This window comes from Sardina pilchardus, chromosome 17 (genome assembly GCF_963854185.1).
Source record: "Sardina pilchardus chromosome 17, fSarPil1.1, whole genome shotgun sequence".
NCBI classification, from domain to species: Eukaryota; Metazoa; Chordata; class Actinopteri; order Clupeiformes; family Clupeidae; genus Sardina; species Sardina pilchardus.
Window position 1 is genome coordinate 30,538,482 of NC_085010.1, and position 144,179 is coordinate 30,682,660.

General features: G+C 43.8%; 8 protein-coding genes and 1 long non-coding RNA gene across 9 annotated transcripts; 1 reads left to right on the forward strand and 8 right to left on the reverse strand.

The window, feature by feature from the left end:
- Nucleotides 1-37,428: 37,428 nt before the first annotated feature.
- Nucleotides 37,429-38,933, reverse strand: LOC134062522 (uncharacterized). Its single transcript, XR_009935466.1, has 2 exons — nt 38,145-38,933; nt 37,429-38,001 (listed from the first exon to the last, which is right to left on the reverse strand). It is a non-coding gene; the product is annotated as an uncharacterized LOC134062522 (long non-coding RNA).
- Nucleotides 38,934-56,668: 17,735 nt separating this feature from the next.
- rergla (RERG/RAS-like a) lies at nt 56,669-60,949 on the forward strand. The gene is made up of 5 exons (XM_062518612.1): nt 56,669-56,927; nt 57,052-57,108; nt 57,667-57,740; nt 58,254-58,402; nt 59,318-60,949. The coding sequence occupies exons 1-5, from the start codon at nt 56,876-56,878 to the stop codon at nt 59,601-59,603; spliced, it is 618 nt and encodes a 205-aa protein (XP_062374596.1). The 5' UTR covers nt 56,669-56,875; the 3' UTR covers nt 59,604-60,949.
- Nucleotides 60,950-72,100: 11,151 nt separating this feature from the next.
- LOC134061980 (toll-like receptor 13) lies at nt 72,101-75,349 on the reverse strand. Its single transcript, XM_062517845.1, has one exon. It carries the CDS (start codon nt 75,224-75,226, stop codon nt 72,173-72,175), a length of 3,054 nt encoding a protein of 1,017 aa, XP_062373829.1. The 5' UTR covers nt 75,227-75,349; the 3' UTR covers nt 72,101-72,172.
- Nucleotides 75,350-77,843: 2,494 nt separating this feature from the next.
- Nucleotides 77,844-79,777, reverse strand: LOC134062055 (toll-like receptor 13). The gene has a single exon (XM_062517927.1). It carries the CDS (start codon nt 79,775-79,777, stop codon nt 78,212-78,214), a length of 1,566 nt encoding a protein of 521 aa, XP_062373911.1. The 3' UTR covers nt 77,844-78,211.
- A 4,024-nt stretch (nt 79,778-83,801) lies between these two features.
- LOC134062056 (toll-like receptor 13) lies at nt 83,802-95,479 on the reverse strand. The gene is made up of 5 exons (XM_062517928.1): nt 95,337-95,479; nt 95,031-95,150; nt 94,099-94,137; nt 85,897-86,959; nt 83,802-84,614 (listed from the first exon to the last, which is right to left on the reverse strand). The coding sequence occupies exons 1-5, from the start codon at nt 95,477-95,479 to the stop codon at nt 83,802-83,804; spliced, it is 2,178 nt and encodes a 725-aa protein (XP_062373912.1).
- A 3,326-nt stretch (nt 95,480-98,805) lies between these two features.
- Nucleotides 98,806-100,948, reverse strand: LOC134061981 (toll-like receptor 13). Its single transcript, XM_062517846.1, has one exon. The coding sequence runs from the start codon at nt 100,927-100,929 to the stop codon at nt 98,857-98,859; it is 2,073 nt and encodes a 690-aa protein (XP_062373830.1). The 5' UTR covers nt 100,930-100,948; the 3' UTR covers nt 98,806-98,856.
- A 3,617-nt stretch (nt 100,949-104,565) lies between these two features.
- On the reverse strand, nt 104,566-110,057 carry LOC134062057 (toll-like receptor 13). Its single transcript, XM_062517929.1, has 3 exons — nt 109,941-110,057; nt 108,763-108,842; nt 104,566-105,360 (listed from the first exon to the last, which is right to left on the reverse strand). Exons 1-3 carry the CDS (start codon nt 110,055-110,057, stop codon nt 104,937-104,939), a joined length of 621 nt encoding a protein of 206 aa, XP_062373913.1. The 3' UTR covers nt 104,566-104,936.
- Nucleotides 110,058-113,993: 3,936 nt separating this feature from the next.
- Nucleotides 113,994-119,668, reverse strand: LOC134062059 (toll-like receptor 13). The gene is made up of 3 exons (XM_062517930.1): nt 119,555-119,668; nt 118,022-118,101; nt 113,994-114,615 (listed from the first exon to the last, which is right to left on the reverse strand). The coding sequence occupies exons 1-3, from the start codon at nt 119,666-119,668 to the stop codon at nt 114,192-114,194; spliced, it is 618 nt and encodes a 205-aa protein (XP_062373914.1). The 3' UTR covers nt 113,994-114,191.
- Nucleotides 119,669-134,527: 14,859 nt separating this feature from the next.
- Nucleotides 134,528-140,928, reverse strand: LOC134062320 (protein FAM180A). The gene is made up of 3 exons (XM_062518296.1): nt 140,502-140,928; nt 136,780-136,877; nt 134,528-135,303 (listed from the first exon to the last, which is right to left on the reverse strand). The coding sequence occupies exons 1-3, from the start codon at nt 140,602-140,604 to the stop codon at nt 134,974-134,976; spliced, it is 531 nt and encodes a 176-aa protein (XP_062374280.1). The 5' UTR covers nt 140,605-140,928; the 3' UTR covers nt 134,528-134,973.
- Nucleotides 140,929-144,179: the final 3,251 nt, after the last annotated feature.

Here is a 144,179-nt window from a genome sequence, read left to right on the forward strand (position 1 = left end):
CAGTTGACACAACACAGAGCTCTGGACAACAGTGACTACTGCCTTTTGGGATTATAACACAGACACACACACCACTCTCTCTCTCTCTCCCTCTCTCTCTCTCTCTCACACACACACACAATGTCATTTTTAATATCAAGGGAAGGGAAAAAAGAGCGGAAAACCGAAAGCAGAACAGATGTAGAGCTAGATAGAGAGACAGACAGACTGTGGGAAGAGAGTGACAGACAGTGGGATGTAAAGTTGGTTGGAGGGGGGGGGGGGGGGGGGTGGTTGGGATTGGCCCTGTAGGGAGTTCTCTTTTCCACAGATGGCATATTAACACTCCCCCTCTTTATTATCACCTCATCCAGCTCCACATGACACTGTAGCCTGTGACTTGACATGGGGCTCCGAGAGAGAAAGGGCTTGATGAAGCAAGAGAGGGGGAAGAGATAGAGAGAGAGAGAGAGATGGAGAGATAAAGGGGGAGGGAGATAGAGAAAGAGAAAGATAGGCGACGCAGACATCAACAGAGATAGAATAAAAAGATAGCGAGTGAGAGAGATAGGGGAGAGGATGTAAGAGGTAGGCAGACAGATGGAGAGACTGGGGGAACAGAGAGAGAGAGAGAGATAAAAAGATAGAGTGAGAGAGAGATGCGGGGAGAGAGGACAGGTAGAGCACAGAGATAAGAGAGGGGCAGAGGGAGAAAGAATAAGCCCAAGACAGACAGAGAGACAGACAGAGAGAGAGAGAGAGAGGAAAAAAGAGGAAGAGAGAAAGTGGGCTTGCTTCTCCACAGCTATAATTAGCTCCTGCAGATAGCGGCGTCTCCACACATGATGACAGGAGGAGTCAGAGTGCCTCGCCGACACCGACGGGGGAATCAAGGAATCAGCAGCCTGCCCGCTCCTGTGCCATACGCTCCTGTGCATCACCCCATTTTTACCCAACTCCCCTCTTTCTCTCTCTCTCTCTCTCTATATATATATAATATATATCTGTCACTCAGACACACTAAGACACAAACGCACACACACACACATAGAGACACAGTTTCTCCTTAAACAACCCTGTCATCCAATCTTTTTTCTTTGTCGTGTATTTTTTTTATCATCATTTTACCAAGCAGGGAATTGTCTCAAGACATATTCTGATTCTCTCTGTCATTTCTAGGGGGGCTTATCACACCGGACACACATTCTGTGACTGGCTCTGTCAAAGGCAAAACACACCTCGTGTGCCTGTCCCTGTCGGAGCCAAACTATCACAGAAACGCCACGGTGTTCGGATATTCAGAACACTGGAACTTGATGGCTTCATCGTTGGCTGCACACTTAATACGGCATATTAATTGAGAAACTCTACAAAGTCTGTGGAACTATGAAGTATTACCATGTAGTCCGTTGAGTTAACATGTCAGGGACGGCTTTCACTTGATTGATGGTGTTTGTGTGCTAAGGATGCTAGAACGAAAAGGCTTTATCAGTGGCTGTGCACATTGTATGGCCCATTGAACATGAAGTATGTCTAACATTGAAGTAGTGCCATGTTGGCAACACCTGCAGGCTTTGCCCCACTGCTCTCTACTGTCTACCTGACCCAGAAGAGCCAATACTGATGTCTGTTTTAGCTAAACATATTACGTTGGGGGTTGGGGTTGGGAGGGGGGGCTTAATTGCATGTTCAAGGTGGATTTGCGGCGAGCGCTAGCAGACTGGTGTTAGCGCCTCGCCGCTGCACGATCACTGATGGCTGCTTTATCTTCAAAGACACAGAGTTGGAAGCGGCATGGGGGAGGGGGAGGGGGGGAGGGAGGGGTCGGGGAATGGCTGGTGTGATGAGGCTTCATGTTTAAGCCTCTGACTCATGCACTTTGTAGCACTTTCCAGCATGCCCTCCATGCTTGGACCAGTAGAATCGTTTTAACAAAGAGTGTTTTACTGTGGCAGCAGGGTGAAGACGAGCTACGGAAATAGAACACAAACACGCACACACGCACAACACACGCACAACACACGCACGCACTATGCCATTACTCTAGAGGCATTATAGACATCTTACTGAAATAATAGGCATCTTCTGGTAAAGTTGGCCAATCAATAATATGCATCACACATTGAATTAACAATTACATGGGATATCTTTTAGATAAAAATGCTACAGTTGAGTGAAAATAGGCCTATCATTGTTTAAATAGAGTGGGATCACCTATTGGTTTGGACTACATCTTACTGCTTATACTATCACAGCCTGCTACTTCTAGGCAGTGATAACTGTATAACTCATTATACCAGGTAGAAAGCTACCAGGATGGGGTATAAACAGAGTTATCTGTTAAAGGGATACTTCACCGATTAGCATTATGCTTTGTATCTTTAGAAAACCAGTCATGTTTTTGAATGGTCGTGTATCATTCCCTCCGTTTGCCTTGAGATGGGAGAAATACGGATTTCAATGTTGGACTTCCTGCTTTCAATGATGTAAAAATCATAATTTTACATCATTGAAAGCAGGAAGTCCTATTCATGGGTTTCATTGAAATCCGTATTTGGACAGTAAGAACATAAACAAATTCAACCCAAATATTGTGTCAGTTTCAAAGTTTTGCTCTGGTGATACTTTTGTATGCCTGACTATGTCCTAAACATTTTTCAGGTGTAGAATGTATTAATAATAATTTGGCAATGCAGAGTTAACAAACGCAAGACATTAATTTAGACTTGCAATAGCAACCTCCATCACCATCCACCCACCCACCAACATGATAGCATACAGTGAAGCACATAATTCACTGTGAAGGTCTGTTGCTTACAGTGGGATTGGGAAGTGCTGCCCAGAGTTGAATTGAATGGGAAGCCGAGCTCTGCTTCGCACCCTTGGAAATGGACACTTTGATATGGACAGTAAGAACAATCAGGGTGTATTTTTATCTGCGCATCCATGCAGCCCCTGGCATGACTCGAGTTGGACTTTAATGTCATTTCATTGTGAGGGAGAATCACTGCTACATCGACATCAATTTATCTGCCTCGCACACAGAAACAGCCTCCTGCTTTGTCTGATCTTGTCTTTCACATGTCCGTCATGGCCTGGGCGGGTCATTTTAATACATATAAGGACTCTAATTCTTCTTTTCATTCTTTTTTTAGAAGCATATTATGAGCATGACAGAGCCTCCACTGACCTGACGCTGGGCCACAAGGGTATTTGTCACAATTTAGATCCTCTCTACGCCCAGAGTACAACCTGAATGCTCTAGAGTCGATACTCATCAATACCGTTTAAGCTCTTCACACAATAGCAATCCATCTCCAGCTGCGGGCCAAACCGGACCAGTCTGGAAACTTCTGTCTGCCCGCACGTGACTCGGTCGCTGTATTTGTCGGGTAGTTTATAGAAGCAGCCCCGAGGTGTGTGTGTGTGTGTGTGTGTGGTTTTTTTAATTACACCTGCCGGGAAAACATGGCGAACTCAACACCTCGCAAACCAGGTGCGTTGGGGAGGGAGGGCGCGGGGGTCCAATCGGCAGCTCCCAACAATGAGGCATCTGCGGAGGGCACAGCGCGGCACAGCGCGGCACGCGTGGAGCGCCCCGGGCGCTGGCCAGGCCTCTGCTTACCCACCTGCCGGGCGTCTGTCTGTGCGCGGATCCACGCCAACGCCACACACAAACACGCACGCAGACAGATGGACTGATGACAGACCCACAAAGAGAGCGAGAGAATAATAATTAGCTCTGGCCTTGGGCCATAATTTTGAGATAGGCTGGACAGAGAACGACGGCAGTTTTTGTCGGGTCCTCGCTCATCGCGGCGAGCTGCCCCTGGCTGTGTGCTCCGTGATGACAGACTAACAGTGGGCCTAACCTTGTGGCGCATGGCGCAACAACAGGTAATCTAGTCCCATGCCTAGATGTGGACATTGGAGGATCACTTCTCTTTCTGGATCAGTCTGGAGCTAGAAATGAATGGCACGTTCACTCCAGCAAAATGAAACATATACTATGACACAATGTATTTCAAAAAAGAGAGAAAGAAAGGCAAAAAAGAGTGAAGATATGACATTAGGTATTACGAAGACATAATATGTACTGAAGATTTCACCTATGAGAGTCTGATATGAGCCCCTTGGTGCGACAGGTACCCGTGTCCGTTCTGTCAGCAGGCTGTGAAAGTTCCATGTGCACACACTGCCGTGTCACTTCTTACAGAAGCAGGTAGGCTTGGTTCCCATGGGAACACCGCTTTTCAAAGGGAGCGAGTATGGACTAATGGTGCACTATCTACAGCCTTGGTCACTTTCTGACTTGCATCCAGAAAGGTCTTTTGGCTTTTTTTTTGCTTGTGTACTGTAGCTTTGAAGAGAGCATGAGCATGCTACAGAGTTACAAAGCTAATCTGAATTATCATTGCGTGATTGGGTCAAACATTGACTCGTAAAAAGGAAATTGGAAAATTTGGAATTTTGGCAAGCAGGTTGGGAGAAAAAACTTGTTCAATTTGCATTATTTGTCTTTCTTCAGATTCCCATTTCCTCGATTTGCATATGAAGGAGGAAACAACCATGTTTCTGGTTCACTGTAGTCATACACTGAAATCTCCCTATTCAACAAAGCCAAGATAAAAGCGGATACACTGAACTCTCCCTATTCAACAAAGCCCAGATAAAAGCGGTTTTCCATTCAATATGTTAGCACCCTTTAATAACATCGACGCTAATGGAAAACTGAATCATATGATTCACATACATCTGTAATCTCATTAATCAATACCTTTGAGGGGGAGTAAGCTATGGAGGAGGAGAACAATGGCTGTTGATCAGACAAACGACCCATCTTCAATAGGCTAAGTGTGGCCATCACTGTGGCAGACCTTCAATTGCATTAGCGTTAAATGAGTTACTATGCAATTAAAGCCCACTGATGGGGGCCCCTTGCTCAGCTAAACCCCATTTTGTAATCATCGCAGGAGGGGCTAAATTTAGCTGTCTGTACATGCGGGAGAAACCAAATTACGTGAGAATTTTATGCAATCAACACACGTCCCTGTCACAACCCCCGCTGCTTTTTCAATTACATACAGTCATTCCTCCGCCTGTCTTTGTAGAACGTTCTCATCAGCAGATAGGCTCTCCAGTGCCAGACCACGGAGCATACAATAAACAAAAGGCAGACGAGCAGGTTTGGCCAATTAAAACAACGCGACAAAGGATGAATCGTGGCCCCGTCGCTTTATAACGAGCTTGCGATAAGTGATGTTTTAATTTTCAAACGTTTTCAGCATTATCGGAGCACAAGATGAGCTCGGCCATTGTGTTTGCCTGAGGTTAGCAAATGCCAAAGAAGCGCCAGTTAGCGTAGCTCTGACACCTCAGTAATTAGTTTTATGCTCCACTGGCGGATTGGGGGCATTTCTCCAACATGCCAGGGCCATCTGTCGCGAAGCCAGGCATTAAGGCATATGCCGCCTGCTCTTCCGCTCAAAACTATTTATCAAGACCAACACTCAAGAAAGCAACACAGGGCTATCAGGACAGGAGCGAACTGTAGCAGGTAACTACTATATGTCACAGCATGTCATCTGGAGACAATCAGTGAAAGTGATTTTTTTAAAGTTGCCTCCCCAAAAATCGATGAATGTCGAGGGGATAATGTCAAGAAAAAAATGTGTGGAGTGGAATCAAGAAAGTTCTTTCGGTTTTGTCCAGAGGACAAGTGATTGTACTTGACCTGAGGTGAAACAAGCTGGGTTATGTTGGGTGAAGCGTTTCTGTTCGTCAACAACAACATCAATCCCGCTGTAATTGCGTTGGCCGATCGAGGACAGTCCACAGTGTAAATACCAGATGATAATAATGATCAATGGTGGAACACCATCTCACATCTTCAGCCCAAACAGACGATAGAAATGCAAAAGAGGATTCGTCTTCCCTACCCCTTGATCAAGTGAGCCCAGATGATGAAGCACTGTTTGTGATAACTCTCTCTTAGCCAAAGGTTGCGCAACCAGTGTGCTGAGTCTCCTTTGAACTGCATGACAATGTCAGTGTTAGCTCGTTCAGAACAGTCATTTCAAGAACCATCATTTTCTCCTTTGTGTGGAATTAAGTGCCGCTCAACTGAAATAGCAGCGATGTGTAATCTTACGTAACAAACTCAGAAATGACAGCCATGTGCGTCTCTCTCTTTCTTTATCTCTCTCTCTCGCGCGCTCTCTCTCTCTCTCTATCACAACATGCCAAGCAAAGCGTTAAATATTAAAGAGGTCAACCTTTCCATGTGGACATAATCCATCCACACCACATGTGAGCCGGCAAGCATTCATGTGCTCCCTAGAGGGAAATCATAGGATAACCACACACGTGCACATGCACATACATACATACATACATACGCACGCGCACACACACTCACACACACACACACACACACACTCACAGACACACACACACACACACACACACACACACACACACACACACACACACGCACACACACACGCACCCACACATACACACACACACAACAAGCCAAAAAATGATTCATGCCCGACCGTACTGTAGTCTATGGGGCAGTGGAGGAGCCCGTGCAACCTAGTTACCGGGGGCCCAGCGGAGAGGTGCAGGAGAGGGACACGTCGTTTGAGGGGTGACGCTTCGGCAACAGAGCTGGAGAAGTGGCACGGGCTCAACACTCCATTGCTGTGCCACAGACATCAAGGGGAGCCAGAAGGAGCGAGACACCCACGGAGAGAGACAGAGTGAAGGAGAGACAGAGAGAGGGAAAAGGAGGGAGAGAGAGAGAGAGAGAGAAAGAGAGAGGGAGTGAGTGAAGGCTAATAATAAAAATGTGGGCCAGCTCCCAAATGCACTGGCCGCCTGAAAAGTAGAGCATGAGGGTGCTGGATGCCCAGACCTGGATGCTCCAATCAGAACACCATTGACAGCCAACATCAAACGGACAACTTGCAAACACACACACACACACACACACACACACACACACACACACACACACACACAGACAGACAGACACACACACACACACACACACACACACACACACACACACACACAGACACACACACACACACACACAGACACACACACACACACACACACACACACAGGTCCATCTCCCCCAGCTCCTTCAGTGCACACACACACACACACACACACACACACACAGCCCTCGAAGCCACTGCGGACCTGTGACAGATACACAGCTGATGATCTGATTTCATGTGAAGGCTCCTGGATGAACTCTTGGGGAGAAAAGATGCACTGTGCTTGTGTGTGTGTGTGTGTGTGTGTGTGTGTGTGTGCGTGTGTGACTAGTGTTTCCATGTGTCAGTATTTGAGCGTATGTGTGTGTGTGTGTGTGTGTGTGTGTGTGTGTATAAGTAAGTCAGTGACGGTTCGTTTGTGGGTGTTCAATTTAGGAGGTACAACATGGCCATGCACTGCTTCCCTCTGTCATCCAGTTATGTCTACATGTGTCCTCATTAGTCCGATGACATCACCAGCTATAAGGCAGAAAGAAAAGATCAGAGGACCAATCGCTCGTCGTCGGACTCATTATCCCCTTGTAAGGAGAATTAAAGCAGAGAGCCGAGGAGATGTGACCAATTCAATCAGCGGCGCTTTTCTGCAAACATACCCCAGTGGTAATAATAGGCAGATGATGTTAATGTAGGCAGCTCATATGCATATGGTAATGAAGGGGGGCATTTACAAGGGAAATGAAGGCTAAGCGCTCCCCTTTGCAGATGATCTTGGCCACAAAGAGGAATGGGTACAAGGAGATTGTGTACCCGAGCACCCAGGAGCAGGTGTGTGTGTGTGTGTGTGTGTGTGTGTGTGTGTGTGTGTGTGTGTGTGTGTGTGTGTGTGTGTGTGTCTTATACATGTGAGAATATGTGGGAGAATATTTGTGTATTTTTGTTTCCATGGAAAGGGCATGCCTTTGTTCTTCAGTTCAATAGTTCATGTCTTCACAAAAATAGAGGCAGAGAATTTGTTTTGTAAATGGCATAATTCCAACGAAGAGTGAATTGATTTTTTACCTTGACTTACATGGAAGCCTATTTTAGTTCAGCCATTTCCCCTCCATTTTGAATGTCATTAAGCTTCTTCTCAAACACAAGGCATACGACAAGGTTTACTTGCGCCGCGGTGCCGTCCCCTACTTGTGGCAGGCGTGCTGATAGAAAGTAGCCATGTGGCACGAGCCTGCTCAACCACAGCTGTTGCTCAGACAAAACTTTCCTCTTGGGACAGTTGTTAGCCACCATTAACACACACAAACACTCACGCACGCACGCACGCACACACACACGCACACACACACACACAAACACACGTGTTGCCCTATATAGAGTTGAAGCATTATTGGTTATTAATTGATCTGTTGAATATGTTGATGTCAATGTCGAGAATGAGAAAAAGCATGTAAAGTACTTCCTGGAGAATCACAGAAAGACCCTGTGTGTACTTGCACAGTTTTTCTTTGAAGCACACTTTGTGATTTTCCTTAAACTCATCTATCCGCCTGATCTCGGAGGTTCAGGTTTTTTGTACAAAAGTCGCCAACCCCCCCAAAATAGACTTCTTAGCACCCTAAAGACAACTGCACAGAAATGATCAAGCTCCTTTTAACACAGAAATACAAATTATTCCACTTCAAAAGAGCCCAAAAGAGAGAGACACAGTGATCTAGTCCAAAGAGAAATGATGTGATGTAAGAAGCACAAAAAGAATGAATCTAACTCTATAACGAGCCACTCAATTCTCCTGCCGTCCTTGACGTCTCAAATAGACGAAGACAGAGGTCTTTTCGGAGACAGACCCAAATAGAACATTCTATGGGCATGTTCCTTTTCACTGTGATGGCAAAGACTTCCGTCCTGCCAATAAAAGAATGTACCTTTTTTCAACCCTAAAGCTGTTTTTTTTTAATAACGCTTGCGCAAAAGACTGAGGGAGAGAAAGGAGGGCTTTGAAAAGCTCTGCACGGCGTGACGTGAGCACGAGCTTGACCTGGCAAGCCGACACATTTTACACCGTCGCCTCGGCTCTGCTGTCGCATGAGACACGACTGAAAGTTCCTGTGTGCGGACAAAGAGGGCGAGAGAGAGACAGACGTCTGTTGAAATCACTGCAATGGGTAAAGTAAATCTGTCGGAAGCACTCGAGAAATAAACGTAGGTGGAAGTGACTTTGGCGTGTTTATCTCTCGGAAACTGTGCACTCACACACGCACACAAGCACTTAACTGCGCACAAACAGACACACACACACACACACACACACACACACAGACATACAATCAATCATTTACTACAGATAACTTAATACCGCATCCATTTCAGTGACATCCTTTTTGTCTGCAGAGTTCATATTCAGTAATTTCAGTGGTCAGATTTCTTTCATTTTTCCCCAGCAGTGATGTGAAATAAGCCCCCGACTACATCACTCCAGGAGCACACCGCTCTCTCCATCTCTAGGAGAAGTCCAACAGGCTCGGAGGCAGGAGATGGAGGTGGAGGTGGGGGGGGGTGGGGTGGGACTAAAACCATGTTTCCATGCCAACAGTGCGTTCACAAGGACCTTGGTGAGGATGACAGTGATTGATGGTTCGCCACATGCATATGTAGCGTGTGATGGAGCAGTGTTTAGGGGCATCAAGGAGTGCAGGGCTCCGGCCTCCTGTTCACCAACACCCACCCACCCCCCACCTCTCCCCTGGATGCACTCCAGTGACTATGGTGGCACCTGTCTTGAATCTTCAGCTCTCCACTTAGTTGCTCCCAAGAGGTATACAGAGGGTGTGTGCGTGTGTGTGTGTGTGCGTTTGTGTGTGTGTGTGTGTGTGTGTGTGTGTGTGTGTGTGTGTGTGTGTGTGTGTGCGTTTGTGTGTGTGTGTGCGTTTGTGTGTGTGTGTGCGTTTGTGTGTGTGTGTGTGTGTGTCTATGTTTGTGTGTGTGAGAGAGAGTGACATAGAGAGAGAGAGAGAGAGAGATAATACGTGTCTTTTCTGATTTGCAACTGCTATCTGTTGCTGTTGCTGTCAGTGGCCAAATCAAAGAGAGCCTGCTCAGGGTCCTGAAACGGCACTTAGGGGAGACGCAGATGTCCTCATCACTTTCTCGCTTCCGCAAAGGGTGGGGCTCAGAAAGCGTCTGTCTGTGTGTATGTGTGTGTATGTGTGTGTGTGTGTGTGTGTGTGTGTCTGTGTGTCTGTGTGTCTGTATGTGTGTGATTGTGCATTTGTTTGCATATGTGGAGATAACTACTGCAGCATGTTCAATTTTTTTGTAACCTGCCACAGCTGCATAATTATAATCATGAATAGCAATAGGTGCGACATAAAGGCCTGTATTACTTGAGCTACGGAGTGACCCTTTCTGCTCTTCACAAGGATTTAACTGACCACAGTAGTTTGGACATTAGTCACTAGCCGTTTACTGACTGCACAGATAGCCGGCGATGCACGGGCTTTTAGCCGGCTAGTCCCGATTGTACTCACTGATAGCCGGCTAATCGCCGAGGTGATTTACGCTGCCAATTGTCCTCCCCTGAGGGTACACATATTCCCGGGGCGACTGCAGTGAGCACGCGAGCCAGGTATGCGGCGGCTAGCTGAGACATGGGCGGAGCTGTCAACAACGAGAGTTGTGCACACACTGCTGAAAGACTTAAAATCAGCAAACAGCTGACTGACTGTATGCTGAGCACAGCTGTCAGATCATCATCATACTGTTCACATATTAACACTGGTCCTTGTGGTCCATCTAGCACACTGTTCTTTCAAATGTCAATTAAATCGCCAAACATCTCAGCATTTCTTTATTAATTGCTAACATATTGGGAAAACATAGCCTATCCTGCTTTATCTACAGCCAGGATAAATTAGCTAGACCTTGGCTAGCTTGCTCAAATAACCATTGACAACGTATTTCGTTAAAGCATGTAGCTAGGCTAGGCCTATATCATACCCACCCTAAGGTTTAAGAAACATAACAACGTTGTCCAATTTTAGTTTAATGCATTTTTCTGAATTGGAGAGGTCTCCTTATGAGGGTAGGCTCTGCATTTTAAATGGCTAATCGCTAGTCGCGATTAGCATCGTCGGTTTAAACTTTGCAGAGCTGTTTTGTTGTTATCACAAAAATACTGATTGTAACTGCTGTTAGGAAGACAGTTTGGAACCTGGCAGACGTGAGGCAGTGAAAGGTATAATGCACAGTCCAAGCGGAATGGAGAGTTGATATTGTGATGAGGCAAGAATTACTCTGTTAGGAAATGTTTATTACCAGATGAATATGAGGAATGACATTACATGGAAGTGGCCTGTTTAAGATCCCCGTGGCTATATCCCACAACATGGGTGGCATCCCACAACACATCAGCTGACTAGTCTAGCCTACACCTATATAATGCGTAACCGTCAACTATCTTATGACAACAGGCTGCTTAACCATCTTAGCCGTAGGCTACATTTCCCCCTTGCATGAATGTAACACAAGCATAGGCTATCCGAGCCGCGCTACAATATTGTGTCACATCGAGCTAGCAAGTCTAGCTAGCCACAAACAACAGTGCATACCAGACTGTATAGAACAGGTGCATACTGCATAGGCTACTAATGACACTTTTTTACGGTCAGTGAATAGCACCGAGTGAAAATCAATGTTTGCTTTATATCTAGTGACAGTGGTGATGTTGTCAGTTTGGATAAGTAGCCTAGAGTAAACTTAGTCAGAAGATCTAGAAATATCAAACGGAGGAGCAGAGAACTTGACAGAGAGCTGCACCCATAGACAGTAAAGGCTGCACCGCTGTTTTGAGAATGACAGTAGTGTCACGAGACTTCGACGCCTATGTTGTTGTACGTCACTGTTCAACTTCACACCCAGTTCTTACATGTTTACGCCTACACCGAGGCGGCTTTGGAATATCGCGCCTCTTGTCCTCACTGACCTAGCCGGGGAATGGCCGGTTAAACCTAGCCGCGGATGAGGCGGCGTTCAGTCAGTTAACGGCTACTGTTTGGACAAGTATTGGAGGACTTGAAAAAGAGCCCGAAAACAGACCAGAGCAAACTTACAGCCTGTGTTTTGGATGCCTGTGTGTGTGAGAGAGAAGTTCCTATGGGAAAATGTCACTGCTGAGACAGCAGTTCAGAAGTGGAGGAAATGAGTGTGTGTGTGTGTGTGTGTGTGTGTGTGTGTGTGTGTGTGTGTGTGTGTGTGTGTGTGTGTGTGTGTGTGTGTGTGTGTGTGTGTGTGTATGTGTGTGTGTGTGTGTGTGTGTGTGTCTGCTGGAAAGCTTGGCCGGCCTCTACAGTGACTCAGGTCAGTGTGCTTGCGACTGACAGTGCGACGGCAGAAAATAAAACAGAAGTAGGAATGTTTGCGCTCGTCCGGCCAGAGGACCAAGGACACTGCTGGAGGTCAGCAGAGGCCACAACGACTCGACCACAACTGACTCGGCAGGTGGAGCAGGAACTGAGAAACATGGCCGACCGCATGCACAGAACAGACAATGGCTGCGTTTCCCAGATTCGTGAAGGAGCTCTTAAGTGCTAAGAACTTCTTAGGAGCGTTCTTAGAACATTCTTACAACGCTCCTAAGAAGTTCTTAGCACGTAAGAGCTTCTTAACAATTCTGGGAAACCCGGCCAATAGCGATCAGAGCCGAGCGTGGGTCAGCTGTCCTGTCAGGATGGTGATGACCGCCTGGTGGACGAGTCATGGAGAAGAAACAGAAGTGGGTGTGAGCCAAAGTGAGTGTCTGTGCTTGCTGTGCAGAAAGTTGTTGTTCTGGGGGAAGAGTTGGGTGCTGAGACAGCAATGCATGAAAACGAAATTAAAGTATTGAAACAAATGCATATGTTTGTGCTGGAGAGTTTGCGCCAGTTACCAGGCTTGTCTGGTGGCATGACAGAGAAACCTTTTGGGGGGAAAAAAAACCCTCGGATGGAGCTGATGTGTTTATTCCTCTTGGTTTTTTGGCCGGGAGGTCGCCAGAAGTGTTTACAAAAAAGAAAAAAATCCCTTTTTCCTCTCTCTCTCCTCTTTCCCAGAACCCTGCGTTGGCAGAGGCATTATCAGAGTGTAGCTTCTGCCAAGACCAGAGTCCTGTTTGATTTCTTAAAACAGCCAGGGCCTCCCGATGGCTCCATATATCTTTTATGTGTAACATTATCCATTTAAAGCATCTCTACTTGGTATTCACTGCACAGGGTCCAGCCTGATGTCTTTGATACAGTAGCTACACGCCTCTCCTGCTACTCATAGTGTTTCGTATGACCTCATTTAAATGAAAGACGTCCCTCGGTGGCTTCCAGAAATTGCTCTGCTCCTACGGTGACCTTTGACCTCCATGACAGACAGTGGGTGCCATGGGGGGGTGCATGACATCATGACGTCGGAAGGGAACAGACTCGTCCTGCTATTTCAGACAGGTGTGTGTGTATGTGTGTGTGTGTGTGTGTGTGCGTGTCTGCTGTCGGCTGTCCTGTCCACCGGTTCCCTGGATAGGAAGCGGCGAGACCTCAAATAGATCCGCGATCCTGCGTGTGTCCCCCAGCTTGTCCTCGACGAGCCTCACGTAGCCATCCTTGGAGTCGTCCGTCTCTCTCTCTCTCTCTCTCTCTCTCACAGGCCACACACACACACACACACACACACACACACACACACGGCAACCCACACTCTCCACTCGATACAGACCGTGTGATGTGACCCTTTAACGTGCGGAGAAGCGCGGCAGTAACCCGACACTGAAAGTTTCCCCCCCACCCCCCCGTCTCACCGATCGCCGATCGCCTCTCTTCAAATGTCATATGTGAGAGGCGCTGTGTTCTCGGGGACAATGAAAGGCATAGAGTTTCCAGGCGCGACTTAGAGCCTCCAAACTTAGCTCTGACTCACACGCCGGCCGAGAGGTGTGTGGGGGCGGTCAGCTTTCTTTTCTTTTTTTTTTTTTGTCGTTCGTGAGGGGGTGTTCTGCTGTCTAACCGCTCGACTCGACAGGGGGGAGATTCCCTCCCTTCTCCCGTTAGAACGGTAAAAATAGGAGACTGACAACTGCCCGGGGAAATTCTGCTCTTTTCGCCCCGGCGTCCCCTTTGGAGGTTAGAACACTTCAGGGTGACTTGGTGGGAGCTGATTGGGCAGCAGCTGGCGCGACCTGGGGGACACTGATTGGCCGGAAGTGTGGTAGAACCTGGAGGCTCCCGATTGGTCGGAAGTTGCTGTAAAGGTAAAGTTGGGGTGGCAGTGCTGCGAGGCCACCAGCTGGGCATGAGTGGGCACTGTGAGTGGATGGCTGAATTCTCCAGAGTTTACGGGCACAGACAAATTGGCACGACCACTGACATGCTGCTATTAAAAACACATACAGTACGTAACGTACTGCAATTACTCATGTCAATCTAATGCTAGCACATGGAGACCTCTCAACTGTGTCCAGATGCGTCCAGTGGTCCGCTGGCAGCAGATCCAGTGGGCATACAGGGTGGCCCGTGGGCAGCCCTGAGCCTGGTGGGGCCTGATCTGCCCTGGCACAGGGAGGTCGCATAAGCCCATGCAGTGCAAACAGGCATATGTACATCAGTGATATAATTCACATGTGCTCATCACGCTCATCAAAGTCAGCGAAAATGAAAAACGTCAGCGGAGATTTGACACGGAAATGGACTGCCAAAAGGGTCTGCGCCACATGACATGTTATCAGACTCACTCATTTCCATGCAAAAAAGATTATGGTAATGTGCCAACATTCCTTTTGCTCTCTCTCTCTCCGTCTCTCTCTCTCTCTCTCTCTCTCTCTCTCTCTCTCTTTCCCCCTCTCTCTCTCCCTCTCTGTGAAGTGGCACACTCTTAACCCTGTCAAGACCTCCAGCGCCTTTGATTGATGTCTGTTTTGGCCACAACATTGGTGTGGCGATGCTATCGGACCAGTTCTTGCGCTGGCCATTCTTAATGACGGGTGGCAGGAAACGAGAGGAACTCGTTTTCTCCTCCTCACTATCTCGCCGGATTTCCCCTCTTAATCAAGACAAACATTCGGGGAGCCGGCCTCGTCCAACAACACCCACCCAACACGGCGGCGTATTACAGTAAGAAGAGGAGATTTATCAGTCGTGGAAAAAAGAGTCACCTAAATGGATACTCAAGTCCTTGAACAGATAAATTAAGATCCCATTAACAGGCGCGGGCGGATGGTGGAAGGTCCACTTGGCCTCAAAAGTGTATTCAAAGGATGCAAACTCTTAGATGTTCCAGATGAATAAATAAATATTTATGTGTGTGTGTGTGTGTGTGTGTGGTGGGCGGGGGGCACTTTCAGTGTATGCGGGATTCTATTTTAAGACTTTTCATTTAACAGAGCTGGTGGTTACAGTGGAAATGATGGTGGCAGAGTGCCAGGAGGATTTATGCCATATAGATGTGAGTGTGTGTGAGTGTGTGTGTGTGTGTGTGTGTGTTTGGGAGAGTGTTTGTTTGTGTGTGTGTGTGTGTGTGTGTGTGTGTGTGTGTTTGCGCATGTGTGTTATTCTGCATGAATGAACTGCCACAGCACTCTCCCAGGCAAATGCTGCTGGCAGCCTGAACCATAACGCCTCCAAAGAATCAAGGGAGGAAGTTGTCAAGGAATGGGCTCACCCCAGGCATGCATGCATACACACACATACACACACACACACACACACACTCACACACACACACACACACACACACACACACACACACACACACACACACACACACACACACACACACACACACACACACACACACACACACACACCACACACACAGACACACAACCATACAACCTATGTCTACATCACGTGCACACAAACACACACACAGTCATGCACACACACATACACACACACACACACACACAAACACATACACATACACACACACACACATACAGTATATGCAAAAAAAAAAAATGGCCTGAGTTCAAAATGTATGTACAACTGTCCCTCCCTCTCTGCCTCGCAGCGCTCTTTCCATGCCCCCGTGCCAGGCGAGTCGGCCCCTATAGAACTCTCCCATGGCATGAAGCGCAAACAGCAATAGTGTGGTACACTGCCCACTCTACGTCACTGCATGCACCAAGGCATGCAAAGATGCACCACAACCTCATTATACACCCCAAGAGAGAAAGAGCGAGAGATAGAGAGAGATAGAGAGAGAAAGAGATAGAGTGAGAGAGGCACATGCTTTGCATACTGCACCCTACGCCATCTGCTTCCATGCGTCATGTGACAGAACACGGAGTGTCACCAGAGGGGTTTTGGAAGGGGAGAAAAGGGTATGTGTGCGGGGGGTGGGGGGGGGGGGGTGTCTGGGGGGGGGCTAGTGGTGGGTGTGGAGGTTGTTCAGACACTCAGAGTGTGTGCCTGTGACCCTGGCTGGTAATGTCACATATGTTTCATAATATCACTGTGCGCGCTGAAAGGCGCGCAGCATTGAGATAGGGGGTATGGGGGACTCAACAGTAGGGACTAGTAACACATGCATACACACACACACACACAATCACGCACACACACACACACACACACACACAATCACGCACACACGTACACAAATATTCACATAGACTCAATGTTTACATACGGTGCACAGACAAACACAGACAGGCCGTGAAATAGGAAGATTCTTCAGTTGCTAGACTTGCTACACAAGGGGGGGGGGGTTCGATGCAGCATTGACATCTGGGTACAACGGCAGACCAACTCAACAGATGAAACAAATACACTCCTCAAGGGGGGATCAGATCACCCGAGAATCAGAAAATAGCCCTGACCACAGTTAAGGGAGCGAGCCTGCCAGCCAAAAAAAGAAAAAAGAAAAAAAAGGAAAAAAAAAACGAGGGAAAAGAACGGGTCAATATCTTACTCCGCTAGAGTGCAAATATGGCCTCACCGATACGCAGCATGGATCCCGGAGCCGCTGGGCACTGATCAATACCAGTGTGTGCCCATAAAGCGCCACCCTTTGAACAGCGCTGATACCAGACTCTGGGTCATGTGACCCGCCTGACTGACTAGGTGGTCATTTCTGCCACCCCTATTGACATGTCGCTCTAATGTGCCAAATCTGAGCTGTTCACACACACACACACACTCCCCATTAGAGTGGAAGACAATACCACAGGTAGGGATTGGGATTGCTTTGGTTGGGATGATTAGAGGACATGAATAGAGAGGAGGAAGTGGAGGAAACTGGGAGGAACCACGAGAGAATGAGACAGAAGTGATAGACTGAGGGTGCGAAAGAATGAATGAATGAGAGAGAGAGAGAGAGAGAACATGACTTACTGATATTTTTAAGCCGGTGATACCACAGGGTTGCCTTTGTGCCATTGACATGTGCAGGTGCAAAGTGCAAATTCTCACTCTGTCTAACACACACACACACACACACACACACACACACACACACACACGGGCGCACACACACATAAATGGAGGCGGTTGAAAGACAGGGGAGGAAAGGCTCCGTGTCTAAATGCGTCCTAGTCGGCGCTGTGCTGTGAAGGCTGCGGCGGGGCCAAGGAGAGCTAAAAATATCCCAGCATGCACTGCAGGAAGCCCAGACGCCTGCGGAACATCCAAACAAGATATTGGTGTCAACCAGTAACACCAGCCACAACCCCCCCCCCCCCCCCCCCTACTCCCTCTTAACTAGCACCACTGCAGATGGGCCAGGCTGGCGACTCTGAGACATGGTGCAAACAACAGTGACATGACATATCAAAGACGTGGGACTTTAATGAGCTTTTTGGGGGCCTCGCGGAGAGGCTGGCCTTCATTACGCAGACTTTGACAAACACGCTGCTCTCTGCCTCTCCGACAACAGGCGCCCCCGACCGAAAAAAAGAAAGAAAGAAATATAAAAATGAAACATCGGCGTTGTATCTCTCTCACACAGACACATTTGACCCCCCTGCTGTCCAATTTATCTCTGTATACGCAGGTGCTTTGTGAGGGGAGATTTAAATCACGTCCTCTGCTGAAGGCGAGCCCGCCGAGCTCGAGGTGCGTACCTTGTCTTCGCCGAAGCGATTTTCATAAGTGAAGACAAATGGATGTGAACAAACTCTGGGTATCTTCAGGGACAACTGCGTACAGGTGTAAGTAATAACTCTGCCTTTCACACTCCTCTATCATTTTCAGTGGTGTTGGAGTCTGTCCATGACTAGACCTGCAAATATGCATCTGTTCCTCTTCATGTATATTGGCTACGAGTAAATAATTGCTTGTTTTAAGTGTGTCTATCTAAGCATGTGTACATAGAGGAAGCAACGGAGAGAGATACAGAGCTTGTGAGTAGGAGAGAGATAAGGTAAGGTAAGAGGCATTTTTCCAATTGTGTGTATGTGTGCATGCATGTGTGCATATATGACATATAGAGGGAACAAACGTGAGGGACAGCAAGAGAGAGAGAAAGATAGAGAGCATATGACTTAATAAATAAATGTTACTTTGTATATGTTATGTGGAGACAGAGAGAGAGAGAGAGAGAGAGAGAGAGAGCGAGAGCATGTGAGCAAATAAGTATGAGTTTGTATATATGTGGGAAGAGAGAGAGAGAGAGAGAGAGAGAGAGAGAGAGAGAGAGAGAGAGAGCTTGAGCTTGTGTTTATGTCCTTGTCCGGCATGGCTGGAAACCAGAGCCAGCGCGCTGAACAAAGGGCCCAGCAGGGCAGCACTGGTGCCAGGCCACACTCACCCACCACGGCTGGGCCGGCGCTCATGAAATATTAACCCTGACAGACTCACAAACGATAACAAGCCAAGGCAGATGGCGTGACATACGAATGGGACAATCAAGCAGCCTGACAATAAGGGACACAGAGAGAGAGAGAGAGAGAGAGATACGGAGGGGGAGAGGGCGAGATAGAGAGAAAGAGAAAAGAAAGAGAGTGAGAGATGGAGAGATACAAGGATGGAGAAGTGATGAAAGACAGGTGATGGGTAGCAATAGCATACAGAAATTCTGCCCCTCTCAAGGTCTTGTGACACAGCGCCACCTAGTGATTGGTGGAGATAGAATGGAGTCTGTATGCAGTGTTTCTCAATGCTGGTCAATGTTAGTAAAGCGGTAGTAAAACGTTGTGTAACCAGCGTAGCGTACACTGTGGTTAGAGAGGACATATTTCTCAGTGCAGCCAACGCAGATGAAGAGAACACTTTTCTCCTGCTGACATTTTTCGTCTCTCTGTTTTTTTTCTCTCTCTCTCTCTCTCTCTCTGCAGTCTGCCTCTCTATCTTTCCCTGATTGCTCTCTGCTGCTTGAAAAGACATCATCGTTTGCCCTGCATACACACCGACAAACACACACACACACACACACACACACACACACAGAATGAGAGAGAGCGAGAGAGAGAGAGAGAACGAGAGAGGGAGGGAGGGAGCAAGAGAAAGAGTGGAATATTGATTTTCCATTGAGTCAACAAAATGGTTTTCCCATGCTGGGTAAATGCAACGCCTACCATGACAATTTGGCCAAAAGACGCCCACGTGACTCCCTCCTGGGGCCCCATTCAGCACCGGGGCGGACCCCGGGGCCCACCATTACCGGCGCCACCTGCCTGCGCGGAGGGTGGAGCGGACGGGGAACTTAGCCACTCAACCCCAGACCGGCTCTGCAGCGCAGCGCTCCTATCCGACAAACCACCCTCCAATAACCTGCAATACATCCACCAGCAACCTGTTACCCTCCGCCATTCAACAAACCCCCGGGGGGGTCACTTACGCAAGGCTCCTGGGGGATATATGAATACTGTATAAGGGCGCAGACACATATGTACAATGCTTTAATGTATACACCACCATTCCATGCACACTCACTGATCAGCTGTACGTACATCCACTCAGCAACACTCGAGGCACATGAATATTTACACGTAGGCACACTGAGCACACTCTCTTATCCAGAGGGACCTACTGTGGTGATGCATTTGATTTCAATAGTAAACGTTCTCAGTGGGTATCAAGCCATGATCCATCTAGTTGGCATTCAGAAACACTGCAATGCATACGTGTCTGCATGATGACTCATACAGTATGTGACACACTCATACCTAAACATTTCCATAATATAACAGCACTAATTTACATGCAGTATACTCACACCTAAACATTTCCATACTATAACAGCACTAATCTACATACAGTAAACTCATACCTAAACATTTCCATACTATAACAGCACTAATTTACATGCAGTAAACTCATACCTAAACATTTCCATACTATAACAGCTCTAATTTACATGCAGTATACTCCTACCTAAACATTTCCATACTATAACAGCACTAATTTACAGCAGTAAACTCATACCTAAACATTTCCATACTACTGTTTAACAGCACTAATTTACATGCAGTAAACTCATACCTAAACATTTCCATACTATAACAGCACTATACAGCAGTAAACTCATACCTAAACATTTCCATACTATAACAGCATTAATTTACATGCAGTATACTGTATAGGAATATATGAGGTACACTATCTCTCTATATATGAAGTACACTATTTCCCAGGTCAACACAGAAGTACGTATATTACAAAGGAGAACAGGTTGTTTGGCTCCTTCATTAGAGCTGTCCAATTATAGAACATCTCTCTTGCTTTCCCTCCAAATAAAGTTCTCAAGAGTCTGCCCCCTGCCTGTCAATCATCCAGCTCCGACTGAGAGCACAGTTCTTGGGATGTCATGAAAATAATGATGAGTTCTCATTGTCCCTGGGGGAATATGATCCAACGGATTAGAGCTTCTCTCGACTCTGACTGATGTCTGTGTGCCTGTGTGTGTGTGTGTGTGTGTGTGTGTGTGTGTGTAGGGGTGTGCACCAGATTTCAGGGATGGCAGTGCAGGTTTAAGAATGGGCAGAGAAGTTCTAGGGGGTGATAGTCAGACTAGGTACATCAAGCTTACACACACAACACACATGTACACACGTACATGTACACGCAAACATTATATCATCCAAGGGCCAAAGACAGTGTTTGTCCAGTGTTTGCAGTATCAGTGAGAAAATCCCATTTTGATTTGAAATGCTCCATCTTATAATCTGCTCTCTCTCTCTCTCTCTCTGCTTGTTTGTTTACGTGTGTGTGTGTGTGTGATGAGGCAAGAGAAGATAGAAAAGAAGAGTAAGGAAGAACATGGCACAAATGTAATTGTACATTAAAATAGATTAATCCTCAACTGGCAGTATATTTTTTATTTGATAGCAAATTAAGGTTACAACGTTTTACACAGCTGTACCCATAGTGCTCTTCAGTCCAACTGACTCACACGGTGTGCTTTCTAACAACTACAGTGTATGAGAGGTCACTTCTCACACCTCTGGTCATCTCTCTAGCACTTCTCCGACCAACGAGTAGTCTGAGAAGGTGACACGAGGCTTCTGGTGTGGTAACAGGGCCTTCAGCAGCACACCTCTAGGGGGGAAGTGTGAGCTCTTCTTCGCAATTATGAATTCTATCACGCCATCGGGGGGGGGGGGGGAGTGCATCTATCCTTCCTCCATGGGAGCTGTAGGACTCTGGAGAGAAAGAGTACTGGGCTGGAGGGATGATGGGGGGGGGGGGGGCTAGAGGAAATAAATGAATGAGTCAATTTTGCTTGAGGGCACCTGTGCAAATAAACTAGCACTCATTCATCCATGCAGTCATGCGTTGCTATTTTCTAGATCGCTGTTCCAAAGCTGAGGCTTGGGGCCGGGCTAAAACAAGCCTCATACAGAACCCCCCGCCCCCCCCCCCCCCCCCTGTCATGGCTGCAGTCACCTTGGGAGATCTTTCTTGTCGTTATGCAACACGTGAGGAGCATGTTGCCCCGACTACTGCTCAGTGCCGCTGATAGGACATGTGCGTACAGTGTTTTTGGTATGAAATGTTAAATGTGTCGAAGCACCAAGGGATAATTCTGTGCAGTGAGTGGTGTGTGTGTGTGTGTGTGTGTGTGTGAGAGAGTGAGTGTGTGTTTGTGTGTATATATATAATACAAATGTGATGATGATTGACGGCTCTCAAAGTGGAGCAGCACCGTCAGTGCGCGGGTTGGGAAGCCAGGGAACATGAAAAGGAATGGAGAGACGCAGGAGAGAGAGAGAGAGAGAGAGAGAGAGAGAGAGAGAGAGAGAGAGAGAAAGAGACGGAGCAACAGAGAAACAGATAGCATCTCTAGTGAGTGCAAGGTGCAATATGGCTCCCAGTTGTTCAGCAGGGCAGTCTGGCAGAGCAGCCGAGTGGAAATGTGACACTAGATGTGCTCTCTAGGGCTCTGACGTCTTCCCGAGCGAGCGCCTCACGCAACAGGGGTATTGTATTTTTAGGGTAGGAGGGGAGGAGGGGGGAGAGGGGCATTCAAGGAGACGACGACGGCTGAAATACGCCTTCTGGCTATTGTGTCCCGACAAAATCGAGTCAATGGGTAGAGAAGTTGAAATGCAAAATACAAAAATGAGAAATGCCAGCTAGGTAGAAAGAAAATGAATCAAAAGGAGAGGGAGAGAGAGAGCGAGAGAGAGAGACAGAGAAGGAGAGAAAAGGAGAGAGGGAGAGAGAGAGAGTCCTACTTTTCACAAGCACCATTGAGTGAAGAGTCCTTACGGGGCTTAAATGTGCTATTACTGGAGGAAAAAATGAGCCTGACTGTGCAATCTTTCAGATAAATATGGGAACATTGTGGGGAAAAAAATAGAGTTGCACAAAAGGAGGGCAATTATTTGAGCATGACTCACGTCAGTCGGAGAGGCAGACGTGACAGACTTCTGTTCTCAAAGCCCCTTGAGGTAGCACAGCTCCAACACACACTACATGATAAGACAGAGCAGAGAACGGGCAGGCTCTATACTCGCTCGTTTCTAAATATGAGACTGGGTTGCTATGTCAGAATTGTGTTTTTTCTCCGGGATCAGACGACTGCGCCTTCAGCAGAGAGGGAGCGTGATGTTTTTTTTTTTTATTATTATTCATGTAAATGGCACTGCACTTCAAACATTCATAATGTGACGTGTTTGTGTTCATTGACAGCTCATCTGATGTAAGCTCTTGCAGCAAAAGAATTCCATCATGTTCTTTTCTTCCTTCTCCCTGGTGCACGTATGCTTTTCATCAAAGCAGAGCAATCCTGTCTCGTCATCACCCTTTTGCAACATGCCACCTTATGACAAGGTCCTTGACCTGGATCCTCGACCTTGACCTTCTGATAAGGCTGTGCAGACAGAAGCCCATAGGCTGCAGCAGCACCTCGTGTTTTACAGGTCACATGGACAGCCTTTGTGTTGTCGTACAGTAAATAGCCGAAGCTCCCCTGTGGACAGCTGCTGAGAGGTGCTGCAGCTCCTGCATGTCGGCAACACAAGAATAGTCACAACGAGCCGCAGAGAGCTGGATGAAGTAGACAAACAAACTTCTACAGAATGTCAAGCTCTCTCCCTCTCACACACACACTCTCTCTCTCACACACACACACACACACACACACACACACACATACACACACACACACACACACACACACACACACACACACAGGCTAAACTCCTTGTTTGATCCACTCAAGGATTCAGGTATCAAATATTTCATCCAGCTCTGCCAGTGCTGCTCCGTATCTTGATAACGGCACCTGGAAATGCTATCATTTTTAAGTGGCTTGCAAAAAGCCACAGCTCTGTGGCTCTCTCGTGTCTCTGCCCCGGGCAGAAATCATTTCAAAGGCAGGTTTACCAGTGAGGCATGTACACACACCGTCCTTCACATAGCCACGTATTGCCCGTGTACCTATATGGAAGTCTCACTATAGTATGGTATAGCACATGCTATATACATCCCCATAAAAGGACAAGCATGGTGGATTTGTTTATGCTGCCGGAGCTAGGAACGCACTGGTAGAGACATTGAAATAATAATGTTGTTACATGCGAAACCATCATCCCAAAGCCTGCAGCCATATGCCACTTGATAAACACATTCCACTGAAACATTTTACCGTTATGTGTCCTTTCAATGGGTTTTCAATTGTGCGTCAAATTGAGGAGAAATTGCATTCCCTTGCTGGCATGGGGCCGTTCGCCTTCCTTTGTCTCAGCCCACGGAAGAAAATAAAGAGAGACAGACGACTGAGTCACTAAATTCAATTCGAGCGCTACCTGTGTTTTGAACAATAATCTTGAGGCACTCCAGATGCGCTGACTGCATGCGCGGCAGCCTGACCACCCCCTCAAAGCCCCTGAAAACGCATTATTGAAGTGCACGCTGCGGAATCGTATTAACATAATTAGACATGGAGTGGTGGCTCAGGGACGGAACCGAGATTGTTCTCACCGTGGGAGACCAAAAAAAAATGTTCTGTCTGAACAAGGCAAGAAAAGAAAAAAAATTGAATATATCATGACTGTGATGACTGTGTTGTATAAAAGTGTTCTTAAATGTTATAAAGACCAGAATTATCCTTTCAATCATGACCTGAATCAATCATAAAGCACTGCACCAGTAGCCTATGCACCTCTCTGTCTCTCTGCACTGTTAATGTGCTATTGATGAACTTAGCATTACTGCAATGCTGGGCAGATAAAGAGATGCACCAAGCCTATTTGCATCATCTATCCCATACTGAAATATGATGCAATTATGGAGTCCTACAATCAGAGTGGTGTGTGTGTGTGTGTGTGTGTGTGTGTGTGTGTGTTCTGACAAAAGCCCAGTCCAAAAAAGCAGCTAGCTTACGAAGAAGGAAGAGCCACCATTAGTTGTAACAAACCCATCCATACCCAGGGTGCTTCAGGCTGCCCAGCCAAGGTGCAGGGCAATCCCTTGCGCCACTGCTGGTTTGCACGGCTCACCTCAAAACCCTCACCGCCAAGCCAAGCTGCAGCCAGAGTGACTGACACCACAATGCATGGTGAGGCATCAGTCAATGTTTGTTGACAAATCGGAGATGACAAAATGACAAGTCGCCTTAATGACTCGTTCTCTGCGTCTTGGCGGAGGCCCTGGTGAGTGAGCTGTAGTCGCTGGAATCAACACGCTGCCAAGGCTGTGTGATGGGCCGCATGCAGCAAGCCATGACATTCCCCCTGTAATCTCTCTCCGTATCCCTCATCTCTTTCGCAAACAAAAAAGGGCTCAGAATCGAGTGCAAATTGGCAAACAACGTTGAACACACTTAATTAAATTCATAAACAAAAGAAAATCTGGACATCCTCAAATCCCACTGAGGCGTATTTGGAAAATACTCACCGCAATCAAGATGAGTAAATGGTGAAACATGTGCACTGGCAACACAATCGTCTTTGTCCACTGGGCAGCTCTCGTTTAAAACACAAAGGGACAATTTCCCATACATTGGTTAAGCTCATACATGGGTTACATTTCACAAACATGGGTTAAAGATTTAGTCTATTTTAGTCTAGGACCAGGATTAATCTATGTACAGGTAACTGATCCAGAGAACTGATCCTTATGTATCTCCAAATGCTTGGGGAGCAGCTGAAGGAGCTGACATAGAAATCGTGAATTTATATTTCAGTCAGCGCCCATCCTCAGGGATGGTTCTGATTAGCCCCAAGCTGTCTGACCTTGTGAATTCTGAGTCAAGTTGGCTGCCATCAGTGTGTAATAGATTTGATTCGCACATTTTGTTTGTGCCTTGTTTTTTCGCCATGTCGGAAAATGACTCATTTCCCTGCTCACAGAATTCTTACAAATCAATTCCCTACCCCCATCTCTCTGAGATATAAAAGGAAATATTGATCAGTTGCACCAACTGTCCGGTGTGTCTCATCTTTTATCTTCCTACATGTGTGTGTGTGTGTGTGTGTGTGTGTGTGTGAGAGAGAGAGAGGGAGAGAGGGAGAGAGAGAGAAATAGATTATCACGCACACGCACACACACACAAACACAACAAAAAGTCTATATCTGTACGTGTGGGTGTTTTCATCAAAGACAGTGTGAGTGAGTAGTGTGAAAGAGTGTGATTGAAGAAGAGAGAAGAGAAAAAGACAGACAGAGAGAGAGAGACAGAGAGAGAGACAGAGAGAGAGAGAGAGAGAGAGAGAGAGAGAGAGAGAGAGAGAGAGAGAGACAGACACTAGGAGGGTATCCAGTCGTAGTAATTGGTGAAGTGGGTGAAATACAATGTGGCAGCGCGGCGTGTGTTACTGCACCTTCTGGAGAGGGTCATTGGCTGTCAGCGGTGAGAAATAGCTTGCTGGGATCGCCTTCCAGACCTGCGGGGGGGAGAGACGGGGGGGTGGGGGAGGGGGGGAGGGGGGGTTGTTACATGGACGATCTGTCCTTGGCGCCTGCCGCCTGGAATCAATAACGCTGTGTCTTGTTTAGCCGCCGCCAACATTCACAGGTAGATATTGACAGGAGTCAATTACTTGGGCTCGGGCCACCTCGGAGAGGGAAAATAAACCCAAAGTGCCGGCCTGTCAAATCCGTAGAGGCAGCACAGGTGTCCTCCTCCCCACGACATCATAATACATTGATCTCCACTCACCGGTATGTCGCTTAATGCATATGAATGAGCTTTACCTGGGATAACCCCCCCCCCCACACACACACACACACAAACACACAAACACACATCCACCCCCACCCCCACCCCCCCCCACACACACACCACCCCCACCTGTCACAGTAGCACTTATGGTAAAACATTTTATCATGAAAGGTACATCCCAGTGGCTGTATAGATCTATATACTGTTTAGTTCTGGAAAGAGGGAGGAAACAGCTCTCATCCTGCTACAGCTCATTTGCTGGAGTGAACTTGATCCTCTTCAGAGACCTGATATGGATTGTAAAGGTTTGAATTCAGGAGCTGAAACAAGCCATCATGTGTAGAGTGCAGTGTGGATGCCCGGAGGTACTTCCATACGATGAGGTCAGACAGAAGACATTGAGCGGCATGACAGTACACATGGTCCATATGTGATTGTAGGAATAATGATTTTGGTGTCATGTGACCCCACGGAGCCACTGAGGCAGGTATGGACAGTGCCTGCGGCGAAGAGTCACTGGTATGGACAATCAGCATGGTACCCTATTGTCTGACCCTGGAACCATCAGTAATGATAATTGTACTGAAGGGAAGTGCTCAATTTAAATATGAACATCATATTTAATGTATATATATATTGCATTATCATCATAATATAGCATTTAGTCATGGGTATATTCAATATGGAATTTATAGATGAAGAACCTGCACACCGTTGATTCACAAACAAATCACTTTATGCTATAAGCTGCTCCAGCTACCTAGTTGGAAAATAACACTCCTCTATAACACCAATAAGTAAAAAAAAAATAATAAAAAAAAAACATTCCCCAGTGGGCATAAAAATGTCAAGGTTTGTATAGGTGGCACGAGGGAAATAATGTGTACTATGGACTACAGTGTACCTTTATGGTCAGTTGGAACCATACTCATACAGTATATTGGTTCTAAGTCAGAAGCAGGCTTTAGAGCTCCAGAGCCGTGGGTGTGAAAAAGATGAAAATCAATTAAATATCTCCAGTGGCCCTGAACACGCGAGGACACAGGTCGGTGTCACACTCAGCCAAACATGGACTTGTGTTGTGTATGGTGTAGTGTAGAAAAACACAAACACACACACACACACACAGCTTAATGTCCTACATCCATCTCTTCTCAGGTGAGCTCATGGATAAGATTTATAATACGGTCATACTTACTGGACATAGACAGAGGAGGGCTGTGACCTCTCAAAATGAACAATAACATCTAATGAAGGATATAGTGTATATTGCTTTCAAGTCACAAGCCACTTGACCATGACAGGCATAGTAGGCAACCTGAAGACAGGCAGCGATGAGAGCGCCGGAGCACAGCACTGCCCCCCTCCCCCCTCATCCTCCCCCCCCCCCCCCCCCCCCCCCCTCCCCTCCTCTGGAGTCTCTGGTCCCAGCCGCTCCCTCAGAAACTGCCTCAGCTGTTACCCTGGCTGCCGTTACCGTTGCCATAGCAACCACTCCCAAGGCTCGGCAGTGTCACAGAATGGAAAGAAAGACAGAGAAGGGGAAAAAAACAGAGAGAGAAAGAAAGAGAGAGAAAGAGAGAGATAGAGGGAGAGAGAGAGAGAGAGAGAAAGAAAGAGAGAGAGAGGGAGAGAGAGAGAGAGAGAGGGCTTAATGTGCACCACCCAAGACAAACCTGAACAGAATAAACGCTCGCTCATGATGCTGCCCTAGATTTTGGGAGTGTTTTGGCCATCGGGTAAGGAGCCAAGGTGGGACCACACCTCACAAACCGCCCTTGACTGTGAGTAAAAGTGCACACACACACACACACACACACACACACACACACACACACAGACACACACACACACACAGACACACAGACACACACACACACACAGACACACACACACACACACACACACACACACACACACACACACACACACACACACACAGAGAGGCCTTGTGGCTGTGGGCGTAGTAGTGGGTAAACATAAGTTTCACCACAGGTCCTCTCCAATGCTGAGGGAGGATTTTTGGCCCTTCTCAGCTGCCATATTTGGACTAATTGTCAGGCCCTGGTCTGGGGCTCACTGACCACAAGCCTCAGGTTGCAATCCCTGGTCAGAGCTACTGCGGCGTGCAATTAAACCAAGGTTAACAAGTCTGACTCCTCTAACGAGACATGAGTCACATTGCCTGAATGGCCGAGTGACTGAGGACTTGGGGGTTTACGTAAGTGTCTATTTTCCAGATGAAAAGTAACAAGCATCTTTTTTACAGCTGCAGCGGCAGTTTTTGTGTGTGTGTGTGTGTGTGTGTCTGTGTGTATGTGTGTGTGTGTGTGTGTGTGTGTGTGTGAGAGAGATGTTTTCAGCGCTCTGTGAGTTCATGTGTTGGAGAGAACGGTAATTAAATGCAATGTTTTGTCCTCATCATGCCTCTAATTATTGTGAGCGCCTCGTCAGGAGATGCGCACTGACAGTTGGACAGATGCTGTGGAGGCAGCCCAAACGGGGGGGCCGGGGGGGCGCGGACCCCCTCATCTGTTGTTTACTCGCCAGTGCCCCGCCGCCAAGATGGTGGGGCCACCGCCGTGGGGAATGCCAACGACATTCATGCCCACTACTCCCAACATACACACACACACACACACACACACACACACACACACACACACTTCCTCCTGTTTGAGAGGATGCATGTGAGCATCTGATTCTGATCTGCCAACAACATTCATGCCCCCAACACACACACACATGCCCCCAACACAGACACACACACACACACACACGACTGCTCGAAAGGGTGAGTGTGAGCATCTCATTCTGAGATCTGCCAACAACATTCATGCCCCTAAAAGACACATACGCCCCCAACACACACACGCACACACACACGCACACGCACACGCACACGCACACACACACACACACACGCACACGCACACACACACACACACACAATGGACTCTGCTCGAGAGGGTGAGTGTGAGCATCTCATCTGACCTGTGGTCACAGTGTGTGTGTGAGCACCCCTAAAGAGGGGAGACATGCAGGGGTGGAGGGGGTGGGTCAACGACGTGTCCTCAACTCACACTCTCCGTGTTCATTTTAGTTGATGCTTCTGCGCCATTTCGTGCGGGACCGCAATTACTGCGAGCCGGCTGTCTGCAACTCAACAATCTCCCCATCGGTTCACATCACATCACATCACATCACGCTCGCCGCTGACACACCCGGCCGCCAATCAAAACGACGGATGACCTGACAAGTGTCACGAGCCTCTGGATCAGAGAGAGGTTGTGTGTGTGTGTGTGTGTGTGTATGTGTGTGTGGTGGAGGGAGGGGCGGGGGGGGGGGGTCGCCGTTTGAAGTCGAGCGTGCTGGTCCGCTCTCACCACCGCTGCCTCCTCGTCCGCCTCCTGCCTTCGCTGGCTGGCCAGCCTATTTAGAGGGAGGAGAGTGGGAGGGCTGGAGTGGACCGCGCTGATCATCCATCCATCCCCTGGCAGGCGGAGGGCATCTGGCGGCGTCTGTCACACACGGTTCAGTCCATCGGAGGCGGTGGGCCGGGGATGGGACGCCGTCTGTCACTGCAAGGTCACGGTTGCTTATGGGGAGGAGGAGAGGAGAGGGGAAGGTATCTGCCATTAGTATAGGCTTCTCTGTGCCGTGCCACTGGAAATGTACAGGCTTCATCTTTTTATCAGGTGGTTTTTCAGTGAGTGGACCTGTGGAGGCTTGGTAGAAATACTGTATGCTAGCCTATATTCTCTCTCTCTCTTTCTCTCTCTCTCACACACACAGACACACACACACTTCGACTACACCCACAAAATTAATTGTCTCTGTCAAGGACTTTGATTTGAAGGAAAACAGCCTGATTAAACAGGAACCATTTGTGGTCTGAATTCGTTTCTCCTGCTGGCTATTCAAAACAAAATGGAAAGAGACCATCAGAGGCTCTATATGTAACCATTATTAGTGGAGTATAACTCTGATGGTGGGTAATAAAACATGGGTTTTCTGTACTCAGTTTAAAATGGCAAAGACCAGAACACTATACGTCAATCCCCTGCATCTGTCATGCTGATACCGCAATCTAAGCCAAAGTCCTTAATTGGTACGATATATTCACAACACACCACATTATAGGCACGATGTATTTACGTTAACTTTTGGCCGCAGAAGGGGGATATGTGTAGACAACTGCCATATTGGCATTACAAACTAAACCCTGTGCATTTCTATGGAGGATTGGATATGAAAGTCACTGACTAAGCCCCTTTAACAGCACCAGTCATCTCATCTGACTTCAGGGTATCACTCTAACAACGGTGCCATTTTAAGACCTTCTCTGATGGCATTTTTGATAAAGGCGTGCCTCTGTGATGCAGTGTCACAGGGAAGTGTGTGTCAGACAGGGTCAGTCACGTGTGTTCCTGCCACTGAGCTCTGGTTCCCACTACCTGCAGGACAGGCTCTAGTAGTGTCACTGTCACAGGTGTGAACTGGAGAGAAATGATTAACGCTTCATCCTGGTCTGACAATAACGTGTGTGTGTGTGTGTGTGCGTGCGTGCGTGCGTGCGTGCGTGCGTGTGTGTGTCATTAGTTTCGATTTCATCTGGTGATAAAACCACTACCATCTGGTATTGGTCACAGACAAAAATACTAGACTCAGTGCCACAACCATTCTCTTTCCCACTCTAGCCATGTACTGTGTTCTTTGGCTACCCCCTCCACTTCTTTGTTTGTTTGTTTTTCCTCTGATTAGAGAGAGAAGGAGAGAGAGAGAGAGAGAGAGAGATTTAAAAAGGAAACCACTGTTCCAGCATCGACGTCCTTTACACTCTGAAATCTGCATATTGTGGTGAGATTAAGCTTTAAGCAAATATAACGAATGGACCTGACAATCTCACTGTTTTGCATTAACAAAATGCAAACCCTAACTCCCACAGACAATAAGCACTAATGAAGGCTCACAACCTCTCGGCTTGATTTAGAAGATGAATGGAGTCACAGAACCAACACACACACACACACACACACACACACACACACAGACATCAAAGAGCACATGTACAGAGAAAGAGAGAGGGAGAGAGAAAGAAAGAGAGGGAGAGAAAGAGAGAGAGGGAGGATGGAAAGCTTTTTAAAGGTCATCTTAACACATCTCTGTCAGGCTGAATGGCAGAAGTGCAAGGGGGGCTGACTGTGGACACGCTGCCGGGTCTTTTCATCCCAAGATGCCGTGCGTATGCGGCACGAGGCACGTGACTAATCACATGGCTCAGAGATCACGCTGCGTTAAGAGGCCTGATACTCGTTTCTACCATTTCGCTCTACAGCAGGTATGTTGGGAACCAATAAAAAAGACAGATTCACTGAACTTTCTGCTGGCTTGGGAACTAACTTGCTAAGGCATCATCATTTACAGCTGGCAGAGACATATTCAGTTCATTAAGAGATCAGCAACAGATTATTACTGGTTTTCAAGGCCTCTTACTTCAGAACGGTGTGTGTTCTCAACACACTGGCTTCAAGTGTTAACACATTGGCTTCAAGGTCCTTCACAGAGAACTCAAGGGTAGGAGCAGACTTCACTCAGTCTCTTTTCTGTTTTACTTAGAAGTAATCAAAAAAGGTGAAAAGGGCCACACTTGGCACACAGCAAATCAAATCTGTGCTACAACAAGATTGATGTGTGCCAAGTTGGACCTTTCTCTCCTGTTCTGATAGGCCCTCCTTTTCCTTTCTCGGCCTGCCTTTATAGGACCCAGATGATGTGTGTGGCCTCGCTAGAGCTTGGCAGTCCAGTCCTCGAGTCCTGCTGCCTTCTGAAAGTCGTCTCACCTCCTCCGAGGGGTCGGTGCGTTCCAGGCGCAGCGCTCGGATCCTTCACAGTCGAGGTGTGTCAACCGCCGGCTCGAGTGTCCTTGACACACTTAGAGCCGAGTGGCAGGCAACAGCTAGCCTAGCGCGCCGCTCGCTAGCGCCGGTGTCACGTCGCTCCTTACCTGCCTCGCCTTCGTCTCCCTGGTGACGCTTGTCGGCTGTCGTCCATTCGCCTCTCTCCTGATTGGGTAGAGGGGGGTCATCGGGAGGAAGAGGAGGAGGAGGAGGAGGGGGAGGTGCTGAGGAGTTGGCGCTCATTGAGTAGGGGGAGGGGGGTGGACAAAAATAGAAGTGGGCACACGTAGCCACTCTCGCTGCTGTCTGGTTGGACTAATGAGGAGGGGGTGGTAGTGGGCAGGGGTGGACACGGCAGGACTGTGTGTGTGTGTGTGTGTGTGTGTGTGTGGGGGGGGGGGGGGGCAATCCCAAAGGTGTACGCGATGGCGTCACTAGCCCCGTCCTCCTTGCCCGTGTCCTACTTCCTGCCCTTTGGAGTCATTAAAGCATCCGGACCTGGTGAGCCGGGAGGTTTCAATTAGGTCGCCGCAAAAATATTCAGATCAACCCCCCCCCCCCCCCCCCCACACACACACACACACACACACACCCTCATCATCATCACCACCATCACCGCCTCACCTGCATTCATCTTTGTCAAGTGCTCTCCAGGTCCCAACGCTCTGTCACACGAGCACGCTGCCCTGACGAGGATCAATAGCGAGCGCAGCGGTGGCACCAGGGAGCAGCGCCGCCATGCTGGCTGACTGATGTACATGTGTAATTACTCTGGCAAGAACTGACTGGAGCGGACAAGGGGTGGGGGGGTGGGTTTGGGGGGGGGGGGGGGGGGGGCGTTGTTTTATTCTTCTCGGATATGATGACGCCCATGTGAGACGGCGAGGGTGGAATCGTTGTGCACCCTTACAGCTCATGCTAGATGTCCGACCCCAGTGGAGGGCGCGCCCTCCCCCCAGTGCCCCCTGGGACGCGGCTCGGGCTGTCTCTGTGAAGCTCCGCACAGCACAAGCACTGTGGAGATTTATTATTTATTCTCTTTCTCACACATGCACTCACGGTCTCACTTATGTACATATTCTAACTTTAACCCCCCACCCCCTACACACACACACACACACACACACACCACCTCCTCCTCATCACCATTCGGATTCCCTATGACATGTAAAGGGCCAGAGATTTCGCCTCTCCAGTAATCCTACTCATCCAATACGTGCAACAGCAGCTGTATGATGATGAAGCTTTATGTTTTCAATTTTTTCATCAAGCTTTCTTTCTTGCATGTGGCTGCAGGAATGAATCCATGACATTTCAGGTTTTCCCTCTCTTTTCCAACATATCTGTTACTTATGAGGATATTTCCCATTTTATGGCACCATTTTAGATTCCAGATTAGATGTTGATCTTATGAGCATTTAGCATGTACTTCAGCGAGAATCAATCCTTCTTTGACAGTACATGATCACCTGCATACTGCAGTCATTAGGCTACAGTGTAAATGTTGAGTTTCTACAGTCAATAATCCTCCTGCTTACACAAACTGAATGAAATACCAGGACTCGCTGTGTCTTGAGAGAGAACTCAAAGGCCCAGCGTCATTTCATGAACACAAAAAGTCTCCTCGGTACAATAAGGTGACTTATTTTGTCAACGCGTTCTGTACTTGGTTGGCTGTTGCAAAGGAGCCCCTAGAGACAGGAATCTGCTTTTCCTAGATTCCATTGGCATCTTCAACCCAACTCAAACATTCACTTGGCCAATGAAGCAATCTGTTCACAAGCCATTGCACATTTCTAAAAGGAACCAAGTTCTAATGAGTAAAAAGAAAGTAATTTCCTTTTTGAGTAAGCCAACTCTTGATGATAAAACCCCAAATGCACTTATACTGATAGTGAAGAGGAAATAAATAACATTATCACTTCTTTCCACAGAATCCCTGGCTACACCCAGAATTACCCTGTAAACATTACCCTTCTTTTGTTAGTCGAGGCAAAAACTTTCCATTTGGCTTATTGTCTTATCACAGGATGTTTAGTACCTTCCTTTATACAAATATGTCAACATAAACTACATTTCGCTAAAAGTGTTTGAAGTGAGCGATTACCTCCATCCACCCAAACACACAAAGCTGAGCTTACGCCGATTCCTGCAATTTGCTCTCGCTTGTGGCAGTAGAGGCACACAGGCGATGTTCTTATCAGCCCTAATTAAAAAGGAGTCGCATCCAGTTCCTTGGAGAGCAAAGGCACTAATCAGCCATTTGGAACACTGCCACGAGTGTAAGGAGGAGTCAAGTCTTCAAGCCAAAGTTTCAGAAACCCAAACGTGTGTGCTTGTCTGTGTGTGTGTGTGTGTGTGTGTGTGTGTGTGTGTGTGGTGAGGGAGACCTGTGCCATGTCCAATATTTTATGTGATAATCCACTTTCTGGAGGGCAAGCGCATAAACTATAATAGAGGGCCTTACTTTCTGTCGCTCATATTTCCATGTTATGGAGGGACCCTGGGCAAATTGTCATATCTATTATTCTTGGCATATGAGCCTGGAGGCATGAGTTGACAGGGAAGATTGCTATGAGTGAACCATGGGCCAGACGCAATAAAGTGGGAGATGGATGTGTCAGTTGTGCTTCGCCACTGCCAAGACTGACGTTAATTCCTGCAGGAACACCAGACCATTTTAAAAAAAGAAGCTAGGACTCTGGCAAATTGCAGTGACAAGAAACTGTTCTGTGTTCTAAGCACACAGCCTGGACTCATTGTTTGTGTAATTTGAGTGGCTTGTCGCCCAGTTGGTCCAGCTTTTAAAAACCCTCACGGACAGATGCTACTATCTAAATGTAGCTCTGGGATAATCAACACCTCAGATCCCTCATTTCTCATGGTGACCTGCAAACCAAAAAAGCTCACGGTTACCACCGAGGCAGGGGGACTGTGGCACAGCAGCACCACCAAGTGGGGAAACCTGACAGTAACAATGAAGGGGAAAAAAGGCAATATGCTTTTTTGTTTTTACCATTTTACATCATTATCATTGTAATAGGCTATCAGATGCATCATATTTTATGTCCTTTATAAATCGCTTTGGACAAAGGCATCTGCTAAATAACTATAACCATAACCATAACTATAACCATAACCATGTACTGCCAAATAGAAATGTTTCTGTCACATTCTTACATAATTGAGGCTAGAAGATGTGAAATCCCCATTCATACATCTGTGTGGCTTTCATCCTTTATCTCAAAACATGTTTCTTTATGTAGCCTAGTTTGTTAAATGAGGAATGAGGAAGACATTGCTATCAGCTAGGATTACAACAATTGACAAAAAAACCCTTAGACATTAAGATAATATGTATATGGCAGATTTGCCACATTTGTGCTAGTGTTAAAGTGTGATTAAGTGGTTTGGACATTTTAATTTGACAGTAAATTAAGGGATTGTGTTTCTAATCTGACAGTTTAAGATGCTCTTCGTGATTACTGTGGTACCATATCAGTATCATATTTTCAGAAATAATAAAGACTATTACTTTGCCTCCTCGTTGGCATACAACAAGAGGCCTAATATCACATAGTTTAAGGACAATTTTAATATTAGAACCCACTGTGAGTTACAGTGTGGTGAAGGCACTTAAAAGTTCGTGAAAACGTCAATACCTATGCCTGAATGATAGGCTACCTTTGTGAATCCAAACATGGTTTATTTTCAACCATTCATCCTGTCAGTGGCTAATTGTTACTAAAGTGGGGTGCGTCTAGATTTCTAGGCTAGGTAACACATCTTCCCCCTCATAATTTAAACAGCCCAACTACAAACAGCAACCTGTGAAAAAAGACTACCGAGTAAATTTATGAGGCCACACCTTCTCTCCAGGATGTCTGAAAAGGTGCTAAAGCAGTTTCTCCGGGACAGAAACAATGGGTTTCAACACATTCAATAGACAGTATAGGCTATCTTTTGTTATTCTTAACATCGTGGGGCGGATCTGTAAATCCAAAGATGCATGGATAGCCTACTTAAAAATGAAACGGTCGGCGTATGTCTAGTTTTTCCATGCGAAACGGGTTCTGTTAATCTAAACAAACTCGCGGGATAAAGGGAACACAAGGACATGGCAGTCGATGCTTCGTTAACAAATTGTAGAGTAAAACAAACACATCAAAGAACCCTGTAACTTGAATACAATATGCAGGGGGTTTGGGGTTCAACTACGGTGTAGGCCTACATGGAAACTTCATGGCCTACTAGGTTGAAGAACAAAAGGTGCGTGGTCTTACCCCTCCCCAAATGAGGACTCAACATTCAAGAAATACTTCGTTAATAACGGCCTCTATTTACAAAGTCGCAACCATCCCCCAACAACTGTAGCTTGGGCAACTGTGTGAGCTAGCTCCACCCAGTGGCACTCAACGCTAGGTTGATGTTTTGTTTCAGGAAGGTGACACCAACAAGACATTAGTATTAGGACATGGATACGTTTGTGCGCTCTTATTGGAATGCGTAAAGTAGGCTAAAAGTTGTTGTGCTAGCATGACATGGGCCACATCAAACCAGTCCGGTTCAATTTACATAATATTGAGTTGCGAGTGTACCTAGAGGCGCAGTATCATGTCCAAGTAAAGACCTCTACAATAAACACTACTAAGTGGGCCCTAGTCAAAACCGGTCAGAAATACGACCATTGCGTAACCAGTGACCTAGTGTAAACCAAAGATCACAGGGCGTAGCGCTTTATGATCTTTGCACCACAAAGAATCCTTTGTGACACGACGCCCAATATCGGTTGCCATGTGTGAACACAATTTTTCTGTTTAGAGATTTTACCATTGCTTTGACACTCATTTAAGTGATTATGCAGTTACCCACAGACTGTTTTTATTTCACGAAAACATCTTAAACTGGTCAGTGACCATGCCATGTGCCATATGGCTAAATTTAGCCTACCAACGTCAACCATGAATGTGACACCACAATGATTCAACAAATTATATTTTTTATTTTTCATACACAAATAACACATCACAACACATCACACATTCAACCACATCACATTCAAACACACATTTGCAGTCCGCACAATTATATAGGCTACTCGTAAGTCCGTATACGAGTGAATCACTTATTGACTAGTAGCCATCAACATTTGTAGGCCTACCGCTCAGGAAACAACGATGGAAATGGAGGGTGTTACCAACATGTTGGGTCTTACGTTGCCGAGGCTCAGATTGCGCTGCTGTGAGTCAGTCGAGGGTCTGCGAAGCGGGTGACCTGAAAAAGTCTCTGACAACAGTTGCAACCATAGCCAACTCTGTGTACCATGTAATAAGACTACAACTTTACACCCTTGATAAAAGTCTTACATCTTGAAAACACTGTTACCAAGACAGGGTTGTTAGAACATGCCACGTATACCTCACGAGAAGACAGGTTTACCTGAAGACCACGGTCGATGGTCATGGCGGAGCTCAGCTCAGGCTCCCAAGTGCGCAGCTGTAACTGTAGGGTTAAGCGGATTGCTCCCCCTACGTTTGGACAGCGTCGGTGCATCACTGAGAATAGGAAAACCCGACAATGAATCACATGGCAATAACGTGACAGACACTTTAACAAATAAGCATGGAGGCCACAACGTTCGTCGCTCTTCAATAGACAGCAAATATACACATTCACTGTACAGAAGATATATACTAACATTGCACTCTGTCTTTGGCCGTTTGCTCACTGCAACGTCTGTTGGCCGAGAAGGCCTACACTTCGATCCATGTCCCGTTCAGCTCAGTCTGTGCCTCAGATTTCGTTCCAAAACACAACATTCTCGAAATCCCTCTGTAGGAAGTCTAGAGTCCTTTCGAAAGCAGGCTGTGATGGGGTGTGAACCGGAATTTGCGTCCCGTCGTCCAAATGAAAGTACCGCTCAGCAGGTTGTAACGACGATGAATTCACTTGCTTTAGCCTGTCGTAACACATATCTTCATATACGCGATCCATGATGTACTGCGTCGTGTTTCTCGGTGCCATTGCTGCCGAAACAACTGTTGTCTGGGCCTTCTTCTTCTTCAAGTCGACAGGACATGATACAGGTTTTGGGCCTACCTGCCTTTCCATGGCAATGTTCAATTGTCGTCCAAACTTCTTTGATAGATGAAGATTCACCCTTTTATCGACGAGGTAGCTGCGGACGGTTTTTACATTGAACCTTGTCCGAAAAACGTTCTTTTTGGATTTCAGACCCATCTCCTTTATCGAAGAGTGACCGAGCTTACTTTTCTCTTCTCTCACTTCCATAACTTCTTTACACATGTCACTTAAAAAGAGCAGTATTGAAAAAAATGTTTCTGATATCAAGTGTCGCCTTCAAATCACTTAGCCTACTCAGATACAAAACTTAACAAAAAACACGAAATAGGCGACAAAGTTTCAAAACTGAATAGCTTCTCCTCTCAGTGTTCTCCACAGCTCCAGTTGCCTGACCAACGTGTTACAAACGTTGCAAGTCATCGACAAATGTATCAACACTAGCGGAAGTACGTCACGAATGATAAGCGAAACAACCAATCGTAATTTTACACCATGATACTTGGCGTTAAGCATGCGCATTGCCGTTTGTCAGGGTAGACTTGTTCGGACTTGTTGCTGTGGAGTAAAGTTATAAAAGAAACACACACACAGTTCTGCCCTTATTGAAAAAGACAATGTAGCTATTAGTAATAAACACACAAAAACGTTGGACGGAATAGGCTAGATCTCAGAAAACATAATACATATATTATGCTAGTAGTAGGCCTATACCTATAATTTAGCAGTCTTATCTGTTCTCACATCAAGGCCTAGAACAGTGCAATACTTTCAGTAGGCCTATACCTACTTTTAACCCAAAGAGAAACTGAAATTTCTTTTCCAATGTTTGCTTCCATATAGTGACTTCTGTATTTTCATTTCAAAATAGTTTACTTTGATAGGCCTAGATAGAGCCCATTCCATGTCTAGAAAGGCTCACACAACACAACATCATTAACACTGTAGAAATGAGGAAAATGAACCACTATATCCTATAGGTATGGCTGTATCTGGGAAGGGTCTTAAAAGTTAGGAAAGATCTCCTACAAACAATAAGCTCTTCTGTGTAGGACATTTCACCCCCCACAGCTGCTATCAGTTCACTGTCCTATCCTTTGTGTTTGAGGCATTTCAGTGTTAATGGCACAACCGTTCAGGACATTCAGCAGGTTTCATCCACATCTGCCTTCCATCCACAGCTTTTCACCTAGACACTGCATCCAAAGCCCACTTTTCTCACCTTTGCAGTTAGACTCCATTTAAATGTTAGAGTGCTTATACTGTCAACCTAAAATCTTCTTGTTGCAGACGTCTCCTAAAATATTGTAACGTTGTCTCAAAGTATTTGCCAAATAAATATGATGCAGACCTAATACATTTGTTTAGTAGATTAATTACTCAACTCTTTTAAAACTTGTTGTCCTCTTTAACTGTTAAATGTCCTGGTATGTAAATCAATCAGAACACTGTGTAGTGTCATACACTGTTTTGCCACACACAACATACGTTAAAGTTCAAAGAGCAGAATCGTTTCTTGTTTTTGAAGCTACAATATCTTAATGATTATCTGTGAACTGTTTCAGAGTAAACTCTGCATTTAACTGTTTGTTAAATGAGCCACATGAGTCTGGTATTCACAGTAAATTAGTTCAGTTCATTTTATGTAGATTTACTTTACAGGTGTCCAAATTCAAGTGTGTGATCACAACTTTTTAAATCATGTCTGTGTGATGCAATAGCAAAAACATCCACTAGGTGACAGCAATGCAATATCTGTTTGGTATGTTGTGGGTTTTTTTTTTTTTTACCACTACTTGAGCTTGATTCAGCAGCATGATCAGTTGTGCTGGCTGTCTGAAACGGGGGAAGAGAGTCACTGAATCACTGAGCTTTCAAACACCATGCCCCATCAAGATGTTCTCTTTTTTAAAATCTAGGCACACACATCAGTGTACTACTGCTGGGACTGCAACTTCCGCCACCCTCAAATTCGGATCGGCCATAATAGTATTGACCGATGGAGTAGTATAGTTCATACCTAAGGTCTCCTTTGCAGTGCAGCTTGAACGTTATCTCTTATTGATAAGTCACTTTGGATAGAAGTGTCTAAAATGAATAAATGTACTGTAAATGCACAAATGCAAGATATGACCACACATAATGTTGAGTTGTTTGTTCTCTCTCTCTCTCTCTCTCTCCGCCATTCTCTCTCTCTCTCTATGCCATTATTTCTCTCTCTCTCTCTCTCTCTCTCTCTCTCTCTCTCTGTCTGCATGTAGTCTAGAGATGATTCATTCTCATCTTTTGCATCAGCTGCATATTTGGCGTGCATGTCGAGCCCCGAGTGTCTGGATTTGTTTTTGCCCTCTGACCCCCGTGTGGTACCGTACTGTGCCACAACCCCCCCCCCCGTGCTCCCCCCAGGGTGATGTAACAAAAGAACTGGGCTGCATGCTAATGAATCAATGTACTGAAGGTGCAATGCTGGCTCGTGCCATATCAGCTCGCCTCCAGTCATGAAGTGGGCCACATTGGACATTGTGTGCCATGTAATGCTCAGAGTGCATGTTGGTTCATTGAGGCTTCATGTGAAAATACATTCCTGGTGACATGGAGGGTTTATTGATATACTTATATTTTCATCAGTTGTCTACTCTGCAATGCATTGTTATTGTGCCCTACATCCTGTTGTGTAATGTGAAATAGGTTTGGTTGTTGATCGAAACCCCTTTGGAAGCCCTATAGCACAAGGAATTTAAACACCATTCTTGTGTAGGCTACTGTATGTCTGAACCAAATCCATGTTTATTAATCCTCTTGCTGGTGTTCTTTTGAAAATGTGTTGAATATGAAACAGTGGAAAAAGCTGAAAATGTCTTACTTTAGAATCCTTAAGTTCCAAAACCTTACATAATAATGTCTCCTTTCCTGCTGCGCACACAGGAATAGAACAGCCATTAACACTCCCACACACTGATTGATGACTGCAGTATTCTAGCTGCAATTAAAGGCCTTTGGATTGTTTTACCTATTACTTTCTTCCCCAACTATCTCTTTGTCTGCATTTCTTGCCCTACATTTGGGCTGTTGGGCTGACGTTTAGTATCTTTTGTGACTGATAGCTGTGATCTGTTTTCTTGATACCAGTGTCATGAATGAATAATTTCTTGCAACTGTATTGATGTATCAATGAAAGTTTGGTTTATAGTTCCTAAAATAAACCTTAACTCTATTTTCAAACCTTCTGCTGTCTCAATGGCCTACCGTATACAGTAATTTGTATTCTGCCCCCGTGTATTAACTTCATAGCTGAAGAAATTTTGCAAAATCAATGTAAGCAGCGGGAAATTACAGTAATGGTTATTTGAAACTGCAGATCTCTACCTCAATAACTAGACTATTTAAATGAATCTCCAGTTGTAACGTATCATCATCATAGTGCTGCATATGGTTTGTTCTCTCCAAGCTGTCTTGTGTTTATCGCCGAGTTTCATAACCAGCATAGGGAGAAAAAAAAGTGCCTGATTGAGGCGTTCCATTAAACCTAGTCATTTTTCCATACCCTCTGCCCTCCTCCACCCTTCAGCATCACAAATCACTGGTCCTTATCTGCTCACGGAGCTTTATACGTCCTCTGAATGCAGTGAGCTGTATCTGCAGCTATTAAGCAGCCTTAACGACTAAAAAGGTGAGGTTTAGAAACCAGAAAGCTATGGTACTGTAGATGTAGAAAAACAGATGAGAGCTCAATGTTTTCGTGTCATCCCTACTTATGCGAATGTTGTCAACATCTTTTGTAATGTGTGACTAACCCTATTTAGAAACATGTTATCTAGATGAATATGTGGGTTATGCAATGTTTCATAACAGGGTATAGGCAATGCATAGCCGTCTCCATGCCTTCTGAATATTTCCTTGCATGGTCATTGCAACCACATGAAACATATTTCCCCATGTCACAGACCATGAATGATGGGGTGTAACTACTAGTTCTCATCATGGCTCATTGCTTTACAAAACATCCAACATTTGTTTTACAGAGCAGAAGCAGAGGCTGATGATTGGCCGTTCCATCACAACGTTGCATAAACGTTAACGCGAGAGAGTGCGTGTTCGGTAACTATGAAAAGTGGAAGCGAGATACATTCAGTGGGTCATTTACACAAAGAAAAAAAATATATAGGTAAATATAGGAAGGCTGCAAATCATTTCAAGATTTACCAGCTACAGTATATCCCTGCAGCTCGCGAAGAGATCAGGGGAAGAGCTCTTGCGTTCGGGCCAGACAGATCAGAGTGAAATGTTATCCTGCTGGGTGAATCCAAGTGCTAACAGGAAAAAGTGGCCCAGAAGTAAATCAGAGCTTCTCACATCCTGCCTCCGTCGGAGCTCCTGACACCCCGTGAGCCTGAGCAGGCATGGAAGCTTCCGTCTCTCTACTCGCCGGATAAATCCACAGTCCCACCCCCCCCCCCCCCCCCACACACACAAATCCCACGTAGGCAGCCCAACACTGCCTTCTACAGGACCAGAGTCTGGAATAGAGAGCCCACTGATCAGCGCTTAATAAATTTTGCATACAGCTGACCATAAGGATTTCCAAGGATTTATGGTGGTAAGAGGTCCTAAAACAACCACCAGTAATTAACTCAGCATGTGATTTTCATTTATTACTAGGGCTAGGTTATTCCACATAATACTCCAAGTGTCTTATATGGTCATTCATCAGAAAAATGGGGCAAAACATGATTTAGATAGAGTTGCATTAGCTGCTGACAGCGGTGACATCACCAAGCTCATCCCAGTTCACTGTAGATTCGTTTAGGGGGCAGAAGAAGACATGGTGTAATACTCCTGCATGCTGTCTGTTCAGAATCTCGACAATACTGTTCCTGGGGTAAATATTGAGACATGAATACATTTAATTTCATATGTCCTAAATTAACTCGTCAATCATTGTTGTTGATAACAGTACAAGCAATCTAAGTGCCTGCCTTGCTGTGGAGAGGAAATTGGGAGTGTGAAACTGAATGGGGTTGAGCATAGTCCGTCATCCACCTATCCATTAGGGAAGAATAATCATTGCATAGCAATGCAGGCAATGTCAAAAGATGTCCATGATAATGTTTAAACTATAGCTTGCCAAAGCTATGCACTTATCAAGCAACCACGTGAGGTGTATGGTGCGTTCGTAAGGACCAGTTCTCGTAAGAACCAGCCTCCATTTCATTATTTAGGAGAACATTCTGCACAACAAATTCTTAATGTGTTACGTGGAATGAGATTGGCATAACATACAACTAGAACTTGACCTAGTGAATACCACAAAGGATTTGGGCAGATTGAGTGCTATCATTTGGAAACATGCATTTTTTTTTCAGTGTCCAGACCTAGTTTCCATTTCTGAGACAATAGCTGTTGAATCATCACTGTGGTCCAATAGTATGCCCCAGTGCCCCAGAAAACACGCACAGAGATCCGCATGACAGCTCTGCAAATTGTATCAGCTATGCCTGCCTGGATATGATTCAGAGTTGGTGGCAGCCACTGTGATGTGACCTTACCAAAAACAAAGGGAATCAAACTGATGGGTGGAGGAGGGCCGAATCTGAGTCTCCGACCAATTATTCGCTGCTTTGTCCCTGTACAGTGTTCAGTACCAGCCTTCTACAATGTACCCTGTTAGGGTCGATCCGGTGGCAACAACTTCTCCGAAGCATTTGGTGCACGCATTTGGAAAACCTTTCAGTCAGTCGAGAATCAAAGCCTGGAAAAAAACAAAGCTGTTCTTCTAACCGCCAATCAATTTCTCACCCAGTACATCACATAACAAACCAGTAGATTTCAGGCCTCTGGGGTTAGATGGAGCGACATGAGCAGCACCAACAAGTTACCAACACGTTACGTGAATTCATATAGTGCACATTATGTTACGTAAGCTGATGTTACTATACGATATTACTAAGCCACAAAGAAATGGATAGCTAGCTGATGGCAAAAGCCCCTTGGGGCAAATTTCTGTGTTAAAGTTCAGTACATTCCCTTGTGCGGAGCCTTTGAAATGCATCAGCACAGACATTAAACCAAGCAGATTGGCATTAATGCACATGGCTGAGGTAAAACAACATGGCGTGTTGTTTCAGAAAATCCATCCGCTTTTGGGCACACAAGATATACTTCATTGATGCCTTATGTGTTGGCATATTTGCCATTCTTTTCCAATGAAACGTGTCTGAAGAGATCATGGCCAATTACATGGTTTTTTACCCTCTCACATCCACCAGCGAGTACCAAAAACCAAGAAAGAAGGAAATTATTAAGGTTTAAAAAATGACTAATTGTGTAGTTCTAGTAAAAAATAAAATAAAAAAAAATCCTGTCTGATTCTGGCATAAGGGACTTATTCTCAGATGGCCACCATCTCTGTGGAAGATATAGATATGACATTCTTCAGGTCTTACCGAGCATACCCAAGATTGTGGCATTAAAGGTTGTTGATATACTGAGGAAAATTAGAAACAGAGAACTAGGCGAAGAAGAGGGTCACATGACACGAGTTAGCTCTGTCAGTACTTATCTTATCTTTACCCTGCTGTGAATAAGCCCCCATGCAAATGGTGGTTTTTGTTACATTTAGGAATAGATTGTCTGAACGATATCTTAGGGAGGATGACTTTCTGTCAATGCTTGGGCCATAATACCTATTAAAACCCTTCAGGGAGACGCGTTTGTAATTAATAAAAGAGAGGATGTCTACCATAAACATGAAACAGAGCTAGGCTGTGGACCACAAGCATGAATCAGAACTTATCTATACTGCGCAACATAATCTTTTCTGCAAACTATTCATCTCACAGTCATGACAAGGTCACCCACTTACATCACATTCACACATGCAGTTCACTCAAAACAGTGAATACAGAATACTGTGCAGTTGCTGCCATGACCCACTTTCTGTATCAGTTATTATATGTTGCTCAAAATGGTAAAGTCTTATTAGGGTCATAAGTAAACAATGGATGCTAGATAAAAAAAAAAAAAAAAGAATTCTGGCGAGCACGGCTGTTGTTTACAGATGATTCTGTCAACCCTCCTCACCATAAATTGAACACAATGTCTGAATTATTTTAGCCTACCTCGAAATCCCCTGGGTCTGACACCTCCAGCCTCTAGTACTAAGTCCAGGCGTCACACGGTTAAATGCAAAAAGTTAAAGCTTGTCTGGTGAAGGTGTCCCATGCAAAACTGATGGTGTTAAGTTAATTGTATAGCCAATAAGTTTATGACTTGGGCCCCCATGTTCATGCCCCCAGAGTGTACAGAAGCACTGTAGATGCCTTGTAGATGTAGCTGTTGACTGCAAGTAACTGGGTAGAATGTTTTCTTTTTTTCTACCAACAGTACAACAGTATCTAGCATCCATTGTTTATATATGACCATGACCATTTTGAGCAACATATCTGCTGATACAGAAAGTGGGTCATGGCTGCAGCGACTGCACAATATAATATTCTGTATTCACTTTCAGTGAATGTATGTACAGTATGAATGTGATGTATGTGGGTGACCTTGTCATGACCGTGACATGAATACCTTGCAGAAAAGATTATATGTTGCACAGTAGATATGTTTTCTTTGATACAAATGTTACAAAAACTGACTTTTCATTGACAGGTTTCAATGACATGAAAATGCTATGAGTGAAACTGAAATAAATAGACACAGGAAAAAATGTTGCCTAGTCTACAGCAAGTTGCCTACTACCAGCATTGCAGCACGCTAACTTAAGCTACTGATAGAATCACACATGAGCAAAGTGCTACGTTTTCCCATTCACATACACAAGGCTTAGCTACCACTTAGATGAGAAACACGTGCTAGAAGAAAAGACGTTCTTTAAAGGGCAACTTTTAGTCCCTACGGATCTTCTCATCTTGGGGACACAAGTAGGTTGCCCTTTTAAGGACATATAAACTGTTTCAGACATTCTTTTCATTTAAACGGTCTGTACATGCCATATTTAGTATTATTAATAATTGTTGATTGATAGCGTATATTGTGCGCCACTCCCGGACACTATATTGTGGTCAATCCTGGCTCCTCCCCTTACTTAAAGTACCTTACTGCAGGTAGGTACAACTCCTACCCTGTGACGTTCATGTCTGAACACTTGATCTCGATGTGATTGCACAGACATTATCCGGAAGTCACGTATGAAAACAGCTTAAGTGAGATTTTAAGGACTTTGCTTTGCATCATCATGCCCTACAATGCTATTCTGAAATCACAGTGACCTACAAGCTCCTTGGACTTATTGCACACCTCTAACAGACGTCTGATGTCACTGGCCGATGATTCCAACTGCCACACAGCTTCTGCCACATTTAGCATTCTCTCCAAAATGCACTTTAGTTTTACATTTCATGTCACCACCATTTGTTTTATTCTTTATATTGTGATCCCACACTGCTGTAGAGTACATGTAGTTCCTTGAGGGTTTTGGCCCCTGCTTCTCTTTCTTGCTCTTGTTTGGAGACTCTAATTAACCCCTTCTCTGTTTGCTCAGATGTTTGATTCTGTTTTCTTCTTCTTCTTCTTCTATTCCTCGCCCCTCATTAGTTACACAACTAATTCCACAGTCAAAACAGGTTTCCTCCTGTCTCACTCAAATTAGTCATATTTAGTGGTGCTCAAAGGAACACTCTGTATCTGTAACACTGGGCCACTTCCATTCCAAACACTTCCAAAATGGTGTACATTCTGAGAGAGGTGGCCATCAATCAGAGTTGACCTACATCCATTGCCTGCGGTGGCTCCATCCATCTTCAGCAGATTCAGCCTTGAGCCCCGAAAATCAGCCTCCATCTAAGGAATGCTTCAGCACCACGGCTAACATGAGTGCTTTGAAACAAACTTTCTCAGCAGCAGTCAGTCAACAGAGTTAGAAATATACTCAGGACTTTGGTGACTGAATGTTATGGCTATAACCGAAATATCAAACATTATTGGGCACAATTAATGGCCATCTGTCTTTATTTATTCCTTTTTCTAGGTTGGACTCTCACCAGCAAAGCAATTTGAGCATTAGTCATTGTCTTATTTCTATTTTATGCAGGCAGCTAACATCTATTTTATTTAATTAAATATTTTTTGTTATTTTCTCAGCCCTCCAAGTTTGGGGTATAGTGGGAAACGTCATGGATTTGTTTACTGACCTTTTACCTCCTTTTTCCACACTTGGCTTCACCATTTGTTCAGCAGCACGTATACTTTTATTTGCACATTCTTGTACTTACGTGTTATGATGATAATTAAATTACAGTACAGTGTGTAACTCCCAATGGTGAAGTTCCTGAATTTCAACCAACCGAATAGTACTCCATTTTTAAGCATGTGGAAACAAAAAAATACGGAAACTGTAAAGGGACATAAAAAGGGGGGGAAATGTGAAGTGGTAAATAAACGATAGATCTTCTGTCAGCATTTTCAGTTAAAGCCATCACGCAATGGAATGTCATTCCAGACAAAGACCTGCGGCCGGTTGCATAAAACTGTTTAAGACTATAGTCTTAGTCTAATATTTCTTTGTAAGACTGGTCTTAGCTTTATACATTTTTACTTAGAGGTACAACCTTAGGGGTGTTCATTTCATATCATTCCCCTGCATGTGCAAGAAATGAGATGCCACAGTGTGCAGAATTACAGTACTGTATCATTGTTTAAATGTATCTGTCTACGACATCTCTGGCATGTGTCTTTGCTTCATGTCACCTGCTAGCGTAAACACTGGCCCACCACCCATGGAGCCCCGAGCCTGCTGACCTTTCAGACAAGGGCAGCGGTGACGCGAGTCTGTCATGAACCACACACTGTGAGACCACCATCAAGCAGCTTCAGGAAGATCAAATGCAGTCTGTTCTCTGTGGCCCATTTTAGGCCCATATCTACAAGTCACAGCCCACACAAAACAAAATCTCAGATGAGAGCCATGCCTCTTTGTATTTACTGGGAGAGGAATATTGTATATGGAAGATATAGAACTGGGTCAGGAGAAAATAGGCTACATTAAGGACTCTGTTAAGGTTGATATTAGAGTATTTGTATTACGATTGTATTTGGCTATGCATGCACTTGTGTTTAGCCCTTTCTACATAGGCAGTGTTACCATAGAAACTACTAGATACCATAGACTTGTGCAGCGGCAGCCCATTCATTATTTCACTTTACTGTTTCACATTTTGATTTCTTTCACATGGAGTCACAGTGACATTAAACTTGTCCTACGGGCAAAATATAAATATGGCTTTGTGTGGCTCAGGAGCATTTTAGAGATTTAATACTTTTGGAAAATGAGGCTCGGTATCCATGGAAATGTGGTAGAAACGTTTAGCGTGTAATCCCTGTTGGAGGGAGAATGGGAGAGGAGAAGGAGGGAGAGATGCAACACGTGCTGGTGTGAGATCTATGCATAAGGCATCAAGGCCGTGGAAGCCAGGCCTCGGGTGGGTATACGGAGAGGGGAGCGGGGGGACAGTTGCATGGGAGTCTTGTTTGGACTGGCGGCTTGATAAATCGCCCCGAATAGAAGGTCTCGCTGGCAGCCACGGACGGGCTTCTTGAGGGATCGCTGGTGGGATGCACAGTCAGCCGAGGAGAAGATGATGACGGCCCGTCTCCATGCTGCCCTGCTCCGTGTCTCAACTTCGGATTCTGGCGAAGTCGCGCTAACCCCGTCTCTGTTGGTGTAACCTTTACTGGGGATTCACATGAAAGGAGAGCCATGTAAGTGGGCCAACCTCCCCATGCTGTTGCAATAAAACACAACTAGGGCAATTTGAGGAGACGACACATGCCTGTATTACTGGTGGCCTTTGTGTAAATGAAAAAGATGAGACACTGAGTCGTACCTGACTGACTGATCAGATTCCAGGTCATACAGATTGTTATTTTGATTTTGTTCTCAACAGTTGTTGCCATTGCAAAGTGCATATTGCTTTTTATCTTTTATGGATATTTTCTGATAAATATGTGCTTTTTGCTTAACCCTCATGTTGTCCTTGGGGTCAATTTGACCCCAAACAATGTTTAACATCATAAAATATATGGTTCACTTTTTTGTTTTGCTTCAGGTTTCATGACTTTTCCTCATTTGAAGGGTACAACAGAGTAAACATGAAATTTGCACAAAAATATGTTTCCAATGTCGTTGGTGTTCTTGGGGTCAATTTGACCCCATTTTTATGAAACATGAGGAAAAGGAATATCTGACACATTATGGATATTATTATTGTAATAGTATGAGAACATGTAGCTATTATCATTATTGCATATAAGTACATATTACATATAAGTTATTTTGGCAGGTCTGAAAAAGTCCAAAAAGTCAGCCTTTGGGCTGTTGACACTGGATTGGCCATATTGCCAACCAGGGTTCCAGGGTTCATAAAGGGGTGTGTGTGTGTGTGGGGGGGGGGATTGTTTTGTAGGGCTTTTGATGGTGGTTATTACACTCTTGTTAAGTACCTACCACAAAAAAACTGGGTAAAACAAATAATTTTAATCATTTTTTGAGAGTTTTTTTTGCTGGGGTCAAATTGACCCCAAGGATAACGAACGTTGGTAAGATTTGACAACATGAGGGTTAAGCAATTTCATATCTGCATAGGTTAGGCTAGGTCTTTAGATTGAGGACAGAAAATGGGTGTCTCCGTTGGGCAATTTGTCTTCTTCGCTCGTCTAGCCCAAACACTTACAAATGGTGCCAGGATAAATCTTTTTGTGTTGTTGCTGAATTAATGCCCTTCCATATCAACTTGTCAGTTTTAAGTGCCTAGTCTTAAGAAGAGAGTGGGGTAACCTTAGATAACCACAAACACTTGTCTAGAAACAAATTACACACTACATGCAATGATGTCAAACGGAGTTCATGGGGTGAGACAAAGTGCTATTTTAAGGTAATATATGGTATGTCTTCAGATGGAAAACAAGTGGTGCGATACGTCTAAGTAGTTTCACCTCAACACCAGTCACAGCGCGAACACAAACTAGGTCACTCTTTACTTATCGAGGTATGCTCTTATTGTCTGTGGTTTGACAGTGAGTAATTTTGTCTTGCAACAACAAACCAAAACACCACTGTACATATAATTATAGATTAGGAAATCGCTTGCGAGGAGCTCATTCATTTTTTTTGACAAATTCTATTTTACTTTTCTCTGTAGGTAATAAACATAGTATTACAATGAAGTAAAACATTATTATGTTTTGGAGGAACAGTTGTAATGTGCCATGATGATATTCTATTGACTCTATTATCAGTGGTAGTTTTAAGGCTTGGCCAGACTTTAAAACATCCAAACACTCACCCGCTGGGCTATTATCCAGCTCATAAACAGCACACCTCATTTTCATCTTCAGAGATAAATATCAAGCACTTTCCCCCCGGAATACTCAAAACTGCAGCCAGAGGACCAAAATCAAAGCCTGACATTTTAGCTGGATGGATTTGAGTGTTTTCAAGTGGAGCCATGTGGCAGAACGAGAGCTCTCAGTGGAAAGCGACCTGCTGCTGTTGTTATTGCCCTAGCTGGCTCTTCCCTCTTCACCGCCGATTATTATGGGGTGCACGGCAGCTCCACAGCTTTATTCATGAGCCACGGCAAAATATTGTAATCATTAGTTGCAAAATGTCACCCTGCTGGAGAGCCATTGTGCTCATTGTGAGGCACAATCTGCAGGCTCTGGACACAAACACAAACACAAAAGCAGAAACAAACACGCTCACAAAAACATTTGAAAATTTGTTGTAGATCACACTGGCTATCCTGTTGGCTGAAACTACCATACAACACAAAGGACGGAGCAGACAACGTTGCAAAGAAAGTGGCCCCTCACCAACTTTTTTCTCAGAGGTGTCTGCCTGAGCTGTGTGAGATTCCGGATTGAGTTGCTTGTTATCCATCAATAGTTTATTGACTTTCAGCAATGACGAAATGCTTGCATAAAGGGAGGCGTTATGTAAGACTTGTAGGACACTTGGGAGATCGTTTGGGAAACAAATTAACACAGAAACTGGCAGGTTTTATACCTTGCTATTTGGAAGCAGCCAAGACAGACAGCGGTGGCTGCAGTTTGAGAGCGCGCAGAAGGAGAGTCTTCAATTTGTCCTTTGTGGAATGCTTTTATTACGCTACGGCTATAAAGATTGATTTATTTAATCCACTCCTCCACCGTAGCACTGAATGTACGACTATATTTGAGATTTCAGAAATCTCATGATTGCGCTTTTCTAAACTGTGGTTTTTAAAAAGCACACAATTCAAAATAAATGTATTAAAAGATTTGTGCTTACAAAATGTCTCCCTTTACTATGTCTCCATGTTGACATTATATCATAAATATTTGTGCAGGTGGCATGGGCAGATATGAAATACATTTGTATCGGGGTCAGGCCTGAGAATATGGCCTATTTGCACGGTAACGTAGATGGCTACTTTATTTATATTAATCGATTTTTGGCAATAAAACACACCATTTATGGCATATTGTGTGGTTGCTATGAGCGACACAGGCCTGGAGAATCAGCCCGGGGGGAGACAAAGGAGCTTGGTCTGTGCTCTGTTGCCTGTCTAAACAAGGACAAAGCTGCTTCCTTGATTATCTTTAACAACGCAAATGTTATTCTTTAATTTTCAACAGGACAAAAAAATATTCCATCGGCACACATCACTTTTAAAATTAATTGTTGTTAGGTTTTGTTTCTCAATGTACTGTATGTCTGTGTGTGTGTGTGTGTGTGTGTGTTTGCATGTATAGAATGTATCAAATGTTATTCTTTCATTTTCAACAGGAAAAAAAAATCCATCTGCATCAGTGTGTGTTTGTGTGTGTGTGTGTGTGTGTGTGTGTGTGAGAGAGAGAGAGAGAGAGAGAGAGAGAGAGAGAGAGAGAGAGAGAGAGAGAATGCCTGCGTGTGAGTGTATGAGTGCTCCCCACATTTGTTTATGTTAAATATGTCTGCCCCCATTTCTCCTGGTTACAGAACTGCTTTCTCTGACGGAAGTGTGTCTTGTGTCTCAGTCTCATCGCCTCAAAAGCCCTCAGTAGGTCAGACTGTCCTCCAAACATGGTCATAAACTGAAGAGAAGCACACATTTGCACAGGCAATCGAGCATGTCCATGGACCCTGTAATAAAGACATAGAGTGCCAGTCTCAGTACCCTGATTGGGTTTATTTCAAGGGCAATGACCAATATCCAAGGAAAATTAGATGTTTTATCCATTTTTCCCTCACACAAAACTAACTTCTCTTTGAAGGTCTTTTTTTTTTCACTACAGTCAACTCTACTTGTCTTCATAACGGCATATTATGTTAAAACCTTTCAAGCTTACTTAAGAAACACATAAAGACCACAAGTTCAAACGAAACAGGAAAGTGAACTTCAAAAGATACATTTCAGACTTAATTGGATACCCTCAGTGACCATCCACTAATGTTTGAATATGTCTTGCTGGCACATCTTAGATCAACTTTGTTAGGCTTTTTGTCTGAAGTAACTTCAACTTAGGAAAAACCTTTCCTGCAATGAAAAGGGTTAGCAGAGATAATCAAATCTGTTTTGTTTAGAAGTTATATGGATCAAACTGTGGAATACTGAGAGCAGAAAGATGCAAAAGCTTTTCACAATTTTTCTACCTAATGGATTCTAAAACTTTATCTAAATACCAACCGGCTAGCTCACCCACCACACCCAAACCTACTCACTCAACATCGATGGTTCTAACGTCACCCCCTCCACCCATGTCCGCAACCTTGGAATCATCTTTGACCCCACCCTCTCATTCTTACCACATGTCAACCACGTCACCAGAGCTGCCTTCTTTCACCTCCACAACATCGCACGCCTCCGCCCTTCACCGTCCTCCACCGCAGCTGAAACACTCATCCATGCCCCATCACCTCCAGACTGCACCTTCTCACCTCCAGACCTGTCCATCACCTCCAGACTGCACCTTCTCACCTCCACCCGTCATGGTGACCACATCACCTCCGCCTGCACATCCTCCACTGGCTCTCCACTGGTTTTTAAGCATATTAAGTATATTTTTGGGGCTTTTTGTGCCTTTAATTTTGACAGGACAGTAGAGAGAGACAGGAAGCGAATGGGTGAGAGAGTCGGGGTGGGATCCGGAAAGGACCTCGGGGCGGGAATCGAACCTGGGTCGCCGGCGTGCGGTACAGATGCAGGTGCCCCAGCCAGTTGCGCCACGGCTGGGGCCACCCTCTCTCTGGAGCTCCCTCCCCGACCACAGAAAACAAAAACACCCTATCATCCTTCAAACAAGCCCTCAAAACCCACCTCTTCTTTTCCTGTTCATTGACTTCCAAAGCTCTTCTCGTCTTACTGTACACCTCGATAGTTTTGTCCTCTGCTTTGTCCATGTATGTGTGTTGTTTATTTTATTACATTATTATGATCATCATTATTATTAGTATTATTATTATTATTATCATTATTATTATTATTATTATTATTATTATAATGATAGCTCTGACTAGTTTTACTCATTCAACACAAATAGTCCGACAGATCTTTTTCCAGATGCAGCATTTAAGAAATCAGCAGGCTATCATGGGTCATTGAGGCTTTGAAGCATTAGTGGTTTGATCACATTTTTCTTCTCTGGACAAAAGGTTGCTCAACATTCTGCATCAATTATGATCTATTAAACGCCGAACACTGCAGTATTTTAAGGTGTATGTATAAAGCATAATGCATAAAACTCTTTTAAAGTGGCAGTTCTTTGTGTGTTTAAATGTGATATCTTGCAGTGGTGTTGGCCTGATTTCCGAGTGAATGCACGCCTCTATGATCAAGTGGCTCATCTCTTGACATATTTTGTTTCCAACACTTATCCTTCACAGCTGAGTTTGTTTGGTTCTAAAACAATGCTGAGCCTCCTCTAATAGCAGTCACAACACCTTGTTTGCAGTAATCCTCTCTACCGGAGAAAGATTTAATTTGGGAACATCCAGTATCATCTGAAGCTGTGAAGCAAATGAACAGTTCTCACGTGCTGACCTCAGAGTCGCTGGATGAGAAAGAGCGCAAAAAAAAACCAAAAAAGAAACAGAGAGCAGTCTGTCTGTCTGCGTTCTTTATCGTTCTTTATCAGTCCAGTCCTTTGCTCTTAGCACAGTAGCTCAGAGAGTGATTAGGTTTATTGATTGCAAATGATGTGGCAAATCTGTGCCCTCCCCTGACCCAAATAACAACAAAAAAGCGTTTGAACTTGCATGTATCTGATCCAACCTCGCCAGACTGGAGCGGGAAGAAAAACCCCTGTGAGCTGGAGCCTTTGTTTCAGCTTCGGAATGACTGGACCGCTTGGTGCGCAGGGATCCACAGCGCCAGCACTGTATATGGGAGATTAAGGAGCTTGTTAAAGAAGCTTGTTAATTCACAAGACATAAACCACAATACGATCTCAATACAGACGGCAAGAGATCCGATACAACTGGGTAACATTCTGGGCGAACAGCTGCAGTCCAATTGACACTTAGTCCACCTCTGCTCTCTCTGCAGTGCACCACTCTTCAATTCCAGCTGATTGTTCATAAGTCAAGTTCACATATTCAGGTGCAACAGAGAAATAAAACTGTACCACATGTGCCTCTAACGTCTTGATTAATCCTGCAGGCAATGGGGAGCGAAAGAAATGCACATAGAGTCTGTCTACCAGTCCACATATGGGGCCAGATGGAAGGAAAAGGAGCAAACGATTTGGCGGAAAAAGAGAGTGAGAGAGAAAAAGAGATGGTGTGATTCATATCACCTGCATAAGAGAGGGAGAGAGGGCAGGGCGACCAGCACCTGATGTGGAGGAGAAGAGGATTTACACGAAATTCTCTCCTAATTGTTTTTCAAAGGCAATTAAAAACGGATCTATCCAGCTCAACAGTCCCAAGTTATGGGGTATTTATATCTGTGAGAATGGACTATCTGTAGAGCTTATGTAACAGACAGAAGGAAATGTACTTTTATAGCCTCAAGCCAAACAGACAGGATTTATGTTAATGTACTCCATGAATTATCCTCAAGATGGAAGCTCTGCCAGAGTAGTGTTGTATTATCAGTCACAGGCCTGTGACAACTGGAAATCAGTTCGTTCAAACATCCAACAAGCATACTGTATATGGCTGTCTGGGAAAGTTACTTTATTTAAATAAAGAGTATATCATCATAGCGCCTTGCCCGGTACTGCCTTACCTCATATCTTAAATGTTGCATGGGAACAACAACTCTCCTCTCATCAGTAAGGGGTCTTTTACCTTAAAGGGCGAGGAGAAACACATGTGTGCTGTTTTGTTTTGATGTAATTTTGCAACGAAAAAACAAAAAAATGTTTCCCGGCATACAATTATCCTACCCTCCAAAAATAGACAACTATAATGGGAATAGGAGACTGTAATAAGTGGTGGTGATCAGATTTCATAATGACCTGGATGAAGATCATTCAGTAGTCGTGCATAAAGTTGTATGCATGCCTCTGATATGCATGCAACAAACACTAGCCCAGATAGCCTACAATCAGATCACATCTGCACGTTTTTTTTTGTTTTTTTTTGCATCTGAGAGCTTAATTTTGACAGGCAAAAGTAATGGGTGCTTGTTTCTGATATATGGTCTTCTGATGGCAGCACACACTGCAGTGTCCCACGGCACAAAGCATGCAAAGGGCTAGAGAGATAGAGAGTTAACATGAAAGTGGGAGATCTACATGAGTGCCACATTCCAATTTTGAATCAGGCATCATTTTAGAAATGACAACATGATATCTCACTGCAAATGACAAGTCAGGCAGAGGTAATACACAAGCTTAATTCTGCAGTCGAATAGTTGACTATTTTTAGATGTAGGCATATCCTAATAACAGAACTGCGAGGTGGTGATAATTCGCATGACAAATCAATAGCCTACATGAACAAACATTGTGGGTTGAAGTGAAACAGCTCACCTGTAGATAAAAATAGCAATACATGGGAGAGCAAGCTGAGGTAAACATTGGGCGTCCAAAGCGAAAAACACGGCCACATCGTCACAGTGACGACATTGGTCAGCAAGCTTCTTTCAGTTCAAAAGCCCTCCCTCACACAAGCGAACCACTCTCTCTCACAGAGCCGAAAAAGCGCAGCACAAGCAGCACAGGAATGCACCTAGGTACAGTTTTATTGTCATCATCAACTCGTGTTCTTTTTACCATCGGGTAGATTCGGAAAATGTGGTCTTGAGTTGACTGGAGGAACCGCGTCTTTTATATCGCATTACGCGGACAATACGGCGAAAGCTACAGTAGTCTACGAAGATGAATGACATTAAAGTTGCTGTTCTGGGGAGCGAAGCTGTCGGGAAATCAGGTAGCCTAGTCTGTTATTGTCTGTACTGTTTTTGTGATTAACTGTCACTTACCACGCATGATACAGTGTTAATTGTGATAACAAATAACTTTGTAACTCAAATCAAAACTCATTTTCTCAACAGCTCTCATTGTCAGATTTCTGACTAAGCGATTTATTGGCGAATATGCATCGGCATCAGGTGAGTTGATAATCATAAATCGTCTGATACCTACATGCTACTGCTTTGAGATATAGGCTACTGGAAAGCCTTCTCCCCCTTAAGTGCTGCACACCCTGCGGTAGCCTAGTTAATTCCTGTTAGTCCCTTCACATAACCCTAAATTATGTAACCACTGGAATTGATGTCTTTGCTGCAATACAATCAGAACTTTCCCTTGGAAAATTACTACAAAATTCGAGTGAAAAATTGAGATAGAGTATCCTTCAGCTGCAGCTGACTGCAGTCAACTGTGATGCTGAGCTGAAACTGTAAAATATGAAGATGATGCATATCAATAATTTCAATTCCCTTCCAATTCAAAGTTTCCTGGTCTGGTTTAAAGCATGAAAAAGCATGAGAAATGCCAGTTCACATTGTGACTTATCTGTGGTATAAAATGTGTCAGATTGTCTGCCGCTAAACATTTCAGATGTGACAACCCCCAAATACTGGAGAAACAGTGGACATGTAAATTCATAAGATTGGCACAATGCCAAATATCTTCTGACCAACTAAAATCTTCCCTATTTATTCCAGAGTGCATTTATAGAAAACGCCTATCCATTGATGGAAGACAGCAGAATATGGAGCTGTACGACCCTTGTTCTCAGGTATGTCGAAAACTGACTGATATTTAGCAGTATTTACAAGTCTCCTACGGTTTCCATGGACAGCACTGTACCTCAAATGCAGAGAGCTCCCCCTGCTTACATGATGGTCTGTTTATCAAGCGGTCAAATGGCCAAAGCTGAAAGTATGTGCAATTTGTCTCACTTAGTGTACTTAGCCCGTCTGACTGCCTCTCGGCCGGCCATTATATAATCAAAAAGTGTAGACCTAGTGAACGTGTAGACCCAGTGACTGCATTCTTTCACCTATATGTATAGACTTCATGAACTTAGACTTCATTAACTTGCACTACATGCCACTTGCATGCATAGGTCAAATTTGTGAAATGTAATGTGAAACCAGCATATTGTAACATGTAATGTAAAGCCAGCTGCTTACAGTGGCTAAGACCTCTTGACTGAAGCATGTAACTTGTTTTATTCATACACTGCATTGTCTCAATCATGTTTCGATTAAGTCCTGTCATCTTTGTTCAATTGCTTTTTTGTCTACAGCCTTGTGAAGGGAAGTCCACTCTCAGCGAGCAGATTCACTGGGCAGACGGTTTCGTCGTGGTCTACGACATCAGCGACCGCTCCTCTTTCCTCACAGCCAAAGCCATCCTGCACCTAATCAGGGAGCTTAGCTTCGGAGCCACCAAAAGGTACGTAGCCAAACATGTGCTCAGTCCCCACTGTCCACCCGCTAACCCGCCCACCACAACGAGCACACAGTGTGCTGAGCAGAGAGGCAGAGGCTATTTCTGATGCGTCATTCACAGTTTTGTTGCGACGTGCTGACATGTGGGTGTTCTCACACAACACGATTCACATCAAGCCTTTTGTTTACATGTTCAACAGAATGTGTGCACTGTGTGGGTGGTGTGAATGGGCGCCCACATTCGTCATGGGCCATCTGAAGACTGTGTCTCTTCATGCGTTAGGATTTGACGTTGAGAGTTCTGTGCACCTATATTTACTGTACTTGGGTATATTTACTGGTTTACGGAGAGTATCAGTGACTCAGAGATATAGAAGATGCAGAAGAAGAGGAAAGCTGCATAAACCATGTCCTTGAATGATTAGATAGTAATAATATTACTACCTCACCCTTGAGCCATTTGATTTTCATACGTACTGTTCCCAGACACATTAAGTATAAGGAAACTGTAAACTAAGCTATTCACATTCCTATGAATCCACACAGTTATGAGTACATCCCCTAGACCCGTGTTGCAGGTGATGATAAAAACATGAAGTTAAGCCAGAGAGGGTTAAAGCAGAGCAAGAGGCGCAAACGTTCGACCATTTCCGCGTTCTGTGTTCGCAAAGGGGAGGGGGGGGGGGGGGGGGGGCGAAATCCCCCTTTAAGCAGACCTAGAAAGTAACGTTACATTCGAACTGAATTGCTTGCCAATCTGACAGAGATCGATATCCCACTATGACGTCTTTGCGACACGCCTCTTTAAGCAGACAGGAAATGTTTGAATTTTGCTTCCAAAGAGATGCATTATGTTGCTCTATCTTGTCAGTAATGAAGGATCTTTGGTTAAGCCTGTCCTTGTCTATGCTGTCTCCAGGGAAGCGGAAGCCGTGGTGTTCCTGGTGGGAAATAAGCAGGACTTGTGCCACGTGCGCGAGGTCGGCAGGGAGGAGGGCCAGCAGTTGGCGGCCGAGACCCGCTGCCAGTTCTACGAGCTGTCCGCCGCCGAACACTGCCAAGAGGTGGCGCTCATGTTCTCCAAGATGGTGCGCAGCGCCAGCCAGCACGGCAAGGCCAAGGAGCGCCGGCGGCGACCCAGCGGCTCCAAGTCCATGGCCAAGCTCATCAACAACGTGTTTGGAAAGCGCCGGAAATCTGTGTGAGAAGTGGAGAGCCGGTAGGGGACAGGGACCTACTGTACGCCACCTACACAGTCGTTAAGTCGATGACGTGATTAGTTATTTGAAAAGTCACATTGGCTGCTCCAGAACAGATGGACATATAGCACCATGGACTATTTGTTTCTTATGTCTGAAGCCTAGTAACACAGGCTCTATTACAGGAATACATATAATCGAATCTATATTGGATGCTGTACAAAGGGCCTTTTCATAGACCTCGTAAGAAAAGCATTTCTCTAGCAAAACATTCCATATTTGTTATTCCAGAAGAAAAAAATGGCGCAAAGAATGTGATTTACCTTACCAGTAAGAGGAAGTCTGAAATCCTTTACAGTGAAAAGGCATTCCTTCCCAAATGGAGATTAGGGAGTTATATAATCTTGAGTAAACAATTACTTTGATTGCACTTAAAGGGGCCATTAATGTACTATGCATTAGAAAAAAGCTGTACGTTCTCAGTGGTGAAGGTATGTGTTAGACTCGCACGGTATGTGATGGCAGAGGTACTGTAGGTTAGTGGAAAGGGCGGTGGGCTGCATTTAGAGAGCACATTAGCCAGCACACTCTCCCTCCGTCCACACGGTTGCATAAGCACGGATGGCAATTACGATTTATCCCCCTCTTCAATTTTCCACTGTTTCCGTCACCGTTTGAGTGTGAAATGAGGACCAGGGTGCAGAAATGACAACATGCTTCCAAAGGCACCTGTATGTAAAACCAAGTGAAGCATTTTCAGTCAAAAGAACAAGAAAAGCCCCTCTTGTCTTGTCTCATTGTTTCTGACATGATTTCAGTGGTTTCCTGTAAGCACAGGTAAGGTTATTGAAAAGGTAATGTCGTTTGTGTAGCATAGTGCTTTATGTGTTGGCTTAATAACTTGCTGTCATTAAACCAGTGGAAAAATCCACATGAGTCTGAATGAAATAACTGCTTCTCTAGTCATGTAATCTAGTGCCATGTTATGTAACTTAAGTGGTGTCCTTGGATCATGGCCGTAGTGATTGTTATTTCTAAATGGAAAACACTTGTGGTGGAACCGGTGTAGACGGGCTTTGTGTAGTGACATGTAACCATGTTTTTTTTGTATATGTGTTGATACCTGTGCTTTCAAGGTGGCCAAAGTATGAGAACTCAGATCAATAAAGAGCATGTTATGCGATCACATTGGCTTGGGATGAAGACTGGTGAAAAGATCAATCAAGGCCAAATGTGTGTGATGAAGAACATTACTGTAATCATTTTGTTTTGGTAGATTGTCTTATTTTGTCCTATTTGTATGAACATATCTAAGACAGATTCTTCAAGAATGCAAAATAAAGGTTATTGTTTAAAAAAAAAAAAGAAACTTGAGTTGTCGCTGCTTCAAAGCAAGCCATCAAAATGTCAAATGCAAGACAGAAGATTTATAGATTATATATAGTATTTATTACTGTATAATAAGTAATATTATATTTTATTGAGGAACATAACAATAAAGCATCAGGGGATTAAGAGCCAGGGAGACCGTTGAGTCTTCACTTAAGCACAACAGCTCATTTCAATCACTGTCTCAATGAAGGCTGCACGGGTAAGGTGTTCTCATGTGGAGACCCCCTCATCTGTACCACATGCTCAGAGATGAGTCAGAAAGTACAGTCAGGCCATGGGTAGGCCAAGAGAAGGGTGGGGTGGTGTTGGCAGGTCCTCTGATGCTGTGGCATGAGATGTAGAGGGCGATAAGGCTGTCTCGCTTCATAGGGGTTTTGTCAGCAATCTCCACCTGAGAGATAGCACAACTGGTAAACAGAGCTCCCTCAAAGTTCCTGGAACAGGTACACAAAGCACTGAGCTTTCAATTACTGTATCACCTGGTCTCCGCAAGAGCCCTTTTCCCTCCTCAAACGTTATGGTTTTATTTAGTCTGGAATTCAAAGGATTTTGAAGTGTCAGTTCAAACACTTTTGTCACACGTGTTTTGTCTACAAAGTCTTTCAAGTTTAAATGTTTTTTGTTGTTGCAGGAATAGATTATGCTTTTGTGTTGGATTAAGTGTGTCTTGGGAACTTTGTGTTCTGAGAAAGCACTATATTTCACACGTTTCCATTTCTTTCTTAGGGAGTAGTACATTGCTCTGTCAACTGCAGAATTTATAGATGAACATATTTTGTTCCTGGGAGTGTATGTTTTTAAAATGAACTGATACTAGCCTACTGGAAACAACTACAATCCATGACCTCTTATCATGGGAAAAGAACTTCAAAATAAATAAACAAAAGTATCAGGATCCGCAATGCCATCATAGATTATTGTATGTCAGGTCTTCACGTGCAGTGATTATACACAGTGGACTTATATTGCTGGGTCATTTTCACCACCCTGATTTTCTTTGCCATACAGAATTTGTCATTGTGTTTCCCAAAGACTGACTTGACAAAACCTCGGTAGCTTAAACCCCTGGGCTTTTAGACACCAGGCAGTTTTTCACGCCCAGGGTTAGTCATCGGAAGCCCATAAAACCTTCACTGATCCAAACAGTATGAGCAATATTGTTTACCACCATCTCCTTGGTGTCCTGTCAAAAACATCAGAGAGAAAAACAAGGGGAGGGAGACAGCTTCGTCTGTTGGTGACAAAGAGAGAGATCAGAGAGAAAAACAAAAGAGATATTCAGAAAGTCCAGCGGGGGCGAGAGAAATAAGAAATACGATTAGAGATTGAGGCAATATACTGTAGAAACAGAGGGAGAAAAATCAATCGAGAGGCATGCAAGATGAAAAGCAGCGAGAAAAGAAAATGATGAATAGCAACAGAAAAGTACAATTGGAAAGAAAGATGGAGGAAAGAAACAGAGTGTGTGTGTGTTGGGGGGGGGGGGGGGGGGGTCTGAGGCAGTATTAAACCCAGACGAGATCACTTTAGCCCTGCCTGGCAAGTGTTACCACTTGAGCCATCACTCTGGTAGGGCCCAGTCTGCTCTCTCTCTCTCTCTCTTGCTCTCTCTCTCTCTCGTGGAGAAAAAAACACTCAGAGCATGACATGTTTACATTGCGCTTCAGAGTGATGTCTTTTATCAGGTACCACAGGGCTGGCAGATACTGGTAGGCCAGGTGCGTAGAGGATGCAGTGTTGAAAAATCGGCCCTTTTGATTTAGACTCCCGGTCTGTGATAACTAGATGTTTTTGATCTGAGGTGTGAAATGGATGGTGAATAAGGCAGCACTCATTCACACGCCAGATTGGAATATTGGCTTTCACCTGAGTTTTATGTTCAGCTTTCATGGCGTAAAGCTGGCTTTTGAGTTTGTTTTGATCTTCTTTCTTCGCTATGAAGTTGGCTTATACAGTGCCGCTGACATCTATTGACTATATTATGCTGACTGTGCTTTGAAGATTATCACAGAACATTCAAAGCGTCACTGAGGTTCACTGTTTTGTTCTTTTTCAAGACCAGCAAATTAATTGTCGCAGTAGTTATTATGCAATCCTGTCACAGACCTACAAATTTGCCATTTCAGGAGACGTGGGACACGACGTGATGAAGTACGACAAACATTTAATGACATTGAATCATCTGTATGCAGAGAGGCTCCACTCATTTAGTTCAATAACTCAGTTTTACATAGATGCAAATGAGAGCTTATTGAAATTCTGCGGAAACTCTCATGATAACAACATACCCATAATAACTGGGCGAAAAAAAGGCTAGATGTTATGGCTTACGTTGGTGCAGGGCTTGAAAAACACAGAGTATTAGTAACACAAACCTTCACCATGCTGATCTTTTGACTCGTTTTGTGTGGGTAATTCTCCCGGAGCCATGACACTTATGCTATGTCAGCTTAGGGAGAAGCGTCGAAGGTGCCTCACACCGAGGACCCTAATACCGCTATAGCTGGATTTATAATAAGGTCAGAGGGCTACGCCTGCAGTGAGCGGCTGGAATCCCTTTGAAGTCACCCCGCGGCGTGAGTGGCTTTGCATATGGGCCTGATTAGGAGAGAGCTAACAGGGCTGCTCGGCCCGAACTCTCGGCCTACTGCTCTGAGTCTTTTGTTATGATAGTGACGTTATCATTCATCTTCACGGTACGTTAGCGCTAAATCCGTCCCATCCATTACAGATCCCTCACGTTTAGCAGTGCTAGCAAGAAGCGGGCTATGAATGATGGACCCATTTTTTATCACCCTTCTTACGGGCTATTGTACAGACTGACAGAATGAAGAGTATTTTATCAGCTCATAAATCTTATGAAAAAAAAGCAAAAAAAACTTGTGAGGATGCATGTTTCAGTGGTTAATTTAGTGCAATCATTTACCCACATATTTCAAAAGCTCACGAAAGATGAAGAGAAAGTTGAGAGTTGTTCCATCTTATTTTATTCTTTGTCAAAGTTACAGTTTAGGCCTGGGAATGTAAACACGTCCAAACAACAATTGGACTCATGGCGTCAGTGGGCTCAAGAGTACCACTGACATCAACACATCACACAGGAACGTGACAAGAGCTTGATTAGAGTGGACTGACTCAACATGAGGTTATACAGCAGTAATGACCCCCTCCGGGTCCATGTTAGTTATGGGATGATGACATCATCATCTGACCTGGTTCCAAAATGATCTATCTGCCATTTCAAGTTCTTTTAGGCACCATGTATACCCATTGACAGTGACACACATTGTACTTGAAAGGACATAAAGAATGATTCTTAACTTTATATCCAGAAATGAGCACAGGAAGCACCCTACTACTACTAAGTATTCTAATTTTAGAGTTTAGAGGTAGGCCTATACGATTTCAAGCCCATAACATTTTGTCACTTGCCACATTCAGTAAACATTTCCTCATGAGCTGCCCTCCCAGTATGCAGTGAAAAAAAAAACGGCACAATCTAGGCAGCCCAGACTGGAAACAAACAAAGTTGGGGGCAGCCAGTCCCCAAAACAAAAACATAACATTGTGTGGAGTATTTCTGGGAATACTGACGTGTGGGGTGACCTAACTCCCCTTTGTGAATGTGCTTTGTACTTCTGTTTGGTTAAAACATAATGTACGAAATTTTGGACAAAATTGTCTACTAAGACAATTAAACATAAACATAAACAAATGTAACGTTGTACGCAATAGCTTACGCCATCTTTAAGAGTAGTTCTGAAAACTTCTATTCAATTTAAAAATCTGCGCTGTTCATTCACTGAATTGTTTACAGGGGTAATGCATAATGAGAGATGCATGGCTAGAAGACAAGTTTCACATAATTAGAGAGAACATCTGATACAGTATAAAAGTGCCCATGTATTCAACTTTTCATTGTGCTGTGTTGACATGTGAGCAAACACTCACCATGGTGGATGAAAATGCAGACACATCAAAACATCATCACTATCAACAACAACAACATCCAGGTGAGTATTTGTATGCTCTGTTGCAGGGACCACCTAACCATCTGCTAACCGAAGTCACCACCCCCCCCTCCCCCCCACCTCCCTCCCCCCTCCCTGGTGAAAAGCGTGCCACCTGTGCGCTCTTTTGCCCTTGGCATGCCAACGGTGTCCCGCTAAAGGGAACCAGCCCCCCCCCGATGAGAGCGATAACAGCGCTGCCATTCATACCCGCTTTGCTCCGCGCAGACCCAGCATACCGGCCCAGATAGGCTTCAGGTATTCCTGGAGGCGATAAGGGCCCTGCTAGGCCGTGACACGCTCCGTTTGTCTTCCCGTTCCCTTGCATTACAGCATGGATAGCTCGGCTCAGGAATGCCGGGAATGTGTCGAGGGGTGCAGCGGAAAAAAAAGAGGAGCATGGCATAGCAAGGAGGATGGAGCGCGGCTCCAGAAAAAAAAGGAACACCCAGAAATCCACAGCTGGAAACTACAACAGGGCTAAACGGGGGGCCACCAACAGCCATTCTTAAAGCTTCTTTGAGGCATAGAGAGATGTGATGCTGTTAGAAATGTGGAGGGATATCAGCCAAGAGTGGATGTCTGTCTACTCAGTGCTCTGTGGAGAGAGTCGACCGCTCATTGGTGTTTTATGCCCCCAACGGTTTCTTCAAGGCAGCGCTGCAAGGAAGGCGCTCCTCGACCCCCCAACAGTTTCAGCCAATCACAGCATTGGCTCTGCCACTGGTGCTGATTTCAACATTTTCCCTCCATCTGCAGAAGTTTGAATCAACGTTGGTAAGGTGAGGCTAGTTGGTGTTTTATGCCCCCAACGGTGTCTTCAAGGCAGCGCTGATACGTTTAAAAGTAGTACCACTACTTGAATGCACACCAATGCCATCTATTATAACAGCCTCACTATGTTTTAGCTAATCTCGTTTTATAGTTAGCTCGCTAGCTAGCTTAGATGCCCATTCAGCTTAGAAAAACCTTCAAAGCATACAACTTTTAATCTTTTAAACCCTTGAAACATTTCAGAATTAATTCATATACAGTCATATTGCTATCGTAAAACATTTAGGCTACTCACCTTCGAAAATGCGGAGTGGAACACCTTGGAAGTGGAGCTCCTTGAACAACCTCGATATTGTTTGAAATCTAGCGCCTGTAGCGCCTGCAGTGATTGGTTGAAACTTTTGGGGGCGGGGGGGCGCCTTTCCAGCGCCTCAGGTATTGAGCATTTAATCCTACACGTAAGCAATGCCTGTGGGGGGTTGGTTCCACTCTTAAACGGAGACCTAAACATCCTCGTCTAATGTATCCACTGATCGGCCATATTGTTTGGCCTCTCTAACCATCCCCCCCCCCCCCTTTCAGCCCTCAGGATTGCTGTCATTGGGTCGAGGTTAAGAGTCAATAAGGCACTGACAACATGCTGTCCCGTGTCAAATCCATTCCTCGTCATAGGTGAAGCAATGAGGTTAGGGGTGTCTCCCAAGCTGCTCAGTGTCACGGTAAACGCAATCCATTACGCTGAGATGTAGCGGCTGAGGAGGGCACTCGAGCTTAACCTAATTTCCTACGCCTCTGGAAAAGTCCATTTGTGGATGGATGGACGGACGGATGGATAAACGTCCCCGAGTGAGTGGTCCTGCTGGGGTTTACTGGAGTGTATCACATGATTACGAAATATGTCACAATCACCTAAACACTCAAGCCATGTCCCCTGAATGTGACATCCAACCATACTGGCTGCTTTGTTATTTTCCAGCAAGTCACCAGCCAGTAATCACTGCATGTTGTCCAGAGGAGCATGAGAGTTGCCTGAAATAATCTCTCTCAGGGACCACAATGTCTCAGTTTGTAGGAGGCTAATTGTAAGCAGCTGCCCTATTTCGGTGGTAGCCCCATATTACCTATAATCACCGAGCCACTCTCCCTCAGCTGAATATCTGGGTATATGTCTATTTGCTTTTGAGATGAAAGACTCAGACCCTGTCACTGAGAAATCTATCTCACCTAATGGAATTGGGCCAGCCAGTGTGGAGTCAACCTGACCTCACCGATCCTAGCTGTTAGTTATTGAAAAGCAACAGTGACTTTTCTGGTGTGGGGGCCCATTATAAACCATCTCTTGGGTTTCAAACCACCGGTGGATCACGTATCAGTGAAGGGAGAATGGGATAGCAAGTACTGTAATCAAACCCAGGTTATGTAAGGGGTGTGAGGGACAGCCGTATCCATTTCTGTTTCTGCCGCCAGAAGAGACAAAGTTTACTTTTCGGGAGAGACTGCAGGCAGTGCTCCATTCTTCCCGGTTTCCTTCGTGTTAAGATTATGACTCCCAAAGAAAAATATTTAGCTCTTTTTTTCCCCACCTTTTTGTCCCTGATTGAGCAAACACAGAGGCCCGGAAGTCCTGAACTGGTTATGGAACAGATTCTCTAATATTGATTCCTCTCGAGATAATCAGCCCAGGGCTTTATATGCTCACGAGGGCATTATACCATTAGGTCACATTACTGGTTGGCTAACACCCCAAAGGACAGTCTGTGACCTCTGCAGGGGTTTCACTGGAGTGGAGTGCCGAGTCGCCAGTTGTAGTTACATAAATCAGGAATGGCTACGGGCACCAAATGAAGCATTTACTGATTGGGATCTTAGGACTTTAGTCCCCGTTTAGTCTGGCATGGGCACCTCGCAGTCTAGAGCGAGTGGTTCCTTAAATGCTCAGCCCGACAGCCCCCCCTCACAGTGCGACAGGGTCTCAGGAGTTACGTAACCGTCCAGTGGTGTTGGGGGCTCTGCGGCGGCTCCGTCCGTGTTCCCAGCCTGTTCATCAAGGTTTATCTGGCTTCTGCTCTGCCCTCCCCACGGCCTGTTTTCCTCCCCTCTAGATTAGACAAAGGGGGGGGGGGGGGATGAACAGCTTCTCAAAATGGTGGCCTTTGCCAGAATAATCAAACAGTGACTTTTTTGGAGGTAGGGGGAGTATGCGTGGGGTGAGCCAATAGTTCCAGATTCTAATTTCGCACAAGGCTCACTTACACTGAAATATTTGGAACATGATTACACTCAAGTGCCTTGATATGGGAGCAATTTTTTTTATAATGATGTTCAAGGGACGAGATACGATTTTACACTGGAGAACAAAACATTGTGGTTTATTAATGCTTCAAGCAACTATCAGCATACAGTACGTACCAATACTTCACACTTTCCTGTGTGATTGCAATCATCATAACTTCAGTTTTCAGTAATAAAGATCTTATCACTATTTAAAGGGATAATCCGGAGTGAAATGCACTTTAGATCAATTTTTCGGACTATTGGGAGTACATACGTTGAGTTGACACCAAAATGATGTCATTCGGATGTATTTTGAGAAAGTTCGAGTTCACAGTTTTTATCCAAAACTCGTTAGCCTGGAAGTGACCGGGGCAGGTCCTTTCGCCGCTACAAAACGCTATTTTTATACCTCTTCTACTGTTCCAACCAACACTACACTTACGTGGTAGTGAGTAGAGGGTCCCTAAAGCCAAACCGAAGTATCCCCACGTCTTTATGTGGTCGGATAGAGAGTCCAGAATGAATTTAATCGAGTCAGTACCTTTCCGGAAATGTCGATGGTGCAGCTAGCAACGCGTTAACAACATTTTAATAACATTTCCGGAAAGGTACGGACTCGATTAAATTCATTCTGGACTCTCTATCCGACCACATAAAGACGTGGGGATACTTCGGTTTGGCTTTAGAATGGACTTAATGTCACCTATGGTGACAAATTGCTCTTTACTTTCCCACTTCTCTCTGTTTACATATCAAACTTTCACATGTAAAGTGATTGATACATCTGAGTGAAAGGTTCACATAGAGTTGTATGGATGTGATATAAAATGGTAAAGATAAATGAATAAAGATAACTTAACAACCGCCTTCTCTTTCAGTGCTAATAACGCTTACTTAATTCAACTCTGTTTCCAAAAAAGTTGAGACAATGTGTAATGAAAAGAAAAATAGAATGTGATAATCTGCAAGTCAGGTAAATCCAGATTTAGTGACTCAGACAATCAACTATTTAGATATTGTGACTATTTCCTGGAAAAAAAAAGTTTATTTTGAATTTGATGCCAACATTTTGACCTCTCAAAAACGTTGGGGTGGGGGCAACAAAAGGATGTAAAAGTTGAGTAACGCTAAGAGAAAATCATTGGGTATATAAAAATAGTATCCCAGAGGCAGGGTCTCTCAAAAGAAAAGATTTCATCATCTAAAGTGCACAACATCATAAAGTGTTAAAAAATGTAAAAGATATAACTTTCTAAAAAGTGTTCACTTACTCCGTAACAAGAGGAAGATGACACCCACCACACAGGCCACACGTCTGTCCCCCTTCCTCTTCCTTTTAGTTGCCCAGTGACTAGAGGGTGTTGCTTCTGCATGTGCAGCTTTGAGCCTTTCACACTGTTTTGCAGAGCTAATGTTTTCAGGGAAGTATGTGGTAGGGTCTGCTGTGCCGAGTGTGACAACACACTATAGATAGATAGATACTTTACTGATCCCCAAGGGGAAATTCAAGATGCCTTAATTCAAACATTTTGAATTTCATTTTGAATTTTGATTAATGTAAACGTTGGAGGCATTCCTTCTGTCCCTATACCATAAATTACGCCCATGTTTGAGAACGTATAGTTCCCCCCAAAAAACAATATAATTTATGTCCCCACAAGTGTTGCCTTTGCACTATTCTCAATCCATTATAGGGTTTACATGATTTGAAAATCGTAGCATTCTCGCTTTATTTTGACTGCGCCCCAAAATAGTCTGATAAAGCAAGATGTCACCATTATAGCCAGAAACAGCTGAAAAGCTATAAGCATTTTTACAGTATTAACTTCACTGATTCAACATTATTTCAAGTGACACATCTTAACTTATTTGGTTCCTTTGGTTTAAATTATGTGATAAAAATGACTGATCCGTGCCCTACACATCCCCGGACAATATACATCACATTGCTTCAAGGTCCCGTCTAAACTCATGATGACATAAAAAAGCACACAGAGCGGTAAATGCAATGTACAATCAGTTCCTCTCCACCCAAAACTGCCAGGACCAATCAGTATCTTTCCCAGTATCCAGCCTGAGTTCTACAATACGGTCACTGTTCCCTCACCCTCCACGTCTACTCCCAATCCAAATGAAGTCATCACTGATAAACACAACCTACAAAACAACTTAAAATACTTGCTCTCTTTGTTTAACAAGTTGAATATTTGACACAGTAGATGCTGTAATCATGGCTTCACTTGAAGAGGCCACCACCTTAGATAGTGTAAAAACTCAAGGCTTTAGTTTCGAGGGATATGAAAAGATCTCGAATTACAAATGCCTTCTAAGTAGTCGTCACTCAAAATCATTATCAAACCGACCTTATGCTTGCACTTCAAAGCGCGTACCACAGCTCAGCAGACGCTTTGAATAAATTTCAACTGTGGAAAAGTGCAATAGTTTAAATTCATCTTGAGCGCTGTTGTTTTATTTCCTTCACCGCTAGATTACTTCATCAAGACAGATTTCAAAGCATTTCCTACGATGGCAGAGTGCCAGTGTTGATCTGTTTGCCAGAGCGGGTGATGGATGAGACAAAAGAACACCTCTGATGTTAGTGTGTGTGTGTGTGTGTGTGTGTGTGTGTGTGTGTGTGTGTGTGCGTGTGTCGTAAGAATGGCATAAGAGATAGATATGTTCCAGCAGCCCAAACAGATCCACTCTTTGGAAATGCTATGCTTTCATGCTATGCTCCTCTGTGCAGTCAGGCCCAGGCTTTCACTGCTGGAACACCTGTGATAGGTGTGGGTAGCCCTCATAACCGTGGCAAGCTTGACGTTTGAGTTCAACCTTTCGTATATGACCTAGCCTCACAAAATGAGATAATCCAGGCAGTTTCTTACATGGCCTTTGATCAGCAACATTGTCTTGCTACGATGAAGTGTTTTTTAATTATTATTATTATTATTTGAAGTGTTTATTTCAACTTGTATAAAGTTTGACTATTGATGGTAACTGGACCATTACTATCCTGTGTCTTTTCAATGGCTAATACTCAGGTTCAATGCATATCTACAGTTGTGCTCATGAGTTTATGAATCCAAAAAAATATCTTTTGGAAATTGATCTTAATGCACAAGTAAAATAAATGAGGAAAAATCTTTTAGGTAAAATCTTTAAGGACACCAATTTTCTTTGCAATATGCAATATGTTGGCCATGAAGAAAAATCATTGCACTACACAGTAGTTCCCTTTACTGCACAAATGCAATATCCTGGATATTATTGTACTGCACTGTATAACTGCAGTTAATCTCATGCACTACAAGATATGATCTACACCTTCATCCATCTTCAGAGATACTGAAATATTGAGTATAGATATCAGACTAGAGTGTGGTCCAAAGTGGAGTAGTTGGTATATGCGCATGGACAACAAATATTCTTAAAATATTAAAATATGTGCATCTTGATTCTGATGCTATCTTCGTTTGCCACAATGTTTGACACACAACATCCTGTAGTGAATTATTAGGCACAAAGTGAGGTATACTCATGAGTCAGCAAGACTTTTTATGGAGTAGGACAACCGACGTTCCACATGAGAGATAGAAGGCTATGATGAGTTACAAAATAGAAAAACTGGTTGTGTGATTCACTGTCACACATACACACACACACACACACACACACACACACACACACACCCGTCACTGTTCACACATGTTGTGTAGTTCACTGTCACCCCACCCTACACAATAAAATAACAAACAATCTGTTAGTGACACTTTAATTGAAATGTTGTTGAAATGACAAATACAAGAAAGATAATTGCTAGGTGTGTTGAAAGTGTAACATTAGCTATATGTTTACTAATTGTGTACAAAGATCTATACAAATAGTACTCATACTATGAATCATACAAAAATAATGAGCCAATCAATTGGGCTTGCTTGAAACATGGCATGGAAACAGGCTAGTCCTACAATTGCCAAATATTTTACTATACATACAGTATATTTACAACAGTGACTCCATCTCCCATTAAAGATTTACCATAAACTCAACAAGAGATAAAGTCATGGGAGCTCAATCTAACTACAATGTCTCATTGTGAGGAGCAAAAACATTTTTGTGATGAATTCACTGGGACACCTCTGGCACTAACTTGTCCCATAATGTGTCCCAGAATGCCCCCTGTTGGGCTGGGTCTTGAGGCCACTCTATGTAAGTCCTGGTCTTGACGAGTCGGGCCAGCCTGTGATGGGCAGAGAGCAGGTTAGAAGGGATCTTCTCCAGGAACACCAGGATCAGCACATCCCTGTGCTCCACCTGCAGCCGGTAGGTGCCAAGCCGCATCTCCAGGGAGCACCAGTTACTCCGCAGGTAGTGGCGGCTGACCAGGCAGAGGGTGCGGCGGCTTCTGTACAGACTGTCAGTTATATTCTCCACAATATCCTTCCCCAGCTGGAAGTCCCGGCTGTGCAGGCAAAGCTTCAGGAATGGGGGTCCCCTGCGCTCCAGGTTGGGCAGGAGTTCCTCCATCACCCAGCGCTCGTCCTTATCAGCGTGAGACACAAAGACATCATACTGGTAGTAGCGCCCTCTGGTGTTGCTGCGCAGATGGTACACGAGCACGGTCAGGATAAAGAGCAACAGGAGGCCCGTGGTGCTGAGGAAGAGCTGAGACCCCACCTCCAGCCTGCAGTGGGCCAGACCGTACTGCTCCAAGTCCTGGAGCCTGTCCCCATTAAGGCACTGCAGTGCTCTTTGCTGCTTTGAGGCAACGAACACTCCTATTGGAGCCTCCTGCTCTGCCCAGCTATTGAACCAGGAGTTTTCACAGTTGCAGATCAACCGTGGGTCAAAGAGGGCAACAAATCTTAGGCTGTGCAAGGGCTCAAAGAAGTGCTTGGATAGAGTGGTCTCAGACGAAATAAAAAGGCACAAATATTCCAGGGACCTCATGTCCACACTTATGACTCTGTCGAGGGAATCCACTAAACAATTAAAAAGACCCAGACTCTCAAGTTTCATCAAGCCATGAAACATGACACTGAAACCAGGTTGATTGTAGAAATCCACATGAGCCAGTTTAAGGCTCTCCAAATGCACCAGTTTGTTCAAGCCGGAGAGATCCTGAGTACTGGCAGTGGTCCACTGGCCGAAATTCAGATGTGTCACAGAAGTGAAGTGCTGAAGGGCGACAGTGAGGTCCCGCGCACACAAGAACTGATTAGCAGAGACTTCAAGTCTGACAACAGATTTCAGAAAGCGTGTCTCACAACCCCGTAAAACAATCTTCTCGCTGGACAGTGTGAGACTCAGGCCCACGTCTGGGGCGCTGTCATCAGCGATGACCAAAGTCATAGGGCGCACAGCAGATGTGATGGTGAGTTCAGACAGGTTGCGAGGGAAGCCCCCAAAGATGAGACTCAGGTTGAGAACTTGCATTCCAAAGGGCTCAGTGTGGGGAAGCTTCAGATTCCCAAGATGGAGAATCCTAAGGGAGGGCAAATGGGCAAAGCATTCGTCCTCTAAGTCCTGTAAGTGATTTTTGTCGAGGATCAAAGTCTCCAAATTCTGAAGTCCATTGAAAGTGTTCCTTGATATTTTCAATATTTCGTTTTCTTTCAGAGTAATTCTTTTCAACTGCTTAAGTTTTGCAAACGCAAAATCTTCAATGGTTTGAATTCTGCATGAAAAGAGTTCTAAATCAAGTAAATTTTCCAGACCCGAGAAACATCTTGTATTTATTACTAAAATGTGTATTTGCAGTACTAAGACACGAAGCCCTGACAGTCCATGAAAGGCATCATTTTCAATCGTTACATGTATATAATTCGGATTGCTCATATCTAGGATAGTGGGATTATGTACGACGTTCTCAGTTTTAGTGTGCAGTACTTCAGAGGAGGGAACTCTCCAGATGTGCAGATGCTGCACATTGCCAAGTCCTTCAAATGCAAATCTCTCAATCCGTGTCAACTTTCCGTTCAACACCATACTTTCCAGTTGACTAAGACAAGCTAATTGTTTGGCTCTGAGTATCAGGTACTGTTGAGTACTGTACGCAAAATGCTTCAGCTGTGTTAAAGGAACATGTCTTGTACAAAGAGTCATCAGAGATTCATCTTCAAGAGGGGTGCGTTCACCGTATAAATTGATGTTGAAGACCACAACATTTTTTAAAGTGGACATGAAGCTGAGATCAATATTTGTCAGATTATGTCCTTCAAGTGTAAGTCTTTCCAGCTTGTAACATTTTCCCCATGATAACTCTGAGTATTCTTGTAATGTATTGAAATGCAAATGAATAGTGGTGACAGACAGTGCCAGTGCAAGTTCACAGATAGACTGTATGTTCATCTCTGTCAAGTACAAATTCATCTCTTCAATTTGCTGGATTCCAGAGTGTGCGAGTTGAGCATGGAGCACATCACTCATTGGCATGCTTAATAATGATACCTTCACTATGGCTTTGAAAGCACTTCTCTCTATTCTCTTGACATGTGGAAATGAAAACGTTACATTTCTCAGAGAAGGAAACTGGATTGGGCCATAAGAGCAATTTGGAGTTGTTAAGGTCTCCACATGCATTTCAATACTTAAGTATTCAAGTGAGGCTGAAAAATATGACAGTTTACAGAGCAGGTCTGAGAAGTTCATATCTCCTTTAACACCAAACCTTTTCATCTGACTCAATCCATCGAAAACATCTGCTGCCATTTCTGATAGAACATAGTTTTCAAGTTTCAGTTCCTCCAGATTGTACAGATCATGAAATACCTTAGATGGTACTGATGGATTGCAGCGTTCTGTGCAGGTCATGGAGAGTAGGTGCAGGTTGGTCAGTCCCCTGAAGGCCTCTGGGTGTATTGCAGACAGACAGCCATCGATATACAGGCTCCCGAGACTGTGAAATTTAGTGAAGGTTGCTGGCTGAAGTGATGTTCCATTGCTAATCCAAAGACACAGAATTTCCATGTCCACCATGATAGCAGATAGATCTAGCTTGATGTCAGAAACATCCGAGCAGACAACTGTGGCATTTCTGCGCGGGCAGTTTCTGAAGAAGTGTATTGCGTCGGTTTTGTATAAAATATCTTCATATAACAGCAGGCATTTGTGCGACACCCAGGCTCTGGTGCAAAACACTTGCAGAGAAACAAGCAAAACAACGTGAAGAAGAGGCATCCTCACCGAGATTCCAAAATCGGTCTCAACCAGAAGGACTCAAAAGCGACTGAATGCTACTCTTCGCGATGCTCAAGTGTGACCGTCTTTGAGGCTCACAAGCAACTTTACCATCCATTTTCATTTATCACATGTACAAACAGGAATATTTTTAGTGCTCTGTGAGAAACGCCTAGATGCAAACATGCCTATATCTGAAACACATCTACTTTCACTTCCTCATCTGTGTAGGGCCCTCTGAGTCTGGCTTAAATGTGCCCTCTGCTTAACATATTTAGGGCCAAAGCACCGAGGTGCAGCCTCTGAAGCGGCGGCTGTACCGTAGGTGCAAGGCCCTATTGTTTTTGAACAGATTATTATTGTTAGGGCCCGAGCACAGAGGTGCGGCTGTTCAAGAGCTCCACTGGTGTGTTACCATATTAAATTTAAACTGTATAGTGAATATTAGAAGAATTTGAGCTATGTGTGATTTTCAGATTTTTGCACATCATGTAGTTTAAAAATCTTGAGGGGTTGCCCAAGAGGAATTGTGAATAGATTTTTTAATTTTTGAAGTATATTGAAATGACGAAGGTTTGAATAGAGGTGTCTTATAAAAGAAACAGGAAGTTGGTGTTAGAAAACAGTGAATCATTTGAATGAAATGTAATGGAGTATTAGTTGGTATGTTTGTAGTGACAGTCATATACACATTTTGATTTTGACGTATTTGTGTTATTCAATAGCGCATTAATGATTGTGGTTGACAAATAGTTTTACCTAAAGATATTATGAGGCGAGTTTACAAATAGTAATACTCATATCAACCTATGCTGCAATTTTGACTTTGTTACTGTAATTACAGAATATTAGTTACATAAATCTGATGATATCCACATGCCCAAACTGCTGACCTAGTCTAGTGTCACCAGCTGACCAAATAGGAAATGTGACAGACATTGACAACACCTTGGTTGAAACTTTCCTAAATATTGGACACTATGATAAGGCTGACACTGACATGCCTAATTCACATGTCTGGTATAGCCTCCCCATACTCAATACATTTTTTCGAGCACTACCAGCTGTTATCTGCATTGCACTGCATATCACAAAATGTATGTCATAAACTAATAACTTGGAAGCATATCATTGTACCCTACATGTTTGTGGTGTAATGCTGCCTGGTGACTGCCATCAGTATAAAACATCACATCACACGAGGTGAGCAAGTGCTTCCAATGTAGAAACATGCAATAAAACAAGTAGCACACAGAAGTAGCACACATCAGATATTTGAATTTGACAAACGCACATGTTGCTCTGTTAGGTTACGAAATGTCATGGGTCGCGTACCAGAGGTGCTCGGGCCCACCATCGCCGCTTGCGGCTATATTGAAGCTATGGGTGCCTCTCATTATGCCTCCTCGATCCTCGATGCTCGATCCTCGAGGGGCGTTCCCACTGATCTATAACTAACACTGGATAGACTATCCCATTGTTTCCCCCCCATCATTCTTTATGTAGATCAGTGAGGATCGAGGCATCGAGGAGCGAGGGAGGACGTATAAACGCTGCATGAAACGCACCCATTGTTTTCCTAAAGGCCAATTCACACCAAAGATTCACGACGAGATGCAACAATAGGATGACCAGATGTCCTCTTTTTGAGCAGTCTGGCTGGAGTTTCAAAATCACTCTGGATTTTGTTCTGCCAGGGGCGAATTATCCTGTTTGACACACCATGCCAATCTCTAGCTATGGTGAAGGGTATGTGGTGATGTGAAGCTTATCAGGATGCATATATCCCGGGACCCGGGTCCATGAAATAGCTGGCCTCTTCTGCTTCTATGGGAATGTTAACCTGACTCTCGCCAGATCTGGGACTTCTCGATAGGAGATGTATTTCTGAAGGCGGGGCCTTGTAAAAAAATCCTTGCATGTGATTTGATAAACCACTTGTCCGTTATCTTGAATGACGTGCTAGGCTACTTCAAGCTCTTGCCAAACCCGGTCGGAAGAAGAGTGAAAACATCCTTGCCACCAATAAATGTCTTCAAAACCATTCTCTGTTCATCTTTTAAAGACTGAATACTCGATAGATTCGACAAAATGGTTGAAATAGCAGAATCATCAATGTCAGCATAAGACTACTCGCTGCGTGCCGCCACTGTTGTTTGAATTAAACACTCGCTTCGGTGCTCCTGATTGGTTCATCATTTTTTGCTCCCTGGAAGGAGTTTGGATTGCCCTCGAGCCCAGACCCTTGTGTGGAGCTCAGCGAAACGCCTCTGGTGGAGCATGGCGGAACTACATGGGTCTGGCTAGAGTCAGGCTATGGGAGTTTAACATAAGGGGTCAAATACTTATGCAGCCTATATTTTAATTTATTCACGATACATTCTTCATTCACAAAGAAAATTGGTGTCTGATTTTTACTCATTTTTTAAATGAAGGCTTAAGATCAATTTGCAAAAGATGGTTTTATATTCCTCTTTTAAATCAACTTGGGTTTGCATGGGTTCAAATACTTCTTCTCCCCACTGTATCAGAGAACGATCTACATGAGATAGATTTGTAGAGTTTGTGTATTTATTTTCCCTTTACACATGGCAATGTACAATGTACAGTCACTACTAATTTCTTTGTTATTCAAATTAGCAACCAAACAAAACAATTCAAATACATGTCATAAACTACTCAATATTGATAGAAAGAGCCAACTGTAAATATTATTACATATTTTATGAGATTATGACATATTGTCACAGGTCGCTCTTACTTACATGGCTGATGTGATTCTCAAACTAACTGTACACAATAGTTATGAAGTGCAAGCTAAGAAACAAATCTGAAGATTACATTTCCTTAAAAATCAAGCAAAACAATCCTAAATCTTTTAAATGATTTGAACAAATATAGTAAATATCTTTATGCACAATACTTTCTGCTACATTCTGGTTGAATTGAAATAGTATAAGGATTCCAAAAATTGCACATGGTGACTCATTGCACCCTGTCTGGCAACAGTTTTTTCCACAGTCTTTCCCAGAATGCCTCCTGTTGGGCTGGGTCTTGAGGCCACTCTATGTAAGTCCTGGTCTTGACGAGTCGGGCCAGCCTGTGATGGGCAGAGAGCAGGTTAGAAGGGATCTTCTCCAGGAACACCAGGATCAGCACATCCCTGTGCTCCACCTGCAGCCGGTAGGTGCCAAGCCGCATCTCCAGGGAGCACCAGTTGCTCCGCAGGTAGTGGCGGCTGACCAGGCAGAGGGTGCGGCGGCTCCTGTACAGACTGTCAGTTATATTCTCCACAATATCCTTCCCCAGCTGGAAGTCCCGGCTGTGCAGGCAAAGCTTCAGGAATGGGGGTCCCCTGCGCTCCAGGTTGGGCAGGAGTTCCTCCATCACCCAGCGCTCGTCCTTATCAGCGTGAGACACAAAGACATCATACTGGTAGTAGCGCCCTCTGGTGTTCTGGTGGTGACGCAGTGCCTCATTCAACCAGCCGTGAGCGATGTGGTAGAAGGCCTGCAGGTAGTCTTTGGCCAACTGATGCAGCAGCACAACCGTCATGAACAGCAGGAGGAAGCACAATGTGCTGACAAACAACACAAACCCCACATCCAGACCCCACATCCAGCAGTGGGCCTGGCCATAGCTGTCTAGGTCCTGGAGCCCACCCCCAGACAAACACTGGACAGGATTGTCCAGGGGGTTTGACATAAACACCTCTGTCTGTTGCTTATTCCTTGCCCAATGGAGGAACCACATATTGTCACAGGTGCAGCGCAGTTTTACATCATAGACTATTGCAGACTTCAGGCTGGTGAGGTGCTCAAAGAAACCTGTTGTAAAACTGACTTCTGTCTGTATATCATAAACGAAAAAATACTTCAGAGAGGTCAGATCCAGCCTGAGCTCGCCCTCCAAAGAATCCAACCAGCACTGAGAAAGACTCAAACTCTCTAGGTGAGTCAAGTTGTAAAACATGTGACTGACACCTGGATCATTGATAAAGTTGACATGGTGAATATCTAGATGCTTTAAATTCACCAACCTGTTCAGGCAAGAGAGACTTTGGATAGTGCTGGAATGCACCTGAGAAAAATCCAAGGAGACCACTGATGTGAAGTGACAGAATGCTACTGTTTGATGAGGTGCACAAATGAACAAGTCTGTCACAACATAGAGTTTGGTAACAGATTGTAGAAAGGGTCTCCTGCATCCCCATAAAACAATCTTCTGGCCGGACAGTGTGAGACTCAAGTCCACATCTGGGGTGCTGTCATCAGCGATGACCAAAGTCATAGGGCGCACAGCAGATGTGATGGTGAGTTCAGACAGGTTGCGAGGGAAGCCCCCAAAGATGAGACTCAGGTTGAGAACTTGCATTCCAAAGGGCTCAGTGTTCGGAAGCTTCAGATTCCCAAGATGGAGAATCCTAAGGGAGGGCAAATGGGCAAAGCATTCGGCTTCTAAGTGCATCAGTGGATTGTGTTCAAGCATCAAACTCTCCAGGGTCTGAAGTCCAAAGAAGGTGTTTTTTGTTAGTTTAGAAATTTTATTCATTCTGAGATCCATGTGTCTCACCTCACTTAGGTTTTTAAAAGTAAAGTCTTTAATTACTTGAATTTTGCACGCACTGAAGTTTAATGCTGTTACATTTAAAATATCTACAAACACCTCGGGTTTTAAAACATACAAGGGTGCAATGACTATTAAGCTGTGCAGCCCACTAAGTCCCTTAAAAGCAGACTGAGATATGAGGAGTTCTGGTGTCATTCCACCCCAATTCAACACAGGAGTTTGTAGGAATAGGTACCGCAAATGATGAAGCCCCTGGAACGCAAAGTCTTCTATATGAATATTACTCCCAAACAGATATAGTGTCTCTATGTGATTTAGGCAGACAAACTGGTTGTTTCTGAGTGACAAGTTCTGTCTAGAACTGTAAATGAAATGCTTCAGTGATGACAGAGAGACGTTGGTTTTACAGAGAGAAACCAGAGACGTATCTTCTGTCAGTGGGATGCCTGAAAAATCAATATGAAAATGTTTCACATTTTTTAAGGTAGACATGAAGCTGAGATCAATACTTGTCAGCTTTTTTCCTTTCAGTGTAAGTCTTTCCAGCTTGTAACATTTTTCCCATGATGACTCTGAGTACTCTTGTAATGTATTGAAATGCAAATGAATATTGGTGACAGACAGTGCCAGTGCAAGTTCACAGATAGACTGTATGTTCATCTCTGTCAAGTACAAATTCATCTCTTCAATTTGCTGGATTCCAGAGTGTGCGAGTTGAGCATGAAGCACATCACTCATTGGCATGCTTAATAATGATACCTTCACTATGGCTTTGAAAGCACTTCTCTCTATGCTGTTGGCATGTGGAAATGAAAACATTACATTTCTCAGAGAAGGAAACTGGATTGGGCCATATGAGCAATTTGGAGTTGTTAAGGTCTCCACATCCATTTCAATACTTAAGTATTCAAGGGAGCCTGAAAAATACGACAGTTTACAGAGAAGCTCTGAGAAACTGTAATTACCTTTAACATCAAACCTTTTCACCTGACTTAGTCCATCAAAAACATCTGCTGCCATTTCTGATAGTGTGTAGTTTTCAAGTTTTAGTTCTTCCAGATTGTGCAGGTCATGAAATAGCTTAGATGGTACCGACGGATTGCAGCGTTCTTTGCAGGTCATGGAGAGTAGGTGCAGGTTGGTCAGGTCCCTGAAGGCCTCTGGGTGGATTGCGGATAGACAGCCATGGATATACAGACTCCCAAGACTGTGAAATTTGGTGAGAGCATTAGCCTGAAGAGTTGATCCATGGTCTACCCACATACAGAGAACTTTGATGTCCTGTGGGACTGTGGAAAGATCCAATGCCAAGTCAGAAACATCCCAACAAGAAGCTCCCAGTTGAGGACCTGGGCAAAATGGATGTCGGATGTCGAAACTTGGATAAGGGTTGGCCTCACCCACTACAATACATTTTGTAGACATCAAGGCGAAGACACAGGCCACATCCATAGCCATAATCAGAAGAACGTAACGAAATTGCATTTTGTGAGAATCTCAAAAGACCAAACAGTCCTTAGATGTTAGGATTAGTGAGAGGAGGTCCTGGCCGTGAGTCCGCTGGATGCTGTTTGAAGAGATCCCACTGGGTGCTGCCTGCAGCTGAAGTGGCTGCTGTGCTAGTGAAGGGTGTGTGTAATGGTGGAGTTAGTGGTGGCTGCTTTTGCCACTTCAATGCCTTACATGGAGAACGACACTCAGCTCAAGAAACAGCATGTGTGCTATTTATACTGCAAAAATCTGCCTTGCATCAGGGCTGCCAAGTCTCACGCTTTGAGACTTGGCAGTCTCGGCAATGCCAGTCTTGGCATTTCCCCATTCAGTGCACTATATATATTTTTTTTCATGATGATAAACTTTGGTCATTGCCTTGCTGTAGTTCGAGCTCTGATTGACTGACAGCAATTACCAATCGATCAGTCCTTTGTGCCTAAATCTCACCAACCACAGAAGGCATCACGCAATATAAACAACGTAAGGCGGGTCTTGGCGCCTCTAACTTGTCTTTCAAACACAACAGCGCCGACTCCGACAACTAGAAAACGTTCTCCTTGCTAGTTTTTGTTCACTGTTGATTCGCTGTTTCTCCTTGATTTTCCAAGTTAACGTTAAGGCTGCTAACTAAGTCTATCATTGTCCTATACTTGTTGCAGAGCTGTGTAACATTTGTATGCCTCTTTCTTGATAAGTTCACACTTGAAAAATCGACTCTAATCGGAGCTGCCAAATGTCACGCTTTTTAGTGTGACAGTCAAAAAAAAACTTGGCAGCCCTGCTTGCATGTAGTGAGGTGTTAAGTCACCCAAACGTCTGCTGTCAAGAGACAGAAATATGCGGTTGGACAGAAATATGAATATGGTCTTTCTTCTTTCTCTTCTCTTCTCTTCTCTCACAACTTCTTGTTTTGACTTTAAGTAAATCTGATGTGAAGTTGATTTGTCTTCTAATCATATAGCCTAATAGTGGTTGCAGAACTTCAGTCAGAGAATTTGGTATGTTTGTGTCTCACCTTTTATGGCTTGCTTTTAATAAGACTGAATATTTGTTTAGGCCTACAGTACAGCTTCTTTCATCACAGAACAGAACAGCACCGAATTAAAACTAGAATTAGGTCTAACTCCAATCAAGCACGCAAAATCTTTACTCAAAACATTTTTAAATTGCACTAGTTTAGGCTACGAAGGACTATACCGTAAAAAAGAATTGGTAATGCTTACAGTCGTAGAGGTTACTCATGTATGTCAGGTTTTAGACCCCGTCGATGCAAGTTTGGCATGTTACTTTTATTTTCTATGAGCACACTAAGTCAGCCGAGGGGAAGTGATGTATACTTGTGTTATTGCAGTAAGGTGCATTGTAAATTTTTACAGTCTGTGTGTGTTTTTTTTAATCAATTGTATTAATATTTCCATCTAATTACGTGTTTGTTTATGTATATGGTATCCCCTCACGTCATGTCATGTATGTTCTCTCACGCATTAGCTTAGCATGCTACATGTTTGTCTCGTCTGGCCAGGCGATGACAATCTTTGTAGATATGTAGAAAAACTGCTGAAGAGTTTGTGTTCATACCATAAATCATATAAAATACACTGAAAGACTACTGAAGCAACAGCTGTATTTATTTCCCCTTCATACAATGTACAATGTACAGTCAAAAAAATGTATTATTCAAATTAGCATTCAAACTAAACAATTCTAATACATGTAATAAACTACTCAATATTGATAGAAAGAGCCTACTGTAAATATTATTAATTTTTTTATGAGATTATGACATATTGTGACAGGTAGCTCTTACTTACATTGCTGATGTGATTGTCAAAGTAATTGTATACAAGCATTTCTGAAACAACAAAATCTGAAGATTACATTTCCTTTCAAAAACCTTTCAGTATAGTGGTCCCAGGCTATATTCACACACACACACACACACACACACACACACACACACACACACACACACACACGAACAAACTTAATGTTTACATCTGGGCTTGTTTGTCTGTTTGTTCGCAAGATAACTCAAAAAGTTATGGATGGATTTCGATGAAATTTTCAGGGAAGGTCTGCAATGATCCCAGGAAGAAACAAAGGCTGTGTCTCGGAGATTCGTTAAGAACCTCTTAAGTGCTAAGAACTTCTCAGGAGCATTATTAGAACGTTCTTGGAGCGCTCCTAAGAAGTTCTTAACACTTAAGAGCTTCTTAACGAATCTGGGAAACCCGGCCAAATACATTTTAGGAGTGATCCGTATCACAGTCTGGATCCAGGAGGCAGTTATGTTTTCGCTTGGCGGAGGTTTCTGATCTCTGAGTGCTTTTCTAGTTCATTCTGTGCATTATGTAGCAAAGGTATGTTTTGATTCATCAAGCAAAACAATCTGAAATCTTTTAAAATATTTCAGCAAATATATCAGTAAATATGTTACGTTATGTGTACTACTTTCTGCTACATTCTGGTTGAACTGAAACAGTATAGGATTCCAAAAATTGCACATGGTGACTCATTGCACCCTGTCTGGCAACAGTTTTTTCCAGAGTCTTTCCCAGAATGCCTCCTGTTGGGCTGGGTCTTGAGGCCACTCTATGTAAGTCCTGGTCTTGACGAGTCGGGCCAGCCTGTGATGGGCAGAGAGCAGGTTAGAAGGGATCTTCTCCAGGAACACCAGGATCAGCACATCCCTGTGCTCCACCTGCAGCCGGTAGGTGCCAAGCCGCATCTCCAGGGAGCACCAGTTGCTCCGCAGGTAGTGGCGGCTGACCAGGCAGAGGGTGCGGCGGCTCCTGTACAGACTGTCAGTTATATTCTCCACAATATCCTTCCCCAGCTGGAAGTCCCGGCTGTGCAGGCAAAGCTTCAGGAATGGGGGTCCCCTGCGCTCCAGGTTGGGCAGGAGTTCCTCCATCACCCAGCGCTCGTCCCTGCCACTGTAAGACACAAAGGCATCATGAAGGTAGCGCCCTCTGGTGTTCTGGTGGTGACGCAGTGCCTCATTCAACCAGCCGTGAGCGATGTGGTAGAAGGCCTGCAGGTAGTCTTTGGCCAACTGATGCAGCAGCACAACCGTCATGAACAGCAGGAGGAAGCACAATGTGCTGACAAACAACACAAACCCCACATCCAGAGCCCACATCCAGCAGTGGGCCTGGCCATAGCTGTCTAGGTCCTGGAGCCCACCCCCAGACAAACACCATTCAGGATTGTCCAGGGGGTTTGACATAAACACCTCTGTCTGTTGCTTATTCCTTGCCCAATGGAGGAACCAGGGGCGTAGCGTGCGACGGTGCAACCGGTGCAACGCACCGGGGCCCCTGAGCTTCGTAGGGCCCTTTGCGATTCAGAATTTGTCCAGCGCCTCCCAGCTATGCGACATAAAGTCAACTACAGTGATCATGACGCCGACCCTTGTTAATTACGTACTAATGGAAACCGATTGCTATTTAAATGCTTCACTATGTCCTACAACTTGGTCTCATGGTGGCACCTATCCATTCCCCAATTCTTGTATTTTCTCCTACTTTTCATATCATTTTGATTTTACTAATGATATTTCAATGTTAGAATCAAAATTAATCAATAAAACTAATACCATTATTGATTATTTTATCGTCAACTTACAAGATGTTCTCTCATGGCCTGCTGGGAAATCTGTTTGTCCAGTCATAACATCTTTACGTCATCTCTGATCATAGGCTGCTGCACATGCTAGCAAATGTAAACATGTATAGGCTACTACTCTTACTAAAGTCGTGGAAAGTTAGCAAATTAATAAAGACCTATCTGAGGAGTGCCATGGGTCAGGAGCGATTGAGTGGATTGGCCATACTCTCCATCGAAAATGACAGGGCGAGGAAATTGGATTTCACCACGATAGTTAACGAGTTTGCTGAGCAGAAGGCACGCAAAGTACACTTCTGACGGGTGAGTGCAAATGTTTTTTTATACGGCAACTGATCGGCGTACAGGTTAGTTAAATCAATGGCCGCTGTGCCATAATTTATGTGTCTGTTTGTTCTTTGATGAGTTTGCAGAGAGAGGCGCGCTCAAACTCCAAGATATCTCCTTCTTCGGGTGCGAGTTAAATATCGTATTCCAATGTGCAAAAGAACCACACTCACTAGTTAGTTATCTTATACTTTATTGTAGCACCATGATAAAACAAACGCGTTTCGGCGTCAAGCCGTCCTCAGTGTATTCTTTCATGAGGCCATTGTTGTGCTGCAAGGGAACGTGGTGTGTTCAGTTGAATGAATTTGTATGCGTTCTGTTTTTGATCGTAGGCAGTGTGCAAGTTACGCAAATAGTCGCTGTCCATGTAATAATGACCTTGCGTGCATTCTTTCCCTCTGTGGTCGGTCGGTGTGTGTCTTGAGATATACAAGGATGGGTCGAGATAGCGGGGGAGCGGGGGAGCGGGGGGATGGGGGGGGGGGGGGGGGTAGGGGTCCAGCGCCAGACTTGCACCGGGGCCTTGCGCAACTACGCTACGCCACTGGGAGGAACCAAATATTGTCACAGGTGCAGCGCAGTTTTACGTCATAGACTATTGCAGACTTCAGGCTGGTGAGGTGTTCAAAGAAACCTGTTGTAAAACTGACTTCTGTCTCTATACTATCAATGAAAAAATACTCCAGAGAGGTCAGATCCAGACTGAGCTCGCCCTCCAAAGAATCCAACCAGCACAGACTAAGTGTAAAAATCTGTAGTTGGGTCAAGTTGTGAAACATGTGACTGACACCTGGATCATTGATAAAGTTGACACGTTCAATATCTAAACTCTTTAAATTCACCAATCTGTTGAGGCAAGAGAGACTTTGGATAGTGCTGGAATGCACCTGAGAAAAATCCAAGGAGACCACTGATGTGAAGTAACAGAGAGCAACTGTATGTTGAGGCGCACAAATGAACAAGTCTGTCACAACATAGAGTTTGGTAACAGATTGTAGAAAGGGTCTACTGCATCCCCATAAAACAATCTTCTGGCCGGAGAGAGTGAGACTCAAGTCCACGTCTGGGGTGCTGTCATCAGCGATGACCAAAGTCATAGGGCGCACAGCAGATGTGATGGTGAGTTCAGACAGGTTGCGAGGGAAGCCCCCAAAGATGAGACTCAGGTTGAGAACTTGCATTCCAAAGGGCTCAGTGTTGGGAAGCTTCAGATTCCCGAGATGGAGAATCCTAAGGGAGGGCAAATGGGCAAAGCATTCGGCTTCTAAGTGCATCAGTGGATTGTGTTCAAGCATCAAACTCTCCAGGGTCTGAAGTCCAAAGAAGGTGTTTTTTGTTAGTTTAGAAATCTTATTCATTCTGAGATCCATGTGTCTCACCTCACTTAGGTTTTTAAAAGCAAAGTCTTCAATTACTTGAATTTTGCATGCAGTGAAGTCTAACATTTTTACATTTGAAATATCTACAAACACTTCGGGTTTTAAAACATACAAGGGTGCAGTGACTATTAAGCTCTGCAGCCCACTAAGTCCCTTAAAAGCAGACTGAGATATGAGGAGTTCTGGTGTCATTCCACTCGAATTCCACCCAGGAGTTTGTAGGAATAGTTCCTGCAAATGGTGAAGCCCCTGGAACGCAAAGTCTTCTATATGAATATGACTCCCTAACAGATACAGTCTTTCTAGGTGATTTAGGCAGACAAATGGGCTGTTTCTGAGTGAAAAGTGTTGTCCAGATTCGTAAACGAAAAGCTTCAGTGATGACAGAGAGACATTGGTTTTACATAGAGAAACCAGAGACTTGTCTTCTGTCAGTGGGTTGCCCAAAAAAACAATACGAAAATGTTTCACATTTTTAAAGGTAGACATGAAGCTGAGATCAATACTTGTCAGCTTTTCTCCTTCCAGTGCAATTTTTTCCAGTTTAGAACATTTTTCCCATGATGACTCTGAGTACTCTTGTAATGTATTGAAATGCAAATGAATATTGGTGACAGACAGTGCCTGTTAGTGCCATTTTCCATTTTTATAATTTAGACTCAGATTTAGATAATATTGTTTAGAATAATTTTGGTGATTGTATATTATAGTATAATTATTTTAGAATTTCATTATTGTGTTTCATTTTGCATTTAGTTAAGTACATGTTTATTCATTGCTTTCCTAGATTAAAATTAAAGCACTTAGGAGTGCACTCTGAACTATGACGTGGCCAGTTCACGTGTGAATTGAAAGTGAAACGGTGTTTGTATCTTGTTCAGTTTTTCAGTAAAGGACGGAGCGAACACACTGTTTTCTACCGTCGTTAACAGTATACACGCGTAGAGACTCGTTCTTTCCGTCTGGATGTGGTTAAATGATTGAACAGTTTAAGAAACAACTAGGAGGGAACTTTAGCCACTACATTAAGTAGAAAACAGTCGCCGAGGGCGAGAGAAGATCTTCTGGAGCCGAGGGATGATGCGCTGCGTTGGGCACGAGTTAACGAAGGAAGCTAGCCAGCTGAAGAAATTGCTAGCTTGGTGACCACGCTGTCGGCAACACTCGACCGGATTTCCAGACGACTTCTACGTTGATGGATGAGTAAACAAAGAATAACATTGAACGATTTGATGAGTTGTAGCTTCAGGGCTGGCTAGTAATGCCGAATTAAGGATAATTTTGTCATTGCAACGAACGTAGCCAAGTAACGTGACCAAGCTAAAATATTAGGAGATTTGCTAGTTAGACACAAGCCACACGGGACATTGGAGAAAAGTGCTATTTGTTAGCTAGTCATACTAGCCCAGAAGAAGCTCGATTTTGACGCTGGAAATAAGAACAGCCCTGGAATCTTGTTTTTTGAAAGCATTTACATGTTTTGAGGTTTGAGGACTGTTTTGGATCCGGATTTCAGACGTTTGCAAGAGCTTGCTATAAGACTCAACTAACATTTGATAGCCAATTGAAATGTCTAATAAAACCAAGATGGATGGCAATGTCAAGCTAGACGTAAAAAGAAAAACCAAGTTAACCAAAAAGGCCCTAGAAGAGAAACTTGATAAACAGATGAATATCAGGAAACGTGTATTAGCACGCCTTGTCTCCAAAGCAGAGGAAATTGAAAACCTCATGAAAAATGATTCCAATGCACTTCTAGTGGAAAAAGATCATCTCAGTGATTACTCAAAATTCTTAAATGAGTTTACTAAAGCGAACAATGCAGTCAGTGAACTGTTATCGAAAGAGGAAAGGGAAGCTGACCAGCAGTATTGGAGTGAGCCAAATCGTACAAAGTATGAGAACTTTTTGGCCAAATTGGAGCAGTGGATAATAGAAGCAAGACGGCACGCCAAGGCTGCTGATGAAAAGGCTGCTGCTCAACATTTGACTCCACAGGATGGTGCAGTGACACAGCAAGGTGAGTCTGATGCTGAAAATGTGGAACCAGACGACAGTGCATCTGCTGTACAAGAAAAATATTGTTCAGTCATATCGGGAAGTGTATGCAGTAGACACTCAAAGTCATCTAAAGCATCGTCTCATGCTTCGTCTCTGCGTAGAAAAGAAGAAGCTAACCGTGCAGCCCTACTCGCACGCGCAGCTGCACTTAAGAAGAAACAAGCACTGCATTTGGAAGAGGCTCAAATGGAAGCACAGCTGAAAGCCAAGAAGATTCAGTTGAAGGCTCAAATGGAGGAGCTAGATGTTGAAACTGCTATTGCAGAGTCCACAGCAAAGCTACAAGTTCTTGAAGATTACGATGACACGGAAAACATAGAAGACGGCATGAATTCTTACCTCTACAAGAACATGCCTATAGCAGCAACCATCGAACGTCATGCTTCAGATGTGAGACCAAAACTGACCAGCTGTCTTCGAGCTATCCAGGACAATAGTGCCTCTCACGGTCCAACTAAACACATGTCTTATGTGCAAGTAAAGAATGAAAGCAACAATTACACAAATACAAGTTCTGATGGAAAGCAAGTTGAACTCGGTGAAGTGTTGTTGAAACAGAAGGATATCACAGAAATGTTAGTCACACAACAGAGACTAGCCAACCTACCTCAACGAAAAGTCCCTGCATTCAACGGAGATCCTCTCGAGTTCCTGCCATTCCTGAAGGCTTTTGAACACATCATACACAGTCGTACAGACAACGATGAAGACCGCTTGTACTATTTAGAGCAATTCACCAGTGGTGAACCAAGAGAACTCGTGAGAAGTTGCCAACACATGAGTGCACAACGAGGTTACGTTGAAGCGAGGAGGCTTTTGACCTATCACTATGGCAACGAGCAGAAAATAGCGGCGGCCTACGTGGACAAGGCTGTTAAATGGCCTCAAATCAAAGCAGAAGATGCCAAGTCACTTCACAGCTTCTCCATCTTTCTCACTGGATGCAACAATGTCATGAAGGACTTGGAGTACCTCGAGGAGATGAACAGCGCGAGCAACCTTCGGACCGTCATCTCAAAATTGCCCTTCAGACTTCGTGAAAGATGGAGAGTCATAGCCTTTGACATACAAGAAAGGGAAGGAAGAAGAGCAAAGTTCTCTGATCTCGTGACATACATCAACAGACAAGCTAAGATAGCTTCAGACCCACTGTTTGGTGATGTCAAAGAGTCATCTGACGCAAAAGAAAAGAGTAAGTCAAGCGCTAGATCTGCCAAGGGAGGTGGAATGAAAAGAACCACTGGCTGTGCTACAAGTGTTAAGCCGGATGAAGAGGATGCCTCAGAGCCAAGAAAGAACAAGCAGACAAGCAACGCGTTTCAAGAGCCATGCCTGTACTGCAACAAAAGACACACTCTGAGCGCATGTAACAAAATAAGAAGTCTGCCAAACAAAGAGAGAATTGAGTTCCTGAAAGGGAAAGGTCTGTGTTTCGGGTGTCTGACCCAAGGGCACATGGGAAAGGACTGTAAAAAGAGGGTCACGTGTGAAATCTGCAGCAAGAAACACCCTGCTCTGCTTCACAGCAAAAGGGACGAGAATGACCAAGAGAACACCAAGCCTGAGAAGAGTCAAGGCTCTACCAGCGGACGCTCAACTCCACAAGAGGATGCGTCAGTCAAAAGTGAAGTCACAGCAGTCACTGGGGCCGGAGGCAATGACTGTATCCTGTCTATCGTACCTGTGCGCATCAAATCCAAGAGGAGCAACACAGCAATAGAGACGTACGCATTCATGGACTCGGGAAGTTCCGCTACGTTTTGCTCCGAAAGATTGATGAGACGGCTTGGCGTCCATGGTAAGAAAGCTCAGGTGCTACTCCGTACTATGGGCCAGGAAAAGCCTGTGTCCTGCTTCGTGCTCTCAGATCTGGAAGTGTGTGGTCTGACAGAGAACAAGTACATCAGCCTGCCAGATGTCTACACACATACAGATATACCTGTAACAAAGGACAATGTTCCTGTTGAAAAGGATTTGGAAAGATGGCCGTATCTGCGGAAAGAAGTACGGTTACCACAGATCGATGCAGATGTTGAGATACTAATTGGAATGAACGCTCACTCTGCAATGGAGCCGTGGAAGATAATTCACAGCCAAGATGACGGGCCTTATGCGGTAAAGACGACTCTCGGTTGGGTAGTTAATGGCCCTCTCAAGAAAGGTGATCACCACAAGTCAAGACAAGGCAAGTCAAGCCACTACAGTCAAACAGCTTCAGTCAACAGAATCTCGGTCTGCGGCGTGGACAGCATGCTACTGCAGCAATACAATCACGACTTTCCGGAGCAAGCCTGCGAAGAGAAGTCAGAAATGTCGCGAGAGGATGTTCAGTTCATGAAGTCTGTGACTGAGACGATCAAAAGGGTCAATGGGCACTACAGCATTGGGATGCCTCTCAGAAACAAGAACGTCATAATGCCAAACAACAAATGTGTTGCTGAGCAACGGGCGTCAAACCTGAAAAGGAAACTCGCCAAGAACTCCAGTTTCCACGATGACTACAAGACCTTTATGTCAGACCTGCTGAACAAAGGCTACGCAGTGGAAGTTCCTGAAGACGGACGCAATCGCAACGATGGCAGAGTATGGTACATTCCCCATCATGGCGTGATACATCCACAAAAGGGGAAGCTGCGGGTTGTTTTCGATTGTGCCGCGTCGTTTCAAGGAAAGTCATTGAACGAGGAGCTGTTACAAGGTCCAGATCTCACTAATGGTCTGGTTGGAGTCCTGACGAGGTTTCGACATGAACACATCGCACTCATCTCCGACATTGAAGCGATGTACCATCAAGTAAGAGTCCCTGAAGAAGACTCTGATCTTTTACGATTCCTCTGGTGGCCACAGGGGGATTTGAGCCAGCCTCTGCATGAGTACAAGATGGTGGTTCACTTGTTCGGGGCTAAGTCGAGCCCGAGCTGTGCCAACTATGCGTTAAGGCGGACTGCAGAGGACGGGAAAGACAGGTCATCACCTGAAGCAGTAACTACAGTCCTAGAGCACTTCTATGTTGATGACTGCCTGGTCTCAACGTCCGACGAGAAGAAGGCTACTACTTTGACCAAGGACCTCATTGCACTTTGTAGCAGTGGAGGATTTCGCTTGACTAAGTGGTCAAGCAACAGCCGCGAAGTGCTGTCATCACTTCCGGAACAAGAGAGAGCAAAGGAGATCAAGAATCTAGATCTGGACAGAGATGAACTGCCCATGGAGAGGGCCCTTGGAGTGGACTGGTGCATAGAATCAGATTCCTTCAAGTTCCGGATCCATGTGAAGAACATGCCCATCACCAGACGGGGTATCCTTTCGGTCGTGAGCTCAATATACGACCCCCTTGGATTCCTGTCGCCGTTCATTCTTCTCGCGAAGACCATCGTCCAGAGTCTCTGTCGAATGAAACTTACCTGGGATGAAGAGATTCCGGAAGATGTGGCAAAGAGATGGTACGCCTGGCTGTCTGATCTTAGCCAGTTCGCCAACTTTTCTGTCAGGAGGTGCATCAAGCCTGAAGGATTTGGTCCAGTAATGTCAGCACAACTGCACCATTTCTCCGACGCTAGTGAGAAGGGCTACGGCGTCGTCACTTACCTCCGCATTGAGAACAGCCATGGTCAAGTCCATTGTTCATTTCTTCTAGGAAAATCAAGAGTGACGCCGCTTAAACCAGTCACAGTTCCCCGCCTTGAGCTTACCGCGGCTACCATAGCGGTGAAAATGGATAAGCTCATGAGGCGAGAGCTTCGGATGGACCTCAAAGAGTCCGTGCTATGGACAGATAGCACCACCGTCCTCCGATATATCGACAACGACGGAGCTCGTTTTAAAACGTTTGTTGCAAACAGAGTGTCGACAATCAGAGAGAACACTAGGCCAGCACAGTGGAAATATGTCAACACGGCTTCTAATCCAGCTGACTACGCATCAAGGGGAATGAAGGCAGAGCACTTCATGAAGTGTCAGAGATGGATTGAAGGCCCTGACTTCTTAGCCAAGGATGAGTCTCACTGGCCGGTCTTATCAGAGTTCTCAAGAGAGTTAAGTGAAGATGATGCTGAGGTGAAGCGTACAATCAGCGTGAACATCATTAAAACCGTCGATTCAAGCACAGACTCTCTCTTCAAGCTTATTCATCACTACTCCGACTGGCACAGTCTAAGGAAGGCAGTCGCCTGGATGTTGAGGCTGAAGGAGTTGCTTAGAAGTCTGTGTGAAATGAGGAAGACGTTTGAGTCTCAAGCCCAGTCTTCAGAAAGTCAAGATGTGAAAATCAAGACAGTTGAGAACCACATGAAGAAATGGAGATCTACACTGAAAGGAACCCACCTGACTGTCAAGGACATCAGAAGAGCAGAAACTGTGATCATTCAGTTCAGCCAACGTCAAACCTTCCATGAGGAGCTTTGCGCACTGCAGAAAGGTGAAAAGATCAAGAGAAGCAGTTCTGTCGTAAAGCTGGATCCTTTCCTCCAAGATGGGGTTCTCCGGGTTGGTGGAAGACTGCACCAGGCAGCCTTGCCAGAACACACAAAGCATCCGGCTATCTTAGCCAAGGATCACCACATCACAACCCTGATCATTAGGAACGCTCACAAGGAAATTGGACATGGAGGTAGAAACCATACCCTCGCTCGGCTGAGGCAAAGGGTCTGGATATGCAAAGGAAATGCAGCGGTGAGAAGTGTGCTTTCTAAGTGTGTGAAATGCCGGAAGAGTCAAGCTGCTGTGAGTGAACAGAAGATGGCGAATCTACCACCTGATCGTCTACTGCCTGATCATCCACCGTTCACAAACGTCGGTGTAGACTACTTCGGCCCCTTTGAAGCAAAGCGTGGGCGCGTGCAAGTCAAGCGTTATGGAGTCTTGTTTACTTGCCTTACAGTAAGAGCAGTCCACATAGAAATCGCACACTCTCTCGACACCGACTCGTGCATAAATGCAGTAAGGCGTTTCATCGCAAGACGAGGACAAGTGGAAGTTATGAGATCCGATAACGGAACAAATCTGGTGGCTACAGAACGCGAGATCCGCCAGGCGATGAAAGAATGGAATCAGTCCCAGATCTCTGAGGCTCTACTGCAAAGAGGAGTCACTTGGATCTTCAACCCGCCTGCCGGTTCGCACCATGGTGGTATCTGGGAGCGACAAATAAGAACAGTTCGGAAGATACTTACCAACCTTCTGAAGCTCCAGTCACTCGACGACGAATGTCTGCAAACCGTGATGTGTGAAGTAGAAGCAGTGATCAACAGCAGACCCCTTACAAAGTCATCCGACGATGTGGACGACCTCGAACCTCTGACGCCCAATCATCTTCTCCTTCTCAAGGGAAAGCCAGCGCTCCCTCCAGGTGTGTTTCAGAAGGAGGATTTACACTGCAAACGAAGATGGAGGCAAGTGCAGTATATCTCTGACATCTTCTGGAAGCGTTGGTCCAGAGAATACTTGCCCCTCCTACAAGAGAGGCAGAAGTGGCTGGAGAAGAGGAGAAATGTGAAAGTAGGAGACATCGTACTTATCGTGGATGAGAGGGCTCCAAGAGGGTCCTGGTTAATGGGAAAAGTGGAGAAGACAATCCCCGACGCTTCAGGGTTCGTCCGTCGGGTCCTTGTCAAAACGAAGACCAACACATTAGAGAGACCCATAGACAAGTTGTGTCTTCTGCTCGAGATGGAAGAATCTCACGGACAATAAAAGACATTATTAGTTAGGAATTTGTTATTTTCTACAAATGTTATCTTGTAAGCCTCATCTAGAATAGTCTAGGTTGTTTGTGTTGTTTAGACCCTAGTTAAAGTCTACAGAAGGACTAAAGAAGGATTAAAATGTTAAAAAATGACTCTTTAGTTTAGTTATGGTAATTGTCCTCCCCATGATGAGCAATTAGGGGCCGGAAATGTTAGTGCCATTTTCCATTTTTATAATTTAGACTCAGATTTAGATAATATTGTTTAGAATAATTTTGGTGATTGTATATTATAGTATAATTATTTTAGAATTTCATTATTGTGTTTCATTTTGCATTTAGTTAAGTACATGTTTATTCATTGCTTTCCTAGATTAAAATTAAAGCACTTAGGAGTGCACTCTGAACTATGACGTGGCCAGTTCACGTGTGAATTGAAAGTGAAACGGTGTTTGTATCTTGTTCAGTTTTTCAGTAAAGGACGGAGCGAACACACTGTTTTCTACCGTCGTTAACAGTATACACGCGTAGAGACTCGTTCTTTCCGTCTGGATGTGGTTAAATGATTGAACAGTTTAAGAAACAACTAGGAGGGAACTTTAGCCACTACAGTGCCAGTGCAAGTTCACAGATAGACTGTATGTTCATCTCTGCCAAGTACAAATCCATCTCTTCAATTTGCTGGATTCCAGAGTGTACGAGTTGAGCATGGAGCACATCACTCATTGGCATGCTTAATAATGATACCTTCACTATGGCTTTGAAAGCACTTCTCTCTATGCTGTTGGCATGTGGAAATGAAAACATTACATTTCTCAGAGAAGGAAACTGGATTGGGCCATATGAGCAATTTGGAGTTGTTAAGGTCTCCACATCCATTTCAATACTTAAGTATTCAAGTGAGGCTGAAAAATATGACAGTTTACAGAGCAGGTCTGAGAAGTTCATATCTCCTTTAACACCAAACCTTTTCATCTGACTCAATCCATCGAAAACATCTGCTGCCATTTCTGATAGAACATAGTTTTCAAGTTTCAGTTCCTCCAGATTGTACAGATCATGAAATACCTTAGATGGTACCGACGGATTGCAGCGTTCTGTGCAGGTCATGGAGAGTAGGTGCAGGTTGGTCAGTCCCCTGAAGGCCTCTGGCTGGATTGCAGACAGACAGCCATCGATATACAGGCTCCCGAGACTGTGAAATTTAGTGAAGGTTGCTGGCTGAAGTGATGTTCCATTGCTAATCCAAAGACACAGAATTTCAATGTCCACCACGATAGCAGATAGATCTAGCTTGATGTCAGAAACATCCGAGCAGACGACTGTGGCATTTCTGCGTGGGCAGTTTCTGAAGAATTGTATTTCGTAGTCTTTGTATAAAATATCTTCATAGAACAGCAGGCATTTGTGCGACACCCAGGCTCTGGTGCAAAACACTTGCAGAGAAACAAGCAAAACAACATGAAGAAGAGGCATCCTCACCAAGATTCCAAAATCGGTCTCAACCAGAAGGACTCACTGGTCTTCTGAAGACACAAAAGCGACTGAATGCTACTCTTCGGGATGCTCAAGTGTGACCGTCTTTGAGGCTCACAAGCAACTTTACCATCCATTTTCATTTATCCCATGTACAAACAGGAATATTTGTAGTGCTCTGTGAGAAACGCCTACATGCAAACACGCCTACAGTATATCTGAAACACATCTACTTTCACTTCCTCATCTGTGTGGGGCCCTCTATGAGTCTGGCTTAAATGTGCCCTCTGCTTAACATATTTAGGGCCAAAGCACCGAGGTGCAGCCGCTGAAGCGGCGTCTGTACCGTAGGTGCAAGGCCCTATTGTTTTTGAACAGATTATTATTGTTAGGGCCCGAGCACAGAGGTGCGGCTGTTCAAGAGCTCCACTGGTGTGTTACCATATTAAATTTAAACTGTATAGTGAATATTAGAAGAATTTGAGTTATGTGAGATTTTCAGATTTTTGCACATCATGTAGTTTAAAAATCTTGAGGGGTTGCCCAAGAGGAATTGTGAATAGATTTTTGAATTTTTGAAGTATGTTGAAATGACGAAGGTTTGAATAGAGGTGTCTTATAAAAGAAACAGGAAGTTGGTGTTAGAAAACAGTGAATCATTTGAATGAAATGTAATGGAGTATTAGTTGGTATGTTTGTAGTGACAGTCATATACACATTTTGATTTTGACGTATTTGTGTTATTCAATAGCGCATTAATGATTGTGGTTGACAAATAGTTTTACCTAAAGATATTATGAGGCGAGTTTACAAATAGTAATACTCATATCAACCTATGCTGCAATTTTGACTTTGTTACTGTAATTACAGAATATTAGTTACATAAATCTGATGATATCCACATGCCCAAACTGCTGACCTAGTCTAGTGTCACCAGCTGACCAAATAGGAAATGTGACAGACATTGACAACACCTTGGTTGAAACTTTCCTAAATATTGGAAACTATGATAAGGCTGACACTGACATGCCTAATTCACATGTCTGGTATAGCCTCCCCATACTCAATACATTTTTTCGAGCACTACCAGCTGTTATCTGCATTGCAATGCATATCACAAAATGTATGTCATAAACTAATAACTTGGAAGCATATCATTGTACCCTACATGTTTGTGGTGTAATGCTGCCTGGTGACTGCCATCAGTATAAAACATCACATCACACGAGGTGAGCAAGTGCTTCCAATGTAGAAACGTGCAATAAAACAAGTAGCACACAGAAGTAGCACACATCAGATATTTGAATTTGACAAACGCACATGTTGCTCTGTTAGGTTACGAAATGTCATGGGTCGCGTACCAGAGGTGCTCGGGCCCACCATCGCCGCTTGCGGCTATATTGAAGCTATGGGTGCCTCTCATTATGCCTCCTCGATCCTCGATGCTCGATCCTCGAGGGGCGTTCCCACTGATCTATAACTAACACTGGATAGACTATCCCATTGTTTCCCCCCCATCATTCTTTATGTAGATCAGTGAGGATCGAGGCATCGAGGAGCGAGGGAGGACGAATAAACGCTGCATGAAACGCACCCATTGTTTTCCTAAAGGCCAATTCACACCAAAGATTCACGACGAGATGCAACAATAGGATGACCAGATGTCCTCTTTTTGAGCAGTCTGGCTGGAGTTTCAAAATCACTCTGGATTTTGTTCTGCCAGGGGCGAATTATCCTGTTTGACACACCATGCCAATCTCTAGCTATGGTGAAGGGTATGTGGTGATGTGAAGCTTATCAGGATGCATATATCCCGGGACCCGGGTCCATGAAATAGCTGGCCTCTTCTGCTTCTATGGGAATGTTAACCTGACTCTCGCCAGATCTGGGACTTCTCGATAGGAGATGTATTTCTGAAGGCGGGGCCTTGTAAAAAAATCCTTGCATGTGATTTGATAAACCACTTGTCCGTTATCTTGAATGACGTGCTAGGCTACTTCAAGCTCTTGCCAAACCCGGTCGGAAGAAGAGTGAAAACATCCTTGCCACCAATAAATGTCTTCAAAACCATTCTCTGTTCATCTTTTAAAGACTGAATACTCGATAGATTCGACAAAATGGTTGAAATAGCAGAATCATCAATGTCAGCATAAGACTACTCGCTGCGTGCCGCCACTGTTGTTTGAATTAAACACTCGCTTCGGTGCTCCTGATTGGTTCATCATTTTTTGCTCCCTGGAAGGAGTTTGGATTGCCCTCGAGCCCAGACCCTTGTGTGGAGTTCAGCGAAACGCCTCTGGTGGAGCATGGCGGAACTACATGGGTCTGGCTAGAGTCAGGCTATGGGAGTTTAACATAAGGGGTCAAATACTTATGCAGCCTATATTTGAATTTATTCACGATACATTCTTCATTCACAAAGAAAATTGGTGTCTGATTTTTACTCATTTTTTAAATGAAGGCTTAAGATCAATTTGCAAAAGATGGTTTTATATTCCTCTTTTAAATCAACTTGGGTTTGCATGGGTTCAAATACTTCTTCTCCCCACTGTATCAGAGAACGATCTACATGAGATAGATTTGTAGAGTTTGTGTATTTATTTTCCCTTTACACATGGCAATGTACAATGTACAGTCACTACTAATTTCTTTGTTATTCAAATTAGCAACCAAACAAAACAATTCAAATACATGTCATAAACTACTCAATATTGATAGAAAGAGCCAACTGTAAATATTATTACATATTTTATGAGATTATGACATATTGTCACAGGTCGCTCTTACTTACATGGCTGATGTGATTCTCAAACTAACTGTACACAATAGTTATGAAGTGCAAGCTAAGAAACAAATCTGAAGATTACATTTCCTTAAAAATCAAGCAAAACAATCCTAAATCTTTTAAATGATTTGAACAAATATAGTAAATATCTTTATGCACACTACTTTCTGCTACATTCTGGTTGAATTGAAGTAGTATAAGGATTCCAAAAATTGCACATGGTGACTCATTGCACCCTGTCTGGCAACAGTTTTTTCCACAGTCTTTCCCAGAATGCCTCCTGTTGGGCTGGGTCTTGAGGCCACTCTATGTAAGTCCTGGTCTTGACGAGTCGGGCCAGCCTGTGATGGGCAGAGAGCAGGTTAGAAGGGATCTTCTCCAGGAACACCAGGATCAGCACATCCCTGTGCTCCACCTGCAGCCGGTAGGTGCCCAGCCGCATCTCCAGGGAGCACCAGTTGCTCCGCAGGTAGTGGCGGCTGACCAGGCAGAGGGTGCGGCGGCTCCTGTACAGACTGTCAGTTATATTCTCCACAATATCCTTCCCCAGCTGGAAGTCCCGGCTGTGCAGGCAAAGCTTCAGGAATGGGGGTCCCCTGCGCTCCAGGTTGGGCAGGAGTTCCTCCATCACCCAGCGCTCGTCCCTGCCACTGTAAGACACAAAGGCATCATGAAGGTAGCGCCCTCTGGTGTTCTGGTGGTGACGCAGTGCCTCATTCAGCCAGCCGTGAGCGATGTGGTAGAAGGCCTGCAGGTAGTCTTTGGCCAACTGATGCAGCAGCACAACCGTCATGAACAGCAGGAGGAAGCACAATGTGCTGACAAACAACACAAACCCCACATCCAGACCCCACATCCAGCAGTGGGCCTGGCCATAGCTGTCTAGGTCCTGGAGCCCACCCCCAGACAAACACTGGAGAGGATTGTCCAGGGGGTTTGACATAAACACCTCTGTCTGTTGCTTATTCCTTGCCCAATGGAGGAACCACATATTGTCACAGGTGCAGCGCAGTTTTACCTCACTGACTATTGCAGACTTCAGGCTGGTCAGGTGTTCAAAGAAACCTGTTGTAAAACTGACTTCTGTCTCTATACTATCAATGAAAAAATACTCCAGAGAGGTCAGATCCAGACTGAGCTCGCCCTCCAAAGAATCCAACCAGCACTGACTAAGTGTAAAAATCTGTAGTTGGGTCAAGTTGTGAAACATGTGACTGACACCTGGATCATTGATAAAGTTGACACGTTCAATATCTAAACTCTTTAAATTCACCAATCTGTTGAGGCAAGAGAGACTTTGGATAGTGCTGGAATGCACCTGAGAAAAATCCAAGGAGACCACTGATGTGAAGTGACAGAGAGCAACTGTATGTTGAGGCGCACAAATGAACAAGTCTGTCACAACATAGAGTTTGGTAACAGATTGTAGAAAGGGTCTACTGCATCCCCATAAAACAATCTTCTGGCCGGAGAGAGTGAGACTCAAGTCCACGTCTGGGGTGCTGTCATCAGCGATGACCAAAGTCATAGGGCGCACAGCAGATGTGATGGTGAGTTCAGACAGGTTGCGAGGGAAGCCCCCAAAGATGAGACTCAGGTTGAGAACTTGCATTCCAAAGGGCTCAGTGTTGGGAAGCTTCAGATTCCCGAGATGGAGAATCCTAAGGGAGGGCAAATGGGCAAAGCATTCGGCTTCTAAGTGCATCAGTGGATTGTGTTCAAGCATCAAACTCTCCAGGGTCTGAAGTCCAAAGAAGGTGTTTTTTGTTAGTTTAGAAATCTTATTCATTCTGAGATCCATGTGTCTCACCTCACTTAGGTTTTTAAAAGCAAAGTCTTCAATTACTTGAATTTTGCATGCAGTGAAGTCTAACATTTTTACATTTGAAATATCTACAAACACTTCGGGTTTTAAAACATACAAGGGTGCAGTGACTATTAAGCTCTGCAGCCCACTAAGTCCCTTAAAAGCAGACTGAGATATGAGGAGTTCTGGTGTCATTCCACTCGAATTCCACCCAGGAGTTTGTAGGAATAGTTCCTGCAAATGGTGAAGCCCCTGGAACGCAAAGTCTTCTATATGAATATGACTCCCTAACAGATACAGTCTTTCTAGGTGATTTAGGCAGACAAATGGGCTGTTTCTGAGTGAAAAGTGTTGTCCAGATTCGTAAACGAAAAGCTTCAGTGATGACAGAGAGACATTGGTTTTACATAGAGAAACCAGAGACTTGTCTTCTGTCAGTGGGTTGCCCCAAAAAACAATACGAAAATGTTTCACATTTTTAAAGGTAGACATGAAGCTGAGATCAATACTTGTCAGCTTTTCTCCTTCCAGTGCAATTTTTTCCAGTTTAGAACATTTTTCCCATGATGACTCTGAGTACTCTTGTAATGTATTGAAATGCAAATGAATATTGGTGACAGACAGTGCCAGTGCAAGTTCACAGATAGACTGTATGTTCATCTCTGCCAAGTACAAATCCATCTCTTCAATTTGCTGGATTCCAGAGTGTACGAGTTGAGCATGGAGCACATCACTCATTGGCATGCTTAATAATGATACCTTCACTATGGCTTTGAAAGCACTTCTGTCTATGCTGTTGGCATGTGGAAATGAAAACATTACATTTCTCAGAGAAGGAAACTGGATTGGGCCATATGAGCAATTTGGAGTTGTTAAGGTCTCCACATCCATTTCAATACTTAAGTATTCAAGTGAGGCTGAAAAATATGACAGTTTACAGAGCAGGTCTGAGAAGTTCATATCTCCTTTAACACCAAACCTTTTCATCTGACTCAATCCATCGAAAACATCTGCTGCCATTTCTGATAGAACATAGTTTTCAAGTTTCAGTTCCTCCAGATTGTACAGATCATGAAATACCTTAGATGGTACCGACGGATTGCAGCGTTCTGTGCAGGTCATGGAGAGTAGGTGCAGGTTGGTCAGTCCCCTGAAGGCCTCTGGCTGGATTGCAGACAGACAGCCATCGATATACAGGCTCCCGAGACTGTGAAATTTAGTGAAGGTTGCTGGCTGAAGTGATGTTCCATTGCTAATCCAAAGACACAGAATTTCAATGTCCACCACGATAGCAGATAGATCTAGCTTGATGTCAGAAACATCCGAGCAGACGACTGTGGCATTTCTGCGTGGGCAGTTTCTGAAGAATTGTATTTCGTAGTCTTTGTATAAAATATCTTCATAGAACAGCAGGCATTTGTGCGACACCCAGGCTCTGGTGCAAAACACTTGCAGAGAAACAAGCAAAACAACGTGAAGAAGAGGCATCCTCACCAAGATTCCAAAATCGGTCTCAACCAGAAGGACTCACTGGTCTTCTGAAGACACAAAAGCGACTGAATGCTACTCTTCGGGATGCTCAAGTGTGACCGTCTTTGAGGCTCACAAGCAACTTTACCATCCATTTTCATTTATCCCATGTACAAACAGGAATATTTGTAGTGCTCTGTGAGAAACGCCTACATGCAAACACGCCTACAGTATATCTGAAACACATCTACTTTCACTTCCTCATCTGTGTGGGGCCCTCTATGAGTCTGGCTTAAATGTGCCCTCTGCTTAACATATTTAGGGCCAAAGCACCGAGGTGCAGCCGCTGAAGCGGCGTCTGTACCGTAGGTGCAAGGCCCTATTGTTTTTGAACAGATTATTATTGTTAGGGCCCGAGCACAGAGGTGCGGCTGTTCAAGAGCTCCACTGGTGTGTTACCATATTAAATTTAAACTGTATAGTGAATATTAGAAGAATTTGAGTTATGTGAGATTTTCAGATTTTTGCACATCATGTAGTTTAAAAATCTTGAGGGGTTGCCCAAGAGGAATTGTGAATAGATTTTTGAATTTTTGAAGTATGTTGAAATGACGAAGGTTTGAATAGAGGTGTCTTATAAAAGAAACAGGAAGTTGGTGTTAGAAAACAGTGAATCATTTGAATGAAATGTAATGGAGTATTAGTTGGTATGTTTGTAGTGACAGTCATATACACATTTTGATTTTGACGTATTTGTGTTATTCAATAGCGCATTAATGATTGTGGTTGACAAATAGTTTTACCTAAAGATATTATGAGGCGAGTTTACAAATAGTAATACTCATATCAACCTATGCTGCAATTTTGACTTTGTTACTGTAATTACAGAATATTAGTTACATAAATCTGATGATATCCACATGCCCAAACTGCTGACCTAGTCTAGTGTCACCAGCTGACCAAATAGGAAATGTGACAGACATTGACAACACCTTGGTTGAAACTTTCCTAAATATTGGAAACTATGATAAGGCTGACACTGACATGCCTAATTCACATGTCTGGTATAGCCTCCCCATACTCAATAAATTTTTTCGAGCACTACCAGCTGTTATCTGCATTGCAATGCATATCACAAAATGTATGTCATAAACTAATAACTTGGAAGCATATCATTGTACCCTACATGTTTGTGGTGTAATGCTGCCTGGTGACTGCCATCAGTATAAAACATCACATCACACGAGGTGAGCAAGTGCTTCCAATGTAGAAACGTGCAATAAAACAAGTAGCACACAGAAGTAGCACACATCAGATATTTGAATTTGACAAACGCACATGTTGCTCTGTTAGGTTACGAAATGTCATGGGTCGCGTACCAGAGGTGCTCGGGCCCACCATCGCCGCTTGCGGCTATATTGAAGCTATGGGTGCCTCTCATTATGCCTCCTCGATCCTCGATGCTCGATCCTCGAGGGGCGTTCCCACTGATCTATAACTAACACTGGATAGACTATCCCATTGTTTCCCCCCCATCATTCTTTATGTAGATCAGTGAGGATCGAGGCATCGAGGAGCGAGGGAGGACGAATAAACGCTGCATGAAACGCACCCATTGTTTTCCTAAAGGCCAATTCACACCAAAGATTCACGACGAGATGCAACAATAGGATGACCAGATGTCCTCTTTTTGAGCAGTCTGGCTGGAGTTTCAAAATCACTCTGGATTTTGTTCTGCCAGGGGCGAATTATCCTGTTTGACACACCATGCCAATCTCTAGCTATGGTGAAGGGTATGTGGTGATGTGAAGCTTATCAGGATGCATATATCCCGGGACCCGGGTCCATGAAATAGCTGGCCTCTTCTGCTTCTATGGGAATGTTAACCTGACTCTCGCCAGATCTGGGACTTCTCGATAGGAGATGTATTTCTGAAGGCGGGGCCTTGTAAAAAAATTCTTGCATGTGATTTGATAAACCACTTGTCCGTTATCTTGAATGACGTGCTAGGCTACTTCAAGCTCTTGCCAAACCCGGTCGGAAGAAGAGTGAAAACATCCTTGCCACCAATAAATGTCTTCAAAACCATTCTCTGTTCATCTTTTAAAGACTGAATACTCGATAGATTCGACAAAATGGTTGAAATAGCAGAATCATCAATGTCAGCATAAGACTACTCGCTGCGTGCCGCCACTGTTGTTTGAATTAAACACTCGCTTCGGTGCTCCTGATTGGTTCATCATTTTTTGCTCCCTGGAAGGAGTTTGGATTGCCCTCGAGCCCAGACCCTTGTGTGGAGTTCAGCGAAACGCCTCTGGTGGAGCATGGCGGAACTACATGGGTCTGGCTAGAGTCAGGCTATGGGAGTTTAACATAAGGGGTCAAATACTTATGCAGCCTATATTTTAATTTATTCACGATACATTCTTCATTCACAAAGAAAATTGGTGTCTGATTTTTACTCATTTTTTAAATGAAGGCTTAAGATCAATTTGCAAAAGATGGTTTTATATTCCTCTTTTAAATCAACTTGGGTTTGCATGGGTTCAAATACTTCTTCTCCCCACTGTATCAGAGAACGATCTACATGAGATAGATTTGTAGAGTTTGTGTATTTATTTTCCCTTTACACATGGCAATGTACAATGTACAGTCACTACTAATTTCTTTGTTATTCAAATTAGCAACCAAACAAAACAATTCAAATACATGTCATAAACTACTCAATATTGATAGAAAGAGCCAACTGTAAATATTATTACATATTTTATGAGATTATGACATATTGTCACAGGTCGCTCTTACTTACATGGCTGATGTGATTCTCAAACTAACTGTACACAATAGTTATGAAGTGCAAGCTAAGAAACAAATCTGAAGATTACATTTCCTTAAAAATCAAGCAAAACAATCCTAAATCTTTTAAATGATTTGAACAAATATAGTAAATATCTTTATGCACACTACTTTCTGCTACATTCTGGTTGAATTGAAATAGTATAAGGATTCCAAAAATTGCACATGGTGACTCATTGCACCCTGTCTGGCAACAGTTTTTTCCACAGTCTTTCCCAGAATGCCTCCTGTTGGGCTGGGTCTTGAGGCCACTCTATGTAAGTCCTGGTCTTGACGAGTCGGGCCAGCCTGTGATGGGCAGAGAGCAGGTTAGAAGGGATCTTCTCCAGGAACACCAGGATCAGCACATCCCTGTGCTCCACCTGCAGCCGGTAGGTGCCAAGCCGCATCTCCAGGGAGCACCAGTTGCTCCGCAGGTAGTGGCGGCTGACCAGGCAGAGGGTGCGGCGGCTCCTGTACAGACTGTCAGTTATATTCTCCACAATATCCTTCCCCAGCTGGAAGTCCCGGCTGTGCAGGCAAAGCTTCAGGAATGGGGGTCCCCTGCGCTCCAGGTTGGGCAGGAGTTCCTCCATCACCCAGCGCTCGTCCCTGCCACTGTAAGACACAAAGGCATCATGAAGGTAGCGCCCTCTGGTGTTCTGGTGGTGACGCAGTGCCTCATTCAGCCAGCCGTGAGCGATGTGGTAGAAGGCCTGCAGGTAGTCTTTGGCCAACTGATGCAGCAGCACAACCGTCATGAACAGCAGGAGGAAGCACAATGTGCTGACAAACAACACAAACCCCACATCCAGAGCCCACATCCAGCAGTGGGCCTGGCCATAGCTGTCTAGGTCCTGGAGCCCACCCCCAGACAAACACTGGAGAGGATTGTCCAGGGGGTTTGACATAAACACCTCTGTCTGTTGCTTATTCCTTGCCCAATGGAGGAACCACATATTGTCACAGGTGCAGCGCAGTTTTACATCATAGACTATTGCAGACTTCAGGCTGGTGAGGTGCTCAAAGAAACCTGTTGTAAAACTGAGTGTGGTCTTTATACTATCAATGAAAAAATACTCCAGAGAGGTCAAATCCAGACTGAGCTCGCCCTCCAAAGAATCCACCCAGCACCGACTAAGTCTTAAAATTTGTAGTTGGGTCAAGTTGTGAAACATGTGACTGAAACCTGCATCATTGATAAAGTTGACACGTTTAATATTTAAACTCTTTAAATTCACCAATCTGTTGAGGCAAGAGAGACTTTGGATAGTGCTGGAATGCACCAGAGAAAAATCCAAAGAGACCACTGATGTGAAGTGACAGAGAGCAACTGTATGAGTATGATGAGGCGCACAAATGAACAAGTCTGTCACAACATAGAGTTTCGTAACAGATTGTAGAAAGGGTCTCCTGCATCCCCATAAAACAATCTTCTGGCCGGACAGTGTGAGACTCAAGTCCACGTCTGGGGTGCTGTCATCAGCGATGACCAAAGTCATAGGGCGCACAACAGATGTGATGGTGAGTTCAGACAGGTTGCGAGGGAAGCCCCCAAAGATGAGACTCAGGTTGAGAACTTGCATTCCAAAAAGCTCAGTGTTGGGAAGCTTCAGATCCCCAAGATGGAGAATCCTAAGGGAGGGCAAATGGGCAAAGCATTCGGATTCTAAGTGTATCAGTGGGTTGTTTTCAAGGATCAAACTCTCCAGGTTCTGAAGTCCAAAGAAGGTGTTTTTTGTTAGTTCAGAAATGTTATTCCACCCGAGATATATGTATCTCACCTCACTTAGGTTTTTAAAAGCAAAGTCTTCAATTACTTGAATTTTGCACTTAGTGAAGTCTAACATTTTTACATTTAAAATATCTACAAACACCTCGGGTTTTAAAGCATACAAGGGTGCAGCAACTGTTAAGCTCTGCAGCCCACGAAGTCCCTTAAAAGCAGACTGAGATATGAGGAGTGGTGGTGTCATTCCAACCCAATTCTCAAGAATTCCTAGCGATAGGTACTGCAAATGATGAAGCCCCTGGAACGCAAAGTCTTCTATATGAATATTACTCCCAAACAGATACAGTCCTTCTAGGTGGTTTAGGCAGACAAACTGGCTGTTTCTGAGTGAAAAGTTGCTAGATTTGTAACTGAAATGCTTCAGTGATGACAGAGAGACATTGGTTTTACAGAGAGAAACCAGAGACTTGTCTTCTGTCAGTGGGTTGCCCAATAAAACAATATGAAAATGTTTCAATTTTTTAAAGGTAGACATGAAGCTGAAATCAATACTTGTCAGCTTTTCTCCTTCCAGTGTAATTTCTTCCAGCTTGTAACATTTTTCCCATGATGACTCTGAGTACTCTTGTAATGTATTGAAATGCAAATGAATAGTGGTGACCGACAGTGCCAGTGCAAGTTCACAGATAGACTGTATGTTCATCTCTGTCAAGTACAAATTCATCTCTTCAATTTGCTGGATTCCAGAGTGTACGAGTTGAGCATGGAGCACATCACTCATTGGCATGCTTAATAATGATACCTTCACTATGGCTTTGAAAGCACTTCTCTCTATGCTGTTGGCATGTGGAAATGAAAACATTACATTTCTCAGAGAAGGAAACTGGATTGGGCCATATGAGCAATTTGGAGTTGTTAAGGTCTCCACATCCATTTCAATACTTAAGTATTCAAGGGAGCCTGAAAAATACGACAGTTTACAGAGAAGCTCTGAGAAACTGTAATTACCTTTAAATTCAAATCTTTTCACCCGACTTAGTCCATCAAAAACATTTGGTGTAATTTCTGATAGTGTGTAGTTTTCAAGTTTTAGTTCTTCCAGATTGTGCAGGTCATGAAATAGCTTAGATGGTACCGACGGATTGCAGCGTACTTTGCAGGTCATGGAGAGTATAGGTGCAGGTTGGTCAGGCCCCTGAAGGCCTCTGGGTGGATTGCAGATAGACAGCCATGGATATACAGACTCCCAAGACTGTGAAATTTGGTGAGAGCATTAGCTTGAAGAGTTGATCCATGGTCTACCCGCATACAGAGAACTTTGATGTCCTGTGGGACTGTGGAAAGATCCAATGCCAAATCAGAAACATTCCAACAAGAAGCTCTCAGCTGAGGACCTGGGCAAAAGTCTAGTTTATAGAAAGCTGGAAATGTGGCCTCACCCACTACAAAACATTTTGCAGACATCAAGGCGAAGACACAGGCCACATCCATAGCCATAATCAGAAGAACGTAACGAAATTGCATTTTGTGAGAATCCCAAAAGACCAAACAGTCCTTAGATGTTAGGATTAGTGAGAGGAGGTCCTGGCCGTGAGTCCGCTGGATGCTGTTTGAAGAGATCCCACTGGGTGCTGCCTGCAGCTGAAGTGGCTGCTGTGCGAGTGAAGGGTGTGTGTAATGGTGGAGTTAGTGGTGGCTGCTTTTGCTACTTCAATGCCTTACATGGAGAACGACACTCAGCTCAAGAAACAGCATGTGCTATTTATAATGCAAAAAAATCTGCCTTGCATGTAGTGAGGTGTTACTGTAAGTCACCCAAATGTCTGCTGTCAAGAGACAGAAATATGCGGTTGGACAGAAATATGAATATGGTCTTTTCTCTTTCTCTTCCTCTATCTCTCACAACTTCCCATTTAGACTTCTTTTCGTAAGCCTAATATGAAGTTGATTTGTCTAGATGTAGATGTAGCAGGACTCGTGCTGCATTCCAGACCTCATCCAAACGAGTGGGAGGTGGGACCTACCCTACCTGAAAGGTTCTACCTCCCACTTCAAAGCGTTCCAAGCATTTTGGAGTGGGAGGTATAGAAAACATGGGTGACCGCCGTAACGTTAGCATACCATCGTAACGTTAGCATATTAGGCTAACTGTATAACGTTATAACGTCACTTTCACAATACGTTGTATTTTTTGTTGACACAATTTTAAGTCATAATATGAAGAACAAGTTAATTACCGTGTCTAAAACAACCCTACCCTAAAGTTTATAGCGTATTCCTTAAGTTACCTTACACGGTGCATGTCTCCATGGGCGCCGCCATAATCCTCCCACTTCAGTTTGTTGAAGTCGGGGCACCCAAACGTCTGCTGTCAAGAGACAGAAATATGCGTTTGGACAGAAATATGAATATGGTCTTTTCTCTTTCTCTTCCTCTATCTCTCACAACTTCCCATTTAGACTTCTTTTCGTAAGCCTCATGTGAAGTTGATTTGTCTAGATGTAGACAAACTAGATGTACCGCAAAGCGGTACAACATATGCCCGCTCAGTCCTGCACATGCTCTCCGCAAAAATGAATCACGCTTGTCCATTTGTTTTCATCTCCTACTCCATCCCCTGCTGCAACTTTTAGGAATGTAAATTAGTGTGTGCATGTGTGTGCTCACTTTTGTGTATGTGTGCTTCTCCCTCTGTGAGTTTTCGCTTGAGAGTGAGAGAGTGTGTGTGTGTGTGTGTGCATCTGCTTGCCTGCATTTGTGTGTGTTTTATGTTTTTGTGTGTGTGTATGTACCTTGTGTGTGTGTGTGTGTGTGTAGGTTCACTGTATGTTTGTCTGTGTTTGTGTGTGTGTGTTTGTTTATGTGTGTGTGCCTGCGTGTATGTATGCATGTATGTGCGTGTGTGTGTGTGTGTGTGTGTGTTTGTGTGCGTGTGTTTGTGTGTGTGTGTGTCTGTGTGTGTCTGTGTGTGTATGTATGTGTGTGCGCAGCTGCGGAGCTTGGGAAAAACCCTTCTTGCTACAGGACAATATATCCATACCTTGTCCCCTGGTACAAAGGTCTGTCCCTGACATCACATGTCGTAAGCCTGAAGACGATCCCTCAGTCTACGAAAGTAGTCCAGTTCTTTTCCCCCAGCAATCTTGGGTTCAGGCAGGGCACCAAACACCAAGTGAACTGATGCCCAGAGCAGGCATGGACTGGCTGAACTACTGGACCGCAGTGCGGTCGGAGGCGGTTGGTTCCCATAGTACCCTACTCCCACTGAGCCAGGTCTAAAGAACCTGGGAGCGGAGCGTCCTGGGCACTAGAAGAAGCTGTAGGAAGTAATTTCCTCCTCAGGGGCCTGCCATCTCCGGTAGGCCAAACCATTGTGGAGCTCAAAGTTGCCCCCATTAGGAGTAGTAGGCTTTTATCTCAGGTTCATGCTCCCCATCTGCTTCCTGCTGTGAGAGGACAGCTTCACATTGCTGGCATCAGTGTCCACGATGAAGGGCTGTTGAGGATCAGGGTAGGAGGGCAGGATTGCTTGGGAGGATGCCAGGTCGCACCAATGGAATCGTCTACCAGGGCCCAGCAGCATTGCCCATCGATTTGGCAAATCAGGTCCCCTGGTGTGACCGAAACAGTCAACCAGTGCATACCGGCCTCAGAGAGGGGTTGGCGAGTGGAGTGGTGGTCCCCTCACTGAGCCACTCCACTGTCGTTTCCCATGAGAATCTCATTAATAAACATGAATTAATAGTATGTCATTAATGACATCAGGTATGGACAACAAACTCACTGTACCTAATGCTCAAGATGAATTTGTTGTCCATACCTGATGTCATCAATGACATACTATTAATTCATGTTTATTAATGAGATTTTCATGTATAATTAATGCATGAGTTAATGAATTAACTCATGATAATTCATGACATTTAGTTAACATGAATTCATGTGTAATTACTTTTCTTTTGTCTCCATGACAGTGATGTCCAAGATTTTGTCTGAAAAAAAGTCATCATGATCTTGCTTAATTAATCATGATTCATGATGATGTGCCAACCGTACTTAATGCTTAAGATGATGAGTTATTTATGTATTAATTAATTAATGACAATCAGTGAATTCATGTTAAGTCATAATGATTCATGATATATTAATGGATTAACTAATGTGTAATTCATGCATTAATTCATGCATTAGTTCATGAGAATTCATGTACCCTTATTGTAAAGTGTTACCAAAAACCTAATAGTGAAATATTCAAGTTGCAAGGTGGACTTGATGATGTAGAACATGGGCAGATAGATCTAGCTTGATGTCAGAAACATCCTAGCAGACAACTGTGGTATTTCTGCGCGGGCAGTTTCTGAAGAAGTGTATTTCGTAGTCTTTGTATAAAATATCTTCATAGAACAGCAGGCATTTGTGCGACACCCAGGCTCTGGTGCAAAACATTTGCAGAGAAACAAGCAAAACAACGCGAAGAAGAGGCATCCTCAAGCAAAACAACGTGAAGAAGAGGCATCCTCACCGAGATTCCAAAATCGGTCTCAACCAGAAGGACTCACTGGTCTGCTGAAGACACAAAAGCGACTGAATGCTACTCTTCGGGATGCTCAAGTGTGACCGTCTTTGAGGCTCACAAGCAACTTTACCATCCATTTTCATTTATCACATGTACAAACAGGAATATTTTTAGTGCTCTGTGAGAAACGCCTAGATGCAAACACGCCTATATCTGAAACACATCTACTTTCACTTCCTCATCTGTGTGGGGCCCTCTATGCGTCTGGCTTAAATGTGCCCTCTGCTTAACATATTTAGGGCCAAATCACCGAGGTGCAGCCGCTGAAGCGGCGTCTGTACCGTAGGTGCAAGACCCTATTGTTTTTGAACAGATTATTATTGTTAGGGCCCGAGCACAGAGGTGCGGCTGTTCAAGAGCTCCTCTGGTGTGTTACCATATTAAATTTAAACTGTATAGTGAATATTAGAAGAATTTGAGTTATGTGAGATTTTCAGATTTTTGCACATCATGTAGTTTAAAAATCTTGAGGGGTTGCCCAAGAGGAATTGTGAATCGATTTTTGAATTTTTGAAGTATATTGAAATGACGAAGGTTTGATTAGAGGTGTCTTATAAAAGAAACAGGAAGTTGGTGTTATAGGCAGAAAACAGTGAATCATTTGAATGAAATGTAATGGAGTATTAGTTGGTATGTTTGTAGTGACAGTCATACACGTTTTGATTTTGCCGTTGTTTGTGTTATTCAATAGCGCATTAATGATTGTGTTTGACAAATAGTTTTACCTAAAGATATTATGAGGCGAGTTTACGAATAGTAATACTCATATCAACCTATGCTGCAATTTTGACTTTGTTACTGTAATTACAGAATATTAGTTACATAAATCTGATAATATCCACATGCCCAAACTGCCGACCAAGTCTAGTGTCACCAGCTGACCAAATAGGAAATGTGACAGACATTGACAACACCTTGGTTGAAACTTTCCTAAATATTAGAAACTATAATAAGGCTGACACTGACATGCCTAATTCACATGTCTGGTATTCGGTTATTAAGTGATGATGTAATAATGGGATAATAAATATCTTTCCAGGTCCAACGGCTTTCAAACTCACATGTTATTCTCCATAGACAGTAAAATAAACTATTATTTTCTGCTATTCTGACTAGCCTTTAAGAAAATTGTCATCTTATACGGACTTGTTGCCTCAAACTAATCAAATCTATATTTTTCGGTGAAGCCTGGACGTTACCCATTAATATGTCATCTGGCTGCATAGCTACATTGATTACTTTGTTAAAGTTTAGCTTGGAAGCATATCATTGTACCCTACATGTTTGTGGTGTAATGGCGCCTGGTGACTGCCATCAATATAAAACATCACATCACACGAGGTGAGCAAGTGCTTCCAATGTAGAAACGTGCAATAAAACAAGTAGCACACAGAAGTAGCACACATCAGATATTTGAATTTGACAAACGCACATGTTGCTCTGTTAGGTTCCGAAATGTCATGGGTCGCGTACAGGGGTGGAAATTAAAATTTGAAAATGTGACAATCTATCAGCCAATAGCAGATTTCTGGTGAAATTAACCAGCCACTCAATGTTAAAATATTACTATATGACTACCAGCCACTCTCACATTTTACCAGCATTTGGCTGGTGGCTGGTGCTAATTTCCATCCCTGGTCGCGTACCAGAGGTGCTGGGGCCCACCATCGCCGCTTGCGGCTATATTGAAGCATTGTTTTCCTAAAGGCCAATTCACACCAAAGATTCACGACGAGACAAAGTGCAACAATAGGATGACCGATGTCCTCTTTTTGAGCAGTCTGGCTGGAGTTTCAAAATCAACTGGATTTTGTTCTGCCAGGGGCGAATTATCCTGTTTGACACACCATGCCAATCTCTAGCTATGGTGAAGGGTATGTGGTGATGTGAAGCTTATCAGGATGCATATATCCCGAGACCCGGGTCCATGAAATAGCTGGCCTCTAAAAATAAAAACATATAAAAAATCTTCCTGCTTCCATGGGAATGTTAACCTGACTCTCGCCAGATCTGGGACTTCTCGATAGGAGATGTATTTCTGAAGGCGGGGCCTTGTAAAAAAATCCTTGCATGTGATTTGATAAACCACTTGTCCGTTATCTTGAATGATGTGCTAGGCTACTTCAAGCTCTTGCCAAACCCGGTCGCAAGAAGAGTGAAAACATCCTTGCCACCAATAAATGTCTTCAAAACCATTCTCTGTTCATCTTTTAAAGACTGAATACTCGATAGATTCGACAAAATGGTTGAAATAGCAGAATCATCAATGTCAGCATAAGACTACTCGCTGCGTGCCGCCACTGTTGTTTGAATTAAACACTCGCTTCGGTGCTCCTGATTGGTTCATCATTTTTTGCTCCCTGGAAGGAGTTTGGATTGCCCTCGAGCCCAGACCCTTGTGTGGAGTTCAGCAAAACGCCTCTGGTGGAGCATGGCGGAACTACATGGGTCTGGCTAGAGTCAGGCTATGGGAATTTAACATAAGGGGTCAAATACTTATGCAGCCTATATTTTAATTTATTCACGATACATTCTTCATTCACAAAGAAAATTGGTGTCTGATTTTTACTCATTTTTTAAATGAAGGCTTAATATCAATTTGCAAAAGATGGTTTTATGTTCCTCTTTTAAATCAACTTGGGTTTGCATGGGTTCAAATACTTCTTCTCCCCACAGTATCAGAGAAGGATCTACATGAGATAGATTTGTAGAGTTTGTGTATTTATTTTCCCTTTACACATGGCAATGTACAATGTACAGTCACAACTAATTTCTTTGTTATTCAAATTAGCAACCAAACAAAACAATTCAAATACATGTCATAAACTACTCAATATTGATAGAAAGAGCCAACTGTAAATATTATTACATATTTTATGAGATTATGACATATTGTCACAGGTCGCTCTTACTTACATTGCTGATGTGATTCTCAAACTAGCTGTACACAATAGTTATGAAGTGCAAGCTAAGAAACAAATCTGAAGATTACATTTCCTTAAAAATCAAGCAAAACAATCCTAAATCTTTTAAATGATTTGAGCAAATATAGTGAATATCTTTACTTTATGCACACTACTTTCTGCTACATTCTGGTTGAATTGAAATAGTATAAGGATTACAAAAATTGCACATGGTGACTCATTGCCCCCTGTCTGGCAACAGTTTTTTCCAGAGTCTTTCCCAGAATGCCCCCTGTTGGGCTGGGTCTTGAGGCCACTCTATGTAAGTCCTGGTCTTGACGAGTCGGGCCAGCCTGTGATGGGCAGAGAGCAGGTTAGAAGGGATCTTCTCCAGGAACACCAGGATCAGCACATCCCTGTGCTCCACCTGCAGCCGGTAGGTGCCAAGCCGCATCTCCAGGGAGCACCAGTTGCTCCGCAGGTAGTGGCGGCTGACCAGGCAGAGGGTGCGGCGGCTCCTGTACAGACTGTCAGTTATATTCTCCACAATATCCTTCCCCAGCTGGAAGTCCCGGCTGTGCAGGCAAAGCTTCAGGAATGGGGGTCCCCTGCGCTCCAGGTTGGGCAGGAGTTCCTCCATCACCCAGCGCTCGTCCCTGCCACTGTAAGACACAAAGGCATCATGAAGGTAGCGCCCTCTGGTGTTCTGGTGGTGACGCAGTGCCTCATTCAGCCAGCCGTGAGCGATGTGGTAGAAGGCCTGCAGGTAGTCTTTGGCCAAGTGATGCAGCAGCACAACCGTCATGAACAGCAGGAGGAAGCACAATGTGCTGACAAACAACACAAACCCCACATCCAGACCCCACATCCAGCAGTGGGCCTGGCCATAGCTGTCTAGGTCCTGGAGCCCACCCCCAGACAAACACTGGAGAGGATTGTCCCAGGAGTACATAGACACCTCTGTCTGTTGCTTATTCCTTGCCCAATGGAGGAACCAAATGTTGTCACAGGTGCAGCGCAGTTTTACCTCACTGACTATTGCAGACTTCAGGCTGGTCAGGTGTTCAAAGAAACCTGTTGTAAAACTGACTTCTGTCTGTATATCATAAACGAAAAAATACTTCAGAGAGGTCAGATCCAGACTGAGCTCGCCCTCCAAAGAATCCAACCAGCACTGAGAAAGACTCAAACTCTCTAGGTGAGTCAAGTTGTAAAACATGTGACTGACACCTGGATCATTGATAAAGTTGACATGGTGAATATCTAGATGCTTTAAATTCACCAACCTGTTCAGGCAAGAGAGACTTTGGATAGTGCTGGAATGCACCTGAGAAAAATCCAAAGAGACCACTGATGTGAAGTAACAGAGAGCAACTGTATGATGAGGCGCACAAATGAACAAGTCTGTCAAAACATCGAGTTTGGTAACAGATTGTAGAAAGGGTCTACTGCATCCCCATAAAACAATCTCCTGGCCGGACAGTGTGAGACTCAAGTCCACGCCTGGGGTGCTGTCATCAGCAATGACCAAAGTCATAGGGCGCACAGCAGATGTGATGGTGAGTTCAGACAGGTTGCGAGGGAAGCCCCCAAAGATGAGACTCAGGTTGAGAACTTGCATTCCAAAGGGCTCAGTGTTCGGAAGCTTCAGATTCCCGAGATGGAGAATCCCAAGGGAGGGCAAATGGGCAAAGCATTCGGCTTCTAAGTGCATCAGTGGGTTGTTTTCAAGGATCAAACTCTCCAGGGTCTGAAGTCCAAAGAAGGTGTTTTTTGTTAGTTTAGAAATCTTATTCGATCTGAGATTTATGTGTCTCACCTCACTTAGGTTTTTAAAAGCAAAGTCTTCAATTACTTGAATTTTGCACGCACTGAAGTCTAACATTTTTACATTTGAAATATCTACAAACAGCTCGGGTGTTAAACCATACAAAGGTGCAGTGACTATTAAGCTCTGCAGCCCACTAAGTCCCTTAAAAGCAGACTGAGATATGAGGAGTTCTGGTGTCATTCCACTCGAATTCCACCCAGGAGTTTGTAGGAATAGTTCCTGCAAATGGTGAAGCCCCTGGAACGCAAAGTCTTCTATATGAATATTACTCCCTAACAGATACAGTCTTTCTAGGTGGTTTAGGCAGACAAACTGGCTGTTTCTGAGTGAAAAGTGTTGTCCAGATTTGTAAACGAAAAGCTTCAGTGATGACAGAGAGACATTGGTTTTGCAGAGAGAAACCAGAGACTTGTCTTCTGTCAGTGGGTTGCCCAAAAAAACAATACGAAAGTGTTTCACATTTTTTAAGGTAGACATGAAGCTGAGATCAATACTTGTCAGCTTTTCTCCTTCCAGTGTAATTTGTTCCAGCTTGTAACATTTTTCCCATGATGACTCTGAGTACTCTTGTAATGTATTGAAATGCAAATGAATACTGGTGACAGACAGTGCCAGTGCAAGTTCACAGATAGACTGTATGTTCATCTCTGCCCTGTACAAATCCATCTCTTCAATTTGCTGGATTCCAGAGTGTACGAGTTGAGCAGGGAGCACATCACTCATTGGCATGCTTAATAATGATACCTTCACTATGGCTTTGAAAGCACTTCTCTCTATGCTGTTGGCATGTGGAAATGAAAACATTACATTTCTCAGAGAAGGAAACTGGATTGGGCCATATGAGCAATTTGGAGTTGTTAAGGTCTCCACATCCATTTCAATACTTAAGTATTCAAGGGAGCCTGAAACATAAGACAGTTTACAGAGAAGCTCTGAGAAACTGTAATTACCTTTAAATTCAAATCTTTTCACCCGACTTAGTCCATCAAAAACATTTGGTGTAATTTCTGATAGTGTGTAGTTTTCAAGTTTTAGTTCTTCCAGATTGTGCAGGTCATGAAATAGCTTAGATGGTACCGACGGATTGCAGCGTTCTTTGCAGGTCATGGAGAGTAGGTGCAGGTTGGTCACGTCCCTGAAGGCCTCTGGGTGGATTGCGGATAGACAGCCATGGATATACAGACTCCCAAGACTGTGAAATTTGGTGAGAGCATTAGCCTGAAGAGTTGATCCATGGTCTACCCACACACAGAGAACTTTGATGTCCTGTGGGACTGTGGAAAGATCCAATGCCAAATCGGAAACATCCGAACAAGAAGCTCTCAGCTGAGGACCTGGGCAAAAGTCTAGTTTTGCCAATGCGAAATCTGGAAGTTCGGCCTCACCCACTACAATACATTTTGCAGACATCAAGGCGAAGACACAGGCCACATCCATAGCCATAATCAGAAGAACGTAACGAAATTGCATTTTGTGAGAATCCCAAAAGACCAAACAGTCCTTAGATGTTAGGATTAGTGAGAGGAGGTCCTGGCCGTGAGTCCGCTGGATGCTGTTTGAAGAGATCCCACTGGGTGCTGCCTGCAGCTGAAGTGGCTGCTGTGCTAGTGAAGGGTGTAATGGTGGAGTTAGTGGTGGCTGCTTTTGCTACTTCAATGCCTTACATGGAGAACGACACTCAGCTCAAGAAACAGCATGTGTGCTATTTATAATGCAAAAAAATCTGCCGTGCATGTAGTGAGGTGTTACTGTAAGTCACCCAAATGTCTGCTGTCAAGAGACAGAAATATGCGGTTGGACAGAAATATGAATATGGTCTTTTCTCTTCCTCTTCCTCTATCTCTCACAACTTCCCCTTTAGACTTCTTTTCGCAAGCCTAATATGAAGTTGATTTGTCTAGATGTAGATGTAGCAGGACTCGTGCTGCATTCCAGACCTCATCCAAACGAGTGGGAGGTGGGACCTACCCTACCTGAAAGGTTCTACCTCCCACTTCAAAGCGTTCCAAGCATTTTGGAGTGGGAGGTTTAGAAAACATGGGTGACCGCCGTAACGTTAGCATACCATCGTAACGTTAGCATATTAGGCTAGGCTAACTGTATAACGTTATAACGTTACTTTCACAATACGTTGTATTTTTTGTTGACACAATTTTAAGTCATAATATGAAGAACAAGTTAATTACCGTGTCTAAAACAACCCTACCCTAAAGTTTATAGCGTATTCCTTAAGTTACCTTACACGGAGCATGTCTCCATGGGCGCCGCCATAATCCTCCCACTTCTGTTTGTTGAGGTCGGGGCACCCAAACGTCTGCTGTCAAGAGACAGAAATACTGTATGCGGTTGGACAGAAATATGAATATGGTCTTCTCTCTTTCTCTTCCTCTATCTCTCACAAATTCCCATTTAGACTTCTTTTCGTAAGCCTAATATGAAGTTGATTTTTCTAGATGTACAGTAGACAAACTAGATGTACCGCAAAGCGGTACAACATATGCCCTCTCAGTCCTGCACATGCTCTCCACAAAAATGAATCACGCTTGTCAATTTGTTTTCATCTCCTACTCCATCCCCTGCTGCAACTTTTAGGAATGTAAATTAGTGTGTGCATGTGTGTGCTCACTTTTGTGTATGTGTGCTTCTCCCTCTGTGAGTTTTCGCTTGAGAGTGAGAGAGTGTGTGTGTGTGTGTGTGTGTGTGCATCTGCTTGCCTGCATTTGTGTGTGTTTTATGTGTTTGTGTGTGTGTATGTACCTTGTGTGTGTGTGTGTGTGTAGGTTCACTGTATGTTTGTCTGTGTTTGTGTGTGTGTGTTTGTTTATGTGTGTGTGTGTGTGTGTGTGTGTGCCTGTGTGTATGTATGCATGTATGTGCGTGTGTGTGTGTGTGTGTGTGTTTGTGTGCGTGTGTTTGTGTGTGTGTGTGTCTGTGTGTGTGTGTGTGTGTGTGTGTGTGTGTGTGTGTGTGTATGTACTGTATGTGTGTGCGCAGCTGCGGAGCTTGGGAAAAACACCCTTCTTGCTACAGGACAATATATCCATACCTTGTCCCCTGGTACAAAGGTCTGTCCCTGACATCACATGTCGTAAGCCTGAAGACGATCGCTCAGTCTACAAACTAGTATATCCCTATAGTAGCCAGAATTAAATTTAAATCTCTCACTCTGGCCTATAGGACACTGACTGGATCTGCTCCTAGCTACTTCAGTTCTTTGATGAAGATGTACATTCCCAACCGCCCATTGCGATCTTCTGAGGAGCGTCTGTTATGTCGACAAACCATACATGCTAGGTCAAACTGTAGATCCTATTCTTCAGTGGTTCCGTGTTGGTGAAATGAGTTGCCCAGTGCTCTCCGTTCAAGCAACAGTTTTGGATCTTTTAAGAGGGGTCTTAAGGCATATTTGTTTAATATGCACTTAGTCTTTTGAGTGTTTGTTATGTGTTATGGTTTGTATAATAGTTTTGTTTTGTTATAATTTGTCCATTGTTAAAATTTTACATTTATTCTGCTATTGTCCTTAAATTTAGCCATACCTTGCTATAGTTATTGTTATTATATAATTAACTGAGCGACTTATTTGATTGCTTTTGTCATTTCATTGTTTTATTTCTCATTAGATTAGTGCTTAAATGATTGTTGTATTGATAATATTGCTATTCTCCCTATTTTGTAATTGTTCACTGTTATTTAATTTGTGTTGCTATTTATTTGTATGTCGCTTTGGACAAAGGCGTCTGCTAAATAACCATAACCATAACCATAACCATACAAAAGTAGTCCAGTTCTTTTCCCCCAGCAATCTTGGGTTCAGGCAGGCCACCAAACACCAAGTCAACTGATGCCCAGAGCTCCCACCCGAACATGAGGGCAGCAGACATGCGCTGGCTGAACTACTGGACCGCAGTGCGGTCGGAGGCGGTTGGTTCCCATAGTACGCTACTCCCACTGAGCCAGGTCTAAAGAACCTGGGAGCGGAGCGTCCTGGGCACTAGAAGAAGCTGTAGGAAGTAATTTCCTCCTCAGGGGCCTGCCATCTCCGGTAGGCCAAACCATTGTGGAGCTCAAAGTTGCCCCCATTAGGAGTAGTAGGCCTTTATCTCAGGTTCATGCTCCCCATCTGCTTCCTGCTGTGAGAGGACAGCTTCACATTGCTGGCATCAGTGTCCACGATGAAGGGCTGTTGAGGATCAGGGTAGGCCAAGACTGGGGTCTCTGTGAGGGTCTTCTTGAGTTGAACAAAGGCAGCCGCACAGGCATCATCCGAAGTGAATGGTCGGCCCTTGTCGGTCAGGCGGTGGAGTGGGCTGGCAATAGTTTCAAAGCTTCTGATGAAGCAGCGGTAGTATGACACCAGGCCCAGGAAGCTTTGCAGCTCGCTGATGGGGTTAAATGGGGTGGGCAGTTACCTTATCTGGGTTGGTGTCTCCCTTGTCAATACCTGCCAGTAGCCACTGCATAAGTCTAAAGAGCTGAACCAGCTGGACCCCAGGAGGTGGTCAAGAGCATTATCGATGCACGGGACGGGAGTGGGTAGGAGTCCTTCCTGGTGGTGGCATTAAGGAGTCAATAGTCCATGCAGAACTGCCAGCTGCTGTCCTCCCTCCTCACCAAAACAACTGGGGCTGCTCATGGTCTGTCGGAGGGCGCAACATACAGAAGTGCTAACATACAGAAGAAGGAAGATCACATTTATAGAGAATGGGAACGGAAGTCAGCGGCGCAATGCATTCTGGGACAAAAGGGGCGTTTTCCTCCATTAGGTGAGGCCGCGGCGCGAATTATAAACAAGAAACCTATGGTATTTCGAACAAGATCGGCTAGCCAAAACAGTAACACTAGATGTAAACATTTAGGCTACTATGCTAAAAACTAGTAGTAGAAGTAGTAATGGACCGTACAGAGACAAGCTCCTGCCGGACGCGAGGAAACGTTATATAGAAAAGATGTCTTTGATCGGTAACATGGATCCCTATGACAGACCGTCTGGAGAGTGGACGTGAGACCCTGAAAGTAATACAAAGACACTCCGTTGTTGATTTTTTTTACCTGACGATCGTAGGCACGGACGTTACATCCAACAACACAACAGGTTCGTCCCATGATGTGTGAAAAACAGTGTTAGAAACAGCGAGTTAGCAATGTTTTACAATGTTTACAATGATACAGCATTGGCAGCAGCGTACAAGTGGCCTCACTTATGTATCCCAGACGCCACCGTGGCGCAACCGCGAAATGTCCGCCACGTCACATTCCCATTCTCTATAGGTAAAATAAAAATAAATAAAAATTAGAAATGAAGTAAACAAGACAGCTGCAGTCAAGTTTAAATCAGCAGTCAGGTTTATTTATTTGTTTTTAAAGTCATACATCATAAACATAAATCATACACTAAAAAATAAATTTTTTAAGGCCATGTTTAAAACTGTCCGTAGATTTAAAAGCCCTCAGAGTGTTTGGAAGGGCATTCCACAGAAGGGGACCAGCAGAGCAGAAGGCTTGATCACCTGTGGTTTTGAATCTAAGATTAAGATTACTTTATTATGTCCCAAGGGAAATTTGTCGTGGACAAACAGGCTGCTACATCACATACTGTATAACATAACCCAGTTTAGTCCTGGGAGTGTGAAGGCGATTTACTTGAGTGGAACGGAGGGATCGTGTTGAGTGTTAGTGGTCATGCTTAACGTCTGCCTACTGCACATTTATTATAATATAATATCCAATGTCCATTATTGAATACTGAGCTGTGCTGGTGTTTTCCCCTATCATCCTGTTTTTAAAGCAGGCCTACTGTACCTGTGGGCATGTCATTGGGCAACAGGTTTTCTACAGGAATGACTTGAACAGGAACTGCGCCAGCATGATATGATTACACAAAGTACACATATGATTTCACACAGTGGTGTTTTTTGAGAGCTCATTTGAGAACATCATAGCAATAACAATATTATATTGTTTACAGAATTAATTAAAAATATGTATTCTTTGCATTATTTTGTGAATGTGCACATCCACATTATTTTATCAACTAATTTGTATAGGGATGGATTTGTGAGTTGTGATTTTTTGAAAATTCCTTCACTGTTCTTTTGAAAAAAATCCCAGAAACTTTTAGAAAAGTAGCAGAATGACATGTCATATAAATTGTATTTCAAATCTGGTCTTATTATGTTTGTGCAGCCTCCCATCACTATAGTTGCTCTCTTGCATGTCTTAGGGCTGACACCTTCTGGTTAAGTGGTCATATTGCAGTGTGTAGCAATGTAGACAAGCAACCCATGCATTGATAAACTGTTACAATTACAAAATATGAAACAGCCCCTGAAAATAATCACATTAGGATATTGTCTATATAGAGTCGAAGCTGAAGATTGAGTGATGCATTTCCACAGTAAAATATATGGTTGATGAATAATGAATAATGAATATTTTCCCAGCATAATAGACCAACATGCCGTATGAATAATTATATTTATTTATATCATACATGTATAAATATCTTTTTTTTTTTTTTTTAAACCACATTGTTATTTCTACTGTAATCAGCCAACATTGAGAATGGCATGCAATAGTATGCTCATGCTGCTGTATCATTATCCAAGCCGTTAAAATAGGCCTTGATGTTCCATTGATCACTGCACTGAACAATAGGAGCAGAGCAGAGGGAGTTATTGCTTTCATCTGTGTTGCTTCCACCCTGCTGTCCTGATAATAGCGGTGCATCATCATCACTTCATGGTGGAAGCCAATGAAATTGTTTTTGCAAAAGCTTCTGTGTGAATATTGAATTAAATAGAAAGTTGAACAGACCAAGCACAAACAATAGATCAACTGGGATAAATTAAACACTTTTACCTTCGTATGATATGAAGCAGGTCACAAATAACCTATAGTGAAATATTCAAGTTGCAAGGTGGACTTGATGATGTAGAACATGGCATTTAGCAGTGCCCACAGTTATGGTGCAGTTTTACCAGATCAGTGATCAATGACTTGTATTTTTAAATATTTTCAAAACAGTGTAGCTCACAAAAATACACTGTTAACCAGGGGTGTTGTGAGGGAAGCAAAGCCAACAATTGCCTGTGGCCCTGAGTTGAATGTGTGCCCCTTTGAACAGGGGATTACATTAGTCCACAGAGACAACAGTGACTAACCCATTGATCTCATTCTATGATATCATGCTGGAGTAGGGTTGGGCATCGATAACCAGTTCCGTCTTGGAACCGGGTTTAACTTATCAATTCCATCGACATCGTACGTCTTTTTTGTTATCGATTCCCTTAACGATTCCCTCAGCCTGCATGACGTCGGACCTTTTCCGGTTTTCCTGAAATTTTGTGTTACTACACGCCCTCTGCGACGACTCATACTACAAGTCAAATCGTGTAAGGGTAGTAATACCAGCAATATGTTAAAACATGTGTCCGTGAAGCATGGGATTACTGCATTCCAGACGTCATCCAAACGAGTGGGAGGTGGGACCTACCCTACCTGAAAGGTTCTACCTCCCACTTCAAAGCGTTCCAAGCATTTTGGAGTGGGAGGTTTAGAAAACATGGGTGACCGCCGTAACGTTAGCATACCGTCGTAACGTTAGCATATTCGGCTAGGCTAACTGTATAACGTTATAACGTTACTTTCACAATACGTTGTATTCTTTGTTGACACAATTTTAAGTCATAATATAAAGAACAAGTTCATTACTGTGTCTAAAACAACCCTACCCTGAAGTTTATAGCGTATTCCTTGAAGTTACCTCTCACGGAGCATGTCTCCATGGGCGCCGCCATAATCCTCCCACTTCATTTTTTTGAGGTCGGGGCAGGTTGAGCTCCTACGAGTTCGCAAGTAGGAGCTCCCACTTCGACAGGCGTTCCAGTGCATCTTTCGTAGTTGGAGGTAGGATAAATCCCACATCCCACTAGTTTTAATGCTGTCTGGAATGCACGCTCCAAGAGTGTCATGTGTTTGACAGACTACGGAGGGGTGCTAACGTTGCCCGGTCCAGGGCTCCAGAGTGCATATGCGCCCAAAATGTTTAAGAGTGTGCCTGAAAATAATTCTAGGTGCACCTGACGCTGCTCGGGTGAAAGCATAGGCCTACGTTTCCTTCGGTATCCGCCGTTCATTCCGACATACCAGCACTCCGACATTGACGTCCAATTGTCGTAGTGGAGGCATGTCTCCTTATGGGAAAAAGTCCCACCACTCCGACATATTTTTTTTTCATGGTCGCAGTGGCGGTATTTAACTTTTTTATTCAAACAACGTGCCATTCCGACATGAGGTAATTAATAGGCTATTAATGTTACAGTTATTATTTTCCTGTCACTTCGTCTGTTTTATGACCTAGAAGGTTGTATTTGGCATCTGTGGATAGCTCTAGCTCTCCTCTTTTATCTGACATGCAAGCCATATATTTTTTACCATGGTTTCAGGAGTAGCCTAAATCAAACGAAAGTAGCGGTAGCCGAAGCTATATGACATTCTTATTTGTTTGTCACTTCGTCTGTTTTTATAACACAAAAGGATCGATGTGTTTGGTATCAATGGAAAGCTCTGTTTCTCCTCTTTCATTTGACATGCGTGTCTGTTGCCTGCGATGCCTGGTCCCGGAGTAATCCAAGCGAGAGCAGTGGCTGCGTGGAGCAATATAGACTGTAAATATGATAGGCCTATACTTTGATTTAAATTCATGATTTTATTTTATTTTCATACTTGATCGTACAGACACTGTCTAGTCTTAGTGGGGTACGAATTGTCATGAAATAATGGTGCCGTAGGATTTTTTTGCTAAAATTGATTTTTTTGTTTTATTTGCTTTATTTGGGGTCCTACTGTTGAAAAATGACGGGGTGCAAATTTTCTGACCCCGTTTTGCCCTTCCTCTGGGGGGCGCTTTCTCACCTTGGCCAGGATACTGACTGCAATCATACATCTACTAATAATGATCACATTTTCACAATCTTGGTGTCAATTTAGGGGTTATTGAGGATGCTGAGTCCATTTATGACAGTTTCATTGTGATCAGAAGTTGTTATGACTCATTTTTACATAACATTGCAGTAATAAAGGCAAATCCAATGGGGCAAAGTCGCCAAACAGTAAGTGAGCTCATATCTTGGGAACGCTTTGATGTATGTTAACGAAACTTGGTCACATGACAACTGACCCCCTCCCAAGGGTACACAACAAATTTGGTGTAATTTGGCCACTAGGGGGCGCTATAATTACCGAACCTGCGTTTAGGGGTTACAGTATATCATGATCACGTTGGTTAGCAAAATTCCAATGGCTAGTCATACTCTTCATACTCATATTGATGATCATTGCAAATTTTACCCACTCATTATAAACAATTGCCCATTTTGGATTTTCCTGAAAGAGAAACTAGATCATCAGCAGTCAGAACTTTGTTTGGCCCCCTCATTGCTGCTTACCAATTTTTGTCAAAGATAACTATTTCAACACAAGATATGTCTTTTAATTCGGTCTGATGACACAAAGCTGAGAATCACATTGCTAAGATACAGACAGAAGATACAAGAAGACAAAATTATCAAATGATGCCATTTGTAATGGTTCCCTTTTAACCCTATGAGCCCTATTGACCAAGTGCGTCAAAAAACACTCCCACTCTTCTCTGTTACATTGCTCCGCAATTATTAGTTGCAGCGAGATGAAGCCTTTATAACATGAAAGAGCAGAACTGGGGCTTTCCAACGAGACTAAACACTTGTCATTAAATTAAATCAAAGTATATCATATTTATAGTCTATACTGCTCTCTGCGTTCACCCGCACATCCATTACTCTCGCTTGAATTACTCACGAACCCGGAATCGCACAGACATGCACGCATATCAGATGAAAGAGGAGAAACAGAGCTTTCCATTGATACCAAATACATCCTTCTGTGTTATAAAAATAGACAAAGTGACAAACAAATAATAATGTCATATAGCTTAGGCTACCATTACTCTCGTTTGATTTACTCTTGAACCAAAGATCAGAAAGCTATGGCACACATGTCAGATGAAAGAGGAGACACAGAGCTATCCACAGATACCATACAACCTTCTAGGTCATGAAAGAGACGAAGTGACAGCAAAATAATAACTTCATTTAGCTCCACTTACCCCATGTTTTTGTGTATTTTTTGTGGCATAATAGCTTATAGTAAGTAAGTAAGTAAGTAAAATTTATTTATAAAGCACATTTACACACAGCATAAGCTGACCAAAGTGCTGTACAGTGAAAGACTAAAAAGGACACAAAATAATACAAAGTAATACAAAGAACATTTGCTAAAACATATATGAAATAATAACATTCAAGACAGGACAGGGCACACAGCACAGAACATATGGAGAAGAAACAGAAAGTACAGGATTAGGGAACAGGAAAGGCCAGGGAGTACAGGTGGGTTTTTAGCCTGGATTTGAAGGCAGAGATGGAGGGGGCGGATCTAATATCCAGGGGGAGCTGGTTCCACAGACGTGGGGCAGCAACAGCAAAGGCTCTGTCACCCCGCTGTTTGAGCCGTGAGCGCGGCACATGTAAGAGCCCTTTGTTGGTGGATCGAAGGGACCTTTGGGTAGAGTGGAGCTGGACAAGGTTGGTGATGTATGCTGGGGCCAGCCCATTTAGTGCCTTAAAAACAAATAATAAAACTTTAAACTGGACCCTAAAAATAACTGGGAGCCAGTGTAGGGAGGCTAGAATTGGCATGATGTGCTCACGTCTCCTGGTGCCAGTCAGGAGGCGTGCAGCTGAATTTTGGACCAACTGCAGACGTCTGAGTGAGGATTGGGGGAGACCGAGGTAAAGGGAGTTGCAATAATCCAGCCGTGTTGTTATAAAGGCGTGGATAACTTTCTCAAGGTCTTTGTGACATAGGAAGGATTTGAGGCGGGAGATCATTCTGAGCTGGTAAAAACTATTTTTGACAACAGTGCTGATTTGTTTGTCAAGGCAGAGTTCAGAATCAAGAATGACCCCCAGGTTCCTAGCATGGGATTTGACAGATGGGGTAAGATGGCCTAGGTTTTGCTCTACAGTGCATCTTGCCTTGGGAGGACCAAAAATTATGATTTCAGTCTTATCACTGTTCAGCTGGAGGAAGTTGTTGGCCATCCAACTTTTAATGTCTTCAAGACAGACCAAGAGTGATTATGTTCATAATCCAACATTATCATGTGTTTCTCTATGGCAAGGCACATTCATAATCCAGTTTTGAGATCCTAGCAAATTCCTGTATGGTATCCAATTCATTTGCATCCAAATTTGTTTGACAAATAAACACTTTTTTGCCTTTACTTTGTTCATTGCGATGCAGTAAAAAGTTATTATAGAGAATCATCATGTGTGCACGTAATGTGTGCCACGCAAACAAGTCAGGTTAGATCAGCTCGTGTCACAAATATGGAGCACAAAAAGTGTCAAAAAATCATTTCTCATCACTAAATCAAAATTGCCATTTATTTCTGTGAGGCACACACCACATATTTCTGTAAATTGCTCAGCTCCAAAGTATCCCTTCACCATGGTTATTGTATTATGTAGCATGTGTGAATGGCACTTACAATGACCAGGATAAATGCTTCTAACTAAAGGTAGTGGAAATGCCCTTAAAACAGCCTAGGGCTCATAGGGTTTCTCCTATCCTTTGGATTTGAAGAACCACCTTATTTAGAGAGCTAGAATTTAACATGTGATTTTTTCCTCTCATCTCTCGGTTTAGATTTTCTTGCTCGAGACTTTCATATAACACACACTCTTCAGTTTACTGATAGTGAAACATTTCTGGGGTATTTTGTGTCATACTGCTTGTCACACTTAAGTTGTTTACAAGAAAAAGATAATTTTCTCATTTCATTCGATATTGATTTTCATACATTTTTACATAACGATTTTTAGCTGCCATCCATTACAAATGGCATCATTTGATAATTTTGTCTTCTTGTATCTTCTGTCTGTATCTTAGCAATGTGATTCTCAGCTTTGTGTCATCAGACAGAATTAAAAGACATATCTTGTGTTGAAATAGTTATCTTTGACAAAAATTGGTAAGTAGCAATGAGGGGGCCAAACAAAGTTCTGACTGCTGATGATCTAGTTTCTCTTTCAGGAAAATCCAAAATGGGCAATTGTTTATAATGAGTGGGTAAAATTTGCAATGATCATCAATATGAGTATGAAGAGTATGACTAGCCATTGGATTTTTTTTGCTAACCCAACATCATCATGATCTACTGTAACCTCTAAACGCAGGTTTGCTAATTATAGCGCCCCCCATTGGCCAAATTACCCTAAATTTGTTGTGTACCCTTGGGAGGGGGTCAGTTGTCATGTGACCAAGTTTCGTTAACATACATCAAAGCGTTCCCAAGATATGAGCTCACTTACTGTTTGGCGACTTTGCCCCATTGGATTTGCCTTTATTACTGCAATGTTATGTAAAAATGAGTCATAACAACTTCTGATCACAATGAAACTGTCATAAATGGACTCAGCATCCTCAATAACCCCTAAATTGACACCAAGATTGTGAAAATGTGATCATTATTAGTAGATGTATGATTGCAGTCAGTATTCTGGCCAAGGTGAGAAAGCGCCCCCCAGCGGAAGGGCAAAACGGGGTCAGAAAATTTGCACCCCGTCATTTTTCAACAGTAGGACCCCAAATAAAGCAAATAAAACGAAAAAATCAATTTTAGCAAAAAAATCCTACGGAATTACAATTCGTACCCCACTATCTCGTTAAAGCCCCGGTTCTGCTCTTTCATGCAATATAGGTCTCATCTCGCTATGACTAATAATCGCGAAGCAATGTACAGAGAAAAATGGGTGTGTTTTTTGACGCACTTTGCGTCCGTCGGGCATAGGGTCCGTTAAATTGTCTTGGAAAAAAATAGGATTTGTAAATTGTCGGAATGGGGGTACTAAAATGTGTCGGATTGGCAGCATGTCTAAATAGCAGCATGTCGAAATAGAGGCATGTCTAAATGGAAGCATGTCGTAGTGGTGGCATGTCTGAGTGGCAGCATGTAACCGTTTCCTTCACAAGTTTTAATTGTAGACTATGCGTGCAACTTTGCCAAACTGTATAAGTAACCCCCTTGGCCCGCTCTCTCTCCCTCTCCCTCTCCCTCTCTCGTGCGCGACACCCGCCCCTCGACATGCACATTCACAATCGTGAAAGCAATGACGCATAGAAGACAACTAGCGACATTATAATTATTATTAATTAATAATTATTAATAATTATAATTATATTAATTTCGGTTAGCATCATAGCGTTACTGCACAAATTTGATTCAAACTCTTGCATTCAAGTTGACTGATCATCTCAATGTTTTCCAACTCTAAGACTCAAAAGGGCCTGTCCCAAGGAGACAAAGTATTAGCCTACCTTGCAACTTAAACACACCTGGGAAACTGAACAGTCCAACCAGTAGACTATAATAAGCTAGCCAACTATGCTACTTTGTTTACAATTTGAGGCTTCAAGCCGACAGCTGAATTAAAGAGGCAGAGTTGTAATATGAATAGTCATGAATGTCATGAATATCAGAAATGTCAGTAGTAGGCTATAGATTAGAATATATAAAGAATTATATTATACTATATATATACACTGTAGGCTATATACATATTTATAATTCTTTATAAAGAATATGTATATTCCTTATTGTGTTTTAAATAAAGACAAGCTTTTTCTACGCCTTATTGTTAAAAAATCATTCACATTATATGAAAGGAGAGCGATAGAAGGTGACCTTTTGGCGTTAAAGGCGATGCAATGAAAAATGTGGGTGCACCTAAATTTTTTGGGAATCGATAAGAGAATTGATAAGGAATTGGATTGTTAGGCAGAATCGATAATGCCATCGATATTGATAAAAACTTATCAATACCCATCCCTATGCTGGAGATTAGTGTCGTGTCCAGGAACCTCATATGGGATCCCCCTACTGTTGTCTTTCCAGGGAAGTTCATAAGGCTACAGCAGGGGTCAAAAGAAACCCAATGTGGCCTGCTATTCACATCTTATATTTTTATATTTGGAACTAAGTGTCTGTGACACACACACACACACACACACACACACACACACACACAGAGAAACACACACACACACACACACACACACACACACACACACACACACACACACACACACACACAGCATACGTTTTGACGCAAGATAGTACCGGAACTAAATGGTGCACATACTAGCCTATATGTTATTTTATAAATGAATAGAAAGCATCTTCTCAACGTCCTTAGATGTTAGGATTAGTGGTTATGTAGCCTGTAGGATGTTTTTAATCTTTCTGAAGAGGAAAAAAATGCTTCTTAATAAATAATTTGGCGGACCCTCTAGAAGTAGACTGCATGGGCTACAGCATGTAAAACCTAATGACCAGTCAGACAACTCAAAATGAAGGCACAGGTGACGGGGAGTGATTGCTGGTAGTAATCTCTTATGTCAACTCAAGTGCAGTGAGAATGGCAACAGTTTAATTTGTCCCTGCAGATAAACTGTCAATTCAGTTGGTTAGCTAGAGCAAAGCCCACTGGCACTGTCTGACATGTGTCAAGTTGTCAACACCAAAGTAAGAAAATTGGGTAACATTTCACTTGAAGGTATCTAGATATGACTGACATGACACTGTCATGACACATGAACCCTAACCCTAACTTGTCATGACAAAATGCATTATGTCATACACATTTATGACTTGTTTATAATGTTTATGACACATTCATGACAGTGTCATGTCACTCTTACTGTACGTAGATACCCTAAAGTAAATTGTAACCGTAGGCAGTAACAGCGTCTGACAACCTGTTTTATGCTTATGGCATGATGGCAAATAGCCTATTCACATTGTATGACATAGGGACAGAGATCCTGGTACAATGTCCTCAAGAGCCACTCAATTGTTATGGAATGAGTGAACATCCATGTAGTTATTACAGGTCTAACGGTGTCTAACTTAATAAGATGTGGCAGAGGTTGTTAATCAATTCTTAACCCACAGTGTTGGAAAATGTGATTTCTCACATTTCAGTTGACCTCTATATCCATTCTTACAATTGTAACAGATGTCCACAGACATGTTTTAATTATTACGGTCAACATATACCAATTATTTATCTCCAGCAGTTCCCTCATTCACTTCTTGTTCTGTCCATGACATACATGCCAGTCACTGCAATAAGTATAGCAGGCCTATAGCACTTTATACTTGGATGAACTCCTTTTATAGATGTGTAAACACAGGGGGTAGGATTAGTAGTGTAATGGTCACCAATTATGTGTTCTGCTTTGAGCATGTACTCATTGAATGGTTTTACTATTTAAATAATATCTAAATAATAATAGTGTTATTGGAATGAATGGTATTGTTATTTATGTATAAATAATAACGAACTTAAATGAGTCATGAACATAAGACACCAGTTAATAATGTAAACACACGGATAAAGGACTGCGGTGACTTCATACAGGTATTTTGACAAGACTCCCATTGATTGGCCTGTCAATCAACGGGAGGCGTTCGTGGGACAGGGAAAAGTTTTCTTTAGTTCTGCCGTCAGGTTAGGTTGGGGCAGCGCGAACAGGTAGGCCTGTTGTTTGTTGGACTACGCGAGTGTGGAAGCTCTATCGCACTTCACGGATTACCCTCTTTTCTGGGACTTGGGATTACTTTTGGACATTTGTGTATTTTTTCGTTATATCGGGGGTTTCTAAATCCGGACAATCGTTTGCCAACAAGGACAGGATGGTGAGACGCGGGGTTTTTTAAACAGGACCGCCGAGTCCCTTATGCGTTCGCGGAAGAGCTGCCCTTCCTAAAAGACATTATTGTTTGTTTGATTGTATGACAGTGCTCGGACATGTAACTACGTTCAGCCTCTTTAATGGTTGTTTTTTAATGGTAATTTGTTTTGTGGGTTGCTTTGGGGAATTAAGTGTTGATGCGCGATGCGCGCTCTTTGTTTGTTTATGAATGAATGACTGAAGCGGGCCTAGCTGGATAACCCGCCAGTACAACGGGTATATAAATATTTTGAGTTCAACGTAATTGTGTGGATCCTTGTGCCTTGAATAGTTATTAACGTCTTAGGTTTATGATGTGCACGATCTTTATTTCCTTTTTTGAGCTGTATCACGCATGTCCACTACATTGCAGCCTAGTGGAATGAAATAGTTTCCCCGCGCCTTTTGTTGCGTATTGTAGCCCTCTCTTTTGGATAGTATTAGAGAGCGTTTGTTACAGTAGGCCATGCTCAGACTTTTGTGTGGGAAATCCAGGGTCTCTAAATGTTCCTGGGATAAACACAGTATATAACCCAGCATGCTCTAGGCTGGGTAAACCCAGCCTGAACTGCCAATGATTTGGATTTTGCCCTGCAGCTCAGGCTGGAACCTGCATATTTATCTCTCCTGCTTCCTGTCCACGTTTGCTGGATCCCATCACAAACTGGCTTTCCCACCAGGCACACCCAGATCATTGGTCTGATTGGTTGAAGGACTATCCAAGCGTACGGAGTCATTTCAACTATGCCCATTGATCACGCCTCTTCTGCAGCAGAAACAAAGTGCATACTCCCTAGACTAATGTTCAATCTGAAAAGATTGAGTTTAGTATGCTGATAGCCAGACTACGTATGCTCAGCTTTAAATGATTGGAGTGTCTATTTGCACCCATGGTGCAAATAGCCTAGGCCCCATAGCTGAGCTATTTACACCCTGTGACGTAACAACAAAAGAAACGGACCATCTTGGCAGGAGATGTCCTATCTAAGTCCTAAATCTAACAATTTAGGATTATTAAAACAATATTTGAGATGGGAAAGTGGTGCTAAATTTCCACAAAGTTTGCTCAGTGAACGGGTAAAACCGTCAGTTTGTAAGCGAAATCAAGAAATGCGATCTTTTGGTTTGTTTACCCTTACCTAGCAATCACAATTTATATGCAATATCTCCCACATTTTCCCCACGGGCTGTGGTGTAGTGGGTATGTGATCAGACTCCGGCCCAGGGAATCAAGGTTTGAATCTCTGCTCAAGTGATGCCTTTTTTTTTCATGGTACGAACGACTCTCTCTTTTCTTAGATGACGTTACCTCGCGGCAAATAAGAGTTTGTGCTTTTTGAACCTGTCAAAGATAAACTAGTTTTATTTCAGTTTTGTACAGTTGAGTAGAAGTTTAAGTCAACAGTGGCAGCGCTGCCTGGAAGACAACTCAGAAAATAACTCTTTGAACTAGCTTGCCTTTGATCAAGCTACATGACCACTCAGCCTAATATTTGTATAATCACTTCCATATATTGTAAGTTACCCAGACATAGCGAAACAGCTAAAAACTGTAGAGCTGGTAAATAGCCTACAGGCCTATTGACAGGGTACATGGATGTTAGACATCGGGTGTAAATAGCATTGTTGATTAGACACACCCGGGTGTAAACAGTAATGTTGATTATTTGCACCCGGGTGTAAATAGTATTGTGGATTATTTGCACCCGGGTGTAAATAGTATTGTTGATTATTTGCACCCGGGTGTAAATAGTATGTGAGTGTCTATTTGCACCCCTGGTTTTTGCACCCCTGGTGCAAATACAGTAGCCTTGACCACATAGCTGAGCTATTTACACCCTGTGACGTAACAACAAAATAGCATTATTGACTATGGACATCTGGGTGTAACTGACTATGGACACCTGGGTGTAAATAGTATTATTGACTATGGACACCTGGGTGTAAATAGCAACAATGGCTATTTGCCCTATGCATGAATAACAGTGTAACAGTGATCGCTATTTACAAATACCAGTGGGGTATACTACGAATCTCGATTAGTGCGTTAGCGAGGTATGTTGCGCTCAAAGCCAGGGTATGCTGTCATACGAAAGTGGATTTGTTTTAGCGTCGCTGTGTCACCATGGTATCTTATGCTCGCAACCAAACCTGGTCGGGAGCAGGTTATGTGCTTAGTTATAGCTCAAATCGTGAAAAATCACCGCCCTCTGACCAATTCTAACCAATCCATTATCTTGAAAAACGAAGTTATCTCACGTGTGCTAATCTGTCAAACTTCGAACAGGTTCAGCCCCGCCTCTGCAAACATTTTGAATCTCGAAGGCGCTTTTAACTATGTTGCCCGTGAAAATATGTCACTACTATGAACGTGCATACCATGCAATATTTGATGACCATCGATTTTTTTATGTTATGAGTTAGACACTAAAATAGACCACCCTAGATTTCTCTTACGGTCATAAATGCGGAAGTAATCGTTGGTTAACCTAGGCTGTCTTGTGCGTCTCCACGTTTCCCGATTGGTCAAAATCACCCCAACCACGAGAACGCGCACAGATCTGAGCTGAAAGCCTAGTTTGATAAATTCATCAGTGAGTGAGTTTCGTAGTACCACTCAACTCTGATTGCGACTTTCGTTTTTAGCAATCCAGGTTATCCTAAGAAAGCTTGGTTATGTTCAGCGAGATTCGTAGTATACCCCACAGGTGCAAATAGCATCTGCCATATAGACACCCCGGGTGTAAATAGTAATGTTCATAATTTGCACCATGGGTGCAAATAGCATCTGCCTTAAATGATAGATGTTGGGTGGGGAAAAGTAGCCGAAGTAAAGCTAAATTACCACTAGAGGTCAGCAACACCATGCAGACTATTTCAGATGACCAATCATTGGCACAATATACAGTAACAATAGAACATTTAATAAACAAGTGCTTATTAATTCATTGATATGCATTATGGTTTCTTATAACAATAATAAACAGTAATGCCACTTAACAATAATGCCACTTAACACACATTATGATGCAGCACAAACAAGTTTTGCAACATTTGCAGTTACAGATACAGTTAAGGTGGCATCTTTTGTGTGTGAAACGTCATGGTCAGTCAGAGCTACACTTGTTTTAGGTCATCGTAGCTACAGTATTAACAGTTGACAAAAAATGTTTGGTGCACTTGGAGCACCTGTGCTTGGTCAACCTGCCGCAATTCTGCTGTCACAGGCTCAGTGGGCATTCCAAAACCTCAGCCCAGCTGTTGAGTGCTAGACTGCCACATGGACAGGACACCACTGGCATGTTGTCTGTACCGAGACACACTGACCGGACAGTTCCACCTGACCTCCTCACCTGAGCGAGAGGTCTTGTTTGACCGCTCGCTCCAGGTCCAGCAGGGCCTCGGCCCACATGTCCCTCTGGTAGCCTGCCGGCGTGTGCGTGAGCTTCTGCACCGCGTAGACCATGGTCAGCACGGTGCGTTCGAAATCCTCCCGACGGAGAGGGCCGCTGCGATGCTTCAGCTCAGCGATCAGGCGGCGGATCTCTGACAGCTTCCTGGGAAGCACGTCCTTGCAGATGACCTCAAGCGTCTGGACGCGGCGCAGGGAAGCCAGCTCCTCGTCCACCTCACTGAAAAGACCCTCGTCCTCCTCCAGGTGAAGACCAGAAATCAGGATCTAACGAGGAGTGGCAAAGGGTCAACTACAGAGTAATGAGTTCATATTTGATCTGAATTGATCTAAAGCACCATACAAGTCAAATAGATTTGAACCCCAACTGCAGTAAGGAGAACCCACAGAAAATATTGGACAGTGCTCTGCTTTAATACCACCTGATATGATGAAGGTATCGAGAAAGTGTAAATAGGATACACAAGCGATAATAATACAAATGATAATGCAAGAGTTTAATTTGTGAACATCTCATTGAACGAGTAGGTGATCTAAGAAGAGATGATTTAGTATGTTTGATCATTCCTCTGACATATTCATGGAAAGGTTTATTGTGCATGAAACACTTTATCATCAAATGATGTAATGGTCATATTTTGTAAACACCACTTACAAAAACGTTCATAATTCATAATGACATGGGCTGTTCAGTTGTATAAGTTGTTGTTGTTGTTTTTTGACACATCAGTCCAGTTTTTCTATTTGGACAGCTGTCCTTCTTTGCTCACCTAAACTTCTTAATTTCAATGTTTAAAAGCTTGTCATTGGAAGTGTATCTTTCTTTTGGAAGGCAGCATGCTTTACTGCTTCCTCTTGTGCAGAAAACTTTAGCTCAAAACAGATGATTGACTGGCAAGAATGAAAGAGGTCTGGAGACCTTCGTCTGTTGTTCTACTTTGCCTGTTTGATCACCCCATAACTCGGCATTCTCCCATCCATCACAAGAAACACAATAGACATTGAAATCAAAAAGTGTCATCATCGTTAGCCACAAAGCATTCTTGTAGTGACGGACCTGCTAGGGATTTAGTGAACTCCTTTAGAAGCCAAGGGAGACAGTCAGAGAGAGAGAGAGAGAGAGAGAGAGAGAGAGAGAGGGTGAAGTCAGTTGACGAAAGTTTGTGAAAGTAAAGTTTTGCACAAAGTAAAATGGTAAAACAACTGCAACCCAGTGGTCCTGTTCCGGGCGCTTTGCATTAATGTGAAATCTGTATTCTATACAGTTTTGGTTGGCAACAGATGTGCATGGCTAGTCACAGTGTCAACAGCCTCCAACCAGTTTAAACACGGATGTTGAATTCAAGAACATTCTTAAAAGCTAGAGGGTTGAGAATCTTAAACGCTTGGAATTCTGAATGTTGCGTAACGATTCTCCTAAATGAATTTAGCTTGGCAAAGAACGGGAAGAGGGGGAAGGAGAAGGAAGCTTCAACTGCCATGTACAGTGCTGCATTGGAGAGACCTCAGGTACTGAGACTACACAAGAGTGGTGCACTCACAGGTCCATCTGAATCAGAATGAAGCACAACAAATATGTATGTATATTTGAGTATTGACGGTGACTGGGCATATCCTTACTGTATATGCCGTATATGAGAAAATGTTACATATTATTTTCATGTCTTTTTTCCTATGTGAAAAAGAGTTAAGAATGTGTTATTCTACCGTAGTTGTGTTTACAACAAAAGAAGCTTTGCTCACCTCGTACAGCAAGTTGATGTCCTCTACAGACTTCTGGAAGGTGGGGTTGATGAAAGCTGGCGTTCCCCTCTTCACTCTGTATGCAGATGGGTAGAGGGCTGAGAGATGGGGAGGGAGAGGAGAGATGCAGGTGAAAAAAAACACACACATAATGCACAAGGGGTCTGGAAAAAAAAAGTCTAATTCATCACCCACCCTTCTAACTCTAACTCTAAATTATAGCCTGCCACGGGGCGCCGGGAATATGGATGATTCATACGGCTGGCTCGCCGGATGACCCCATGTGCAACACCGGTGAAATCACCTCTAATTGGTGAAGGAGTTCGCATTGAACCACGCAGGCCCCAGGTTTTGGTGGCTCGCCTGCATGTGTGCAGAATAGGCAACTGCTGCCACCATCGTCTCTGCATTAAGCCGGCCGCGACATGAGACTGTGTTCTTTTTTGGCTGCTTCAGAGACAGTAACAGGATGCAGCTATACAGAAAGACACCCTATAGACAAAACCTATAGAGGAGGTTATGGTCACACTTTCAAAGGTTTCCAGGGTGAGCGTGAGTTGTGATAGAGGCAGGTGGGCGGTGGGGAGGTGTGTGTGTGGGGGGGGGTTAGGGGGCAACATTTCAAAGTGTCCAGACATATGCACCACAGGTTGGCCATCTGTGATGAGTTGTCGGCCCCTACTCATATCCTGGGCATGTGGCGGGAGAAGCATGTGAAGGCCCTGGTCTTTTTTATGGAGTGCCGAACAGAAAAAACACATATGCTGCACCTGGGAATTGTAATAGCGAGGTATGAGATGATTTAAACTCCCTCGATTGAAGCTCCTTTATAGTGCTTGTGCCAACGCAGGTGGAGCCAATATTGAGAATGTGAGACAACTTTGGTGACAGATCACTGGAATTTCATCACAAACACGTGGCTTGTTGTCAGTCATGACTTTCACAAGACCAGTTTACTGTGTGGCAAATTATTCAAGAGCTCAATGGTGTCTTTGGTGCATTCCTCTAAATTATCTCGCACCTCTGATTCACAAACACACACACACACACACACAAACACAAAAATCTATTCACAAGTTCACTCAACCCCAAATAACCGGACATGCCAAGAATGCTTGCTTGAGGAAGGGACAAACAAACACTTTATCATTCGGACAGGGTCTGGACCAGGGTCTGCCAGCAAAGTTCAGTTAAGGAACACAGCGTAACTCAAAATGGCTCCATCTTAATGCCAAGGAGAAGAGGAGGGATGTTATGGAATGAAATACTCCCTAAAATGGTAAACAATTATGAAGTGCTACTGTTCTGTTCTACCATCTGGCCGTACCTTGCAGACATCAACAGACAACTTAGCTTTTACACAGATTAGAATCTCACCAGTAGCTCAGTAACTTTATTTGAGACTGACCAAGTCAATGCGCTGAATTTATAAGTAAGTCAAAAAGTAAGTAAACATGTGTTTACATTGCACATTTTTTAGAACAAAATGACACTCAAAGTGTAAGTATAACATATGTTATTAATTGGATTGCAAGAGGCCTGGGTTAGATCCCCTAGATTTTCAATCCATTACGAAACAGTCTGAGAAAAACAACATTCCTCTGTTAATAATTAAAATATGTTTGTTCTGGAAATATATACTTGCTCATTGGCTAGATATGTTGGTCTTGATCTTGATGGCAATTCTTACAGTCCCTACTCCACTACTCAATCTTGCAGTACGTTACATTTAGAATATAGCGACAGAGTGCTGACTTCCATCTCAAATTCATTTTGATGACACGTGGTGCAAAGAAGATGCCAATAGGCCTACACATTCACCCTCTGCTGAAGCTATTCATAAATATGGCCTTAGAAACCAGCAGAAAAATGTCTAAACTTTTAAAGCACACTGTATCACTACTGGTGATGTGCCACTGGTGCTGCTGGAGGCAGTTGTGAGTCGGGTCTGGAGGTTGTGAGACAGGTCTTACTGTTAGTTAGTCACTTTACTGGTTTTAGACATTATCTCTCTGACAAATTTCCGTGTGTGATATCTGCAGGGTGGTAGTATGTTAGATATAGTTTGTTATGAGTGTACTGGACAGAGTAAATGCATAAATCTGATAAAAACCGACAGAAGCTCAAACTCTCTCTCTTTCTCTGTAAGTCATGCAGACTATTAGTCAATGAAGTGTTACATACAGTATCTCATTCTTAAACATAACCAAGCCTACAACAAGCACATACAGTACCACACCATCTGTGCAGACTGAGAGCATCTGCATACGTGGTCTAGGGAAACACCTAAAATAGACCCGGATCGGGAAATATGGAAACAAATCCGATCACATTCCTGAGAGAGCGCGAGCCGTTTTCTCGGGGCCCAGGAGTTCATGTATCCAAAACAACTTAACGACGCTCATTTGCAGGCTTGCGCATGGCAGATTGCACGGGCAGGTGTTTGATGTTAGGCTGTTTTGGCGCTCGCTCGGGCCGCTCGCTCCGAGAGTGACGGCTGAGGCTTAATTAACCGACGACATGCCCATCCATCACATTTTTACAGGCGTCACACTCAAAACAGGCGGCAGCAACTTCCATTCAACACAGCATACCACACCAACTGGTGCGCGTCACCAGCATGCTTATCACTGAGGTAAGTATACACGGCTGTTTGGGAGACCCTCTGGAGGAAACTTGTCTGAGATTTTGGCCAGAATAGCTTTACATATCTTAAAGCTAATTACTGCACTTGGCTAAGGCCCACTAACTCTTATGTGTTTGGATGGGGGGTTTTTTTCTTCTTTTTTACTTTTAAGAGATATCATTACTTGGCAACTCTCTACAAATCGAGAGCCCTTGCATGTCCTTCCTACACAAGGTCCTTGCCTTTAAAGGGGAAAAAAAATGATATTCTGCATTAAGCGGGATAAAATGAGTATCCATTTGCTAAAGGAATGGCTCTTGATGTTTTTGGCCCAAACAGCACTCATGTCACCAGGGATGAATTGTCCCCTGAGTTACTGCAAGCTATTAGGCTATGTGGTATTTAGCCTTTCGATCCACTTGAGAATGTTTTTTTCCCTATGTAAATCTCAGTGTTTGTCAGAATGTTAATATTTACGCCAGAACCACACAGTTTTAACTTCTGCTAAAGTCATGACGGTCAAACCACTTTACACAAGATCACTTGGAAGCCTATGAAGGCTGTGATGAGCAAACGAACAGTTTTCCAAGACACTAGAATGGAAATAGTCTCTGAGCTACAGTTATTATTACCAATAACAGATAGAAGCACCATTTGAAACTTCCAAGGGCAAACAGGGACAATATGATATGTGCATAATTAGCAAAACACCAGTGTATGGGAAACTCTTTTTCAGATAAATTCTTTTGTATTATGACTCAGATCTGTGTGGTTCCAACAACAATAAGTCTGCTGAGAATAGTTTTTTTTATAGGAGATGTTGAGGATTCTTGGGTGGTGTGTCTTCTTACTAATCTGTAGCTGTCACAGCTCATAGCCACATCGCTGAACCCACCCAAACAGTATACAAATCTTTTTTATTTCGCAATAGAACAAACCGATACTGTTTTGCTAATCTACCGTAGAGATATATCAACAAACAAGCATAGTTTGCGCACGTTATCAGCTTTGATAATAACTTCTTGTGTTTTCGCACACCAGGGCTTGTGGTCATGTGCGTGTTCTCGGACAACATTATCAATAGCAGGTGTCTTACCTTTGCTCCAGTGCGAAGCAGTGGTCAAGTAGAGATTGCAGTAAAAGACAGAGATGACCAGAAGCCTGACAGGTAGCATCCTGCCCAGCCTGGTCTCCTCCATGGCTCTCTCTCTCTCTCTCTCCCTTACTGAGCTCTGGGTTCTGGTTCAGCCCTACAAAGCACTTATGAGGGCCAGAAGTGCTGAACAGCAGCGGTGTGTCAAGCCCTCCAGGAAGACTACAGACAGCTTACAGACTCCACCAAATCAGCACAATCTTCTGGTCTTTCTCACTCTGTTTCTCTCTCTTCCTCTCTCTCCCTCTCTCTCTCTCTGATCAAAACACGCTCAGACACACACACGCCTCCTCATCTGTGCGTGAGTGTGGAGTTGTGTCTCTGGCCGGTGTCTCGGCTGTCATCTGGAAGTCATCAGGATCCAGGGAGCCGTTCCTCCCGTCCTGGCAGCTCACCGCCGCATCAGCTGCCTCAGAGCCCCTGCCTGGCCAGCCCTTCACAAAAAGACCTTCAGCTTCTCGAACATGATCACATCTCGTTTCGTTTTAGACATTTGGCCAGTGTTGTTTTTTTTCCTTCTTTTTGTGTGTGTGTGTGTGTGTGGGGGGGGTGGTTGGGAGTCTCGATGTGATTTCTTGTGAGTAATTAGGGTTGTTGGTAGGCCTACTGTATATCATTATCATTTGTAGTATTTGCCACCATTGTTCTGTTATGGAAAAAAATATTACATTGACGTACTGTATTGAAAAAGTCTTGAACTTGCCATGCTTCATTGCTTATGTATTTTTCCTCTCTTTACATCATGATGGCCTTTCTCTTGGAATGTATACCAGCATTCGGCGCTTTCAGCTCTCTGCCAGGGAATATATGTCTGCTGTGCTGCTGCCATGTTGTGAAGGAATTCTTATTCTCCCAGCGCTTTGCTTTGCTTGGCTTGGCATGCCCTCATAGGCAGCAGACGTGAGCAACGGGAAGAAAATGGAAATAAATTTGGAGTCACATGAGCCTATTCATCAGGCTTTTAGATCTCCTTGTCCGTCATCCTTTTTCTCCAGAGAGGCGAATGGTCCCAGTGGATGCAACATTTTCAGTCCTACAGCCAAGACGACCATTTTTAAATCATTGCCCTCCCTCCAATCAAAGGCTAAGGAATAATATAATACAGACCTCATGAGCACACACTGCACATGGAGCAGATGGCTTGAGCAAAATATGAGCAAAAGTTGTCCAGCTGCATGAATAATGGTACATACCTCTCACTAATACCTCATCAGGTGAATTCAGATGTACGCCATTTACAGTAATGGCATACGAGAGTTTACCAAAGTTTTACAGACTCCCTAATCCATGCAGTTTATTTTGCTAATTGATTTCTGTACTCCCATTTAAAGGATCACAAATCCATTTGAAACCCAGGGTGCTTTGACAGGTCTACTCTGAAGCATACCAAGTGAGTTAAGAGCTTTGTGAGAGTACAGTATATTTACGACAATTTTCAACATGAATCTTTTGCCTCTAGTACGTTATTGTGTGAGCAATGCAACATAATGGAGGGGAACAGATGGAGCACAGTGTCGGGTGTGGGTGTGCATGAGAGACACTCCCACCAAATTCCTCCGCGTTTATCTCCTAGTGAGCAGCGTTTCAATAGAAAACAGTCTCACCCAAAAATCGTGGCCAATTCCTCCGCAATCTTCCGGTCTGCATGGATCCTTGACCAACTCTCAGCCAAAGGCTGTGTTGAAATGTTGACACAAGCAATTTGAATTATTAAAGCTGCAACTCTTGGAATGGTTTAAGATTGACAAGACTGCACAGATGGAAGCTCTATTCATTTCTTACTGGGCTACCATATACCAGATCTGTTTCTCCAAGGTCTGCAAGGATGATGGCAAGCGCTTAGAGTGACTGAAATGATCATCGTACACTGCTGACCGGATCAAAGAGGGGGCCCGTAGAGGAGTTTATACCTACTCACCACAAGAGGGCAGTGTAAGCACATCTGTGTCTAGTTCTCTCACTGCATGTTCATTGACCTACTGTCTGCAGGTAGCAACTCCAATGGCAGTGGGGGGGGAAATGGACCAGAAAGTTGATGATACATACATGTACCTGGTTTTTATTACCAAATAACCTCGAGAGCCTCAATTGGCTTCAGTTTCTATCCAGATGGTACCCCTTGAAGACCCTTTTACACTAATTGCATATGTGATGCTTGGATGTAGATGGAGTGTAAAATTGCTGGTATTGATACTCTGAATGAGAGCTATCAAAAGAATTGTTAATGACATAGGCCTCCTATCTAAGTCTATTGATCGTAAGATGAGTTGAAGCAGGGAGGCCTCATTATTTGGATAATGTTTGATGTGGTACACATACCATAAAGAACACAGAAATGAGGGGAGAATGAAGCAAGTGAGAGGCTCATGTTTTCATGATTCATGTGGGTCTGATATTTTATAATTGCAGTGTTAACTCACCCCTGCGTGCCCCGGTCTGCTTGGTGTTTTAAGAGAGATTAAAGCAAATGAGAGAGAGAGAGAGAGAGAGAGAGAGAGAGAGAGAGAGAGAGAGAGAGAAAAGCCTTTGTATTATCTCACGCTCACCTCTTATTTCTGAATGATTTGTATCTTGGGAGTATCACTGTTACGACTTGAAGCTTGTAAAGTTTAAAGCTTTGAAAAAAAGTTACAACTCCAGTCCAAGTCCTTGGTTCCTCAAGTTTCACAAGGTCATGTTAATAAGCATCCTGTCCACTAAATGTCTAGCGGTGATCTGTTGTTAGCGGTGTAAATGTGTGTTCAGCACAACCCATTTGTGCCCTCTAATAAGAGACAACTTGGCCTCTGTAGTGGCCTTCCAATTAACATCTCTGACAGCGAATGGAAACCACCCACCAAGTTGGTGCCATAGCACAAGCTGAGCGTATCAGACACGCTCTGCCGTTTAGCGAAAACGTTCTACTTTCTATAGTCAGGATATTTCCATTCCACGGTTATACGGTGCATACTTCACACAACCCCCGATAGGGAGGAAGGGAGGGAACAGATGTCTGCTGGCTCTCTCTCCTCTTGTTATTTCTGGACAGTGGGCACTTCGGCTACGCTAGCCAAAAAGTTTATGTTGCTAAGGCTTCAGACCATTGCAAGCCCCAAAAGGCAAAAAGACTGCAACTAGTCAGGGGGAAAAAAACATTGAGAAATTAGCCTCAACAGTTAGTGACTGTGTCACATACAGTAATGTGGAGTATATCCGTGGCAAGGCAGTGGAAGATGGAGATGACTACTGCTGACCATTATTCTTTAAAAGCTTGGTCTGATGATGTGGCAGTGATAACGTCTTAATGTTACTGCATGGCAGGATCTGGGCTGGCATGTAGTGGCCAGGAAGGTTGTGGGCTCAATTCCTGGCTGCCCTCGTTGTGCCCCTTGAGTAATGCACTTCACTCAGAATTTCTCTGGAGAGACTGGCCTTTGTAATAATGGACTATATCATGGAAGGCTCTTCAGCCAGCTCATATATTTCAGATGAAGCACTAGTGTAAAGGCATCTTCTGTTTGACACATGCATAAATCCTTCAGCATCTTAACATACTCATTTACTAAGTGCAACACCCAAATGGGTCCATGCACACATACACTCGAGCAATAACTGCTACACAGGTGACAGAAATCAGATATG

Excerpts from the sequence above, each read along its gene's own strand:
- LOC134062056 (XM_062517928.1), bottom strand. The coding sequence starts at position 95,479 with ATGACCTGCACAGAACGCTGCAATCCGTCGGTACCATCTAAGGTATTT. Across the intron at positions 95,151-95,336 it reads GGATTGAGTCAGATGAAAAG|CATAGAGAGAAGTGCTTTCA; the intron begins GTTTGGTGTTAA and ends ACATGCCAACAG. Across the intron at positions 94,138-95,030 it reads CAAATTGAAGAGATGGATTT|GAGGGGCAAGTATTCTCTGG; the intron begins GTACTTGGCAGA and ends CCTCTCTTGTAG.
- LOC134062057 (XM_062517929.1), bottom strand. The coding sequence starts at position 110,057 with ATGCTGCTGGGCCCTGGTAGACGATTCCATTGGTGCGACCTGGCATCC. Across the intron at positions 108,843-109,940 it reads TGGACACTGATGCCAGCAAT|CAGACGTTTGGGTGCCCCGA; the intron begins GTGAAGCTGTCC and ends GTCTCTTGACAG. Across the intron at positions 105,361-108,762 it reads GGAGACATGCACCGTGTAAG|TGGCAGGGACGAGCGCTGGG; the intron begins GTAACTTAAGGA and ends TGTGTCTTACAG.
- LOC134062320 (XM_062518296.1), bottom strand. The coding sequence starts at position 140,604 with ATGGAGGAGACCAGGCTGGGCAGGATGCTACCTGTCAGGCTTCTGGTC. Across the intron at positions 136,878-140,501 it reads TGCTTCGCACTGGAGCAAAG|CCCTCTACCCATCTGCATAC; the intron begins GTAAGACACCTG and ends CCCATCTCTCAG. Across the intron at positions 135,304-136,779 it reads ACATCAACTTGCTGTACGAG|ATCCTGATTTCTGGTCTTCA; the intron begins GTGAGCAAAGCT and ends ACTCCTCGTTAG.
- LOC134061980 (XM_062517845.1), bottom strand. The coding sequence starts at position 75,226 with ATGCCTCTTCTTCACGTTGTTTTGCTTGTTTCTCTGCAAGTGTTTTGC.
- LOC134062055 (XM_062517927.1), bottom strand. The coding sequence starts at position 79,777 with ATGAATAAAATTTCTAAACTAACAAAAAACACCTTCTTTGGACTTCAG.
- rergla (XM_062518612.1), top strand. The coding sequence starts at position 56,876 with ATGAATGACATTAAAGTTGCTGTTCTGGGGAGCGAAGCTGTCGGGAAA. Across the intron at positions 56,928-57,051 it reads CGAAGCTGTCGGGAAATCAG|CTCTCATTGTCAGATTTCTG; the intron begins GTAGCCTAGTCT and ends TTTTCTCAACAG. Across the intron at positions 57,741-58,253 it reads TGTACGACCCTTGTTCTCAG|CCTTGTGAAGGGAAGTCCAC; the intron begins GTATGTCGAAAA and ends TTTTGTCTACAG.
- LOC134062059 (XM_062517930.1), bottom strand. The coding sequence starts at position 119,668 with ATGTCTGCTGCCCTCATGTTCGGGTGGGAGCTCTGGGCATCAGTTGAC. Across the intron at positions 118,102-119,554 it reads AACTGGACTACTTTTGTATG|CAGACGTTTGGGTGCCCCGA; the intron begins GTTATGGTTATG and ends GTCTCTTGACAG. Across the intron at positions 114,616-118,021 it reads GGAGACATGCTCCGTGTAAG|TGGCAGGGACGAGCGCTGGG; the intron begins GTAACTTAAGGA and ends TGTGTCTTACAG.
- LOC134061981 (XM_062517846.1), bottom strand. The coding sequence starts at position 100,929 with ATGTCTACCTTTAAAAATGTGAAACATTTTCGTATTGTTTTTTGGGGC.